This window comes from Sylvia atricapilla, chromosome 1 (genome assembly GCF_009819655.1).
Source record: "Sylvia atricapilla isolate bSylAtr1 chromosome 1, bSylAtr1.pri, whole genome shotgun sequence".
NCBI lineage: Eukaryota > Metazoa > Chordata > Aves > Passeriformes > Sylviidae > Sylvia > Sylvia atricapilla.
Window position 1 is genome coordinate 140,889,947 of NC_089140.1, and position 121,896 is coordinate 141,011,842.

The 121,896-nt window shown below is 44.2% G+C and overlaps 1 protein-coding gene across 3 annotated transcripts; it reads left to right on the top strand.

Annotated features, from left to right (window-relative positions):
• The first annotated feature begins 46,116 nt into the window (after positions 1-46,116).
• On the top strand, positions 46,117-121,313 carry ZHX2 (zinc fingers and homeoboxes 2). Of its 3 annotated transcripts, none has more exons than XM_066335485.1 (5): positions 46,117-46,250; positions 77,925-77,983; positions 78,419-78,480; positions 112,230-114,915; positions 120,026-121,313. In XM_066335485.1, the coding sequence occupies exon 4, from the start codon at positions 112,413-112,415 to the stop codon at positions 114,909-114,911; it is 2,499 nt and encodes an 832-aa protein (XP_066191582.1). In that variant the 5' UTR covers positions 46,117-46,250; positions 77,925-77,983; positions 78,419-78,480; positions 112,230-112,412; the 3' UTR covers positions 114,912-114,915; positions 120,026-121,313. The 3 variants fall into 3 exon arrangements, with proteins under 3 accessions (XP_066191582.1, XP_066191590.1, XP_066191599.1); XM_066335493.1 differs by having other exon boundaries at positions 78,419-78,476; XM_066335502.1 differs by lacking the exon at positions 77,925-77,983 and having other exon boundaries at positions 78,419-78,476.
• The last annotated feature ends 583 nt before the right edge of the window (positions 121,314-121,896 follow it).

Sequence of the window (121,896 nt, forward strand, 5' to 3'; positions counted from 1 at the left end):
GCCTCCTGCATCATCCAAAGGCTGGCAATATTAGCACTGAGCTGGTACTTCCTACAAATTTAAGAGGTTGGCTCTCTCAAAGAGGAGATTGGACTGTTCTTATGATACTAAAATATGGAAAATGCCTCTGACAATGTGTAGGGGTTTGAAAGCAAAACAAGTGAGAGATTCCAAGTCAGAAATACAATTTAATAGGAAGAAAAATAAAGTAAAATAAAATAAATGCAATAATACAAAAGACCACTGACAGAGTCAGAATACAACCTGATCAGGGTGGTGGAAGCGGTCCAGGTGAGGTGCTCTTCCTGAGGCAGTGATCCCGTAGAAAGGTCTGGTAGCTCTGGTCCTCTGGGAATGCAGTGGGTGAGGGCTGCCTGTACTGTCCCAAATCCCAGCTTATATCCAGGTGAGAATGCTTGGCTCCTCCCCGTGGGCGGAGCATCTCACAATGGGATGATGAGTCATACAGGGGCTCCTTGATGGCCTATTAAAGAGAGATAGCTCCTGGAGGGAGTTATCTATGAGTCACGGCAAGGCATTGATGGGCCATTATCAGAAGGCAACCCAGAGGGAGGGAGGCCTGGGGAAACACTGTCCCACCTGGTTTCTACAGCTCATGAAGATGGTGGTAGAATAAATACTTTGTGCACATCCTACACTGAAACTCAGGACACAATGTCTGAGTTGGAAGATTAGTACTTTTAAAGTTGTTTAATGACTATGGTTTAATCTATGGAAATTTCTGAACAAATGGGCAGGCATGTATAATGCTTAATTGATCTAAGCACACAGACTTAAACATTTGGGTTAAGCCCACTGGTTTTAGTCTCACCATTTTCAGGGGAAAAGTAATAGATGTGTGGATGGGAAAACTATGATACTTCCAGAATTTTGGAGGTACTTATGAAGAGACTAAAGTCCTGGACTATTGTTGAATCTCATTTCTCTTTGGTAGCTTGTAATTGAGTGATTGAAAAGGTTTACAGTAACCAACATATTCTAGCACAATACAAGACTATAAAATTGCTTTATTTTCCTGCCAATTATGTGGTGAGAAATATATGGCTGATATGTCTTGCCACATAGGGGGAAAAAATCATTTCTCAATTATCTTTGTATATTTTTGGCTAAGAAGTTTTCTCATGAGTCACAAATCATTTTCTCATGGCACCAGTAGCCTTATTACATATGCAACTAATTTCATTCTGTAATCTAAAGCAGCAACAAAATGAAAATTCCTGATATCTCTTCTGGCGTTCAGTTATGACAAGCTGAAATTATTTTTCTTTGTCTATGAATAGCAGTAGGTAAAAAGGATCTCAAAATCAGGAATACCATTGTGCTTTGGTTGGCAATAAGGAATATAATGAACAGCATATACAATGGTCCTGGCCTCAGCATATCAGTCACCGTTGACTGTTTTCTGTCAGAGCTTGAAAACAATGCTAGCTCGAAAACTATTTTCAAAGAACTTTTCTTTTACTTATTTATCACATGGAATTAATATTGGCCTCACCCTATTCTCAGTAAGATCAAGAGAAAGTTCTAAATTGATTTCAGCAAAGGAGAAATTAAAGATTCCTTTTTCATTTGCTGACCCTTGAAAAAGAGACAATCCTAGTAACCACATTAAATAAAAGCCAACATAACTACTTGGCAATCAAGAACATGATAAATATGTTTCATTTTGATGAACATTAGAAAATATAAACAGAACGATTCTTGCTTGCTTCCTTTGAGTTTGTCTATCTCCCCCAAGAAGCGATCTTGCTGTTCTCTGTGAGATATCATCCATTGTGAAGAGGAATGTTTATCATTGGATAAACAGTTTTAGAAATAAAACTACTTGACAACAGAGCTTATGTTACTAAGTGGCTGTTTTAATGTTGAAGTCTTTGTCATGAGTCCTGAATTCCTGCTCTTTCCCTGGTCTGATTGTTTTGAATCTTTCCTGCCATAAGGAAAGTACTGGCCATGACAAAAGTACTTCATGGTGACAAACCAGTCACAGATATGTTTCAGTTATTATACTATACCTTCAAACATCTAGAGTTTTGAGACAAAGGCAAATTAGCCTAAAATCTTGGAAAACATCCCACTGCAGGTGCAAATGAAAAAGCAGTGCAACTATTTCACCCTGCAAACTGCTCCAAAGATTTAACTCATGGCGTGAACCTACATAGGAATAACTCATCTCAAGCCTTTCAAGTGTTTAAACATCTCAACACACTTTTCTTTCAGCAGAAGCCTTTGAATGGATCAGTGAATACTTTCAGCTCCCCTTCTGAGATGCTACAGAAGGCTAGAAGTTTAGTGCCTCAGATATTATGTCCAGAGTGGAGGGAAGGCCCCAGGGAAGTGGAAGAGCCCTGTCTTGTCAAATGACAGTACATTGCATAGCAGACCACAACCTCAGCTTTCACCCCATACACCCAGTGCCTCTGTCAGCCTTCAACTACACTTTCGTGTATAAGAACTGACACACAGGAGACACACCAAGTGAGTTCTTCATATTGTCTTTCTTGCATGTCTGTCAGCTGTTTTAGTGTGGATCTGTGATGGTTGATACATTAATTAGGTGCAGACTCTTTCCACAATCCTCCTTGAGTTTCTGCTGGCCCAGGAAGGGCAGAGATGCACCTAGATGTAGATGAACACATGTTCAGCTGTCTGAAACCAAGGCTTCAGGATGGCCATGGCTCTTAAGAAGGCCCTGATTTTAACAATTTTTCTTCTTTCACAAAGGGTATTTTTTAACCCTTCCATCTTGGAGACTGCAAGTCACAGCATCTAAAAAGACACTTTAGGCAGAGACAGTCACCAGCACCATCAGTTCTTTCACCCTCTCCTGCCCAGGTCAGCAAAGCCAGTAGCAGGGATCTACCAGTGAGGACAGAACTGAGACAGTCCAACTGCAAGGGAAGTGTTTTGCTGTAAAATCAGGCAAGACCAGTCCTAGCACACTAGCTAGGACTGTGCCAGTACCAACCTGTACCAATGCCAAAAGGCTCTGCAGATCTGGGGGGTTGTCAGGATTACAAGCTTCATCCCAAAACCACTAATGACTTGCTTGTTTTTACTGGTGAAGAATCAGTCCGTCTGTATATCTGTGACTGCTAAGTCCAAATTCTTCTGCAAACCAGCACACTTCCAGAACAAAAAAGGGGAGGGGGGAGGGGGGTGGGAAGGAAAACTGAACAGAGACAAGAACTAGTTTTAAGGCGGGCATGCCTCAAAAGGAGAGTTCACTCTTGTTGCTTGAAAGTATTTTAGCTCTGCCAGTTTTTTGCAAAGTCCTGGCTGCTAAAGATTCTCCAAGCTCACCTGGCTTCCAGACACTGGTGAATTTCAAGCAAGAATAAGTTGCAAATCAGGGGGTTTTCTTATCGAGCATACACCCAAATCCACATCATAGCACTTACAGTCACTAATGGCTCAGTCCCAAGCAGTGACAGAGCTGAGGGCCTGTTTCATCTTAACCAACTCACACTGACTAGATTTAACTACCTCTTATGGATTGACCTCACAGCTCTCCAACTGCACTTCTTCTGCCAAGTTTGTTCGTTTCTATGTTTTTCTTTCAAGTGTCTCAAGAGCACAGTTCATAAAACTCCATATAAATCTCAAAATTTATAGCATGTCTAAGTTATACACAAGATGGTCAGGAAATTATGTCTAATAGAAAACTGTCAGCAGCAGATTATGAGAGAAGTGTGTGGGACAGGTAATGATAAGGCAGAAGAGAAATATAAAGACCTGCAGGAAAACAAAAGAAGAAGCAGCGAGTCTGGGTACTGAGGCCTGGCATTTTTGCCAGATTAATCACATAACAGGATATCACATTTTTACAGCATTTTCTTTTGGCAAAAACAATCTTACCAGCATCAAAAATATATTTCTTTGTTCCAGAAACTCAGAAAAACTGCACAAACCCTAAATGCCTGTTTTGTTGATTGAATCTGCCTCTAAATCCAGAGTATAGTAAATCAGCTGCCTCACCAGTCCTTTCCTGATGCAGTGATGGGATCTGAATGTCAGCAGGGAGAAGAACAGGAACTGTGTGAAGGCACTGCCCAACATCCTTCCCTCAGAATGCTCCAACATTTTCAGTCTGGGTTTGTCTGTTGGGTGAGGACATGGCAGGTGAAAATGGGTGTGGTGGATCTGTGCCACTGACCATAGAGTAGATGTGCTTGAGCCTCCCTCTCTCCCTTTACAGCCTCTGTGCCACTGACTAGAGCACCTTCCTCTTTTTAATTGTAGTTGTCAGCTGAGATAATCTCTCTGACTTGCCAAGATGGACAGAAAGGAGGTTTGCTTTCAATAATGTGGCAGACAGGAAGGATGTTGCCCAGAGGATGTTTTTCTAGCAACCTTTGACACCTTCCCCTTTTAACCTGGATAAGAGAGAGAAGAAGAGGAGTAAGTGGCTGGGTAGAGAAGCCTTTGCTAGAGGAGTGCAGGAGCAAACCTGCCAGTGACAGAGGAGTGAGAAAGGGACAGACATGAGCCTGACAATTCAGAAAAGCACATCAAGAGGGACACAACAAAACACCAGTGCAAACAGCTGCTGCTTCAAAGTCCAGCTGCCTGCTTCCCTTCCATCCTGCTTGCTCAGGTGGCTGGTCATTAAACCCAGAGTGTTTTGTTCCTAGCCTCCTCCAGTGAAATTGTTTCCAAGAGTGATCATGTGCTAAGGGAAAACCCTGAGCAGTTCTGCAGGACCAGGACAAATGGTCTCAGCTTTATGCATCCAAACTGATTGTACAGCCCAGGCAGTGATAAAACTTTGTTCCTCTACTAAAATATGTGTAGTTAGAAGATTTTCAGGGCTGGGTTTTAGTAGAGCCAGTGGGTGAATAAAGTAAAACCACACTAAAGTGTTTAGTTTTTTGTTTATTTTTCAAGTGAGGAAAAAAAAAAAAGAGAAACTCAGATTTTTCAGTATAGGTTTTGTCTCATCCTTCCTTAGTATGTAGTTCTCCAGAAAGAAAATCTATTCAGCTGACTTGAAGCTAATCAGCAGTGTTTTGGAGTTAAAGCAGCCTTTGTTAGTCAATCTTGTTTGAGTGGGTGGGAAAGGAAGAGTTAATCCTATGCTTTTCCCACTATGAGACCAGAAAACATCAGATACTGCCTTTTTCCCTTCAGCATTTATTTCCCTGTTGCTTTTTCTTTTTTTCTAAAGGGCTGGGATAGAATATCCATATCCCCATCTCTCCGAGTTTTTTCTAATAGGTTGCAAACACTCAGTGAAGAGCAGTGATTTTTTTTATTCCCATCCCCTCAGTCAGCTGAATCAGAAACCCTATTCTGCAGTCATCTGGCAGAAAGGAGCAGTGTCAGGAGCCACAGCAGAGAGGTCACTGATAAAACGAACCTGGAAAATTAAATATGCACTGCCCAGAAAAGAACACACTCTGAGCAACGGCCAAGGCTTTTCTTTGGCTTGCAGCTACTTTAGCTATTTTTTTGAGATATTCAATCATTAAAAACCAGTTCTGGAATGGGATCCCAGGTGTTTGCTGGAATTCTCTGAGCATTTCCAGCTCTGACACAATGAATGGTGACTCAAGTCCTTAATACAAATGCTAGCAAGGAGAAAATACTGCTTTTCATTCAATGCTAGTATACTTGACCCCTTTTCTCCACTGATAAATTAGAGCTTTTATTTGCATTTGGGTCCCTCTAGTGGAAAAAAGAAGAAGCCAGAGGAAGGCTGCAAAACTTAGACGGGACGTGCTCCATTACAGAACCTGATGATCTGCGACCAGTAGCGTTTCTGCACCTTTGCTTCACCCTTTACCACAAGGTCACACTGAGGCTTCTTGCTGATGGTGGTGGTAGAAGCCAAATATCAGCCCTCCGTGCTCTGGGGGAGTTACTGCTCCCAACCTCCAGGACACACCAGGATATTTATTCCACTTCTCTTTTACTCCCTTCAGGTGTCTGGGATGGAGCAGCCTCACATGCCTGTACAGACTCGGGATCAGCTGGTTTGGGAGCAGCTCTGGAGAAAAGCACACAGGATCCTGGTGAGCGCCAAGTGAACCTGAGTCAGCAGTGCACCCTTCCCAACCTCATTCAGAGCTGCTGCAAGGCTGAAGCCTGCAGGTTAAGGGAGAGATCCTTCCCCTCTCTTGGGCACAGGTGTAGTCACAGCTAGAAAACAGTGGCCAGCTTTGGGCCTCCAAACACAATGCAGACATTGACAGGCCAGATGGAGTTCCACGGTGGGTCACCAAGATGGCTGGGGACTACAGCACACTACCCTTCCTCACAGGGGGAAAACTGAGTGAGATAGCCTTGCTCAGACAGAAGAAGCAGCTCAGGGAAAATGTTACTGCTGCTCACAGCTATCTAATGAACAGAAGGTGAAGTCCATCTCTCCACAGAGGTGGACAGTGAAGAGAATGAGGCAAAAAGGGATACAAGACTTGAGCCAGAGCAAGGGGAATTCTAAAGAGACACAAGGAAAAAATATTTCACTGTGAGCACAGTTCAACAGTGGAGAAAGTATCCAGAGAGACTGGAGAATCTCCAGCACTGGAGATATTCAAGACTTGGTTGGAAGGCTCTGAGCTACATGGTCTAGTTTCAAATTCAACTCTGCTTGGAAGAAGAGATTCAGCCAGGTGAAGTCTAGAGGTTTCTCTTCAACCAAATTATTCTGGTTTGCATTTCTCACCCACTGAATAACTCATCTGGACTTCAGCTTTGGTGAAGATGATTTTGAAAAGGAATGGTGACTATAAGTGAAAATTGCCAGAGTAACCCAACGTATGAGACTGTGGAACAGAACTGGTATCTGAAAGACAAGTGTCAGTCTGCATTTGTCCCACCTAGCTTCAGATTACCTGCATCAGGAGAATGGTCATCCAGTCTCAACCCATTCTGCATCAACCTTCTATCTCTCCATCGCTGAAGAAAGAAGCTGAAGCACAGAAGAATTTAGTGACACGTTTTCAGCAGCAATTCAGTAGCTCTGGAGAACAATTCTTATGTGCTTCACATCAAAGCACATCACTCTTCAGATACATAGAATTGATCAGGTAGGAAGAAACATTAATGATCATTTAATTTGTATTTTATGTTAATTCTGCTCACTGAAAACTTACCATGTGGCTCTGATTCCTTCAGCTTTGTGGTAAGGAGTGGAAGGCAGCACAAGGACCCTGCTGGTAACCACACGGCTTCAAAGATTGTTGTGAGCCACAGTTAAAGAGAGAAGCACAATTACATGATGCCCATCCCTGATTTCTCTTTTTTTCTTCTCTGTTTGCCCTTGTGATAGTTACCCACAGCTGGGTTCCAGCACACCTATTCACAGTGGCTGTCTTCTTCCTTACCTCCTGCCCACAACTGACATACATCAGGTTCACAGTGTTCGGGAAAACTTTCTATTCTCATCCTGGGTATCTTTTCTTGGCAGAGCTTCCCAGCCCAAGGTTTTGCTGTCTGGCAGAAACTGGCCCGTCCCTCAGCCTCTGCCACTGCCCATCTCTGTGGGATCTCTATGGTGGCACTGCTTTTTCCTATGATGGTGAGTGATTCAGAAAAGCTCAGCATTCTCCGCTCCTTCGAGGGGATTATTTACCCACTCTTCCCTCTATACAAGAGTCTGGCTGGGAGTGCCCTGGCAGAAAACTCCTGGGCAAAGGAGACAACTGGCATGCTGGAGCTGTGCAATGACTCCTTATGGCTCTGATTAACTGGTCTCTGATATGACAAAGTATGAAGGATATTCATGTTTAACAGTGCCAAATGCTGCCAAAGGAACTCTCAGGCCAGGGTGCTGATGCTGTGCTAAGCACTTTGAACTGTTCTCAGTTACCCCTTACCAACCAGAACACCACCTCCCAGTCAGCAAAAACCAAAATGCCACACTGAGGAGCTGTAGAAATGTCTCAGCTTGGCTAGGACTTCAAGCACATAGCAGGAAATTCTTCCATACAGAGCTGTCTACTACAGTGAGTTTTGGAAATAATTACCAACAATAGGGGTTTCAGGACTATTTTACACCAGGTTCTACAAGGGGTGTCCACAAGGTTATAAAATATATATCCCTCATTACTCCAGGCCTGGTATTAGTAAAAGCTGCAAGGCTGGGCTACATAACAACCTCAGAGGGCTGGTAAAGCAGCAAATAATAAAATTAAGAAAAAAATGAGTTTCACCAAATTTGGCTATAATTTCTGAGAACAAATTAGGCAAATCATGATCCTGAAATGACTTCACTCTGCTTTTGGGTGCTTGTTCCCATTGTTAAAAGTAGCCAAGTTTCAGGAAAACAATTTTATAAAAACTTTGACATGAGTAAAGCAATATTTAGTCCCCCAAATTTAGACTGCAACTGAGTGAAATTACAGTCCACAGAAACAAGAGAATTGATGAATTTCAGCCAAAGAGTTTTAAGTTTCAAGGAGTTTCAAGTAAGAAAAGCAGGCTCTAGGGTGGAAAACTGTTTGGCAAAACAGGCTACCAGCTCCACCTATAAGATGTTCAAATTAGTGTGTAGTGCAGAGTCCTTAGTAAAAGGTAGATTAGTTAGGCCCAAGAATTTCCACTATGATTTGCATTGATACTTACCATGATAATAGCAATGTTTCATCTATGAATAAAAACATAAAGCCTAAGCCTTTCTGGCACTACATACACCACTTGCATTTTCTCCCACATGTTAACATGGAGATTCACAGGCAACATGCCAGGAAGACTGAAGAAGCTAAATTCATTGTATAAATTATTCAGGATCAAAACCACTGGTGGTAAATCTAGAAAGTCGCCATCTGACCTACCATACGTGGTTACTATGGAAATTGCTTCCTCCTTTAACTGAAAGTGCTCAGTAGTGGGAACCATTTCCTCATGAATCACATGAATCTCAGGCATGTGCTCCACTGCTGAGCACCAGTGAGAAGCTGTTTGTTGCAGTGATGTTATAATACCTTGACAGGACTACAGGACTGGAGACTGGGCCTGAGCTAACCAGAATGAAGCTGAATATGTGCTGCAAAAGCAATCAGAAGAGGCCCTAGCACCCAGTATTGCTATCTGGTCATGTCAAATGCCAGTAATATCAGTTCCAAGTCAGTAATAAAACTGTAGCTGACAATGAATAGGCATAGTGAATAGGCAGTTTGTTTCCAACACAGAGATGAGGTTCATGGCCACCTGTTTATAAAATTTGTTCTTGTTTGGATTAAAAAGGATGGGTTTGTCACATGAAAGATTAGGCACAGTGTAAAAATTCAGAAACTCAGGACTTCTCAGTTCCCCTGTTAGTTCCACATTGTCTGCAGAACAAAGAATTTCACTCATCTATGCCTGAAAAATTTAAATACTTAATTCAGTCCCCTTGCATCCATCAGGTGTTTTAACAGATGGGATATCCTGGTCATTACAGTATCTGTCAGGAAGAAAAACACTTCCCACGCTCCAGAAGAGAGGCCTTACCTGGCCCAGATGTGGGGTGCACATTTCTGGTCCTTCCAGCAGCTGGCTGCAGAAATCTGTGTTTTGCACATTGCAATGGGCTAGGAGGATTCACCCTGATTCGAGCTGTGAACCTCCAGATGAGGTTGGGGGGCTGTAACTTTCAGGATCCACAGAGCTTTTGAATGACAGCAGCTGTGATTATTAATACTTTTAATAACTGCTGTTCATTATTATTTTATTTATTCAGCTACCTGAGTTGTAGCCAACATGGGGAGCAGTAGTGCCTTTTACAGTTACTCGGAGGTTTCAGCACTGTTCAAGATCCTTCATGTCTAGATATTATAAAGTGCAACACAATTTTTTCTAGAATTCAAAATCTTTTCCCCCCAACAGCCAGCCAATTGTGATAGAGATTAAAAAGCTATAAAATGGGCCACTAGTTCCTTCCAGAGCCTGACCCAGCTCTGTAATACAGAGACCATCACCATCTAAGATTTACATCCCACTACCTGCAGTGCCAATGTGCACTGTTCAAACCCAGCCAAATGGAGGTGGATCACACCTGTTAAAGCATTGTCAGCAACATGCATCAAGAGATAACAAAAACCTCTTCACTGTGGACAACAATGACAAAAATGTTCTGATTTGGTTTCTTCTTAGAATTGCCCTTTCCCAAAGTGTGGCACTCAGTACATGGTATATTGGAGTCAGCATGCAGATTCCCTGCACCTATCCTCAAAACAGCAATTATTAAGTGATAGAAGGGACACTGATTGCCACCAAAATTTAATGGGTACGAGCCTGATTGTAAGGGCAAAGCTCAATTGTAATGCAGAGCTCACACTGTGAAGCAGGAGAGCTTAAAACAGAGGACCCTGAAAAGGCATTTTGACCACAACCTCCACTCCTGGAGCAGGTTGGCTGCTCTGCACGCCCAGAACACACAGGTGAAGTCTGGTCCCAAAGCGCTGGAAGTCTCCTAAGAGGAAATGTGGCCCTCACACCTTCAAACATGGGACAGCTGCACTAGGGACACAGCTAAGAGCTGCGCCTCAGCAACTGCCTCAGTCTGGCCAGAAGTGTTAAATGGCTCTTTTGCTTAATCAGTCATTACAAGGCTGTATAATTAATCAAGAACCAGCATCTGAGGCAGAAGCCTCATCCTTTCAGCTATACCTGTGTTGAGGCATTTATTCTTCCAGGGCAGCTAAGTCCCAGGCACTGCCTCAAGGGTGTGGGGGTGATCTCAACCTTGGACCTCCCTTTCGGCCTGAACAGAGACTTACACAGCACCTGGTAAGTGACGTGTATCTCTCCTCACTGGAGAGGATAACCTGGCTGTCCCTGCACCTCAGGCCAACAAGCTCTGCCTTCCTACTTCATATGGTGCTGGTGAGCCTGCATCTGGTCCTGCCTCACTCTCTGGACGGACTGGAATGAATGCAGGGAGAGCTGCAGCAGCACTTCAAGCTCCATCACTGCAGGGGCATGCACAGCTAACCCACTGCTCAGACTGATTCAAACCTGCAAACCCCATCCCCAGCCAGGCACACACCGCCCTGCTCTTTGCATTAGTAAGCTCCATCATTCCCATGGGAATGGCACTGGACCTCCCAGCAGACTGCTGGGCCAATCTGTCTCAGCACTTTGGATGGCAGACATCTCCTTAGCAGGCAGGCAGATAGCCTCTGGTAATGACGTAGTGAGCCCCAGCACCTTCCATCATCGTGCAAACACGTACTATTAAGCTGAGTCTCCTTCCTTTCCTTAACTTCATGTAAGAACTGCTCAGATGCTTAATCATCTTAATGAGAGATGATCTTTAAATGGGCAAAGAATTTCAATTTCCTCCCACACAATTAATATTCCTGGCTTAGGCAGACCAGAGATACCTAAGACCTCTGCACATGAAGTTCTCCTTTACTTCAGCCCACAGAAATTCAAAAGCCATCTCAACACGTCCAAAATGAAAAAGAAACAGCTAAGAGGTTTTGCACCATGTTTTATGGTCTTTACAGCATCCAAGTCAAGTCTTTCAATAAAGTAAAGGAATTTATCTGATTAGCAATTAATTATTTATGTCAGGTGAACTCTGAACTGACAGTTATTGCTGCGTTATCTGTTTGCATGACGATGTCCACGCATTTCTGTAGAGAATGCATAAGAATTTGCATTATTAGGAAATCCACATATTTGTACCATCAAAAATAGTCCAGAGAAAGGTTTTTTTCTTGTTGTTTTACACAAAAAGATCCAGGTTTCATCTACTGAAGCAAGGGAAATCTCTGGTTCTCAACCCAATACACAGACAAAAGCATTCGGGCCTACAGTTATCATGAACCAAAGAGAAATAATTATTTGCCCTCTACATGGTTCTGTTTGTTTGTTTCAATAAAAACAGGAATTTTTCTCCGTCAGTTTTTATTTTGAAATGAAGCCATTTCTTTTTAGCAGTATTCCAAAGGATATTCCAACTGGCTTCAGCAACTGAAATATTTGTCCAATAAAGAAAAGGAGAATTTCACTGCAAGAGACAAAAGCTCCAGAGTCAAAGATGACCAATTATAAGGAGTGGATTTTGCTTCACATTTTCCAAAAATCTTTCCCAGAAAACTCAGAAAGAATTCTGAGTTTTGTTCATCTACAGATCTCAAATACCATTTCTGAAAGAAGCCTTCCACTTAAAATAAGAAATTCACTCTTTTCACATGCTTTTCAGAAAAGGGTTGTACATACACTTCACATGCAAAATTATTTCTAGCCACCCACACTAGCTTCAGTAACCACATATTCCAATTTCCATAACCCATTTTCTTCCCCACACTCTCTTCTCGCTGAACTGTCAAATCCTTCATTGCACTGTAATCCTCCTTTTCCATACAAGTTCTTTCAATAACCTAATTTATTTTCAGGTGCTACAAAATAAATAATCATTTTCAAAATTGATTACCAGAGCTAAAGTCTAGGCTTGCTGCTGCTGACATTCAGCTTGTAGTTCACATACACACACATGCACAAACATTAAGAAAATTAGGAAAGTTTGACACTAGAATACAAAAATCATGGGATTCTACAGAATTTAAAAATTAAATATTCTTGAATTTTACATACTCCTAAGGCTATGTTCATACTTGAAACAGTAGAATGCACTCTGTTCACAAAAAGAAGCAGTCAAGTTCAACGTTCCATCCCACAACTTCACCTACCCAAACCACCAATATGACAGAATCCTAATCATGTTTATCCAGCTGACTTAAACCCCAGTTTCCTGTCTCTCAGACTCATACTGGCTTCTGACAGGCAGTCTGAGGTACCTGTACTAAATCCCTGTAAGAAGTTGTACAGAAAGAACATCGTGTATCACATTCAACACTACAATAACAGGCATGGCATACTCCACTAGAAATGGAATTATTCATTCTCTTAAATTTTCCATCTCTGTTCTTCAATAAAATGAAATTGCTACAGAATCCCTGCTCTACTGCAGCCATGCAAGCTGGTTCAGGAAGTTACAAGAGGGAACTGGAGAATGACAGTCTCCAAAAAAATTGAAAAGGAGGATCCAGCCTTCACAGCAGCTGAAAACAGATTTAAAACCCTTCCTTAAAACAGTGGTGTTTTTGGTTTTTTTCCTAAAGTATCCCAGTCTGATATAACTCTGCTACTGTTTTCTTTGCTTTGTCTTCAGGATTAGGCTCCACAGGTGCATTTGGCAAGTACATTCCAGAAGATCTGCCTGGATATTCAGCCCAGGGGTACATTTACAGTAGTACCTGGTTAATAAGATCTCATTAAAGAATTTCAGGAAGCCAAAGAAAATCTGGGTTTGTCCTTATTTATCCATTTCAAAAATCTGTTTATTCTAATATGATTTCCCCTAGGAAGAAATTGAGCAACACATTGTAAAGTTCCTGTATTCTATTTAGTCCTTTTGGAATGGCAGAGTTTTATTTTCTTTCTCTTGAAATGAACTTTTGAACACAATTCAGTTACAAAAGTTACAAAATACTTAAATTCAGACCAAACTTTTTTCTCATTCATCTTCTTTCCTGGAATTTCACTTGGAAAGGGCAGTTTTTCTCTTTCAGTTCAGAAAGGAAAATCAGAGTTTCCTTTCAACAGAAGACCTAATCTCCACCAATACTACTTGCCACTGAATGTGCTTATAAATGCTGGAAAAGGATTTTGAAATAATAAAAGCAAACTATAAATGCTCAGAAGTTCACTCGCAACAGAGAAAACAGTGTTGTGGTCAGTGTGATCAGAATTCCACACAGGAGCACGTGGATCCCAATGCCAGTTCTCTCCTGGTGCCTTGCTCCATTAGAAGACTCCAAGATTAACCAACATGTCAGAAAATAACACCCAGCTTTCACAGTTAGGCATGAAAGAAGAAGAGGGTAGCAAATTTTGCAATACTGAGCTTTTATGTGATGAAACTTGAACCTGTCTCAGGAGGACACATTTCTGAAAGTCACTTTTGCCATAGTCCTGGAAGTATAATTACTAGTCATATCACTTCTAAAACTAAATAGGATAGAAGGTTGAATTTGTTGCACAAACAAGCCAATGAACTCACTGATGCTGACAGCCTTTGGATGACACAGTGTTAAATCTGTGGTCTCAATCTTCCCTAATAGTTGTCCTACTAAATGACATAACTAGATTTTTTTTCTTCCATTCCCAAAAAATTACAAAGAAGATGGAAATTCTCCATTGGGAGAACATTAATGAGAGTGTAGTACACTGAGAGGGATGTTACCACATCCAAAACATCCAAAACAAATGAATCATGGAATAACACTTGAAGAATGTCACATGTTATGACATGAGATTCCACATCATTCTGGAGGTTTTTAGGACAACAAAAAAGGTACCTGTGATGTCAGCAAAATTGTCGGGTATTTCCAATCTTGTGCTGTGCTGCCAAGTATTCCTGGAGTGGTGATTTAATTTTGGCTCTGTCACTACTGCTATGTCAGCTGTACTGCTGCAAATGCAGCTCTCATGTGTTCCCAGCTGGGCTGTTGCTGTCCTTCAAAATCCTTGTCGTGTGTGACACTACAAATGGACAAGTCAGCAAGGTAAAAGTTGCAATAAGAAAATTCTAACTGCATGTATGGGAAAGATCAATAATGCATTACTGCAGATAGCCAAGTCTGGGACTAAGGAAACTAAACAGTAGCCTGAATAAAAGGAGTTTTGCAGATTTATGCTAAGCAGGTGTGTAAATGTTTGCCTGCTCCTGACCCTGGTAGAACGGCTCAGTGAGGAAAGGCCATTGGTGGGTTCTTTGCCTGGGACAGTAGGGCTTCTATCCAGCTGAGGATCCTCCTAAATTAGAGGGAAGCTTATTTCTAGTCCTGCAATTAAAAATACAGACCAAACAAGACCACTTGTGATTTGATGTACATAGAAATACTCAAGCGTGCCAGCTTTTCACTGAAGTAGGAGCACAGTAATTCTCCCCTGGTAGTTCCAGTGAGATGGAGCAGTTCTATTCCCACAAGGACTCGAGGGCTCTCAGCAGCAACCATTTCCTTGGCTCAGGACCGTTATCCTCCAGAGCTTTATAAGCACACTGTGACTGTCCCTCAGGCCTCCAACTGCATTTTGAGAGAAAAATGAGGAACAAAAAACATTATGTTCATTCTGAAAGACCATATATATTGAGTCAAGCATAAAATTATAAATGGAGAAGTAGACCTAGCATTGGAGAGGAAGCAGTTTGCCAACAAAACCAGAGTAATGTGGATGGATACACAGACATTACATGAAGTAGTCCCCTTTCATCTACTTAATAGCTCTTTCCCTGCAGGGACATGTGAAAATTTAACCACTGGCCATGCAGTAAGCTGACACCCACTTTTAGCTCACACAAATCATCTGACCTCATTCAGCTGCCTAATGGGTGAAATGGAGCTGGGTTGTGAATCCCTCAGAGACAAGACCCCATCCAGCAGCTCACATTGCAGCCTGTCATTGATAGAGAGGTTTAGGCCACCCAGACCATCCAGAGTTGCACTAAGCCAGGACCTGCTGTCCCACCAACCATGCCACAATGCACACACAACCTCCTGAGGTCCCCTGGGGACAGATCTTCACCTTCCGAGGCTCCAGAATATGTCCCATCTGATGGCACATTTTGTGTTGCCATGCCCAGCCGAGCTGTTCTGTTTCCACATGCACAGCCCACAGGTAGTGCTGCACAGAGTTCAAATATGCTCTGCCTTCATTAATCTTTTCCAGCAGCAGACCAACTACCAAGCAGCAGAAATCTGCCTATCAAAGGTCTCTTCCAATTTCTCATTGTACTGGGGAAACTTGTGTCCAGAAAGAAGGAGCCAGCAGCAGCAGCCTCCAGCTCTCTTCTTTCTGAAGTTCATGGGAGCAGGAGGCAACACAAGACAGAAACCACTGCATGATAAGTAAAGAGCAAGAAAATCAGTCCTGTTACCCTGATGAGGAAAAGGTGGAAGATCTCGCTAGGAACAAAAATATCAAAGCCTGCTGAGAGTCAAACCCTCTGCTTATACACTGACCTTACTAAAGTCAAGTCAATGAGAATTTCTCCATTGACTAAAATGTCAGTATAACTCTTTCCAGCCTGAAGTGATGCGTTTGCATTGCAATAGTAGAGATAAATCTAAAACAGTGAAGTTGTGTATTGATGAAATGCAAAGTCAGGAAAGCTATATTCTAGCTGTCAGCTGATGACTGCAGGCCACATGGCAGCAGGACATATATGTTCTATTTTGGGTGACATACACATTACAGGGCAAGATCTGAACAGCACGGAACCAAGCAGCTAAACCAGTTAAGGAGTTGATTTATGACCACAATAAAATAGAGGTCACCAACAAGGCAACAGTGAAAACGTGACCACACAAGGTACAAGAGGCAAACCAGAATGAGCATGTTTTATTGACAGGGATGGCTTGTTACTCACAGTGTTTCCTAAATAAATGAACTAGGAAGTAAAAAACATTCTTGAACAGAGGCTGGGATGGATCAAAGATGACAAAGTGAGGTGGAGTGTCCTGGTTGAAGGTGACTATATAACAATCAATATTAAGAGCAGAAGAACCAGTCCTGACATAATCAAAAGCTTATTGCTATCACTGACTGTTGGAGCCTCCCTTTGCAGTTGGTGATTCTCCTATTAGACTGGAGGGAAAGTGACTTTCTCTCGGAATAATTTTAATAATAATTCCTTATCCCAGAATTTTAATAGATTAAAATTAATGTACTTGGGGAGACCTCCAAAAGGTCTCTGGAGCTACATGATGACAAATCCCCTCACTACTGCAGTCTGCTTTTGAACTAATCCTGGATAGTGGGACTTTCCTCTTGCTCATTGCAAGGTCTCTAGTAGGCTCTTTCACAAGTGTAAATCAGGACAACTCACTGATTTCAGTTCCTGAGGAGAATTAGCTAGATCACCATTTTTAATCTGTCTATGGTTTCAGGGCAAAAGAAAATTGTTTCAAATGAGTCAGAAGAAAATCAATACATCCCTTCAGCACCATGCATATTTCTCTCTACTCTGTGATTTGAACTTTGGAAATTCCAGCAATATCAATCAGAGCAAACTGAGAGTCCCAAGGAGTAATGAAATAAAACAAAACATTCAATCTTACATCTAGTACAAATTAGGAGTTATGTAAAAAATGAAGTGGAACCTCTAAAAAACCCTGAGAAACTTCTGCATTTTGTAGTATCAGCAAAGCAGGAATAACCATCCTTCTCTCCGCAGAATTTCACAAAGAGCTATAACACCTACAATAAATCCAAGAATTGTGAACATTTCTTAAACTGAATGTGTTGAAGGGATTTTCTTACAAATTCCAAGATATTACCGTATTATTGTATTTTATTTTACTACATAAATAAGCTTTAGAATAAATAAGCTTTACTGTAATAGGCCTATTAGGTATATCAACTTCCATAAGAGCTGTAATCCAGTAAAGGATTTACAAAAGAAAAAAGTCAATGAAATTTATATTGTTCTATATTTCAATAAAACAGCCAATATTGATTATTGTAACCTTGGTGTTATGTGCCAGATTAAAAGTCTATGGAAACAATTTCATGATCTTCTAGTTGTAAGAAAAAAAGCTAGACTCCTTATATGACTGGATACCTGAGATAATAGCCACTGCCAACCCAATAGTAGCAGATGCCATCATGCAAAAGAGAAGCACATACAAAAGGCAAGAGTTTTACTTGCTATTCTTCTGTAAACATGCATATTTAAGTGACAAAAACAGAGATCAAAGGAAACAGAAATGCAATGGATGCAACTTGAAAAAACATTACCAGCATGACAAGGTAAAAGAGAAAGTGGAAGTGCCAGGGAAAGGGTACACAGTTGCAGAAAAAGTCAGTTTCTTGTCATCAAATCACAGGATCATAAAATGCATCTCAATGAATTGTAGAATGGCTGGAATGGACCTTAAAGATCATCTAGTTGCAACCCCCCTTGCCATAAGCACACCAAGCTCAGACAATGGATTTGTGCATGTTACTTAAAGTACCCCTGTCTGAGAAGAAGATTACTCTCCTTCCTCAGGTTCTCTTCATGAGAGCCCACTGCCACTGCCCAGCACTTGCCTGGAGATCCCCATGTCCAGGCAGGGTCCCCCAAATCCAGTGTGAGCCCTGAGGCTGTAGAATCCTTAGGTAAAGCTCAGACCATAGGGTCAAAGTGTTTTCAGGCTCAGCATTAGATTCCTGACAGCTTCCAGTGTGCTTAATGTGAAAGAGCTGAATTCAATTGTACTACTCACATTTCTACTCTGCTCACAGGCTCCCCTTGATGTTGCGTGCCCATATCCCAATTCAAATAATCAAAACCAATATCATCAGTGTGGTATCATTACAGAAGTATAATATGAAGGAAAAAATGGTGTAAGAAAGGAGAACTGGAAAAGTATACTGAAGTATACAAGCAACTACTGGAAAAAATGAAGAAAACACCATGCTACTGTAAATCTTCAAGTCAGTAAAATGAAAAAAATTTAATTTTAACTCAATTATTATTCATTAAATATCAAGACTGTGACAGGACTTAGAAACCAACTGTGTTGGCCTTCACTGGGTAATTAGTCTGGGGGCTCCACCACCACCAAATATCCCAATTCAGAGAAATACCACAGTCCAAAAACTCTTGCAGACTGCAGAGAGTGACTTTTCCGGAGAGGCTTCAGGAACCCAGGAGACTGAAGTAAAAGCAATCCTGCATAAGAAGCCTCCCAGCTCATCTTTCTCTGACCTATTTGTGAAATTCCCCAATGAAGGAAGCTCCCCAGGCAGACAGTTTCCCTGTTCACACTGGGGTGTTCATCCAAACCAACTGATACTGCAGGTTGGCAGCATCCCACATCCATTGCAGTGTGTCATGGACTTGGTTAAACATGAATTTTGGCTAGAGATTTTATTAATAATGTTATGAAAGTTAACATTAATAACTTAGCAGTTGAAACTGTGTAAATATTCCAATTGCATTAGTTTGTTTTCCACACCCTTTTATTTTAAAAGTCATTGTTTATTTGTGTATTAATACTGGTACCTGTTAATTCAGAAGGTTGTCTGCTGAGAATTAATCAATTTATCAGAATTAATTTATCAACTTGCTTTGTTACTTCTATATCTGCAGTGTCTGTTTCATTGGAGACTCTCCACTAAACCAGACCTTACTTCCAGGGTTCCAGACCAGTGTTAGACCCCACGCAATCTTCTGTGAATCAAATGCAGATAATATTGGTCTTTTCCATCTGCTGCGTGCAAGCCAAAGAGACAAACAGATTACAGACTACAGACACATACAACACATTGTTATATTCAGCTATAATTGTGATATACAAAGGATCTCAGTGGACTGGTCAAAAATTTTTCTAGGGCTGCTATCCTGGCTCAGAGCAGTGGTCCATTGGCTCACTGTGACATCCCACTTTTAAGGGGAAGGGAGCATGCAAGATTCAGAGATATTCGTAGTCAAAAGGAACAACAAAACTCAGAGGATCCACATAAGCTTACAAAGTTCCATTAGTAAATTACATACTTGGCATTGATATGTTAGTCTGTCATCTCCTATCTGAACACACAGCAGTAGGTTTTGGATAGTGGGGTAGGGTGAAAGGGAAGGGGAGCGGGGGGGGGGGGGGGGGGGGGGGGGGGGGGGGGGGGGGTGGGGGGGGGGGGGGGTGGGGGGGGCCTGGGGGGGGGCTTGGAGTGGGGGGGAAAGGAGATTAAAAAGTGGGGAGAGAACAAGAAAAGACAGAAAAAGAGATCACCATCATGGCTCCAGCTTGATCCAGCTGGGTGTCCAGGGTCGTGGAGCACACACATGGAGCAACTGCACTGGCTTTCTGGGAGTACTCTTGTAGAGACAATTTTCTCCACCCTGGAAATAAGTTCTTCGCTTCCTATGCAAGATAATTACCATGTGCAATCGTTTTCCAGACGGTGGTCTCCATCCCCCCCCTACAGTCCTTGCCCACTTCTCACATCATCCTGCACTTGTGCTGTGCTGTGCTTATCTCCAGGAGCCAGATCACAGGATTTTGTCCCAGAAAAGTGTTGCCCTATCTCCAGCCACATCCTGTTCTTTCTCGCAGTGTTACCCACACTCCCTGTTTGTTAAAACCAACAATCTTTAGTTGGGCCAACCATTCAGCTATCAGTGTATGAGACATACCATTAGCTCCCTTTATCTTCTAGGCTTCTGCACTCACTGTCCTGGCTTTTTAGCACAGCAAGTCCTATGCACTTCAAGAAGAAACCTTTTAAAATATCACACAATAGTCAGACATGGATTGCACTGAGCTCTGTGTTAAATCTCAGTTATAAACCTGATTTTAATGACTGGATTATCCTAAAAGAGCAAGATTTAGCAATAAACAGCTAAAATCTGAGAGAGAAAAAATGTAAAAGAGCTTTAATGTAGAAACTAATTTAGTAGTGATGGATAAAAACAGTATTAGCAAGAGATAGGTAGGCTCCAGGTGCCATCCTTTCTTATCTCAGATCCAGATTCAAAGAAGCATTTGCATTACTAACTGCTCTGTAGATATGGAAGTCTCAGTGAAATCAGCAAGATCTCAGTACCCAAGTTGGAAGCCAGCACAGTCTTCCTCCTTCTATACCAGGTCATAGAAGCCTAATGTTCCACTTGGGCTTTTATGATTCAGAAACTATTCATATGGGTACCCAACTTTAAACCTCAGTTGTACTGACCCACTGCAGGCTGGCACAGTCCAAGTTCTGTATAACAACTGGATCCCAGAATCACAGGACAGCTGAGGTTGGAAGGGACCTCTGAGGGTCATCTGTCCAACACTCCTGCTCAACCAGGACTACAAATAGTCCCTCTGTCTTCACTGAGAGCCCTTCCCAGGTATAAAGCTAACTAGTCATACATACCTTTCCATGTAAGAGCCTCCAGCAGATCCGAAGGGAGGATTTCTGGTCTCACTGTAAGATGTTTAATTTAGAATGGACAAATTGTCTCGACTGTGGGAGTTCTTCAGTGAGTCACTACCCAAGAATGATTGCAGGCATCTCTCCAGTGGAATGGATATGTCAGCACTGCTACATTGCACTGAGCTCTACAAGCAAGATCAGTGTGAGGATGTCAATTGTACCTGACCCTAACTAGTACTCATCTGTGACAAAGATTGGTAATAATAAAGTACCTAACTTTTGGAGTAGAATTCACCTCCAGATCATTGGCAGAAGTTTAGCTGTCCACATGTGCACTAGCACTGCACTCACCTAGCCATCTGCTTGAGGACTTGGTTTTGTTGAACAAATGTAACTGTGCCATGTTTGATGTGTTCCAGGACACCCAGGAGAGCTACACAGGGCTGGATGACATGACACTGCACCCATGAGATGTCCAGTTTCTTTGGCAGCAGTGTCAGAGATCAAGTGTGATCTCCTGACATGCCAGAGCACTGTGCACCAGGCGATGCAGGCTGTCCTGACCCATCCTGATCAGATGAGAAACATTCCAAGGAGCACAGTTCCCTCATATTGCAGGGTTTCCTGGAGATTTTATTCTTACTGTATAAAAACAAAAACGGTTATTTTTTACATGGCTGGTTTAAACTTTAATATTCTTGATCATAAAAAGTTGTGAATACCTTTCAATCTGCAGAATGTTTCTTAACAGTAAAAAATAGAGCAGCTCATTTCAGGAGTGAAAGTCTTCCATTTTTTCACAAAATACAGCATAAGAATTTACTAAATTAAGCTAGAATCATGGTGAAAGAGATCTGGAATTATTAGATCCTTGAAATGGCAGAAATAATTTAAGGGATGAACATAAATAGAATTATGGGCCTCCTCATAGCCTCTGCCAATGAACATTCTATCCAATCGAAGTGAATCCAAGCTTGATAGGATCAAGCAAAAATGTTGTGAGTGAGGTGGCTAATTATTGAATGGAAGGTTGGCAGTGGAACAACTAATGACATCTCATCACTAAGTCATTAAAATGGGCCTCTCAATGTCAAACTGAAATCTGTATAGAAAAAAATTTAAGACACTTTAACAAATTCTACATTCCAGGAAATTAATTCAACATAAATACCTAACACCATTTGCAAGACCCATTTGTAATATTTTACAAGTGGAGGTGTTTTAAGAGGAAAAGTCTTTTTGTCATTTAGGGTATCACAAAAGCAGTTCATATTATGCTTCTCTTACTTGCCTATGTAAATTTGGCATGGGCCCTTATATACTGCAAATACATATTTTTATGTACTACTAGGGGTCATGACATAATTACCAAAATTACCAAGAATGACAAGTTAACTATTGTTTAAATTTTATTAATAACATTAACACTGATGAGCGGAAGAGGAACAAAATACAGAGAGCAGGATTCTTTTTAAACTTTAAACCAGAAAGATGAAGACTTATCATGGTAAAGAAAAATTCAGGAGGAGATGAGCTTGTTCAGTTTGATCAAAAGAGGTCCAAGGGACAATCTAACAGAGGTCAGCAGCTACCTCACGGGGTAGTTACAAGGGGGACAGGTATGGGAGGCTCAGGCTGACTGTGTAGGCAGAGGTGGTGAATACTGCCCAGAAAGGTTTTGTACTTGGATGTTTTCAATACTCAGACAGGCAAAACCACACCAGACCCAGATTAAGTTGTCCTGCTTTGAGCAGGAGCTTGGGCTAAAGACTTTCAGAACTTCATGCCATCAAATTGCTGGGATCTCCTTCTTCAGTGGTCAGATCATTTTTCCAGTCTGATCCTTTGCTTAGCTCACAGGTTGACTGGGGCCCACAGGGATGGGAGCAGGCCTAGTAGGGTATCTGAAAGAAAAACCTTCATGGATAAATCCAGTTTTCCCTCATTACTGGAAAAGATGGTAGCAACTCTATTTGTATCAACAGCCTCCCTAAATTAGCATACCTAGAGGTAAAAGCAATACCACTCCTCCTAAGACATTCATCTCAATAGTTGCAAGCAATATGAGCTTGTATATTTTCGTTTGTGTTTCTCTGGAAGAAAAGGCAGGGTAAGGACTGGCAATGAGAAGAATAGCTGCTCTGGCATCGGTGGGAAGGCACCACATAGCTTCAGTCTTTTCACCAATTTGACCTTTCTAGGAAAGTGCACCTCGTGACAGCTTGAAATTATGTCTTTGAAAGGGTACAGTAACTGCAACTATATGGCATGAGAACAATTAAACACTGTTCTTGCCTCATTCACACCTGCAAAGTGCTCAGTGAAATACACTTTATTCTTTCCCCTTCTTCATGTGAAGCGTCTCAGACACACATTAAAGCACAACACTCTCATGTGCCTGCTGCAAGATGTGGAGAAGAGAGCAAAGACAGTTTCCAGTGTTCAGAAAATCTTACATTTTGGTATTTGGCCCTTTTGAGTCAGTGCTCTCTTCACTGATGCTCACAAGTCATTAGAAAGGGAGACACACTATATATGTACAGCACCATTCAAAACTGTTCACAGTCTGCCCTGGTTAATTTGTAGATGCACAGATTTGAGACTTCAGATGATGATAAAAATAATCTGATTTCTCTTGCAGCACTGCAGGAAAACCAGGAGTCTCCTTGCCATTCTTGTAGCCTATTGGCTAATCCACAGTGGAGCTCTGAGGTAGCCCCTGCTTTTGCTGTAGTGTAGAAAGGGAATGCATCAGCCATGCACAAATGCTGGAGAGTAGTGAGTGCTCTGTTCTTAATCTCCCCCACATGTATGAGAAAGTAAACGAAAGCCAAGTAAAGAAAATGGGACACAGAGGACCATATTTTCACAGTGCAGCTCTTAAGCTGTCACCCATTACAAGCCCCATGCTCATTAGACCCATTTATGTCACATTTGCACTTGCAGATTGAAGGCCTCTGGTGCAATAACCATTCATTTTATACCAGCAGAGCCTTGACACCTGAGGCCAACACAGCCCTGCAAGGAGCAGTGACAGCTCTGTGAAAGCCGGGTTCGCTCTCACAAGAATTAAGCCAGAGCCCTCTGTTATCAGACAGGATCCCTTGTCTTATATGAGATGCTTGCCCACTAATCAGGAAAATTATTCCTGCAGTTCCAGTGGGTCAGGGCTCTGCCGTGTCAGTCAGCTTTTTCCCTCCCACAGCCATGGCACATGCAGGCAGCTGCTCTGGGGAGGTGGGGAAGAAGCAGAACCACCTCTCCTGCTGGCAAACCACAGCCCAAACATCAACTCCAGCAGCTGCTTCACAAGCTGTTGAGCATGAATTACCATCATTTGCAACATAGGGCACTGGAGTAAAATGGCTTCAGTTTCAGGAATCTTTAGTAGATCAGGCTATAATTCATGGCAGTTCAGCTGCTGCTGCATGGATGGCTGAGCCATCCCTGCAAGAACCGTTGGAGTCTTTCCAACTGTTAGAAAATAAGCTGGACACCAGAAGGATCAATATTGCCCTATTCCAAAAAGCCAAGATGATACATCTTCCTAAACAAATTCAAATTTCAGACACAGAAAGTGACTGAGGAAAAAAAGAAAAAAAATCAGAGATTTATATTGGGAAACAAAGGAAAATATGTCACAGCCATGATCAGAGTTACCAGGTCTGTACAATGTCCCAGATGGCAGAAGCCAAACCTATCTGCGTTAAAGGAAAACGAGCTCGGATTACAGATATTTTTAGGTGAAAACTTAGACTATGGAAAGAATAATCTTGGCCATATTTTGCCCATTAAGCTCGGTGAAGTTCTCTGGGATACGGAAATGCATGATAGAATCCCTGGCCAGATTCCACCTTGGCTTCTATTACTGCAACCAAACTGCAGCTAATTCTTGTGCACTTCTCGCTCCATCAGAGCATTTACTACATAACTTTAAGCACATCCCACTCCCATTTATGCATTAAACTAACACTCAAGTTTTGCTGGCTCAGAGCCCATAGCGAGTAAGAAAACTCATGGATATAGCAGTAGTAGAAAAATCAACACCTAATTCTTTGCAGCAGGACCTTGAGCACAAAGGACTCTTCAGGACTGAGATGAGGCACAGAGTTTGCTCAGACCTCATCAAGCTCTCAGGCACAATGGTGGGATTCAGTTCACCTGATGGCAGATAGTTCCATACAGATTTTGACATCTGCTCATTACCTCCAACTCCTTTTATAGAAGTGGAGAGAAATAATGTGTTCTTGTCTTCATCTGATCACTGTAGGATCTCTCCAGGGGATCCACCATACACCTGTTGAGTAGCATTCAGATGACCATAAAGGGGCCAGCTCCAGACAGATAGGTTTTCTTTAGAGAATTAATCCTTCCACCTATCTGCAAAAAGGCAGGGACCGTCCATCCCCCCGGGTCCTCCAGAGGAGCTGACAGCCAGCCCAGCTGCGAGGGTCAGTGAGGAAACCCGGCCCGGCCCACCAAAACTGCAGCCGCCACACCTCTTTTGGGAAGCAACCTAGACGAAATCTCTGTCTCTCAAAAAAAGTCACTCTGAAACTCAAAAGAAGCCAGTGAGCCCTGTTCCAAGCAGGACCTAAAACTGAGCTTGGATGAGCAAGACAAGCGCTCCACAAGAGGGCCCCCAGGCAACAGCAGAGGCCGGGACTCGCCTTGCCCTGCGCTGCCCACCCCGGGCGGGGCTGGGGAACCCCCCTGTGTCCTCTGCCCGTGCCAGTCCCACAAACTGTCTCCACTAGTCCATCTGACAGAGACGCATTAAATTATGTCACCATGTGGCACAAAGCCACATTTTGAGGTCCACATCATGAGGAGGAGTTCAGCTGGCCGTGTATAACCAGCTTCACATGCAGGAGACAGACAAAGACATCACAAGAGCACTGAGCACAGTTTTAATGGTGAGATTAATGAGTTACTCCCACACCTGAAACCAACCCGAGAGAGGCCGATGAACCCCCCGCCAGCTCCATTCATTGGTGGAATGCAGTGCTGAATGAAATGACAAAGCCCTGAGAGAGGGTGAAAAAACAGCCAGGAAATAAGAGTTTAGCCATGGTCTTCCCACCTCACAAGGATTGCTTCTGTGATTGCCAGGGCTCCAGGCTGGAGCCAGATGTGCATGTTCACAGCTTGGGTGGCAGCTTGACCAACGGAGACACTCCATTGGAGAACGTCTGACAGGAATTGTCTGACAGCCCTAAACAGACATATGTTTAATGCTGGCAATGCTGCGGGTTTAGTCCATTCAACCTCTTGCTAAGTTCCTGCTTTCAGGTGAACTTATTCTATTCTAACTCTTGTATTTTACCTTTCTGTATTAAAGTTGTTTTTTTTTTTTTTCTAAGATGATTTAACATGCTTGCAGCTTCTCTTCCCAGAGTAAGGCTTGAATCTCCTCAGGTATGGTAACATGCCCACTGCAAAAGTCAAAGTGCAAACAGGGTAAGGCAGAGGGCACTATTCCTCTCTTCTCTTACAGCTAGAGACTCAAGGTCCAAAGAGACCAGTTAGCCAGTGTCACATGTGAAGTCTGTAACAGCAGGCATAACATATTCTCCCACCTGTATCCTCTAGTAGCCTAACCAGCGCAAGGACTGCCACCCACTTGGTTTCTACTCGGCATGCAAGGTTTTGTGCTTCCTGGGAGAAAGAACAGATCTTCCTGGTTGGAGCTCTGTTGCCTTCTTGGACTAAATTGGAGTCATTATTGTGTTTTAACTAGGTGTGTATGTGCCTTTGCTGTGTCCACTAGAACCTGGTCTCCAGAGGGTCTGTGCCTGGTTATAAGGTCCTCTGTTAAATCATGCTGAACGCCCTCATTGCAGATTATTTAATAGCTGCTGGGGTCAGACGTAATCTAGTTCAGAGGCTATGGAGATGTCAGAGATATTCATGAAGCTTGTGAAGGGAAGCAGATACTGTGTTTACTCAGGTCAGCACAGAATTCACTCCTCATCCAGAGCAGCTGCAAACAGAGTTGGTGAAAGGCTTCTGGAGAGCAAGTGCTCCACTGCAACTTCCAGATATCTCCCCAGAGAGCAGGGAGGCCCCTATCACGCATCAGTGGCACATGTGAATAGCTGTAATGGGAGGAAAAGGCTCAAGTTATGACGTTTGTTTTCAATTCTTTCCTCAAACTCAGCTCCATATGTTGTTACATTTTCCCAGCCTCTGCAAAGTGATTCATGTGGCTTGTTGCCTAACACTGCACTGTCTGCCCGTATGAGGTCTCACAAGAGCACAGGGGAAGCTCTGCAACCAAAGCGGGTCCCACCTCACCAAGGGTCAGACCTCTTGCACACCACTGCCTGTAGTGCTCCTGCCCTTCTTCAGCTAAACACTGGATACGAGTTCCTGCATTTCCCAGCCCACAGTGCCTCAGGGCAAACTGTGTTTGAGTTTCCTGTCCCTCCCACAGCTACAGTCCTGCTGTTGCATCCAGTTGAGAGAAGATGATGTAACTGGCAGCAAAATCTGTCCTCTTGGCCATAGAAGTCCTGCAATAATGCTCTGGTGTCTCTGACCCAACACCATGCCTGATGCTCCCACACAGATCTCTTTGTCCAATATTACACAGCAACATGTAACAGCATCTTCTCTCTGTAAACGTAATTGGAAACTCTCAATTGATCTTGTGCCAAAAGATTTACCATAAAATTCAAAAGGGCTATTAATGAGAAGGATATTAGCAATAAAACCCCATATAAGTCTCACATAAACATGAGTGAGCATTATGAGAGTGGGAGACAAACATGCAAACCCTACATGCTGTTTTCCTGAGGTGATTTTGCTAACATTTGGAGCTCTGGTGTAATAACCTTTCACATAAATATTGCAAGACTCCACTACGTAATATTCCATCTTGAATGTCATCATCGGTATTTCTCCCAGAATAAAAGTGGTTTGGATAATGTTTTGGAGGTAGGTAATGTTTTGGAGTCAGTTGCTCAGTACCAGGTTCAATTGCTTTTACAGCACCATGGGAGATTTTGGAGGCATGTCAGCTCCAGGGGAGGCAAGGAGATGGAACCATGTCCTGGAAAGTGGAGGGAGTGCATTGCAAAGCTGACTGAATTCAGATACAAGCCAAACCATGCCTAAGCTAGTATAGATCTGCTTTCTGTGAAGAGGCAACCAGCAGTCTGGAGAAGGAGAAGGAGAGGGTGGCATTGTTGCACCCCTGAACTTTTTACACAGTCTCCCATTGTGTCTTCATCATCAAAGTGGTGGGATGTGGATTGGATACGAGAACAATAAGGTGGGTGGAAAATGGGCTGTGCCACCAGGCTGAGGGAGGTGTAACCAGCACTGCAAAGTCCAGCTGTTAGCCAGGAACTGGGCACATCCCTCAGACCAGTGTTGGGACCATTATTGCTTCTTGTCTTCCCTAATAGGTTGCCTGATGGGACTGGGGGCATTTGGTTTTAACTGAACCAAAGGATGCAGGAGTGTTAGACCTGGGACAGCCCTCTCTGGGGAAGCTGATTGGCCCTGATTGAATAGTGACAGAAAGAAAAGAGAGAAAGAAAAACTACTGTGAAGAAGGAAATCAAGAGGCTCTTCTGCACCTACAAGAAACAGAGCCTGATTGGTTTTTCCTCACCTTGGAAAGTCATTTTAGATTTCAGGAAATGAGAGCTTCTAACCTACTTTTTCAAACAGCAGCATCTAACATCTAGGTATTCCTGACATTCATATTTTGCCTCAACTGTAACACTCAGCCCTTTAATAGTCCCAAAATTGGGATGTTGCTCCACAGGGGACTTTCAGACCAGAAGTTGTCGCCACTTCTTGTGTTTCAAGGCGTGTTTCAGCAGGAGACAAAATACCATGGAGAGTTTGGGGACATCCAGCTTCAGCAGGGAAACCAAGGCTGCCCTGAAGACCCACAGATCAGTGCCTGCCTTGGAGGTGTGGTTAGGCAGACAAAAATAAACAGGGATCAGAGTCTTCCTGCCTTCAAAGAGCACCTTATGCATGTCAGAAGAAAGAGCTGAGCCTTTCCCCACTCACAGCTAGGAGCTACTAGAAGAAATAAGCTTAACACAAAAACATGACTTGACACCTGGGCATTTCCCTCTGCCTGGGCAAATTCTCCTCCCACTGTGAATTCCCAGGTGGGAAGTCTGAGTTCACAGGACAGCAGGTCACCTAAACACAAGGCTCACAGGTACAGTGATGCAGCATTTGAATCATGGCATTGAAGCTTTAGATTTCTGTCTTGATACATCCATATGCAAAGCAATGCTAAGGTATTCACACTCCACCATAAAGCTCCTGAGAGAACATGGGCTTGAGACCAGGGAAAGCTGCCCACATCATCCCCACATATGAGACAGCAGGTCCTGCCAGGGGGAGTTTAGGTGCTGAATCAATATCAGAAAGAAGAAATTTGTCCCCTTTGCCCTCTCCCTTTTGGCGTCTCCATATCACACCTTTTGGATTTATTTTTTTTTAATTATTTCAGTGATGAATTCTTAAAGAAACTACTTGTATAAGGCAAGAAGCTGAGGCATTTAATTACAGTGATGCCATTCATAACATGACAGTTAAGCATCTGTTGTATTTTTTATAGTATAATCTTTATTCTATACCAAAAAAAATAACCCCCCTGGGCTAATCTGGATGAAGAGCCCTGACCCCAGGCCATATCCTTGTGATGGCCTAATCCAAAATTTTCAAAGTTTCAGTACTACTGGACATCCAAGTCGGCTTCACTCAACCACATCCACTGCTTGCACCACAATGGGCTTTCTCATCTCAGCTTTTCTCAGCCTTTCCATGAGAAATGGCTAGTAGTGATGTGGTTCTGCAGATTAGCTGGATCCCTTACAATGGTCATACAGAGGGATCCAGGCACAGTTTGGGAACATTAAATGGGTGCCAAGATCAAGTCCTATGGACAACCACAGCTCTCAAATGTCACCACATTTCACCATGCTCTTCTGCCTTTGTTGAACACTTTCAGAAATAAGTTCTGAGAGAATAATCATTGCAAGAGTCATCCAACATACTGCACTTTGACACTGCACTGTTAGTGTTTAAATGAAGCATCAAAACCTGCTAAAAATCAGCTGCTTCACTGTGCAGGTAAGAGAAATTGCAAAACAAACCAGTTAGCAGAGACCTTGCCAGATATACGACACAGCCCTGCCCATCAGACAACAAGCTCTGCCTTAGAAACTGCCTGAGAGAAGTTCACAGCCTCTCCCTCCTCCTGACAGGAAGCACCCAGGGCAGGCTGGCACAGCATTTCCAGAAGGAGCAGTGGCAGTCAGGATGGCACAGACCTCTCCTACTCCTGTCTGCAGTCCTCACTTTACAGAAAAGATTTTCATGTAGCAAGAGATTATGAGTGACTTACCAAAACCAATATGGGGCAGGGTTATTATTTTCATAATCCAATTCTCTGAGGTCCTGTCCCAACTTATCTTAAGTGTTAGACTACAAATTAAGCTAAAAAGCCACTAACCCTCAACAGGTCCATCCCTACACCCCCGCCACTGTGATACACCTGTAAAAAGAGTATTGTCCTTTAATAAGCAGTTTTTCCTTGACCAACTAAAAATATCTATTTATAAAATGCATCTTCATTTATTTGAAATATTTTACATGCTTTTTGAAGTGCTCAAGCTATATTGTGATCTGGAAGTTTATAACAAATCTGCTCATCAAAATCAAGCAGCAAAAGACAGCTTGGGTTGGTTGCTGTTGCCTGGGACTGTGCAAGGCTCACAGGGGACAGATTTTCACTCTCAGCGGCAGAACAGCTTAGTGAACACAAGTGCTGGGAAACATGGACTGAAAAGTCCAAGTCAAAGTTCAGTTATTTTGGAATTGTTAATGTGAAAAATAATACTTTATTATAGGAAAAATCCTCTGAGACTTCCTCACACACATTCATCACTCAGAGCAGCTACAAGGAGGTTATTCAAACTTTCCATCTTCACATTAATCGCAGCAGCACCTTGGAGTGAGTTTCTGCAAGAAGGAAAGCTGCAGTGAGCACTTTGCATGCATACAATGAAGGAGACAGTCTGTTCTCTTGGAGTATACAATAAAATAGATAACAGAAATAAACAGATGAGCATTTAAAGAGCAAGCAGCATAGAAAGCACAGGGTGATATTATAACACTTTGAGTAAGCTGTGAATGCATGGAAATTATTTTCTAATTGACATTTTTCTGAAACCAACCATACTGCTTGCCTTCAAGTGGACAGAGCAGTGTTGCAAAAACCTTCAGTACATACAGCTCAAGCTTGACAGCTAACAATTAACCCATCCATTAACTGAACAGCTGAGGAGAGAATAAAAGGGCCAGAGCATCATGATCTTCAGTGTTATTGTGCTGATTAAAATGTCTGCAAATTACAGCTCTGTCACCTGTAAGTCTTCTTGCCTCCTGTTTCTTTGCTGTTTTTAGGTTCTAAGAGAATAATCTTCTAATGATACTAGAATTGAAAGAAAAAAAAAACAAAACTTCTCCAGGAGGCACAGAAGGCTTTTCAGCTCACACATAACAGCAAAACAAATCAGCCTTTTGGGGAACAGGTACCTGCTTTTATGTAATTTTCTCTACTGTGATGAGGCTGAAGTTTCCATTTGACATCTGAGGCCAATGAGAGTTCTCTAGTGGGTCTCACTGCACACAGCTGTATAAAGCAATGGAGTCTTCAGTCTTAGTCTCGAAAAATAAGTGAGTACTGAGTCTTGGATTCACTTGAACACACTAATTTCTAGAACAATGTGCCCTGGATCCATGCAAAACCTTGAATGCAAGATCTCCAGCTCATGAAGAGCAGTTATAAAGACTATGCTTGCCCTTTCAGTGGGAGAACCTATCATAAGAAAGAAAGTAGAAAAGATGAAGGAGGAATTAACATTCCTCTATTTTATTCTGTAGAACTACTGAAAACAAAGGAAGAGAAGAAACTTGAAAGGATAAGGATCAGTTTCAGAAGGAAAGGATATTTCTCAGAGAAAGAGTAGAGGTATTCAGAATGGTAGAAGGGAGTAGGTAGCAATCATGCAGCACAGAGGACCAGGGTACATCTCCTTGGACAAATAACCATCTCACAATAGGTCTGCAAGGTGGCCCAAAATGCACTGTAGATCATGTCCTGGGTGTTCCCCATGGACACCAGCTGAATCTCCCAAGAACCAGTGCCAAGAACATCCCAGCAGAAGGAAATCCAGAATCACTTATTATCAACACTCACTCTTCTCTACCTGAGTATACGCAGACGTGCCAGAGAAGAGGTCAGAGCTTCTCATTACTCCCAAGTCCCACAAGACAAATATAACATATGCCAGGAGTACTCATGAAGGTGGTGGGTGCAACAATACCAGCCTGGCTCACTGGGAGAAGTCCATAAAACACAGGAAAGGAAAGTTGTGTTGGGAGCTCAGGGATTGGCATCCATGACATTATTTCTAGAAGTGCTACACATTTACCACCATTCTCAGAGTTCAACTGACAGTTCTAAGGGCTTTCTAAAAAATATAGTATAGAATTTTATTTTGTTTTTCCTGATACAGAGCATGTGAGAATCTTTCATTATTTCATGCATGGGGAAGAGAGTGCAACTTTTTCAATGTTTTCACATAAAAAGAGGAAACTAGGTTAAAATATATGAATTAAGATTTTATTAGAAAATCTTCAGTACAAAACCCCCCAGAATGGTATGATTTTAGAGATGCTGATAACAAGGAAAGGGCATTGTTTTCTTTCTTCCTTTTTTTAAGCCCATTAAAAATGGATGAAAATAAGCACACAGCCCTCCAGCAGCTCCCAGACTGCCCACCCTCTGGGGTTCAGTTGGAAAATTGTGCTTGGAAAACATCTACAAAAATGTTGGCAAATGTATATCAGCTTTTTTTCCCAAAAGACTTAACAGGCTTCTATTATCCAAACATATCAGATGGCTTGGAAAATCCACATCTGTACTGAACTGCCAAATAGGAAATGAGATCAAAATGTGAAACTAAGAACTTCCGACACTTTCTTGGTAAATGACATTAAAACCAGAGGTGAAGGAGGTTTAGCTTCTCCATTCCCCCTCTTTCCATCAGCTCCTGAAGCACCAGCAGAAAGAGGCTGTCAGTGAGGAGCTCCCTGCGTGGCCAAGGAGCCCCTTTCCAGCTAAATACAGAGGAAAGAAATGAAGAGATGTTATTTCAAGGGGGCAGCCCTGCTGATGGTCTCAGTACCAGCATTTTACTTGAACAGATAAATCAATTCTTGCAACTCACAGACAAAGAAAAATACGAACAAAGAACATTCTGCTGGTGTTTCTTAAACCAGAGAAAATACTTCCAATAAAATTTTAATACTTTTAATATAAGGCCTGTTTTCATCAATTAAGATTAATCTTAACATTCCTTCTAGTAAGCACTGGTGTTGTATTTTAAAAGTTAAACTCAGTACACAAGTTTGTGCTCATACTTTTTCCCTCTCTGGACATAACAAAAAAATAAGTTGCATACTTCCCTTTTTGCTCTGGCAGTGACTGCTGTAGTTATTATTTTCCTCCCTCTCTGCTGCTGATGCCAGTTGAGCATGGAAAGACACACAAATGGAGAAAAGTCACAGGAGAAAACTGACAGGAGAAAAGGCTTTTGGAGTGAAAGTTGCCTTACATCATTTAAAGTTGCTGGGATTAGCTCATTTGAACTCCTGTGGAGTTAGGATATGTGGGGTTTGGAGATAAATCTAGCTTTTCTTCAGTGATATAGTTCATCCACTATAATTAAAGTTTCCACCAGGATGAATTTGAGTCTAGCTTTAGTCTTCCTAGTTCCTGTTGTTGTATGCCAGCAGAGTGCTGGTCTGTGGAAACCTCTGTGTTTCCTGAGCATTCAAGAAGGCAGGTCAGCACTCAAACTGAATCCTCCCAAAATACTGGAGAGACTGTTTCTGGGATACAGAAAAAATTAGACAAATGCAGCTTAGGGCAATAAAAAATAATGTGAAGTGGGTTTCTGTGCAAACAACTGACTATTGAGATGGAACAGCTTCATTAAAGGAATATAAAACTTACAACCCATTGGATCCACATGATTATTCAGATCTGAAAAAGTCAAGACAGTCCTGAGATAAGTTTTCTGTATATTTCCCTTCTGATATAGAGCTGTGATAAAGGACTTGGAGTGAACCATCACCTTATTCCCAGAGCCAGATAACGGGGCATAGACAAGTATCTATCTTCACCCAGTTATCAGCTGCAAAGCCAATCAATGCTTGACGCATTCTTCATCCCCTCTCCTGGAGTCTGGGTCTTTTAGGGATTGGGCAGGATTGTAGGCTATAGAAACAGCACAAATGTCACACTTGTACCTCACCCCAGCACTGGCAGGTGGGGGGGTGGCAAAGAGGAAACATCTTGTAGGTGTAAAACTTGTCTACTAAAACCCATGCAGACACATCTGATCTATGTTGTAGAGATAGAGGACAGCATTTAACCAGGTTGGACTTGAACTTGTATCTGAACTGAGCTACACAAGGCTCCCAAGCCTTGCTCTTCCTGATAGTGATCTAAAGATAAGCTGTGTCAACCTATAGACTGTTCTTTATATCAAAAGTGTGGATTTCCCGTGACCTCAGTGCTGTGTTCGTATGACTTCTGGATGTGTAGGTTCAGAGTTCAGCCAGTGAGGAGGGCCAGTGTGTCACTGTAGCTGAGAAATAGCACCTGTCCCACCTGAGCCAGTGAGGTATTTGCCATTTTGCATCACTGGGACCAGGATTTTGGGTAAAGTGCTTTAGAAAGCAGGCAGTGAGTTGGAAGAGAGGGAAATGTGTGAACATTTACCTGAACAGCCCAGGCTTTACCTGTCTGTTGGCAAAAAGGAAAGCTGCAGCTCCTGTGTTACAACCATAGCTAAAACTGCTAAGCTGTGAGGGCAGAAACTGCACTGTCCTTCACCTCGTGAAACCCCAAGGTCTTTCCCTTTCTCCCAACACCTGTGCAGATCCCACAGTTTTCATATGGGGAAAAAAGTCCATGCTATACTTTGATGCTTTGGTCACCAGATGTACCACATTTGCAGTGGTCCTCAGATGAAGATATTGCTATAGATTCTGATAAGACTCAGGTCAGCTGTCACTGAAGTGGTGACACTCCACACCCATCCAGCTGTGTTTCCAGCATCCAGCACACTCAGATCCACTTTCCTCATATCCCCTGGGTGAAAACCTCTTAGCAGTAAGCAAGTCAGAACCAGGAAGGAGAACTGCCAGGGGCCCTTCTCAAACATCTCACACACATCCACATACAAAAAACATTTCTCTTAACCACGGCACACATCACTAGCTAAGTTAACAGGGAATTCCCTCCTGACCATTCTGTTGTTTCTTACTTTCAGCATCTACTTCATCATTTACTCCCATTAACTTATTTCCAGTAATTAATTCAGAAAAATACATTTTGGCACCAGCTTTGATGTTTTAGTTGTCCAAAGTTCAGATGAAATTCAGGAGCACCTTTGCAGCCTGCAAGATCCACTGCTGTGCTCCTGGCATTTTCCCTCTCCATATTGTGTCAGATGAAAGAAACCAAGAGTCTCACCACTGCCTGCGTTTCTTATCAGATGGTTCACTTTTTTTCCTGTAGGCTGAGCTTTTCATCATGGTTTGCCACCTTGAGTGCAGTCTTACACTCACATGGCCAAACAGTTTTCAAATTCATCAGTTCATCAAATGATGGTGAATCCAAGCACAGCCAGCTTGGTGCCCAGGCAGTGAAATCCTGGATTCATCTGCACCCTGCTGAGTCAGCATTGCTGCATCCCAAAGAAACCACTCACCAAACTCAACTCCGATGTTAGCTGGGGCCTCTGGGCCTTCTCAAAAGACAAATATTTCCCCATGTAAGATCTGCTGGGACCACAGATAAAGGTGGACTGCATTAGACATCTGTTTTCCATTGCAACCAAGCTGTTTTGAAATCACTTACATTTTTTGCAGAAGCATTAGTGTGCTACCATCAGTTTCAATGGGAATTTTTATGCCAGAGTAGCAGATGGGGCAGTCCACCAGTCTGCCCCTCCCATTTTTATTTTTTTTTTTTTTAATTTTTATTTTTATTTTACAGTACCACACAAATATTAACATATCATCCTGATAAAGCTTTATTTACTGGCATGGTGCCAGCCCCTCTGCAGTGCCTCCTGCTTGGCAGCCTAATCTCCTGAAGTTCGAGGGATGCAGTCCAAATCTCTTAGCAACACTACATCTCATTCAATTAACTTTGTTGGGGGACAAAATCATTTTGTTACTGCTGCTTGCCAGTCTGCCATATACAATATGCCATCCAGCAGTTAGGCCATGCAGCCTTTAGACATGGCAAGGAGGCACAGCACACTCCAGCACAGCAGCTCTGGCCACATTTGCCATCCTGAGCTGCAAAGTAACCCACTAGCCAAAAACTTCAAGTCCTCAGAAAGGTCCACAGTGGCAACAGCTTGGATTTTAATGGCTTCTATTGATGCCACTTATGGTCTGCATCCAGCAGAGACTCCTGCTCCAAGCATCACTGCTCCCTCCTGGGACTCACATGCCATCCCTGGCTGGAGAGACACTAGGGCAGCAGCCACCAAAGAGGTGTCCCAACCCAGCATGGCCCTGCACTGGAGCTGGCAAGTGGCACACACTTGGTGTGTGAATGTACATCTCCTTCTGGCACTGCTCTAGGAATAAAAGCCCAAGACATACCCTCCAAGGGATGTTCTTTTGTACCTGTAAAAAAGCAGGGAAATGTATGGGGATGTCTTGCAAGTCCCCAGAGAAGAAGAAAATGAAACTACTATTAATCACAGCTAGAAGATGCCTGGGTGCTGTATCCTCTGGGGAAAGATGGGTTAACATCATAGGCCTCTCCTATATGTGATTTTACACAGTATTTATGCTTAACTGCAACACGTGAATCTTTAATTACAAATCTAAGACATTAAAGGGAAATTAGCTTAGTTCAAATTAATTTTCTTTCCAGAACTAGTCAAAAACAACCAAAAAAGCAGTAATTTGATTCCACCACACAGCAGGTGGCATTATATCCTTCATTAAATCATACAGATATGACTAATATTAATCTTCATTTGTACCACTATGCATCAAATTTGGTATCCATCACACCATCCTTAGCATACTAATTATTTTTATATGTATTTCATTAATGTGTCAAGACACAAGTAAAAGCAGTGAACAGGACCTGGACAGGAATTAACCCCTCTCCTACCTCCCCTCCAGAAAATAGATTTCAGCATTTCTCTCAAAGGTCTGCACAAATATTAGAGCACTAATGAAAACATACAGAAAATCTACATTTATTTTTCCTTCTCTTACTGACTTCCAAAAACTCTTGCAAATCAATTCACTGTATTGGGGCAAAGGGTTCCCTTATCTCCATCTCTTTCAATATTGCAAAGAGGCTTTCTGAAACCAGATGGTAATTTACAGTTCATAGGCAGCAAAATGCATGTCCATGCCTTTATAAAGGTATACACCTTTATCTTTTATTCTCTTAGTGTGTCCCCCTCCACCTTTTCCACGCTTCCCCCTAAAATGCCACCCATTTATAGGAAAGCTAAATCCTATCCTGTCTGCTCAGTCCTAGATAAAACACAGTTGTTGACAGCATGATGTTAAATTAATTTGTGTCTTGTAATGTAAATGCACCCAGAGATTGAGGCAATAGTCACAATGTTTTTATAAGTCAAGTTTTACATGCAGTATCTTTTTTCCTCCAGACACTCTCAAAGTGCTGGAAAATCAGTATTTTACAGGGAGCACATGAGTTAACCATCTCTGTGGAAAAATGTCACCATAAATTTGTCACTGGTCCAGGAAGACATTTAAGGTGACTACTGTGACAAAATATTTTTCACTGAGAAAGCTGCCTTTTTGGGATTTTCAAGATCAGAAAAAAACATTTCCCTTTAGTTGCAGTAAATACACATAGCCTAACCTGTAATTTACCATGTTATCCAGGAGCTAGCTTTGCAAATTCAGCTTTACAAAACTTAGAGAAGCTATTACTAGCATGGCCTTGCAGCAAAACAAAATCCTGGAGCTAACCCAGCATGCAGGAAAAATCTATGCGCTGCAGACCTAAGGGCAGGTGTCTTACTAAGAAAATGATACCAACTCTTGGCTGAGTCCCAGTAGGATAAAGACTCCAAATTGTTTCTGTAGCACTGTGATACTGCTTCTATATTTCTGAAAGTGGTATAGATGCACTTTTCTGTGAAAGCAGGAAAATTCCGACTGCCACTGCTGAGATCCAGGTTTATCTCATAAATATTTACCTCAACCTGCAGCAAGCTCAGCTAAGCCTCCCTCCCGGTGTCAGCGACAGGGTGAGCAACGTGCAGCACAGCCAAGGCAGTGGGTTTAGACTCCATGGATCTGGCTGTGTCATGGGTCTCTTCCATGAGGTCGCCAATTGTCCCAGAAGCTCCAATGTTGGCACTGATTTTCATGAATGCATGGCCACAGCCAAAGTCGCTGGAGACCTTGGTTCCAGTTTTCTCAAGCTCTGGTTTCCCACCAATAAATTGGGATAACCATAGCAGCAGATACTATGACTGTACTGTGAAGTTTATGAAGTTAATATTATAAGTACCTTAAGACCCTAGTTTTCACAGAGTTACAGAAGGATTGTTATTTTTGAGCCTGCACAGCCAAAGACCAGTAAACTGATAACATTCACCTTCAGAAAATAGATTTTTATCTTCTCACATTAAACCTGACCAGGGTAAACCTTGCTTCTGACCTCCTGCTGTTGAAATATTTTGCCATAAGTGTTTAGTGTAACATCTGACCTGTTTCTCTTGAATCTTCCTAGATTACGGTCAAGTCATTTGCACTTCAATAGTTCAGGGGCTGTACCACAATTTCTGGGGCTGGAAAGTAGCTCAGCTGTAAAAACTTGCTGGAGGCTGTAAAATGGCATAAAGAGGCTAAAGCAGGGAGTATTTTTAAAGACAGTTTCAGAGGGAGAAAATTATTATACTTGAGTCCTTCCCCCTCTGCTCCCCTTTTGGTTGAGAGCCTAAAAATTATGAAGATCTTCAAGCCTGTCTTTCTTAAACAGCTTAAAGACAAAACTACAGTGATCATATGCCAGCTCTCTGACTCAACAGGTAAAGCAGAGTTATCAGTGCAAAGTTAAATAGCCTGATCAATAATGCACTGGGGCTATATTGATTGCATATGTTCAGAAAGGGCCAGGGGAGGAATAGATGTGCAAGCTTTATGTACCAGCTCTGCCATAAGGGACAGGGAGACCTAAAGCAACCGAGGGCTGTGTGCTCTTCCATCACTACACAGACCTTGGCACAGCAGACCCACTGTGCTCCCCTAGATAATACCATCATATAGAACTGCCCACAAAGTCTTAACACTTGAAAGTCTAATTGTGCCACTTGGAACTACATCATTTTTCTCAGGCTCCCTCCTCCTCTTCCCAAAACACCTCTCAGCTAATACATGTAATTTAATAGCCACGTATTGCTTAAATCCTCATAAACAGCATGAAATAAAATAGAGAAACTAGGCTGTCTGCAAACTTTCCAGGTCTCCAGAGAGGTGGCAAATTGTATCACTAGTCCCTCTAGAACTGCCAAATACCCCCATCAATTCTGTTTGCACCATCAATCTAAAGATGCTGTATTCTACTCTAAGGGACAGATAAAGACACATTCTGAAACACGTTCTACAGTAGAGATAAATATACAAGCTGTCTCGGTGAATTAGTTATATGTGCAAATAGCTTCCTGAAGAGCAGGCTCAGTTTGACGGTTAAAATCTGATCCAAAATCAGCAGGAGTCACATAATTTAAAAAAAAAAAAAAATTAAAAAAAAAATTTAAAAAATTAAAAATTCTCCTACTTTGAACCAGGATCTCTGAACCGGGTCTTTGGTTAATTGGAAATGGATAACATTGAATATGACACCTGCTGGGCAGCCTTTGGTCACTAATCCACTCCAGTTGTCCACAAAGGCTGGCGACTGGTTGTCACCCTTCATGCCAGGCTCAGCAGGGAGGTGAGAGATGAATGCCTCAGAAAGTCAAACCACTCGCCCCAGCCCTGTTATCTTCTGGATGGGGTCGGGGCAAAGCCACAGGGGAGCACAGGTGAAATATGCATTGCCACTGGCCATGCAGCACCTGCCTCCAAATAGGAAAAAAGAGTTTGGTCTCCAGCACTATGGATAAACAGGAAGGGGAAAAAAAAAATCCCTCCTCCCAAAAAAAGTACAAAAAAGTCTTAAAAATTCAAAGAATTTCTACTGAAATAGTGACATAAACTGGTGGGAAAGACTTCTCAAAGAAAGTAACTTTCTCTATGGAAACAAATAAATGATTTCTCAAGTGGATGCCCCCTCCAAGCCCTAGCACTGAAGTCCTGTAAAAACCTCCAGAAAGGGATTTAGCCTGGCTTTTAGGCCAGGACAAATCCCACCGGCTTGTAGCCGAGATACCACTTTTGTTAATGCAGAAGCTGGTTTTTATTCCTTCTGCCAAAGCAACCTGGCCTGCTTGGTCCCGCAGTGAGGTCATAACTCAGAGCTGATCACATCACAGCACGTTGCCATGGCAATGCTTGAACTGTCACAAAGGATGTGCGCTGTGATTTCACAGCAGATGGGCTGTGAGGGAGGAAGCCCTCATTTAAATTTTAAAAATTGCTTTAGTAATTAGCAAGAGCAATAGAAAAAAAATTTAAAAAAAAAACATTGAAAAGAGAAGAAAAATCCCCAAACTGTCACTCAGCAAAGGTTATAGCATTCATGTGGGATCTGCAGGCCATCCACAAGAAAGGCCAAGCTGCTGCTCCAAGTTCACTGAGCTTGTCAGGTCACTGATAAGCCCAAAAAAGTCTGGAGCCTGCTTGGCTACAGGAGGCCCAGGGCAGCAGTGGGTGAGCAAAGCCCCCCTGGCCCATCAGTGCATTTCAAAGCCAGCCGCCCTTCACAGGGACCTGATAGGAATGGCAGAGGGCAGGCAGAGGCTGCCAAAGGCTTTATTAAAACACTAACTGCCTTACACAAGGGGAGGTACAGTGGCCTGACTTCTGAAGTTTTTAGCAAGGAGCTAGCTCAGTTATTTCTACAGTCCTTCTTAATGAAGCACAAAGAGCACACAAATGTCCCTGCATCCCTTCATGGACAAGGTGGAGTTTTACTCCTCAAAGGTAAGAGTGAAACGCCTTGGCTCCCTAAGTTTCACAGTTCACGAGCAGTGACCCACAGCAGTTCACACTGGCCTTGTCCTGCATCCTCAGTGGCTTCCACAGAATGATAACCCATTCCCACTTGGGGAACTGAGATCAACAGTGAACACTGGAGGCAGAGCAGATGGTATCAAGCTCTCCAGCTAGCCATGGTGCAGCCCTGCCTCCTTCCTGGGTTTCTCCATCCCTGGCAGAGGTGACCTTGAGGAAGCAGAGCCTCGGGTCCCCATCCCCATGGCCACCACAGCTCACTGCAGAGACGCCGACGTCCCCCGGCTCACCACAGAAGCTCTCTTCCACATGACAGCAGCTCAGCAACCTCAAGGCAGAATTAAATCTCTCTCCCGTCTGCCTGCAGCAGGCAAAGCACGTGGTGTTTCAGAGACCTTGGGCTGAGTCCTCATATTTAATGGGGAGAGCAGACTTCAATGCAGCTTGTTCCTTGTTCATTCAGTGACTAACTGTTGATCTCTCTAAGAATAAGCCAGATGGTTCCCGTGATAAGTGATCAGCTCTCCTGGAGTTTTTGAAACAGAAAAAGACAGATGCCTGCGTGCCTCTTGCCAGGACCCATCTTAAGCTCAGGCGATGAGTGCAAATGCTTAGGGAGGTTGTGTTGGGGGATTCTCTCCATCCAGGCTTAGCAACTAATCTTCCCCATCAGCCCTTCTTCCAGGAGGGGAGGCATCTTGCCTTCTGACTGCTTCCCCCAGCTTAAGGGCACTACAAATCATAAGATCGGCCCTTATAATTGGATCAGACTTAATATTGTTTTCCTTTACTGTGCATTCATACTAACATCTCATTTTGCAGACAGCACATCTGATCGGGGCTTACTACTTCAGCTTGTATTTGCACTCGCTGGTGACTGAGAACACTGATAGGAGCGACAAAGCATTTTAGCAAAGGAGAAAGCTTGCCTTGGGAAGCTGTTTTGCTGGAGTGGGAAAAAAAACCCCACCAGGCTAAAGAGCTTTGTTTCTCAGCCATTGCTGTGCACACCACCAGTCAAGCACATTTCCTGCCCTCAGCACAGAGATCAAGGCCTCCACAAGAGAGAGAAAAAAAGGTAGCAGTGTTTGCTGACTTCTTTTTCATTTGTTTTTACCTTAATTTCTCAGAGAGCCAGCAAATTGCTATGCCCATGCAGGGTTAGAAGAATGGGACGGAAGAGGAGATGGGAGCAAGGCGTAAAATTAGCAACAGAGGCTGAGTTTGGTTCTTCCCAAAACCAGCTCCAAGCAGTAGTTTGGCCCACCAGCCAGGGGCTGGTTCACCTGCCCTGGGAGTAGCAAACGCATCCATTCTAAAGCTCACAGCCTACCCACTTGCTGCTATGTCTTGCAGGCAAAACTCCACTTGATCTCACAGAGTTAGGCCAGCATAAAAACGAGAAACATGTAGCCATGCACTCAGCAGAAAACACTTGTTTTATTTGCATGCCTCCATTGTGGCTCTTAGAGGATGTACATTCTCTTTTAGGATATTTATGCAGTATCTTCAGAGCGAAAGTCAGAGCTGCACCTCCAAGACAAGAATTAGATCTGTAATGCTGATTCAGCCTGCAATTTCACAGGATTAAACAGTCCTAAAGAAATCATTAAGCTGAAAAAGACTGAAATGAGTGCGACAATACATATGTCAGACACTCACATCCACACCGTAAGAAAACTACGTATCAGTACACAGTTTGTTACGTCTGACCAAGGCATTATTCCACAGACGAGACTGAAACTTCATCAGAGGGCTTTATGGAGCAGATGTTACTATAAACCCAGAGACAATGCACAGAAGGAACACAGAGGGCACTAGATTTAAAGCAAGCAAATACTCTACCCTCACTTTCCTGGGAAATAGTGCATGCATGCTCACTGTGCTTTGCAATCAGTGCAGCTTTCATTGTGTTATTAATTATAAAGAGAGGCCTTATGCAAAAGAAATTTAAAATTGCAGATTTCCTTTTGCATATTCTGCAAAAGCAATTTCCATTTTGCTACGTTACCCTGCGTCATGTTAATGTTAGGGGTTTACAAATGTATACAGAGACATAGAAAGACTATTAAAATTGCATCCATACTTTTTTTATTGCATGATTTCCCAAAGAACCAAGGCTTTTGTCATTATAAACTCTAATCTTAAATACCATTCTCCTATCCCTCATGAAACCTTTGATTGTTTCACTTTGATTAAATCAGACAGAATCAGAGCAAACTGATCAACTACAAGTTTCCTAAAAAACAGCATCCAGGTAGAGATGCCACACAGCCTGTTTGTTCCACTGCTCAAGATTCAGAGGACGAATTTGAGGACCAAGGCAAAAAACATTCACAAAACTAATCTCTGTGCACTATATTTTGTACCTCCGTGTGAGAAAATGCCAAGTCAGATACGACTGGTCAGATACCCAGGTATTCTTAGAGTTAGATGACACAGTGTGAGCAGCTTCTCTAGCAGTAACACTGACTACACAGCTGCTCAAAAAGTTCTCCTTAGCTTATTCATTTAGGATAGTAATAACAATTGCTCCAATTTTAAACCCACATCTTCTTCATCTTAAACGCAGTGGTTTACGTCTCATTTTTAATGACGCTCCAGTTCTTAATTTGTGTGGCACCATCCGCGATTTTGAGGAAGGCAGCTAAGCCTCACTGCGGGCCTTACTTGGTGCAGGGATCTCTTTGGCCTCAGGTTAGAATTGCCTTTGTTACTACCCGGGTTTAGGGTCTGAAATCCCGCACCTGGCTCCCACTGACAGCCCTTTTTTGCACTTGAAAGGCAGCATTAGCTGCCATATCACCTAATCAGTCAAAGAGCCTTCTGCATTTGGAAATGCAAAAAAAAAGCTAAACAGGCCTTAAAGTACGTGTCAATTAGGACAACAGCAAGCAGATGATTTTTCACCTGCTTTTCCATTGATCTGCCCTTTCGAGAATATTTTATACTCAAAAGTACAGTAGTCTTAGTAAAACACTTAGGCTTGTCTCTTTTTCTAGATTGTAGAAAAGGAATTTAAGATTTTAAGACAGAAAAAAAAAGTGTATCCCGGGGGAAAATCTTTGCCCCCTAAAATAACTTTTTTTGCAACCAAGTATTCAAAAATCAGAAACATTTTCAGGGCTGGACAGCAACTGAAGAGTTAAACAAAATATATTCAGTAATATTTAAAAGAGAAAGAAATTTCCATTAAAAATATCAAAACCACCAACAGCTTTCAGGACGAACACCAGAGTTTGATGAGCATCAGCAAGCTTTAAGGGACATCTTCTGTGCCCCCAACAAGTGCAGAGAGGATGCCCAAGCTTGCCCCTGCCTAACAGCTTCCATCTGGAAAGCAAAGTTAGCAGGAATCTCGGGCTTGGTAGCAGCAAGGAAGGAATCCATCCTGTTATCAAATACTTACAGAGAGAGACTATACTCAGTCAGGCAGTCAAAAACACGCCTACTCAGATAAGGGTATCCCTGCAAAGAAATCTCTTGACACTGCTTTGACATATTTACGTTCTTCGGCGATTATTCAGTTGCAATAACTCAGAGCTCCTCGTCTGACACTCAGACACGAGCCGGTCCTCAGCCCTACACGGGGAAGGGAAAACAAAATGCCAAGCAAAAGGCCAAACAAGATGCCCAGCGAAGTTACTCAGCTGGGTTAAGGGCTGCAGCCCGGCCACCCCGCTGCTGACACAAGGCAGGGTGAGAGCCGAAGCAAGCCTAGATTTAAAGCCCATAGAGCACTAAGTATACAATTAAAAGATTAATCTAATGCGATTTAATCAAAGATACCACATCTAGATAGCACATCCGTGAAGTTACAGCGAGATTATGTTACTCTTAAGTCTTATTAGTCTGGACTTGTTGGAAGATCTGCTATCTAGTAGCAAGATACAATCGGTAAATTATTTCTTTTAATTAATTCATTGAAGTAAACAGAAAATAGCCTGGGTCCTAACTGTCTACATCTCTTTGGAAGAAAGGCGAAGAGTTCAATGGCAGTTTTAAATCGGGGAAAGAATTCCTGCGTTGCAGCAGAGGAGCATAGATTGCCGTAGCATCCCTCGGAAATAAATACACACCACCTTCTTCAAAGCAACAACAACAAAAAAAAACCACTGCCTGAAGCCCACCCAAAAGACTGTGACTGCGAAAACCTCTATCACAAGCCGCAGATGAAGAAGTGCCTCCCACCTCCCCAGGTAATCTGCGCCGCTTCCGAGGGGCAGTCTCACGGCAACGGCACAGCCTCATCCAGACCCTAAAGCGGGGGTCAGCCCCCGCCGTCTCTACAGCAGGGATGCGATGTGGAGATGCTGGTCCCGTCCCCACGTCCTAGGACGAGGGTCCAGCCGCTGCCATCCCCACACGGGGAGGTCCAGCCCACGCGATACTGCTCCGAGGGTCCTCACTCCCAGCCCCTCTACCGAGGGTCCGCATCCCCACCGGCGTCGCCACCGCTCGCACGGCCCGGGGCCGGGGCGGGGACGGGGGTCCCCCGCTGCGAGCCCCGGCTCCACCTGGACGATCGGGAGGGTCCGCGTGGTTCCGCCCGTGGAGCGGGACGGGGAGCGCGGCGAGCGCCGGAGATGGCACCGGCCGGGCCGGGCACGGGGCGGCGGTGTCCCCACGGGGACAGCGGAGCGGCCGGCGGAGCCCACGCTCGGGGCAGGGGGCGCGGGGAGCGTGGGGAATTGTCGGTGCGGAGCCGCGGGAAGCGCGGCCGGGCCGGGCCGGGCGATGGGGGGGGCGCGGCCCCGCGCGCAACTTTCCGCCGCGCCGAGGGACCCCGGCGGCCGCGCCGGCGGTGGTATCGTATGCAAATACGCAGGCTGACGTCAGAGATCATGTGGGGTTTGGCGTAGATCCCCGCCGATCGAGGGCTCTTTTTTTTTTCCTCCCCTTTTTTTTTTTTTTCTTTTTTTTTTTTTCCTCCCCCCCCCCTTTTTTTTTTTTTCTCCGCGGCGGGGCCGGGCCGGTGCGTGCGCGCGTGGCGGGGCGCGCGTGTTCCCCGCGGGCCGGCGCGGCGGGGGCGGGGGGCGCGGGGTCCCGCGGCCGCGGGCGGCGCACGGAGCGGAGCGGCGCGGAGCGGAGCCCCGGTGCCGCTCCGCCCGGGACAGTCGGTGCCGCCGCCCTGGGCGCAGGTAGGAAACTTCCCAGGCGGGGCCCCCTCCCCCGGTGCGCGGAGCTCCCCAGCCGCCCCCTCCCTGCGCACGGACGCTCGCCGGCGCTCCCGCCCCGACCGCTCGCACCCAACTTTTCCTCCTGCAAGAAACTGTCCGGTTCCCTGGACTTCGGCGGGGGCCGGGAGGTGGGGGGCAGGGCGGGGGAGACCGCCGGCGGTGGGAGCCGGGAGGGTTGTTCGGGGTGGGCTCTTATTTATTTTGGCTACATTTTTCATTTTTGGCCGGGCAGCCTTTCTCCCCTCGCCCTTTTCCCGCTCCCCGCCGCCTCCCGATCGCAAGTTTGGGTGAAGGGGGAAAAGCAGGAGGGGGGGGGAAACATGTCTACGTTTGTCTATGTCGACATCAGCAACACAAAATATGGCGTCCGCTTTCGACAGGGCGTTACGTAGAGGCGAGCAGGGGATTTTGTCAGCGCGGTCCCTGACGAGGAGCCGCGGGCTCCTGGCCGGGGGGGCAGAGCCGCCCCGGGGCGCGGGAGGGGCCCGGCGCCGCCGCCGCGCGTGGCTCCGCGCCCGCGGCCGCACTTGGCAGTGGTTTTTTCGGGTTTAATTTTTGATTTTTTTTTTCTTCCTCCTGCCCGCCCGCCCCGCTTTGGCAGCCCCCCTCCCACCCGTGACGCCGTGGCCGTGGCGCGGGGCTCGCCGCCGGTGGCTGCGGGGAGCGGCGAGGCGGAGCGGCTGCACCGAGCCGAGACCGCGGCGGGGCAGAGCCGGGCGCCCCGCTCCATCCCTCCTCCGCCCTCGGTGAAAGGCTCTGCCTTCCCCGTGGCATTTCATTTTCCCCGGAATAGGCAGATTTGGGGAAATTCGGGCTTTGGCACGTTGCATCCACTTTTTTTTTTTTTTTTTTTTTTTTTTTTTTTTTTTCCTTGAATGAGGGGTGACTTTCCCGTTTGTTTTAGCCAGTTTCCGAAGACATCACAGAGCCGTCTTCCTTTTTTCTTTCCTTTTTTTTTCTTCTCTCTCTCCCTCTGGGCTGAGGGAGACAGGGAAACATACTGATTCCTCCCACCTTTGTTATGAATATAACTTGGAAATGATACAGGGATGTACCTGTCTTGACTTTGGGGTATTGGTATACCCAGCTCTTTCCTGAGCACTTTTGTTCCTTCAGAGCCTGGGAATCCCTCCTGAGGCAGGCGGCCGGGGAGGCGGGGCATGGCTCTGATTTCCTCTCGCCTTGGCTGCCCGAGCGCCTCTCCGATGGCGGCTCCCCATCCTTTCTTGGGGCAGGTGCTCCTTGGAAACCCTGTGAACTTGCGAGGGTTCTGCCGTGCAGGGGAACAAAGCAAAACTTTTGGATTGGAAGGTGGAGAGCAGAAGGGGAGAAAACATCCCAAGAAGTATGAATGGGAGGGAAGAGGAGGACTCTTGGCTGGGTGGGAAGGGGAGCTGGTGGTCAGGATTGCTGGGCAGCAGCAGCTCCTGCCCGCCGGGTCCCGCAGCAGCAGGAGCAGCGGGGGAGAGTGGCAGAGTGCAGTGCCTTCAGAAGCTGCACGTGTGACAGCACAGGGCATCTTCTGCAGCAACAGCAGGATCACAGCACGAGGCTGTCAGAGAGGTGCCTTTTCTTTTTAAACTACAGATTAAACTTTTTTGGGGGGGTTTTCCCTCCTGGCTGGGGTTGGGTCGTGGAGGCACAGATGAAACTAGAGGAGGTCTGATGTCTCTAGCAGAAACCTCATGTATGCAGCCTTACTGGGAAATGGCATGTGAATTAAGAGTGGTGTGTGCTGCCGTGGTTTTATTAGACTAGTAGATGAGCAATATTATTGTTTAAGAGGTATCTGTGACCCGAGTGCCTTGCCAGGGTAATATATTTCTGTAGCGGTGAAGCCTTTCTAATGTAGATGTGGCTTCAGTGTGTTGTATGAACACAGCAGCTCTTTGAAACAGAATTGCAAATTGATTTTTGGATCAGGGAAAGCAAGGTACTGGCCAGCAATTGGGAAGAATATAAGTGCTAAGAATTGGCTGGTCCTTACTTTACTTTGCCCCCATATGTGTGTTTATCCCCTCTGGCTTCTACAGAATGCAATGGCCAAGAGCTCTCTCATGTTTATCCTCTCTTCTTGTAAACTCAGTGCCAGAAAGCGAGGATAGGTGTTTATAGCTCAGTCATCAGCCCAAAGACCCTGTGATTACTCACCTCTCTAAAATGACATTTTTCCTGCCTGTCCACCCCGAGAGTTCAGCTGTCAGAGTGTCGTCACACAGGACATTTCCTACTGCCTGTGTTTGAAAGTAGCACACTCCTTCCAGTTGCTTTCTCTCAAAATTCCACTTGTTTTTTTCCATTTTACTCTAGTTACAATCAGCAATTTCTAGTCAGTATCTGTAAAATGAATAATCCATTTTATGAAACAGCCCAAGTTTGTAGTGTCACATTTGTGTTTTTTCTTTTGGGAAGGAGAAAGTTTTATTGTGTTTTTATTAAAAGTCAAGAAAAGCCAACATTAAATATAGTAAAGTTACTGGCATCTTTTTGCATTTTCAAACCAGTTTCAAACTGCTCCAGGCTGGAATGAGAACACAGCAGGTTTTGCTCATCCTCGTAAAAGACAAAGATTTTAATGCCAGACATGACATCACTGTACTTGCATGTGTGACATCTTCAGGTTTTAGTCCTTTTTGCTTTGCCGTAACTTGGATGATCCTCCAAAATAGAAATACTGTTTGGAGTCTTTCCTGGTTGAGGTGTTTTGATCCATGTCTAAATTATTTTTCTTTGTGTCCACTTAAGGATTGGAAACATCCACTGAAAATAAATCGAAACAGTATTTTAATTAGAATTTGTTGAGAAGCATGCAGTGTCACAGCTGAATTCCCTGAGATTTCAGCATGGTTGTCAGGTAAAACTATATTTACATTTTGCCTTGACAGTAATGTTAGTTTGGCTTTCTTTCAAGTGTGAGGGTAATTCAGCAAGTGTGTTCTTCCCCTAAAAGTTACTGTACATCTACATGATGGTATTTATTCATAGTGAAAGCAAGTAATAAACAGTAGTTGGTACTAAAATAATTTATAAAGGCTTTAACTTAAAGCCATTAAGATAATTGCTGGTCTTCTGTCAAGGTGTGTTTACATGTGTCACATCAGCTGGAACTAATACTTGTGGTTAGTTTATTTTATCAACCCTTCAAAAATAGATCTGAAGTTTACAGGATGTAATGATACAGTTCAGTCCCACGGTAGCAGTAAGTTGGGTTTTACTGAAAAGCTGAAAGAGCTGTTGATTTCCAGAATGATTGAAATACTTTTCAGATGGGGTAATATTTGAGCGTTTGGTTTGTGAAGGTGTAGCAAAATGGAAATAAAATAAGTTGAGTGCTTGGAAGATAAAGGGAAGAGTGTTCAATTCCAGCCTTGCTTTCCAGAGACGGTTCAGAAATCACCAGGCCAGCCCTCTGTCCAAAGCTGCCATGCCTTTGCAAGGCAGAAGGGTTGTTTGGTGGGTTGTTTTGTTTTAAAAGTTAGTACTTGTGGTTGTTTTAAAAATGTTGTGAGTTTGAAAGTAAGACAATGCATTTGGCAAGCTTTTTTCAGAACCGTGGGACCCCAAATCAGTTTCTAAAGTGAAAACTGAATTTTCCATAAGCTGAGTTTATGTAGAATGACCAGTATTGTGAGTCTGCTGGTGAAACTGAGGGAGAAGTGTGAAATGATCTTGTGTATTTAGCACTGCAGAAGGCTCGGATGGCTTGGTTTTGTTAGTGAGCAGAGGGAGAACAAGACAGGCAAGGAAAGAATGTTTAGGTGTTGGCAGCTAGGAGGGGACTTTAAAAAAGTCATCATGGGAGATTCTGATAGCTGAGGAGGTGGATTATGGTGCAACATCTCCTTGAATTCATGGATGAGACTGCATGTGCCTGGCCTGCAGTGGGCAGTGCCCAGAGGGGCTGGCAGTGGGCAGGCTCGTGTCAGTGCTTGACAGGGGGGAATGTTTGCCATCTGGAGGGGCAACAGGGGAGGAAGGGTTGGGAACCAAATGGGGAAGAAGGGAATCTGGAATACCTGCATGGTTAGAAATGGCACATCGGGAGTGGAAGGGGGTGAGCTTGCAGTGAGTTTTGACAACCTTTTGCAAACTGGCGGGGGGCACAGGCACATGCTGGGTGCTGGAAGCAGGGCAGAGGCAGGGAATTCAGCTTTGCTCTGAGAACAAACCTCCCCAACAACATCTGCAGTTTGTATCTTCTCCAGGTCGTTGTCCAGTGGGGACCTGATCTAGCAAACTGGAGCCTGCTCACCACTTGCTTGCCTCTCAAACCATTAGAGGCTTACTGGGAGGAATTTGCAGGTCTCCACAACTCCTATCCACACAGACTGCAGGTTAAACAGTACCATGGACCAGACTCAGTCTTAGATTCAGTTTCTGTCTGCCTGGTTCAAAAACTCTGAAATCCTGTAAGCCTCTGTCTCGTGCTGCATTTGTCTGGGATTGCCCAGCCTGATGGTTGAAAGGGATCTTTAAACTTTTTCTTGATGTTCAGTGTAGACCTACACTCTTTCAGTTTAAAACCATTGCCCCTTGTCCCATGGCTACAGGCTTTGGTAAAAAGTGAGACTGTATGTTTAATACCTCATTAGGCAGCGTACCAAGTGTCTTGGTCTGGTCAGCATCCCACAGGCACATCAAGAACTTTCTCCTTGGGTGAATGTGCTGATAGTGGGTTTATTGTCCCAGCCCTGTCTCAGTCAGTGGCATTGGCAGTATTGTCCCTGGGCTGGTACAGTAAGTGTTGGTGGTACAGACCTGATGTGAGATGTGCCCATGCAGACATGCCTGCTGGCATGTGCTATTTCAGCCCCTGGTGTCTGCACATCAACCCTCTGCCCGGGGAAACCCTTGTTCCTGCTGGAATCAAGTGCAGCCCCTCCTGCAGGTACAGGCAGTGGAGGCTCTGGATCACAGGAATGGGCACATCCTGGCAAATGCAAATAGCTCTGTGCAAATCACAGAGTTTCTTCAAGACTGGTATGACCTGCCCACGGTGTGTTTCAGTTCACTTGGTAAATTCATCCGCAGCCTGAAATTCATCTTTTTTTTCCTGGAAAAATGTTGTATGATGAAAAGCAAAGCTACTTGCCTTGTGTTAACTCCACTTGCAAACCCTTAGCTTTGGCTTTGCAGAGAAACAGCCCTCTGCTTCTCTCCATCCTTTCTTAAGTGACATGTAGAGATATAAATCTTTAGTGTTAGCTTTTAACCTGTAGCATTTTGGTGCTGTGATTTGCAGTGTGGTCCCGATTAATTTCATATGAGCAGGGGGTTAGATGGGGTGGGAACGTCTTGCAGTGCTTTTCATTTATTTATTGAGCCTATTAGAAGCCCAAAATCTAGGGTTTTCCTTCTCTTTTTTCCCCCCCCATTTTTCCTGTCCTGGCCTTTTTTCCTCTCCTAAATACTAATTTTTTTTTAAAACTTGCAACTTCAAGTTACCTGTTTATTTGGCTTCTCTTTTGTAGTTGATTGTGTGTTGTTCCCACAATTCTTAATAAGTGTAAAAAATGCGTATGTCATTTACTGGAGCTTAAAATAAACCAAAAAATACCCCAACCAACAAACAAATGGAGAGATTTTCTTGCTTCTTTTGAGTCAGTGACCATAACTAAGGAAGCCTCAGATTCAGTGTTACTTGACCTCTTGTCCAGTTTGATGAGTGGAGGAAGAAGTTCTATGAGCAAAACTGTATAGGGAAGAATGTGGTTCCTTTCTTTCTAAGCAGAATATTGTTATTTGTGGTTTGTTTGGGTTTTTTTAAATACCACCCGAAAAAAAGCAGCTTCTGAGCTTCAGCTGAAGGCACTCTCAGAGGGATTTAATAAAATACCAGTATGTCTCAAGGACTCTGTGCCCCTTCTGTTGGCTCTGATGTGTGTGTTCCTTTTTCTCACTCTTAAGTTTTGGACATTCATTTTTTACATTTCTCAACCTATTTTCATGCTTATTAGTTTCAGTTACTTTATGTTGCATTTCGCTTAGATAGCAGAAGCGGGGAAATGCTTGTTCTTTTTCTTAAATCCCACTAGCAAGACAAAAATCCAAGAGGATACCAGTTGGAAGCAGTAAAGTTTTGTAGGGTTTCAATGTGTGCTGTGGTGGTGGCCTGGGAAGTGGTGCAGGGAGGTTTTTGCCTCCTCCCGTGCCAGTGAAAGCCAGTACGAAGCAGACAGAGGCAGCATCCCAAGCTTTGTGCCGGGCTGGCAGAGCACTGCTGATTCACTTTCACACAAAATGAAGGAGAGTCCTGATGGTTCTGGCCTCAAGTGTTTCTGGGGATATTCCTTCCCCGCCCCTCTTCCTACCGCCCACCTCAAAAGCAAATATGTCTTCTTGTGGGTTTTTTTTTCAGCATCCTCTTGAGCACAAACTGTCAGGCACCACAGGGAGTTTTTCCTTGTCTTTTGTCTCTCCAGAAACTGATTTATTTAAATTATATGCTGGGAGCACACTCCTGTTAAAAGCTTTGGTGCTTGTTGTCTTTGGGCTTTGGTATAGCTTTCTTGAAAATTGTGGAAGATGGGGTTATCCCAAAGAATTCTAGTTTCCCCTGAAGCTGTTTTTTTTCTGCATTTTTCCGAAGAGATTCCCGTTCCTGGTCTTCTGTGAAGAGTGTTATTTCCATGTGATTGAAAGGCGAGGAAGTTGTTTGAGTGCTCAGCTCTCTCCCAGGGAGAGCACTTGGCTGCCTGGCTGGAAGTCCACATGACTGTCACTGCTCCCACCCATGGGACCAGTACAGCAGTGTCCTTCTTTTCCTCAGCCAGAGGTAGTTACAGAGTCCTTTATCACTTATGTATTTACTATCTGGCATCCTCGTGCCATCTCTTGCAGCCTATGACTATTATGATGCTGTTTTTCATTACCAGTAAGTGATACTCATTAACAGGAGTCATGACCTTGCAGTTGCAGATTTTTGGGATCTATGCTCATATTTCAGGGCTTTGCACTTTTTTTTAACCTGGGCTTTAACCTAAGGCACAGGTCCTCCCAACCTGTGCTCAGGTTGCTCAGGTTCAAGTATCTTGTCAGGAGTCTATGAGCTCCACTGTGTGACCATTTTGAGGGCTAGGTTTAGTTTTCTTTGAGAAGCCAGCTGAAAAAAAGCTGGCCGATGATACTGACAAAGCTTTGCATGGGGTTTTCAAACCAGGGAAAGTGCCTGGGGTTGCCACATGGAAGAGTTGGCAAATGTCCCCATCTGACATCTGTCCCCAGTGTGCCCAAGCCAGGCTGCCGAGGACAAGGGGTGGTGGCCACTGAGGACCTGCAGGTTTTTGCCCAACTACACCGGGTAGGAAGTTTCTAGGTGCAAATGGTGATGAATAAATTCAGAGTAAAGTGCTCCCTAAAGAAGTCTCTACTTCCCTCTGCCTGTCTGGGATTCTTCAGCAGAACAGAGGAGTCGGCTCTACATGCGTTTTAAAACAATTGGAGTGACAAGAAATAATGATGTGTTTGAAGGGGACTGTTTTCTTAACTACTTTTAAATTGGCATCTCTTTAGAGCATCCTCACAATTTCACTATTGCTAAAATAGTTTTCACAGGATGCCCCTCCTCTGTTTATCTGTTGGCATCTTGTCTCTGTGCCTCGGTGATGTCAAGGAGATGAGCTGGTTTGAGAAATACTGCTCAAGGCAAACACAAGTTTCAAGATCCACACTTAATCAGATAAAGGAAAAAAATCTTAGCTCTCTGAAGGATTTTGCTTTCAACCCTAAATTTACTTGAAGTGCTTTAGATTCTGTTTGTTTGTCCTGTTATGCTGGATCTTAGCCATATGAACCTTATTTTTGTGTGTGTACCCTCTGTATGATGGTCCAGGAGAGCGTGCAAACTGAGCCTGCGTCCAAGTCAGGAGAGTGTCACAATATATTATTTATGCTGAAAAGAGTTTGTACATAGGAATGATCTTAACTCCAGCCCCATCTCTTCTCCAGCAGCAAATCAGAGCACTGAGTTGGTGGGTTTAAATCTCCTAAAATCTGAACTCCTTTTTCCTTGCTCTGTTCTTGCCTCTTAGTGAGCAGTGAATGGTCTTGTTGTCATCACAAAGAGCTCAAGGGGAGTGCTTTCACCTCAGGGTCTACTACCCTAGGGTGCAAGGGATGAGCAGGCACCAGACACCCTTTGCCAGCTGGCTTCAATTCTATGCTCAGCCCTCTGCAACTCTCCCACAAAAAATTCTGGGGGACTTAAATATAAGCTTCTTCTAAATTGAAAGTACGCACATCCTTGTCTACACCCTATGCCCAGTTTAGGAGGAAGATCATTGTTGAGCACATGGTTTGCATTTTTAATTTCTTAAATTAAAAGCAAAACGCTGTTGTGGTGATTGAAGGAGAGAGGGATCTGCTTTGAAATGTGCTTTTGAATGGGAGGCACTCTGGGGAGAAAAGTGTGCAAGGTATTTTGCAAGGATATACTCGGTGTTTAACACAAGCTGCATCCCAAAACTGGTGGTGATGTAAATGGTATGCAGTACTGCACGGCAAAGGATTTGTGGCTGTTCACAGGCTGCTTTACTTACAGATGGTAGCAGACAGCAAGAGGGGTGGGAATTATCACCTGGGCTCTGCCACGGTTTTAGCTTTTAGATATGTTGTGTGGAGTGGTGTGAGATGTAGTTTGATGCATTTTGAATGGTGAATTTGCACAGGAAACCTGAATTCATACCTGAGTTTCCTCTCTGTATTGATTTCTGCAGCCAAGGTTGGAATTTGATCGTATTTTTCAGTTATCTGCCTTTGCACTGAAGGCATCCTTTCCTATTTGCCTCTCCCCTCTCCCTGGCACAAGCAGTAGGACCACTTACACTGATTCATATTTTCATCTTACATGCTTTAGTTATTTTATTTTTTAATCTGCCTATATTTTGTTCATCCCTGTGTAGATAGGGGTTTTATTTGTTCCTTCGCTCTTGTCCTGATCCTTTTACCGAGTCTCAGGGTGGAGGCTGCTACTGTGTCACAAGGTCACTGTTTGGCTTATGTATCTAGGTTCTGCAGTAGCATTTTCCAGATGAGTTCCATGCTGAGCTTCTGGCACAGATTGGCTGAGAGACCCTTCTCCTGCTCAGATTTGTCATTACTGGTCTGCACAGCAGTGGAAAAGGACTGTGGTTTGCAACCCTTTATTATTGGTCTTTGCAGCCTACAGATAATCATTTTGGAACACTCCTCAGCTTCTGCTATGGCCACTTGGCTTTTTTGGGGTTACAGCTTGATAAATTTTTGGCTAGTGCATGAATGACCCACATCCCTCTTCTGTCTTGTAAGAAGTTTGCAAAGGCTTGGAAGCAGAAAATGTAACACACACTTAGCATTAAAAGTTTTGCAGTGTAGCTGGAGGAGAAGGTAAAATGTCAAGGTTTTTTTCCCCTTCTTTTTTAAATGGAAAAGCAGCTAATAGGAAGTTGATTAAGAAACACTTGAGGTTGGGTAGATTATTTTGGTCATTAACGATTGTTTTTACTTTTCTGCTGTTTTAAAATATTTGTTCATAGATTATGCAAAATAGATGGTGTGAGAGTGAGGAATAGCCCAATGCACATCTGGATTTGGCAGGGTTCTTCCTATGTGACGTTTCATCCTTAATGTGATTTAAATTAGTTCAAGTCTTTAAATCAATGTTTATGATGACTTTAAGACACTCCTCACTCAAAGCATTAAGGATCATTACATGCTATGGATTTTAAAAAGAGGCACCATACATTCATTGCTAATTATGTACTTTATTATTAAGTCTAAGTAGTAATTTTTTCCAGAGAATGTTTGGCAAATGATAGCTTTTAATAACATTACAGAATAACATAATCACTTGAAATTTAATACATTTATTTTATGTCTTAGTGCAGTAAGGATTTACTAAGGTCGCCCTTGATCTGCATTGAGAGCAGCAGGCAGAATCATGTTTGAAGGTGAGAAAAGTCAAGGAAGGACTGGTTTTGTTAAAAACCAGAGGATTAGCTCAGGAGGTGCTGTAGGAAGCTCATTGCTTGGGTGAGAGTTGGGTGTCGATGGGGATATTTTTTGTCTCTTCAGTGAGAACCTGCAGATAGATTAGGCAAATCGTAGTTAATTATTTAACAAAGGGCCCAGTGCTGCACTTGGCTTTGACTCTTGCACTACTAAAACATCTCTGGTTTGGAGGGTGGAATTAAGACTGTAAATTTGAGATTAAGCTTTTCTTTTTCTCTTCCCTTTGAATGCAAGGCTCTTGACTGCCAGTCCTGAACGGCTGGAACACATGAACTTTTGCACTCTGTGCTAAGAACACTTACATAAAGGGAGATACTCAGATTGCATCCAAACCTTGCTCAGTTTGCTATTGAAGAAGCTGGGTCTGTGCTGTCCCTGTCCACCTGAGGGTCTTCAGGGAGCCTCTCTGCTACCAATCCTTGCTTTTTGTGAAGGCTTCTATTAGAAAATGACAGAAAAGGCTTAATCTGTGATAAGCCAGATGTGATGTGAGCTGGAATCCAGGAGACTGATTATTCCTGGGCCCAGCAGGACTGACGCAAACGCTGTTAGTGTGTTTGATTTGTGGTGTTAAATTCCTGCGTGCACTGGGTCACACTAACCCCTCCAGAGCACAAGTGGTGGGGGTCTCTCCCTCCACAACTTACCTGTTTTCATTAGACAAGTAGGAAGTTACTGTGCTGGAACTGATAGACCCACATACACATGAATGTGGAGGAAGACAGAAACAAATTTCACAAATCATTCAAAAATCAGTGATACTGCCAGGGATAAAAAAAAGGAAATTGAGTTTGGCAGTGTCCAAACTTTCACCCAGTTCTTCTTGCCGTGCCCTTTTGTTTTGCCCCTGCAAAGAGCTGCAGCACTGCAATTGAATCCAGCAGCCTGGCCGCTGGTGCCCTTCCTTGGTAAAGCACCTGGCAAGTAGAGTTGTCAAAAGGTGACTTTTTGTCTGCAAGGTGCTTTCCTGTCTGCAAACATCCAACCAAGGGATGTCACTTCAGATATATGAAAGAGTAAGTACAGCAAAAATACCTTTTCACCCAAGTTGCCTGCTGCATCTGTGGCTGAAATCACAGAAACTGTTCTTTGAAATTGGCTGCCCAGTTGTATTGTGAATTTGGCTTTCAGAGTGCAGCTTTGAACAAACAGTTGAAACCTTTAAAAGGCCTCAACCCCCACTCTTTGTACTGGCATTTTTATATATGTGTGATTGTGGGGTACATGCACACACTTGCACATAGGCTTTGCATGATCCTATCTGATTGTTTGGAACATTGATCTTGTATTTGAGACAGAGAACTGAGGCCTTTGCAGTCCAACAGATGTGCCCAGAGCATCAGGATGGTTGGTTCAGGCCACTTCAGCAGCTGCCATGTCTGCTGGGTGACAGCAGTGGGGCAGGGAGTTGTGTGTGGTACTGCTGGAAGTCCTGTGATCAGCTTCTGGGTCTTGCTGTGATGGGGAGAATTTGATGGAAGGATCAAGCCATTCCTTCATATTATCACACTGTAGTGAATGGGCAAACGCTACTGTTCTCGTCTTGCCTTTACCTCTGAGATCACCAGCAGCTGCTTCATTAACTATTAATGGCCTGCTCATTAATGCTGTAAAAGGCTAGGACCAGTCTTGCAAATTTTCTGGACTCTTCCCCTGAAATATTTATGACTTGCTCGCTGTGCAAAAGGGCAAGAGCAACAGCAGAGAACATGCCTCCAAGTTTTGTTGAGCTTTATTAAGCTCATGACTATGAAGAACCTGGCAGCTTCTTCCTGTTTTTTGGCTTTCTGAGCTAGTGCTGCTTATCCAGCTCTAGGGGTCGAGTGGGCTGCTGGTTTGCTGAAACATCGGTGGCAGAGTCTTGGATGCTTTATTGATGATATCTGGGTCCTGTACTGCTTTCCTTTGCATCTTCCTGTACAAGTACCAAGGTGTAATTGATACCTCCAGGGATATTACTCTTAAGTGGTGGGGAAACTGAGGCACAAAAGTCGAACATTTTGCCTGGAGCCAACCAATAGAAATCCAGCAGAGGATGGAAACGTTTTGCCCAAAACTGTAATGATACTTTTGATTGAAGCCTCATTAGTGTGAAAGAGGGGGGCACTCACTAAGCCTCATCTGAAGCCATTACTAAGTCATTCCTATTCCATTCCAAACAGAGCTCCTATGTGATCGCAGAGATGAGCAGTAAGTAGTGCTTTCCCTGGGAAGGAGCCAGTTGTTTAGTTCTCTCTGGTACCAAGAAACAGCAGGGAAGCTATTTTACCCCTCCATCCAGATTTTGGAGATAAAACTGTGTTCATCTCATTGCTTAAGTCTACCAGCAGTAAAGAGTCTGTCCACTAAATCCCAACTGCAGCTCAGCTGGTGGTGCACCAGACAGATTAAAATCTCTGCTTCTTTCCCACAGCCATCTGCAGAGCGAACACTGGTGTAAATACGTGTGGGAGGCATTTTTTGGTAAAATAGGGAGACATGCTTTAAAGAGAACAGGTATGACTCCAGGAATGAGGACCAGTCTGCACGGTGTTTAACATCTTTGCCATATGCAGCTGGCCTTCAGAGTAAAAAAGGTCCTCTGTGTCTGGAAGATGCAGGTGTATCAGGAATGACCAGCCTCTAACACTGTTTGAGCTTCTGGGGTTGCAGGTAGTGCTGAGGTGGAGCCACGTGGCAGAATAAATCCATATCAGAAGCATTCTCTGTTATAACTTTATTTCTTACAGAGTATGAATATTTCATCCCACATTATATCAAATTGCAGTGGATACTTGGTTTCTCTCCTGGAGCCATTCCTTTCAATTGCTGGAGCAAAGTTAGGGCAGACTCAGGGTAGAAATTCAAAGCTCTTCACTGAAACAGTGTTTAAGTTAATGTTTATTTCACACTGCTATGGGAAGGTGAATGTGGTAAACACAACTTAGTGGTCTGCTGTGCCCTGTATGATTTCAGTGGGTGCTAATGGGACTCCCTTGTCACACTGATCTCCAGGAGTATTCCAGCAGTGTACTGAATGCCATCTGGTTTTGCCCTCAAAACTAGCATAAGTGTCTCTGGGGAAGACTTCTGAGATTCTACTGCTACAAGAATAACATCCAGGTCTTAGGCTGCTTTTGTGCCTCTTTATTGATGCAATTCCTCCAAAAGCTGGAAAATGGATAGACGCAAGAATTGAGTCCCTGACTGGTGGCTGGTGCAGCTCTTCTAGAGACAGCTGTGGTGGAGGCTGCAGAGCAGATTATTGGTGTTTTTTAGTTACTTGTGGGTGCCTTTACCTCTCCTTTTGTAGAGCTGCTCCCTTCCTTGACAAAGGTATGCCTCTCAACATGGGCACAAAGCTCTACCTGAGTTTTGGGAGCCTTTTCCTCACATTTTCCTTGGTAGTTAGGAGGAGTCTGCCATCCAAAACAGACACCATTCCTCCAACTGAGTTTGCGGCTGAATCACAGGTGAGAGATGTTGTAAAATCTCTTTTCCTGAGGAGAGAGAAGATCAATGTAATTCAAAATGTTGGGGGCCATGTCTTTTCAATGCCAAAGGCATCGATTATCAGGTATCAATTATGTGAGAAAATAGTAATAATTAACACTTCCAGTAAGTAGAAACTTACTGTACCCTATGAAATAACTGGAAGAAGGAGGGATTCTCGGCAGAAACAACAGCTTTCAGTTCTTGGTATCATAACATGAACTAAAACAGTGGCTGGCAGCAGAGAAATTCCAGATGTGCCTTCTGCCTGCTCCTCCTCTGCGAGCTGTGTTTCCAGGGAGAAAGCATGTATTTGCTGTCTTGGGCAAATTCCTGATTTCAACACTTTCGGACTGAGAACTGGACCATGCTTTAGAAGATGCTACAAATCATAATTCATTTTCTTTTTCTGGCAATGTAGTCATGTCAAAATAAAAATGATTTTTCAGATTTACGAAAAGTGGTTTCTAAAGTCTAGCCTTCAAAGTCATGTCTTGGCATCTAAGTAATCCATGGGGTACTGGGAATTCACTGGGACTTGCAGATCTCTAGCATTTTTGGAAAAAAACAGCTGTTGATCAGCTATATCTGTGTTTGCCTGTGTCCTCAGGGGTGATACGTAGGCTTGGAAGAGTTAAACTTTTCATGTGTGTTTAGATTGGTGGGTACTCCAGACAGCAGCCACTTTGGGTCATAGTAAATTCTGTCACAAGAAAACATTATCCAGGCCTAAAGTTAAGAGACAAAAAGGCAAAACCAGTTCAAGGGCAGAAACAGGGGAACAGCCAAATGAAATGGCTCCTGGTTGAGTCTGTGATAGGGCTGTCCTGGGGCACCTGCTAGACCTGGCCTTCTCAGAAGAGTTCAGTCTCCTTTGTGATGTGTTCCGTATTTTTTCCAGTGATGCTGTTGATGCATTGTGCTTGCCTTGGCTTAAGGACTGCAAATTGACCTTTTGACTGCCCTGCTTGCATAGGTGGGTCTTTCTGCACTAACCAGATGTGATGGGGCCCAAAACAGCACTCATCTAGAGTCTGTGTATCAAAGAAAACTGTCCAGTTGGATGGTTTATAAAACATTCATTTCATGGCATCACCATCTTGGCTCTTACTTGACAGCATCCACCTCCAGTGGAGTGAGCACTCTGTGTGGCGAGGCACAAAGGCTGGAGTTTGTATTACGACACAGCTGTACTTTGTGCTGGGAAGTTAGCTCGCATCCCGCCTTCTGCTGAGAACAGCTCGGGATGAAGCCGTGCCTCCCCTGCAGGCTCCTGCCGGCGGAGCTGTCCCGGCCAAGGGCACGGAGAGGGGCGATTCCCGAACGGGGTGATTCCTGAGCGGGGCGGTGCTGGCACAGCCCGGAGCACAGCCCAGGACACAGCCCAGAGCACAGCCCGGGTCACAGCCCAGGACACAGCCCGGAGCACAGCCCAGGACACAGCCCGGGTCACAGCCCAGGGCACAGCCCGGGGCACAGCCCGGGGCACAGCCCGGAGCACAGCCCGGGTCACAGCCCAAGGCACAGCCCGGAGCACAGCCCGGGGCACAGCCCGGAGCACAGCCCAAGGCACAGCCCGGAGCACAGCCCGAGGCACAGCCCGGGGCACAGCCCAGGGCACAGGCCGGGACACAGCCCAGGGCACAGCCCAGGGCACAGCCCGGGGCACAGACCAGGGCACAGCCCGAGGCACAGCCCAGGGCACAGGCCGGGACACAGCCCAGGGCACAGGCCGGGACACAGCCCGGGGCACAGCCTGAGGCACAGCCCAGGGCACAGCCCGGGGCACAGACCAGGGCACAGCCCAGGGCACAGCCCGAGGCACAGCCCAGGGCACAGGCCGGGACACAGCCCAGGGCACAGGCCGGGACACAGCCCGGGGCACAGCCTGAGGCACAGCCCAGGGCACAGGCCGGGGCACAGCCCAGGGCACAGCCCAGGGCACAGCCCGGGTCACAGCCCAGGGCACAGCCCAGGGCACAGCCCAGGGCACAGCCCGAGGCACAGCCCAGGGCACAGCCCAGGGCACAGCCCGGAGCACAGCCCGAGGCACAGCCCGGGGCACAGACCAGGGCACAGACCAGGGCACAGCCCAGGGCACAGCCCGGGGCACAGCCCGAGGCACAGTGTGTCCGTGCTGGGGCAGCCCAGGGGCCCTGCCGGGCTCCTGTGCTCCCGGCCCCTGCCGCCACAGTCCTGCCCACTGTGCAGGTTTTGGTGAGGTTACACAGGTGCTCCCCTGCTGCCAGAGTACTTCGGGGAAATTAGTTCCTGTAAATTTTTAAAGATGTGTTTTCAAATCCTCCTAAGCAAAACAGAGGTGAGAGATGCATTTTAATGTTCTGTGTTCTCTCTTACCCTTCCCTTTGCAGGGAAGTTCCAGTGTTCCTGCTGCACTCCAGAGCAGGGCACGGTGGCTGTTATTCTAGCTATATGCCATCTAGTGCTGGATAATGTTGCGAGATCCAAAAATAAAAGGTGGAAAAATATGCAGACAGAGGAAACAAGGCACAGCTTTACCTCTTGGGCAGAGCAACTCCCTTCTTGCTTCCTAGCATCCTCTTTCAAGACCCCTTGAGTTTTAAAAGATGGATACTGTTGTATTTTCCCTACTTACTGTCTTTCCGCACCAACTGCTAATCCTTGGCTCCCTTCAAGAAGTTATGTTGTTAGACTGCTAGTACAGGTCCTTTGATGAAATACTGCTTTTCTCTTCCTCCCCAGCATTTTAGAGTTACAGATTTCTTTGCTCAAGAAGAACACTTCAGGGTTATTCCAAGCCTCACTGGAGAAGCAGAGGAGAGAGTGGTTTATTGTTGCTTATTTTATCTCATATTTCTTAAAATACAAGCACCTTTTATGCTCTGGTGTATTTACCATACCAGTATTTGTGATACGGAAAAGTTTTGTTTCAAGAATTAAGTGAAGAAGCTCTGAGGAGTAAAAATGGTTTACACAAGGTCAGGCAGGGAATTAAAACCTCTCCCATAGCCTGGCTGGAGCCGTACCCTCCTGCCCTCTCCTTTTTCTCTGCTGCACCCATGTCCCTGGGTAATGAGTTGCTGCCTGAGTGGCTCAGCTTCTCACTACAGTGTAGGACAACTGATTTCCAAACAATTCCCCAAGGGTGTGCCAGCTGAGGCCACGTGAGACCTGCAGGTCTCTTATTTATCTGTTTGTATGTTGCAAGTCACTTACTGCTTTTGGCAAAACTAGTGCAATCATTCAATCTGTTGAAATTGCCCGAATAAGTCATCAGAAATGAAAAAGTCTACTGAGATATGATTATCAACAGGAAATCATCAAGATGGCCAACCTGGCCTCTTTTAGGAATGTGGGCTCTGACTTGCAACCAGTACATGGTAAGGCTGTGATTTTTGCTTGGTTTTCTGCTAAAATAGGTATGGGAATTGTCTCATCCTTTGTAACAGTCTTGACTCCTCCCCACCCCAGTGAAACTTGGCACTTTTTCTTCTTGCAAAGGGGACCCAGAAAATTATTTTGCTGGAGCAGGTGCTCCATTAAAGATGCAGACATGCTATGGAGAAGGAGAGCATGAAATGTTAACTGCTCTGCAGCAAGTGTCATATACATATATACATACAGATACAGAGATATAGATATAGATATATAAATAGATAGATGTGCCAGTTCTCTTACTGGCCATGGAAAGCGGGGATGTCCAGTTTCCAGGAGCCAAAAGATCTCGCATTTAGCCTGTTCCAACAGATAATGGGACGTGTTACCTCAGTATCATTTCTTTAATTACATCAGCATTTCTCCTTCCCCCCTTCCACGCACTCCCTGCAGCTACAAAATCACAGTTACTGTAGGAATTCACACTTGTGTCCCAGTGTTCAAAACCAGCACTTGCTATTCCTTTATGTTTCTTGGAGGTTTTTTGGGTTTTTTTGGAAGCAAGATGCAAAAGACAAATAACACGTCAATAAGCAAAGCATTTGAATGACTGTGCAGTCATTATAACTGATATCAGGGCAAAGGAATGCAAACTGGCCAGTCTGTGGCTTCATGCCTTTAGCTCCTGTCCCTCTGTTTTGTTTTTCATTTTGAGCACAGGAAGGGGCCAGTATATGACCATATGCTTACTAAATTCCAGTTACACATATTCCAGACACTGTTGTCATAGTAATGATACGACATGTATATGTCACATTTTGTCACGCTGTGAATGTACCTATGTAACTCCAAACCTTACTATGTTTCCTTCTCCTTTTCTTCATCACCAATATTAATTGTTTCCAAGGGACTTAATGCATCTGTTCTCAATAAATTGGAAATGTAATTTCACTTCTTCCAGTCCCAGTGGGAATTTCATACCCTGGGAAATGTGCAAGGGTATTGCAGGGAAAAGGTTAAGCATGCATTTAAGCATCATTGATGTTGATCAAGTTAAGTCTGCTTTAAAACCGTAGGAGCTATTGCCTCTTTCCAAGCATTGGTCTTACTGGGTGGTTCTGAATGAAGGAGAACTGCTCTCCCCTTCCAGGGCCCTAAAGATGGAATGAACCTGGAGGGAAGAAATAGCAGAAGCTGATGCTGATACTGCTGTGAAGATTACCTTGGTCATACCTTTTTGTTTTCCAAAGATAAGATTCTTTCAGCATGATCTAAAGATTCCTTCAATTTTCAAATGTTAGGGATTTTTTCCTCTTGTGATTCGTTTTTCTTTATTCTTCTTGTCCTGTAATCGTCTGCAAGTTAAGCAAGGTTTTGTGGTTAACACCACTTTGAGGCAGTGATATGTAGGCCAAAGGGGTTCACACCTCTTTGGCGTGAGCGAGTTCCTGTGATTTTTGTGGAGGGGAAGTCTTGTGATGAGAACGTGGAGGGGCAGGGCCAAGGTCCAGATCTGATGGCTGTGGCTTTTCCCCTGTGAGTCTTTGGCAAATGCGAGATGAATGCAGGCTCCATATAACCATCTTTAAAATAGATATCCCTTGGGGAAAGTATGGATTAATTAACATTTCAGAGATGCTTTGAGTTTCTTTGGTAGGTGTTGCAGTAATGCAAAAATGGATTTTCTCTTTCTGGACACAGGCTGGCTAAAGGATGAATTTTAAGGATTTTGGTTTACCTCCCCAGTGCTCTTTTTTCAAACGGAAAACTATGTAACTTCTTTTGTATGTGTCAGTATGGTGTTATACTGCCAATTTAAGCCAAATAAAATATACAGTGTCTGGACCAAGATTGGATTTCATACCTTCACGTTGTGAGAGCTCATGCTGATAATTTGCCAGTAGCCTCAGGTCTTTGATAGTAATTTGCCAGATGCTATACTAAACCTAATTTGCATCTGTATTTACATAAATGCTTTAATTAAAATTATGTGCACCAACCTGAGATAGATGAACAGCACTGCCTATTATTTGTTTACATTCCCTGACAATAAAACCTTGCCTTGGCTGCTTCTTGTTCACTGTATGACTTGACAAGGCTATTTGAGGTGCACACTAGAAACTTGACAGGTCTCTAGTTAAACTCTACTGCAAACTGAGGAGCAACAGGAAGCTTTCACAACAAAACTCTGCCTTTATTTTAGCAGCAGAGAAGATCTGAGCAATTTGATTCAGTTGGTACCCAGTCCTGAAGTTCTGGCTTTAGAGTAGTTTTGTGCAGTCAGAATTTATATTTCCTTGCACACGATGTCTGCTCTGTCACACATTCAAAATGTGAAACTCCAGCAAGGACAGTAGAAAACCTTTTTAATTACAACTTCCATGAAGAATAAAATTTTTGAGGACTGTTCATCTTTAAACAGAGCACTATAGAGCTTCCTGGAGGGCAGAGTGCTCTAAGGGGTTTTGGGGCACAGGTGGGACCCTGGTTGTTTCAGTGGGACATGTGAGAGCAAATGGCTGAGTTTGGATGAAGGCAGTGAAGACTCTGGATGTTATTTTTTTTTGCTTAGACCACACATTTCATCTGGAAAACACAGCCATATAAATACAAATTAAATCCAAACTCTGCAGTTTGCATTTAGACAGTGGATGTTGCAGTTGATGCTGCTGTGCTGCTTCCCAGTTATTCAGAAATTGTCATAATGTTGCAAAGGACAAATGGGAAAGTTATGACTGATTCCACAGACTGCTGTGAACTTCCATGAAGGACAGGCTAAAGAGAGCTGTAACTTCCCTGCCTGGATTTGGAGGGTTGCTGAGCTTTGTTTAAAGGTGTTTTTACTTAATTTGCTTTATAGGAGATTGTTTAGAGCAGATGCTTCCTTCACTGAGAGATTGTGTATATGCAGAGGACTGGAATAAGGTCCATTTTAATTGTAATTAATATATAATTAAAGGTCCTTTTCAACCCAAACTATTCTATGATTTTGTATAAATTTGAGCATTACCAGTAGGTTTCTCTTGTGATCTCTGACTATATTTCCTGTAGTTATTTCTGAATCTCATTTGAGAGGGTCCATTTAGGTTCAGTATATTTGTACATTAACATTCATCCATTCACCTGTTTTCCTGATAGCTCTGTTCAAGACGCTAAATTGTCACCTGTGGGACAGGTGGCCAAAAGCTGTTTATTGAAGTCCACGTGAAAGAGGAGAGGAGCAAAACCACCTACATTTGTGGCAAAGTGGCCTAAATATTTCAATTAGGAGGTGTTAGTAAGCTGGGTGGATTGCATGCTCAAGGTTGTGGGGTGAATGTCAGTGTGGGGTGATGGTGTCAAGAGAAGCTGGAGGCCACTCTTCCTCCCACAGGAAGGCACTGGAGTGCCACAGCCCTGAGCCTGGCACAGAAGTGGCAGCCAACAGTGATGGCCAAGGAGATGCCCTGCCATGGAGATACCCTGCTAGGGCACCATCTGCCACAGCTGGGGTCTGCCAGGGGTTGTAACCAGGCAGCATTTTGCACTGCTGGGTCGTGGTGGGCTCAATCGAGCGATGGCCGCAACAAAGCCAGATTTGCAAGCTTGCCTTAATTTAAACTGACATAAGTAAACCAAAACTATTAGTCTTGCTTTGCTTTATCCATAATAAGAGGATGAAAACACCATATTAAATTCATTTTGGCGTGGGGGGGCTTTGATACTTGAGAGGAAGGTGGGGAAGGCAGTGGAAGGGAAGCAGCCCTTGTTCCCCATTTGTGAGAGAGGAGGGGAAGGTACTTGCTGGTTACTCAGTCTGGCTTTTATCAGTCACAGAGTGGAGCGTAGGGATGGTAGCACTCAGCTCCTCTCCAGTAATGAAGATTTTTCAGTGTGAGGCAAGCACATGAATGAGAGGGCCTGGGATGTGGTACGGGAAAGCCCTTCCACCAGGGAAAGTGTCCTGTTGGGAAGGGATATTTGTTTTAAAAATCTGCTCTGGAGCTGTCTTCTCTGAGATTTTGGGGATCCATTGGCCAGCTGTCCCGGCTCAGCCCTCCACTTTCCCCTCAGACATCTGTGCCACATCTCCCAGCAAGGGACAAAGCAGGATGGTGGCTGGTTGTCAGGAGCCCTGGAAAGGTGTAGATTACAACCCCACTTTAACACACTGAAACAGCTGCTGATTTGAATTTGGACTAACATCCAAGGTGTGGGTACCTCTGCTTGTGCCCGCTTTGGTACCTCAGGCTTTCCCAAGGGGAGCTTTAGGTGTGTTGTGAGGTGGCAGAGCAAGGAAGGGGGTCCCGCAAACAGCCCTGCAGCTTGGAGGCTTCTTTGGAGGCTTCTTTCATAAATCATCATGTCTGTTTGATTTTAGAAGTCTGCACTAATGCTGCAAGTCTTGTGAGTGCTGTAAGGCAGCCTTTCATCAGCCTGTGCGTATTTTAAGAATTGTGCCGACTGTTACTGCCTCAGAGATACCTGGAGATTTGGTCGAGAGAAGCCTGTCCTAGTTTCTCAGGGTAGCCGGCAAGGCGTGCTCATTTCCCAATTTAATGTGAGCCTCCTCAGTCTTGTTTTTCAAAGCATTTTCTTTGAAAGATTGCAAAGCTCCAAGCAACCAGTTAATGGATGGGGGAAGAGAGAAGACATAGTGTAACAGAGCAATAATTGCTGCAGTTAGAAGTGTATTAATAACTGTACTTGGGAGCTCTCTTGGATGGAGTACAGTAGGGTGGGGTTCTGGAAGGAGGGCCATCCTTGGGCAAAGGGACCTCCAGCCCTGCTGCAGTGAAGGCAGCAGCTCACTTGTCTGCAGCTCTTTGATTACAGATGTGCAATGCTGGAGGCAGCATCCAGCAGCAACCCAGGACTGTCAAGATTCCTAATGAAAACAAGGCTTAATTGGGTAAAATCGTGGCAAGAAAGTGTTGGGGTTTAATCATTTGCATATCAGAAATCAGTTAGGCTGGGGGTTTTGTTTGTGTCAGACAGTGGGTGTGATGGAAATGATTACTCATATTTCCATCTGAGCTCTCTAGACTGGGAAAAGTGAGTATAAAAAGGTTGATGGATCTGTCCAGACAATCCTCTGGGTCTTGAGCATGCCAGACAAGTGTCCCAGAGCCAGGGAATAAATGCTCTTCTTAGTCAGACCCCTCTTGAGCTCTGACTTGGGAGTGGACAGGCTCTCTTCCCATGTGCCCAGATCCCTGTGAAACAAGGTTTTGTCAAAGCAGGCACCCAGCTTCCAGCAGGAGCACATTTGATATTCAGGCTCTTGGACAGTGTGGTCGTGTTCCCACCACAGCATCACACCACTATCAAAATACACAAAAAGCATCTCTCAGAAGTAAAAGTATTCCATTCTGGAAAAGCACTTGAGAGACAGTTCATTAGCTCTTTATTTTCACCAACCTAATTGGAATTCCCAACTACTTTATTTATTTTTTTCTGCTGTCATCTGAAGTTATAAGTAAATTTTCTGAGTTGTCCATACTATGAACTGTGACCTAATGGTGGGAATCCTTCAAAAAGGGTTCTTTCTCCATCTGCCATATGTGTGTACAGATGAAGTTGATACAGGAGCTTCAGGATATCTGCAGTAAGTCATCATCTCCTAATACAGGATGTCACCTGAGGCCAGTTCTTACTTATTATTTCTGTTTCAGTGCACCTCAAGACACACATTGGTTGATGAAACAACATAAAGCAAAGTTGGAGGCTGTGCCAAATAGTTCATAACCATGGAGGAAAACTTGGCAGAGAAGCAGAGAAAGGGAGGGAGGAATTAATGCTAAAACATGTGTCTGAGTGGTTTTGATGTGTTTGTTTCATGTTAGCTTTTTTAGATGTTGTCAGCTGTTGTTAAATTTTGTACACCTAACAGCAAAGATGGTATTAATGGCATTAATGAAAATACACACAGTATGGGAAGAGGGCATTTACTGAATTTAGAAGTCAATCCAGATGCCCCTTCACTGTTAGATGGATTTTATTATTAAAAAATCTGCCTTTCTGATTTGGAGTCACCCAACAAAACCAGTCCTTGACTCAGATGGATGTTTGACTTAAGTTCTGATGTTCTCTTTTTTTTTTCTTTTTAAACTAAAAAAACCCTTAACTTTAAAAAAATGATACAGTATTTGCAGAATCAATAGAAAAGCTGACCCAGATAAAAGTGTGCAAAAATTGGTTTCATGCCCTAGAACTTTTCCTGCATGCTTTTTGATGCAATGTATCTGATCCTTCAAAAAGGAGGTAACATACAGTGATCTCAGAAGCTTTGAAGAATTGTTCTGGAAGAATAACAAGGAGTACTGGAGAAAGGGGTGTGCACTTGTCTGGTTTTCTCCCCCTCATTAAATATATCATGAGGCAGAAGAAACTTAATGTCATGTTGCTGGTTTTGTGGAAGGATAAGATAAATTTTGTATGAAATCTGATTTTGTCTGATTTTTAAAAGGTGAAAGTGCATTTCTCCTGAACAGTATTCACAGTACAATGTGAATTGCACTTTATCTCCTTGGTTCAAACCTGCTTCTGCTGGAGCGAGTGGCAAAGGTGTATCCAAGAAGTAGCAGGGTTCTCTCTCAGATATGTAATTATATCCTGGATCCTGAATTGGGTAGAAAGCTGTAAAAAGTATCCGGTGCTCCAGATGTATTCCAGTAGAATCATAGTATGTTTTGGGTTGGAAAGGACCTTAAGGATCATCTCATTCCACCTCCCCTGCCGTGGACAGTGACAGCTCCCACTAGATCAGGCTGCTCAGAGCCCTTTAAATGCTTCCCAGGGTGGGACATGCACAGCCTCCCTGAACAACCTGTGACAGTATCTCACCACCCTCACAGTAAAGAATTTCTTTATAGTATCTAATCTAAACCTTTACTCCTTCAATTTGAACCCATTCTCCCTTATCCTGGCACTGCATGCCCTTGTAAATATTCTTGACCCATCTTTCCTGTAAGTTCTCTTCAAGTACTGGAAGGCTGCAATTAGGTCACCCTAAAGCCTTCTCTTCTCCAGGCTAAACGATCCCAATTCTCTCATCCTTTCCTCGTAGGGGAGGTGCTCTGTCCTTCTTATCTTCTTTGTGACATCCTCTGGACTCAGTCCAACAGATTGATGTTGTTCCTGTGTTGAGGACCCCGGAGCTGGACACAGAACTGCAGGTGAGGTCTCACCAGGGCAGAGTAGAATGGCAGAATTGCTCCCCTCACCCTGCTGCCCACAGAGCTTTTGATGCCACTGAGGATGTTTGTCTTTCTGGGCTGCAAACACACATTGCTGGAACATGTCCAGTATCTGATCCAGCAGCACCCCCAAGTCTCAGCAGGACTGCTCTTGTTCTGTTCATCCCCCAGCCTGGATTGATACCAGGATTGATACCCTGACCCAGGTGTAGCCCCTTGCACTTGGTCTTGTTAAACCTCATGAGATTCCCAGTGGGCCCACCTCTTGAAGTAAGGCAGATCCAAACTTCCAATAGTACTTAGATCTGGAGGAATCACATATTCAGTCAACCTCTGTTGCCTTGGTTTCCAAAAATATCCCAAGCTGTTCAGGGCTGTGTTACCCAGACCCATAACAAATCAGTGTTCAATACAGACATCAGTGCAGTTAAGGTGATAATTGATAGGATACATTTCTGGGACAGCAAGACTGACAGGCTGTAGGAGAGTTTTATTCCATCCCTTTGTATTCTTGGCCTTAAAAGTTAAAGTCTAGCTGGAGGGGAAGGATGGGCCCAGAATTACTGATTTTCAACAGAATAAGCAGACACATTGCCCGGTTGTGTTGTCTATCCCCAGGATAGAGAAAAAAGGCCACAAAAGCAGCTGCTTTGTGGGGATTTCCACAACCCTTCCCAGTCCTTGGGGTCTGTCACTTTTTTTGAGGTCTCAGTGTATGCAGACTTTCCCCTTTTGGCTCCGTTTACTGGAGCATGGGGAAACTGAAGAGACAGGGCTGGAGCTGTGCGGCTGGGAGAACTGCAGCGGGCAGGAACATGCCCTGGGAGATGCTCCCATCAAATAGGAGCTCCATGAGTTTGCAGTGAAGAGCAGCTGAAGCTCAGGGCCAAACAGGAATGTATAGCAACATATAAGGGACTCTGAGCAGCCTTTCCCATGGTCTGTGATTACTGGTAGCTGACCCAGGTACCTCTCACTGAACTTTCCAGATATAGGGACATGGACACTCATACTGAAAACGAGACTCAATAACTGCTAACAGTGCTGGTCTTCATGAGCAAATGAAGCACAAACACAATTATTGGAGAGGAGCAAATTGATCTTTTGATTTATGTTTATATCCTGTGCTCATTTCATTTCTTGCACCACTTTTGCACTGATGGCTGCTGTGTTCAGCAGGAATTTGCAAACGCATTTGCTTACAGCCAAAAGTAGGAATGGTCTACTAAACAGCCAGAAAAGGGAAACTCCTTCCTCTTGTATTTATTTTTATGGCAGCAAAATGTAGTCGCTGTCTGGTCTTGATCTGTCTTGGTTTTTTTCCCTTTTGTTTGTTTTTTTTTTTTTTTTTCTTTTCAGCTTGAGGGCTGAGGGAAACAAAAGAGGGAATGAATAAATAGCAAGGGAAAAGAGTGATTGCTGCCGGGCTCTGTCATGTGGTGAGGAAATCAGGCTGAAACTGGAGAGACCAGGCCAGACCTAACAGTCATACTGGATGGCCTTGAACTGTGACTCTGGCAGTGGATCTTAACAGTGACAATAGCTGCTGATGTTTCTGGCTGCATTCTAGCATCATCCAGACGTGAAGTTGTGCTGATGTGTTGCTGCTCACAACACTTTCCCTACCTGCTTGCTCTTACAGGCAGCCTTGAATGATGACCCCTGTCCTTCCCAAATTGGCGCATCCATTTAGACCATGGGGACTGATCTGGGGTAGCATATTTTTCTCTTGTGTTTGCTACAGTTCGCTCTTTGGTTTTTCCTACTCTAGCATTTAACAAGCTGTTGTTATGAGCTTGGGTATTTGGTGGGTAGTGGAAGGAGTGTGTGATTTTTGGCTCTGTCCCCAGTGTACAACTTTCACCATGTATCTCCATCAAATTTGTATGACACCTGGATGGATCTGAACATAGGGACTACAGGTGTGGCTAAGAGTGGAAGGTTGCCCAGCGGAAAAGGACATGGGAATGCTGGTTGAGAGTGGCTGGACATGAGTCAGTTTGTGCCCAGGTGGCCAAAAAGGCCAGTGGTATCCTGGCCTGTATCACAAGCAGTGTGACCAGTGGGACCAGGGCAGGGATTGTCCCCTGTACTCAGCACTGGTGAGACGACTCCTTGAATCCTGTGTCCAGTTTTGGGGCTCTCAACTTGAAGAAAGAACTGAGGTGCTGGACATTGTCAAGAGGAGGGCAACAGAGCTGAGGAAGGGTCTGGAGCACAGGTCAGATGAGGAGCAGCTGAGGGAGCTGTGGGTGTTTAGCCTGGAGAAAAGGAGGCTCAGGAGAGACCTTATACTTCTGCAGTGCTCCCTGAAAGGAGCATGTAGCAGGGTGGGGTTGGTCTCTTCTCCCAGGTAACAAGTGACAGGATGAGAGGAAGTGGCCTCAGGTTGCACCGGGGGAGATTTAGATTGGATATTAGCAAACAGTTTTTTCACAGGAAGGGTGGTCAGGCACTGAAACAGACTGTCCAGTGAAGTCACCATCCCTGGAGGTATTTAAAAGACATGCAGATGTGGTACTTATGGAAGTGGTTTAGTGGTCAACTTGGCATAAAGGTTCTTTCCAACATAAATGATTCTGTGACTATGTAAGGGGGCATCCCATGGTGTTGAAAATTAATTAGCAGGTTAACAGCCCACAACGTGGTTGCTTAAAAATAAAAAAATATTGCTGTACATATGCTGGGCAGAAAAAGTGTCCAATAACAGTGCAGCAACCACGGTGCTGTAAAACATTTCTCAGTCATGGCCCTGGCAGAGGAGCGGTCCGACAGCTGTTTTCCAACACCTTTATTATTATGGCCAAGTAGGTAACTAACCAGAGGGTGACAGTCTGAAATATAAGGATTAAGAGGAATAATGTGAAATAGTTTAACCTTACTAAAAGCCAAATAAATTAATAACAAACTTTTTCTTAGCCAGAACCCTACAGGACATCACTTTCTCTCTCTCTCTCTCTGGCTGAATTTTCTTACGTGATCAAACGTTCTTCTCCCTTCTCTAAACCCCTTGCTGCCAATTTAAAATAGTACAAGACTGAGATTTCTCACCCTTCAAGAAAACACTTTGATTTGTTGAAGGAAGTTAGGAACAGTTAAGGAGATAGGAAAGAAAGTAATATACCTTTCTCTATGCTGAAATCTGCAACTGGGGGATGTGTTGGAAAGTAAATATAATCCACTTTGAGCAATGCTTTCCCATTCTCTTTCATTCTGGTTCAGCACTCTGGTTCCAAATGAACTAGACCTAATGTTGGAAAGTGAGGTGCAGAAATGCTGTAGGAACTCGGTGAAGAAGTGGGTGGTCATTTCCCCATGCTGGGGCTGTAGGGTTAATGTTGTTGTTCATTTGCTAATTTTTCAAGAGAGCACTGCGATGAGAAGTGGCAGGATCACTGTCTGTCTGTCTGTCTGTCCAGTGCCAGGGAAGCCAGGCCAGGCCCTTGCCAGCCCCTCTCTCACCTTGTAGCCAAGGCAAACTGCAGCTGCTGGCCACGGCCACACCACTTCTTACTAGCTTCAGGTAAAACCATGGATGGGCACAACTGGGTCCTGAGCAGCTCTGAGTGCCCTGGGAGCTGGAGCAGTCCCCTGGGGGTGACAGTCAGGTGAAGGTGGCCTCGATGGCTGCCCAGGCTGCCTGGCTCAGCCATCCACATCCCTGGAGGATCACGCTCCTGCTTCTCCCTAGAGGGATACGAGATCAGTTTCAACCTGGCACAGAACACGTTTTCTGAAATCTTCTAAATCTCTAAGAGAGGAGGAATAGTTTCTGGGACAGTGTTGCACAGTGAAAATATGCCTAGAATGATGAAATTTTTCCTTTTTTTTTTTTTTTAAGACAGCTAATTTGGTTTTTATCTTGTTTACTCTTTGCTGTTATTTTCTCTTTGCTTATTTTTATGCTTCTCTAATATTTTCAAAACCAGCTGGTAATATCAAGAAGGCATTGCAAAGAGGGGTTTGGTCTATTCCTGTAGTTTATAGAAACTTTCCTGGAAGAAGCTAAGGCTGGAGAGGTGCAGCCTTGGGACATCTTCTGCTCACAGATCCCTGGAAATTGTGCAGCATGGATGAGGAACTTGTGTGAGTGGTTGTCACACAAACAAAGTAGAGATAGATGATGGCTCATGGCAGGGGCCTCCTACTCTGTATTTTCCAGGTCAGCACTGGTGGTTTTCTGGGGGAGCTCAGGCTGCCAGCAGCAGCTGCTCTGGGGTCAAAATAGCCCTCTCTTTTTAAGCTTTCTTCAAAAGGCTGGAGAAGGACATCTGAGTGCTGAGTGGGACAGGGATAAGACCTCTGGGGATGGAGTGCTGTGGGAGATACACCGTGGTCTGTCCACGCATCACCATCTGCACAGTGTGTATGCACTTACTCAGAGAATTCAGAGCACTGTGGGGGCTCATAGTGGCTTTTTCACTGCATATTTAGGGTTTAGATGTAACCTTTCGGTTGTATTTTGTCTGTTGCAGGGATGGGGGCAGGGATGGGTTAATTTTAATAGCTTTATGAGAAGGTGTTGAAGGCAAGGATGCACATAAGCATGTTAGTCCATGGTGCTGTGGTCTGCCAGGTTTGGTGAATGTTTAACAAGCGCTGGACCAGCAGGAGCTGTTGGGGCTTTTGGGATCTGTTGGGATAACTGCGACTTTCAGTGTGTGGAGACAGACTACTCTCAGGAGCATTTGTATCTGCTAATCATGCTGTAATAACAGTCTGCAGTGGAGAAGCTGCAAACCCCCCATTTCCAACACAGCTGTGCATATTTAATTCAATAGAAGGCATCGCTAGTCTGCTGTTAGAAGTAATTCAGATTGCTAAGCTGGTAATTTTGATCAGGGTGTTTTTTAGGGAAATAGAGGTGTAAGCTACCCTGAAAAGTTAATAAATGCCTAGTATGATACAAACACCAGGGAGTGAGGAGCAGGGACGTGGTGGGTGGCTGTCAGTGCCCCACCCTGTATCCTGGACTTGCAGGGTTCCTAACTAGCTGAGCCAGCAGCAAAAGAAAGAAACATCCTGGGCATGTTAGCTTAATGAAGGAAGGTTTTCCCAGCCTATTGCCTGTACCACCAGTTTGGGGCATTGGGGCAGTCAGGCCATTTGATGGATCAGCAGTGCTGTGGGGGAGCACCAAAGCTGGTGGAGCTGTGGAGAGTTGGCACGACTTGCCCCGTGGGGAGGCTTTCAGCTGATCCCAGGATTTAAACCACCAAACTGGCTTCTTCAGGAAAAGAAGTCAAGAGGAGTATGGGGTTTATTTTCCTTCATCTCAAGCACAGCTTGGGAAAGCAAGTGCTTTCAGGGCTTTCAATTCAGTTTCTCTCTGTAAAATATGCTTTTGCAAAATTGATAATTTCTGTAGGTTGAGAGAATCTCAAAGGAACTTTTCTATCAAGCATCTAAAAAGTACCATTATTTCTCTTTACTGTTGTAACAGCAGCTTGAGATTTACCTTTTAGCTCTCTGAAGATATCTTGACAATCTATCTTTTTTGTAGAAAACTCCATGGTGAATGAAGCAAAATAATCCCATTTTCAGGTGGTTTGTGCTGTAGTGTTTGGGTTGCAGAAACCATGTGGAGTGCTGGTGTTTATAAAGTACATAAAAGCCTTTTTGTTTATTTTGTTTTGTTTTGCCATGAGATGTTGTTTTGGAAAGAATCTAGAATGATGAAGCAGCTGGTGGCTGAGTCTCCTTCTCAGTGTGCAGAGAATGAAGATTGGCTGGGATAGCTGGAGTTATTCACTGCATGCTGTGGGCCACATAAACACACAAACAGGCAATTCCTGTCAACCAGGAGGTGTGTGGTAACTCAGGGAGCATCATTAACTGTTCTGTAGGTGTACTCACCATGACACCACATGGGAGTCAGCAGATACAGATCTCCCCAGCTCTTGTCCATTACTCTGTGGGTGTTGGTGTGGCACAGCTTGTGTGGGTGAAATGATGATGGCTGTATGAATGCCTGCTATGCAGAGGGGAGGTCTGGCCTGAATTTGCCTGATCCCAGCACTGTGATGCGTTTCAGGGAAGTTGTGATTTCATGGCAAGGAAAGTTGCTTCTCCTGCCTTGTTCTGCCTTTTTCTGCCTTGGAATAAGCGTGTCCCCATGGGAGGCTGCTCAAGGGCTGCCTACGCAGGGATGCTCAAGACAAACAAACTCAAGCAAGTGTTTTCAATAGTAATTACCAACCTGTTGAAAAAAGCTGATGTTTCTATACAAAACATGTTTGTGACTCCTTCATTTCACTGTTTCCTAACTCCAAGTTAGGAGCAGTAGCGGATCTCCCAGAACTGTGAAATAGTTTGAAAGATCTGAAATATGTATGTGTGTGTGTATATATGCACATATATATTACCAGCTTGTTTCTGAGCTGTTCTATTAAACCCAGTCATATTCTCATAGCCACAAGGGGCAGAAACTTTTTGCATACTTTCTGAAGAGGATCATGCAGTACGATTACAACAGCAAGGGATTGGATGTAATAACCCTGAAGATTTCTTTCTGCTTCATGTTTCCAAAAGTGTAGAAGATCCTTGCAGAGGCTTCACCAGCTGGGTCTTTAGGAGAAGTACCAAAAATTGTGAGGGTCATTATACGGTCTGAAGAAGCAACAGCACCAGACACTTATATATTTATTTTACTTAACATTCTAAGCAAAAGTTTGAGATTGGGGAAGGAGAGGACTGTGTTGCACTTTAGGTGATTTTGTTGTTCTTTTGTAGTGTTTTATTCATAGGTTTGGATTAGTTTTGTTGGCAAGCTGTAGGGTCACTTCTGTGTGTTGGACACAGCACTGAAAAAGCAGGATTTCAGATAGCAGATTTAGTAAAATATAAGTGGACTAAACCCATTAAATACAGAAACAGCTTCATCCTAAGCCTACCATGTGAGAATGGAGAATTTGACCCAAAAGAGGGAGGAAGAGCAGCAGAAGGTGGCCTGCTGGGTCCCAAAGTGTTGGAGGTATAAATAGCACAAAATCTGCAGCTATCCCATGTGTTTTATTTCTCTTTTACAATTCAGTGCAGCTAGCATTTTTTTGCCTTACTCTTAGATGGAGCAAAGCGGGAAGCAGTTTCTCTTTTATCAGTGAATAAACATGCAGCTTTTTCTAGCCTAAGCTCTTAAAATATGGTTATGGTTGTGTAATAGCTTCTGGCTTCCCAGCTTCTCCAGTAGCCAGTGTGCTCTTTCAGGAAATCAAGTCATATCTTCCTTTGAAAAGATCCAAAAAAATATCAACCTAACCTGCTGGGAAGCAGCAAAAGACTCCAAGTGATTTCTTTTGGGTTTGTTAGTGGACCTTCATCAGAGTAGATAACAGGAGTCTGGAGTTTCAAACCCAAATACTTCAGCTTGAGCTGAAAGTGCAGGTTGTGCTCACAGTCCTGCTGAAGCAATCAGTAAACTTCTGCCTCTTTTCCTGGGGGGCTTGTGGGGTGGTTTTCTGCTTGTATTTCTTTTACTCGGAGCATTCCCTTGGCTGTTTATTATCTCTTTAGCCATTCGAGCAGACCTGCAGGCACAGTGGTTTTTAGGTGTGTATACAGCCATTGCCAAAGGGGAATATTTTTCTGTTCAGTTTGGCTCTTGCAGCTGCTGAAGCTAAACCTTTCTCTCCTGTTTTTTTAGGAAAAAAAAAAAAAAAGGCAAAAATGAGGAAAGCCAGCTTTAGCTTTGGGAGACAGCAGGTGAGTCCCTTTAAGGAGGAGAAGGACAATTTTGTTGGCATTTTGTAGAAGTTCCCAATAGCCAAAGAGTTTGTTCTGGAACATGGCAGCTGCAGCAGATGTTCTGTGGGTATTTCCAGTGCAAACCACAGTAGAAGTGTCTTAGGACATCAGTGTGAGCGCTCTCCACTATCTGCTTGGCCTAAGAAATGTGAAAATTTTTCCCCCCAAGAGGCTCTCATGGTTCATCATGTTACTGTAAAAGGGCTGGAGGACCAAAACTTTCAAATTGCCTTTTAGTGGTGGTAAGTGGAAAAGGGAATTGCTGGAATTCCTGCTGGCGTTCCTGGTGCTGGTAAAAAACAAAAATTATCTGTGATAAAGGGGAAGGGGTGGCTGCTATTTTCTTCTGTTTTATTTTTCTCCCTGACTTACATGTTTTTTCCACTTTTGTAGGTATCAGAAGTACTGCTTGCCTTCCAGGAGATTACCACGATGTAAGAAATCAAGTGGTGTGAGTGAGTAGCTCTTTCTTTCTATTTTCCTTTACATGAGAAATCCAAGCTTGCCCAAACAGAAGGAGAATCTTCTATTTTTTTTTTCTTTTAAAGACATTTCAAGAAATGTTTACAGCAAATCCAGTCTTTTGGAACGAGTTGAGTGCCTTTGGCACCTCTTTGCAGCCCATAAAATAAAGCCAGCATTGTATTACCACATAGGCTGAATGATTATCTCACTACAGATATAAACCACATGAATGCATTTAACTGAGAATATGGTCAGCAGAATGTACCATTAGCACCATCTGAAGCTTGTTTGCTGTTTCCAAGCTTTACCAGCTAAGGGAAGACAAAATCTTGATGAAGACCTGAGGGAAGTGAGCTTGCATCTTTTGCAAGGGAAAAAGAGCATAGATTGGCTGCGAGGTTGTTTTTGTGTGTATGGACAACACCCCGGCCTTGTCATCACAATAGAAACTATCCAATATTTGGGTCTTCCCTAATGTGATAAAATAGCTTTGAAGGAAGTTTTACATCTCAGGAGACAATTGCACACTTGCTTCAAAGCAGCTTAGCCAGGAACTTTTATATGTAATGAAAAACAAAAAAAGCCCTGAAAATGTATATTTGAAGAGGAGGGCTGCCCTACCACCTTTTCCTATGCATTGCTGAAGGGTGTGGGCTGGGATTTCCCAGCAGCTGTGGCTAGTCTGTAGCTCTCCAGGTGGGCCAGCCAGTGCTGTTCTAAAGGAACCTCAGGAAGTGCTGCTTGGAGCCTTTGGCTGTGTGCCTGGCACAGTGTGGGCTCCTGAGGCAGCTTCTCTGCTCTGAGGCTGGATAACAGGGCTAAAATTTGGATGCTGTTGCTATGGGCTTTGTTGCTTTCTGTAAGTAAATTTTATTAGCAAAGGGGTTGAGTAAGGGTTCTTTTTGAGAATTTTATCATCAGGTCAACTCCTGTCCTGTTTTTACCCTGTTCTGTGGTGATGGCAATCTGTGGTTACTTGGACATCAGCAGAGTTTTGTTTCTGTTTTCATTTCAGTGGCTTAAGCCTGTTTTCTGTTACAACAACAAAAATCTATTTAGGCTAGAGTGGAATAAAACCCCAAATTGAAATCATCCTGAAAAAGAAAGGGGTAGTCCATCCATGTTTGGTGAAGGTGTGGTAAAAATTCCCTAATAAACACCTATCAAGCATTCAGAAACTGGTAAGCAAAAAAAATGAATCCTTTTTTTCAGCCTTTTGTGAAGGGTACTGGCAATGAGTGAAGTTACTGGAGAAAAAAGGGATGTGAAATGATGACAGTGCTTTGTATTGATCTCCCTTAGTAAGGTCTATGGTTCATATTCTTCCTTTGAATCACAAATGTTTTCTTCTAACTCCTTGGTGTTTAGACTGTCACACAAGACCTGCTAATTGAGCTGTAGGGCTTATTTGTTGTGAGTCACTTACAAAGCATTGCACAGGGTGGGCTCTGGCCTCTGTTTTTTACAGCTGTGTTGGCTTCAGAGTGATGAATAGATACCAATTTTAGTGACAAAAAATTCAGCAGAAGTATCCCATGTGTTTATATTGTGTCTCTCAAAGTATATCCACATCCTAGAAAAGCTTTTTGCTCATCTAAAACCAAAATTGATTATTTTTCTGTTTGGTAGGGAGTTAAAATCTGGGAAGCATTTTTTCAGGACCTAATGAATCTACTTCCTAATGCACCCCTGTGGTGGTTGATTCCACAAAGGTGTTGAACATGGGGACCTTCTCCTGCTCTTCAGAGGAGGACTTGCTGGTCCCATGTAGGTGTTGTCTGTGTCATTAAATCAAAGTAAAACAGCAGTGCTGATACAGGCATGTAATCCACAGGTGCCTCTGATATATTATAGCTGTGTTATGAGGGGTAAAGCCAAGAGTAGCCTCCTTGGAAGCTCCCCAGGCAACTGCTGTGTAGTCTCAGATGGCTCTGAAATTACTGTAGCAAGATACAATCACAGCTCAGCAATGGAAGGAGACTGGAAGTTCCCTTTTACCTGTGTTCTCACACTCTGGCTGCATGACAGGAACTGGGAGGATGAGATGGCTGCAGTGGGACAGTGCTGACTGAGAAACTTGCCTCCTGCACAGAATTCAGCTCTTCTAAGCCTGTTCCCTCTGTCTTCTTGCAGTGTTGCCCTATAAAATGTCTCAGTTGTTCTATGAGAGAACTGATGAAGAGAAGGAAAAAGAGGCTTTCTTGTAATTTCCCTATCTCTGTTTGAGCACCAGCAGCTGGAGGTCAAACTTGCCAGTGGCTGCTCCCAGATGAGCCTGTCCCCTGTGAGGGGTGGCAGTGTGGGTGTCAACAGTGGCTTGGGGTGGCTCTGACTGACACCCTTGCAGAGGGGCCTAGACCAAGAGCTGACACGTTCTGCTATAAGCTGTCAGGGAAGGTGTTGGTTTGGGAAGCTCCTGCCACTTCCAGTGTGCCTCGGAACATTTATGAGCAAGCTGCAAGTGGTGGTTGCTTCACCTGTTAGGCTTTAATTCCCCATCCCTTTGTAAGGCAGCATCTCTGTCCTGCTGTTTAAAAGCAATGCCCACTTTATTATGGGCAGAATTCACCTGATGGAGTTTTGTTCTCTGCAAGGCAGAGCCATCTCTTGGTGGGGAACCCAGCCCTGGGAGGATGCAGCAGAGGGGTTCCTTCAGGTTGTATGTGCTTGAGGAGAAGCATCCTCAGCTGGCACATGGTTGTGTGGCTGATCTCCCACCCCAGAATGTCTGTGTAAGGACAGAGGTGGTGAGGTGGCTGCAGATCACAGGATGCCCAGGGCAGGCTGCAATGTTGGACTGCAGTGGCGCAGCAGGTCTGGTGGGGGGCAGGAAGGACAGAGGAGCTGTCCTTTGGGCAAAAGTAGCTTGAAAAAATTAACTCACTTATGTCAAGGTTTCTGGATGTATAACTTATAAAAAAAAACCAAAAAACCTTGTTGCAGTAAGCTGTTCTCTTATCAGATGAGATTTAGAAGGATTTGGGGTTATTTTTGTTTCTTGGAGCTTGAGCAGTGAATTTGCAAACGTTTTCTGCAGAGAAAATGACAACAGTGTGTCTCAAGGATGCCAGAACTACTTACAGAAATGGCTTTGCCAAATGCAACAGTGGTGCTGCCTCCTTGCTCTTACATGGGGCAAGAGATTGGGCTCTAGCTGTGGCAGCCCTGAAACTGTCACTTGTCACCAGCAAAGCCACCTCTCCAGACAGTGCACTACTCACAAAATCAATGCTCGTTCTCCCAGTGCTCCCTCAGGCAACTATCTGGAAATTTTGGATAGACTGTTTTATTTTAAAAAGGAGAGAAATACTATTAAAACTGAAGGATAAAGAGGTAGAAGAGAAGTTGGTTGGAGGTCAGGAGAAATTTAGTCAGGAGGAATGAGACATAGTCAAAAGTCTCCATTACAGTTCCAAGATTAGAAGGGGTGAGAGGGTTGCGTTCCTGTAACTGCTGATCTGCAGTTCCTATCACAGCCCAGGGCAGGTTTTCCCAGGAGTTGAGTGCTGCCTGGGCTTTGGTAGGGGTGGGATTGCTTCTGCCTGCCTCTCCAGCAGCCCCAGTTTGGTGGTTCTTTGGGATCTTGCTCCATTCTTATTTTTGATACTGTGTCTTCCTTTTCTTTTCCATTAAGTATGATGTCACAAATTACATCAGTCCAATAACTGCTTGTGGTTGTCATAGCCACAGTCTGTGACACCCAAACAAAGCAGCAGGAAACCGAAGCTGGCATACAGATGCTGTAATATTCATCACATTCCTTTTGGTTAATAACTGCGTGGTTAGATATTTATTTTCATTGGAAAAAAGGGAGGAAGGGGGCTTAAAAGCAAAAAACTGAGTCACTGAGGAGGAGGAAGGTGGTTTCCAACTCCATCTGACCAATGTAGCTGCACTTCTCCCTCCCCTGAGGTACTCCCCTGTATTCTTCCCCTGAGGTAATACTGCCCTGGCCTGAACTGCTCAACTCCCTTCTGCAATTGTTCCCATCACTTTGGACCATATGGTGATTCTCCTCGTGGACAAGGCAATGGGAGACATTCCACTGCCTCTGACAGTGTCCCCAGGGCAAAGCCTCCCAAAGGCTGGTGGTGAGGACCAGCAGCAGCCACATGTCAGGCAGCTTTAACTGCTGGATGGCTGAGTCTGCCATTGTTGTGGTGCATGGATAGAGTATAGAAGGGTTTTTTCATCTTTTGGGGGCATTACATGTGATGGGGGAGTGGTTGTCTGCCATTCTTTGTTTATTGAATCTGTTAAATAAGCTTTTCTGGTTGAGCAGCAGAGCTTGTTTGTCCCTGCAAGATTTAATCACTCCTTCAGTTTTGCACAGTTGGCCTAATAGTAGGAAGGTGCTTGCTACAAAAAATAATTCCAATGATGTAAAAAAAAAATTACAGAAATAGATGTAGTATGAGCACTGCATTTGCAAGGCAAGCACTGGAGGCAGGTGGTTGGGGCTTGGTGGGAGGGAGCCACCTCAGCCCCCACTGCTGCAGGTATGTGGGGAGCTGCTCTCCTTGTGGCCCCCACCAGAACTTCCCCTTGCCCAGTGCCACCTCCCCTCTGTGCTCCCACAGGGATGTCCTGACCCTGGGGATTCCAGCATGGCTTCCCCAAAATATTTGGGCATGTGATCCCTGGGCTGAGCCCAGGTAACTCCCCGGGCTTGCCTGTGCTGGGAGCAGGCAGCCAGCACGCAGGGAGCAGAGGCCAGCTCTGGATTCAGGCATTCGGTGGCTCCTGCTGGTGCTTGCAGGGAGATGCTCATTATAATAGCTGGTGGTTGATTAATATGCTGTGAGTCAGAAGCGCCAGGGTATTTTAGCTTTCTCTAGTTGCTATGGAAACGTTATTTTAACAAATAGCTTTTTAATATTTAATTAAAACTCAGCTTTTGGCAAGCTGGAGTAAGAACTATTACAATTACTACTACAAAGGGTTAGTAGCAGTGAAGTGTATTCCAGAGCCACTTTTTTTTTCGTTGAGCCTGTGTCATGTGTCCCCCACTCTGATCTGTCAGCTTAAAAAAATTTTAAAAAAAAGAACAAGTAAAAAATCACTAATTTTTCGTTGTGAGAAATGTATTCTTGTTCCTAAGACACAAAGCAAATGTAATGCAAATCTGCAGTTATTCTTCACAATTGAAGGTTGTCACTTCTTTCAATGTACAGTGCCAAGGCAGCCCTGTAAGGATGAAGCAGTGTGATAGCATTTATTTATCGCTGCTGTGTCACTGGTGTTCCTTCTTCTACCTCTGCCTCCTGAATGAGATCATGCCTGTTTTGTTTGCTTCGTGTTCCCTCTGTGTCAGGTTGGATGCTTTTCCTCGCCAGCTTGTGGAGGAGGCTGGTGCTGTGTCCGGATCAGGCTCTGGACAGATTCCTAGTCTTTTTTTAGGTGAGCTCCTCTGCTCCCTGTACCAAATGATTCTGCAACAGAGATAAATGAACAGAGAACTGAGTCTCCAGAGAAAAATAAATATTTAACAGCTCTTTGTAAATAACCTTTATTTATAGAACAGTTTCAGGTTCTATCACGCTTGGTAAATGGGGATGCTTTTTATGCAAGACTTCTGCCTTGAGGGATTCAGTGGATGCTTAATGTCGTCTGTGATATAATAATGAAATAAATGTGTCGCTCTCATGGGATTCCCTTCCAGCCCCTATTTCCTGTGATTAACTTCAGTATTGCACATTTCATCTCTGTTCACATCACATTCCTTAATATTGTACTGAAACCTTATTTTGAAGGCAGCACCTTTATTTCTTGAGGGGAGGGGAAGGGTGCTGAGGGTTTTGACTTAGGCAGATGGGTCTGAGGTTCTGTGTACCTCCATCAGGTGTCAGTGTGGTGGCTGGCCAAGACCTGGGGATTCATGAGCTCAGCCTCTCACTCCAGGAGAGTCTGGGATGGTGCTGTTATCCCATTTTATAGATGAGTGAAAGTAAACCTGGAGAGATGGATTAGGATGTGTTTCACCCCAGCTGCCTTGTAAGTTAAGCAGTTGTTCTGTAGTAGCTGTCTAACTACTTCCAGCATTAGTTGAAAGACTGCACCATTTCCAGAGATGTTTCACCCTGCTTTAGGACAGATGTTTGAGGCAGGTCACAGGCATAGCCCTCAGAATTGTCTATCTCTCCCCATTTAACTCTGAGACATAAACTAGATGGGGAAAAAGTAGAAAAGAGGAATGCCACCCTGACCAAAGATGACCTGTACAATTTCTGTAGGTGGTCCATAACAGTGTTCCAGGCAGCAGGATATCCTTGCTCATCACACTGCTCTGGTCACACAGTGTCAGGTGCCCCTTCCAAAGCAGCACTATTAATCTCTGCCACACATTGCTCATATCTGGCCATCTGGGATTTAACAACTCGGAAAGATCTGCAAAAGCAGTCCCCAGGCATGTCAACTGAGGTGCTAAAGATTTGTCTAAACCGTTCTTGCTTACCAGGAAGAGAATTAAGGCTTTCCTTCGTATTTACACTGAAGGTGTGTTGTCATGATCGAAATTAGAGTGCTAATATTATTGCTGCAGTAATACAGCAAGTAGTATGGGTGTGTTAGGCAGTTGTTTAAAAAATCCTTCTGAGTTGCATCCCATACTTCTTGCTAAGTTCTTTGATGCCTTTTTAAACCCCTGTTATAGTTGATGGCAACCTGATCAAATCCAAAGGTGATCTCAGGATGTGGCAGGAGCTGTGATGGAAGCAGGGTCTCTGGGTGGATAGTGACAGCCACAGAGCAGCTGTCACTATCCACTAATTTTCTTTTCTTCTAAAAGCTTGCAGCCACGTGTTTTAGCTGCTGCTTCCTGAGAGGTCTGGGAAGGAATCCTCCTTATTTTCTACCACCAAGGACCTGCTACACTGCGAAAACCAAATGTTAGTGTTTTCATAGCAAACATGGGTCTCCATGGGGCTTGCAAGGCAGCAGCCAGGACAGCCTTTGCAGTGGGGTGGTGGGAGGTCCTGTGTGCTGCAGGGGCAGCATGGGGTGGGATCAGGCAGTGGCTGTTGTGGGGGAAGCTGACAAGCAGTTGGATGAAACTGGCATTGCCAGTGGAGTGGAGGAGGGAAGTACTTCTATGTTAGTATGTGTGATCAGGCTACCTCAGGGGGACAAGGGGGGCTGAGAGGTCTGACCCAAATGCCCCCAAAGGGAGCTTGTGGAACTCTTCTTTGGGAGGAGGTGGGAAGGGTTTGGTTGATGGTGACTGGCAAGGGTCGAAGTCTGAGGAGTGATGCTTTTGAATATCAAGAGGCGCAGTGGGTTAAGTAGCTGAAATGGGGATTGTTGCAAAAAGATACAGAAATAACATTTCTACCTGAGATTTTCGTCATATGGCCCAGTTTTGCAAAGGATACAGAGAAAAGTGCTGCAGAATAACAATAACCCTGATTGGGCTACGTGCTAAGAGAAATGCCCCTAGGTTATGGGTGAGAGAGATGTGGCTGATAGTGAAAATGCTGACAGTCAGCCAATGGGGGAGTGGGGAAGGTCAGGACAGCTCTGCTGCCCCTGTCCCTGAGCAGAGGTGGTGCAGAGGTGAGCAGTGGGCTGTTGGGGAGGGATGGCTGTGCCAGGAGTCTGTGTGGTGGAGCAGACCTGATGCTGAGTGATTTGGGGGAGTCCCTGATTTATAATGCTCCTGAGTGCTGTGCTGGGTGGCAGGTCTGGAAAGCTGTTCCCAAGGAGGGAAATCAGGATCGTCAGGAGGGGGAAAAGTAGAAGATGTGAGCGGGAGTTGTATTTGAAAAGCTGAAATGTGGTTTATAAGGGGAAATAAATGCTCCACAGTGAACAGACTGCTGTGAGAGAGTTTACCTGTCAGGTCCTCAGCTCAGCATCAACTACTCAGCCTCCCTGTATGGGTGTAATGTGCTATACAGATTTTCAGTTTACAATAATTTGGGACTTGCATGTAGCCTGGAGAGGTATGACATGCACTCAGCAGGTCTGAGTTTCCCTCCCCTGAGGATACAGGTGGATCCAAGCTGCAGAAAGCCCTGTGGGGCAGCAAAGGGTGCATCTTGCCCAAGCAAGTGCTCAGTGACACTGCTGTAACAAGGACTCCCCAAAAATGAAGCGCAAGGCTCATGGGGTTTTGTTTTGGGGTTTCTTTATGTGGTTTGGATCCATGTGCACAGCTTGCATTGCAAGTCTGTGATCTGTCACAAGTCCCCTTGTAACTAAACCTGGGGTCTTCAACCCTCCACTTAAAGGTAAATCAGGCTTTGCTAGCTTTCCTCTTCACTGGTGCCAGTGGATTTAAAAGGTACACTGCTACTTCCATGTCTGCCTGATAAACAAGAACTTGGAGGGATAGAATAGAGTTCAGTGAATTGAAAGGAGAGAGATTGGAAGTGACAAAAATTGCAATGAACTTTCCTGAAACTTTCCATCTCCACCTTTCCTCTTTTTTTTGCTACTATCAGTAGTTTTTGCTAGTGCTGTTTTCTCAGTGGCTGCTTGCTCATGAAAATGTCTGTTGGAAGTCAGGAGCCTGATGTCTGGAAAGCAGGAGCTCTTGGACCTGTGAGTCTGCTTGTGTGTTGGAGAATATGCTCCTGTCTCCTAACACAGCAAATGCAGAAGGGATATCGCCTGCTTTGCATCACCAAAAGTTTCAGACAAAACAACTGTGATATTTTTATGGGTAATTTGTGTTTAGTCCGTATTTCCCTGTTATAGTGGCATTAGGGTGGAGCATCCCATAGGCACTGAGCGCAGTGGTGGTCTCTGAGTTGACTCAGTTTTCATTGTCAACATTAGTTATGACTCAGGTATAAACAATCTGGCACATTTCCTGTCTGCAGTTCTCCAAGAACACTCTTCTGCTTGCCTGCCTCAAACCAAACTATCAGTGTGTTTGGCACACTCTGAAATCCAGCCAGGCTTGCAACAGATGAATCAAGCCCCGCAGTGCTGGGGGTAGCTGCATTTCAGATGCTGCTGTGAGTGTGTGCAGGGAAGGGTGAGGAGGGGGGTGCAGTGCTCAGGAAGGGCATCTACTACAGGAGGAGACTCAAGCTCTAGTAGGGAATGGCCTTGCATTTATTATCTTTGATTTTAGTACTGGATTAAAATGTGTTATATATTACTTATATTATATATGTAATTGTATCTAGTGAGTATATGTGAATGCAAAGAGAAATGGGGCTCTTTTTTTAGCTTTTCTGTAAGGTATTCATTGGATTCCCATCTTGATGTGACCTTGCTCTCCTGTTTGGGAAATTTTCCTGTCTGACCATCCAGGATTCACTTTGGCAGCTGCACCTGCAGCACCTGAGCTGAGACCAAAGCCCCTTCACTGTGGGTGGTTCTAGTGGGCTGAGGGGTGCCCTGCTTGCCTCCCTACACTCAGACAGTCAGACCAGGCTTCCTTACCAGCTCAACCCAGGCTTTCCCATAGCAAAATCTCAGATGTCTGGATTCTTAAAATAATCGTGGTGCAATAACAGAATAACAGCTTGAACTGGTGCCTCCAGAGGTGGGATCTCAAACAAAGGAATCCTTGGGCTTTTACACCCCCAGAGTCCATGGGCTCTTCATGCTAAGTTTTTGGCTCCTGCTGTGTGTCTGAGTGTGGGATCACCTGGCTGAACATGAGTCCTCTGTGCCCTTTGTTGTGCAAAGGGGTTGGTGCCAGCTCTTGCCTCCGGCTCCCTCCAGCCGGAGCTCACATCTGCAGCTCCACTGAATGTATCTCAACATCTTCAATGGTTTTACCTTCAGTGAAAGAACCCTCTGAGTGGCCATGGACAGGCCATCCCTCTGATACTGAAGGAGTGCAGAGAAGAAGCAGCTTTCTTCTTTGATCTTGCTACTGCTGGAGTCAGTAGCAAAATTTCAGAGGACTTCAATAAGCCAGGATCAGCCCTCTAAAAATACTCCCTCTAAAAATACTAAGGCACTAGGGGAAAGCACTTGTGAGTAGGTAAGAAGCAGCCCTTGTGTGCTATGGGGTGGAAGGGATCACACCCTTATTAATAAGTGTTGCTTCTTTATGAATACGTTTCTTTTGTTGCATGTTACCAAAAGGAAAGAAATTCCTGCAGTGGTGGTGTGGCATGTAGGGCTGTCTGTGGCAGCAGCAGGTTTTGATCTGTTACTGTAGAAACTATGCCACTTTTTTGTAGAGAAGATCCAAAAGCGCCTTCCTTTGCTGCTTGAAAATGTGAAGGGCACATTTTGTGCGTGTCACAAGGATCTCTGAGCATCTCTTTCCAGCTGAGTCTGGATGAGTAATTGTGTCATTTGGACAAACTCCTGATACATACATTTAGCCTTGTGCTAGCCCTGGCTGCCAGAGGTGGCAGTCAAATCAGAGGTACACCCTGGGTGTTAAAAGCAGTGTAAAGCTTCCAGAGCCTGCTGTAACTTACATCACCTTTGGGGATTCCTAAGAGTGGTTTTGAGCATAGGAAGGAAACAGGGTAGGCTGGGGATCAAGTTTGCATCTCCTGGCATGTGATGTGATATGATATGCTACCCTGGTGGTGGCATTGGCAAGCATGAAAGGATGGTTGTACTCATCTCCCTTCCCAGCAGAGAACAGCTTCAGTGTGTCCTTTAAGCATGAAGCTAACCAGAAAAAAAAAAAAAAAAAAAAAAAAAAAAAAAAAAAAAAAAAAAAAAAAACCTGTGCTCAGCCCCTGAGATGGCCCCAGCAGCGCTCTGCAGTTGTGATATATCTGGTACACACAAAGCTGTGTACTCAGGGAGAGGATAAATGGAGAGAAGGGAGATGGTGACCTCCAAAAAGCTGCAGTGGTGGCAGAGGGGAAGGAAACAGTGATTTAGCTGCTCTTGGTAGAGGGGTAAGTGACTCCAGAAAGCATTTAAATAGCAAAACAAGTAGAACGTATCTTGAGGGTTTCATAAGCTATTTGCAAAAATAATAAACATGAAAAAAATCTGATTTATAAGGCTGGAGAGTTTCTAGGCTGCATCTCTCAGTTGCATCCCAGGGTTAGGAGAGCCATGTGATCATTCCAGTATTTTAGTTTGCTTCAGGCTCATGGAGGCTTGGTTTCATTCCTGTCTAGCACCTCCTTCTTGTGCATCCATGTTCTCTTTGCCCAAAGGTGCTGGGTCTGTGAGAGGAGGCTTATTGGGTCACTGCGAGTGAGTGGGCCTTCCCACTTAGCAAATATTAAAACAAAACAAAAAAAAAAAAAACAAAACAAAACAAAAAAAACACCACAATCTGCAACAAAGCAACCAACCGGGAGCTATAGCTGGTGAATTAGCCCTGCAAGTCACAGTCCCTGCTTCTGACACCTGACTTCTGCAACACATCACTTGCCTGCCAGCAAACACATAGCTGTGCCCATCAGGTGTCTGAGGCTAGTCATAAATAGATACCTGTTACCTGTGGCTTCTCCTCCTCAGTCTGTGCTCTGGGATGTGTCAGCGGAATGGAGCACTGGGCTCAGAGCTTGTGTCCTCTTCCCTGGCTGCTGAAAACATCAGTAAATTTAGTGGTCATAACATCATCATAATGAGCTCTGAGCAATGTGCAGCATCAACAGCACAACTCTTCAATTTTCCAGAAGTTGTTTCTTAAGAAGATGCTGTCTCAACACCCTGAGCACTGAGGTGATGTTATACAAACTGGCTGCTGCCTGAATGTCACCTTTAACACGTGCTGCTTTTGTATTGCTTTCAAATGCTAGAATTTTGCAAGAAATGAGATTTCAAATGCATCTGCTCTTGCCCTGTGCAATGGATGTTTGTGGCCTGCCTCAGCTGGTCCTGGTGTAGTGTCAGGTAGAGGCTCCTGGGCTGTGTACTGAGTGTGCTCACATTTTGTGTCATCTCCATGACTGTAGAGCACCAGGTCTCTTTCCAGGAGAAACCACCTTCTTCTGTGCAGCCTCCTTGGTTTGCTTTCCTGAGGACTCTAGCAGCATTAAGCTTGACAGCACGCTATGCCTTTGCTCTTCCTCAAACACTCAGCCTTGAGAACTCTGACAGGCAGGACAACTCTGGGTCACCTCACAGGAAACAGAGATGTTCAAAGAGTTCATGTAATTAGCTGCAATTTCCTTTTTAGATACTCTGAAATCTTCTTGAGCCAAGGAGCCGGCTGTCCTATTTGCTGGCCATGGCATTCTGTAAAGATCTCACTGTGTCCTGGGGCTTTCCCTGGTTCTTCCTGCTGGTGAGAGCCTCAGCTAGGATGGCAGCACAGACCCAGATAATGTTGGGGATTTGAGTATGGAACACAAAGGAAAATTAGGTTGTGTCTGCTTTACGAAGGCTGGGTTTTATTACAGACAATTGGAAGCTGAGAGTGGGAGGGTTTTGTATTCCTGTGAGTGAGTTTGGTGAGTTGGTGTTTTTTACTTGATAAAAAAAAAGTGGCTGACAACGTGGCTAGATCCATGCATGCTGCCAGTCTGCATCCTTCCCTGTTACTGGAGGTGCCTGGTGTTCCTCTGCTGCTCCTTATGCCCTTCTCCAAGACCCTCCTCATCAGAGGCTGGGTGCCACATTGCTCTGTGCACCTTCAGCACAGCAGCAATTGACCCAAAGTAAGTCATGTTTCATTGGAAGTCCAGGAGCGTGGTCCTCCCTTGCAAGGGTCTAAGGTGTCATTCTGGTGGATACCACTTGCACTTTGCCCTCTGCAGGGTGTACAAGCACACTCAGCTCATTGCCTGAGGGGTTTGAGCAAAATCTGTCTGGCTGCATGAGCTGAAATTTGTTTAGTTGAACCGTAAAACAAATTTGCCTGCTTGGGGTTATTGTCAGAGACAGTAATGCCTGGTGCTGCTTGTTGCTGCTGAGCCACCAATTGTAGAACATCTAGCTTGCTGCTCAAAATTGCTATTTTTGCCATTGTGTTAGCAAAAAGTTTGGAAGTATATTGACTGGTGAAGACAGCAATATCTAACACCTTTTTTTTACCTTCAAAGAAATTTACATCTAGTAGTCCTCCTGAGTCCCGTGTTAGCAGGGCCGTAGTGTGTAAACTCTTTGCGACAAGGAGTGGGGTTTGTTTGGGTTTGTAGCAGTGACATTGTGATTGGAGAAAAACTGTTGATCTGGGTAAACCTTCTTGCCATAGAAATCCTGCCTAGGAATCATACAGAGAAATGACTTTGAATGAATAATTAAAAAACGCTGAAAAAGGTATTAGGATTGGGATGATTTACTGCAGTCCAACTGTATCTTCTCTTTCTCTAATTTATGTAAAGCAGTTTTATCTGTCTTGGGGGGTCAGTGTGGTTTTTTTTTCTTGTTTAAAGTTTCAGAAATCTACATGGGAGATCTTGAAATTAGATGAGTACTGTGTGAAGATATTCTGACTTAAGTTGTAACCTGAAGCATAAAAAAAGGGTTTTCTTAACTTGTTGTATTAGTAAATTATATTTGAACCAGTGTTGCATGTCATTAAATATATGGTGAATCACATCTGACAGATGTGCCAAAAAGAGTCCGAGATAATGTGACCAAAATGTCACGCAGTAACGATATTCACATAAGAGAGTAATTTCCTGGAATATAATCCTCAGGGACTGTAAAATTAAATTCAAAAATGTATCCCCATGTCTATCTTGCCCCTTGTAAAAGTAAAACCACTGGAAATTGTTAACTCCTTGGTGGTTCTTACAGCAGCTTGTGAAGCTTCTCACTGGGTCTCTTTCCTACCCCAGCTTCACATGCCAAGGACAAAGTGAATCCCTGCAGCATCCATTGTAACACACATTTGTACTGCACGTGATGGAGGTTCCCCATAGAGATATGGATGTTTTCTGCTTTGTTTTCAGGTCTGCCAGATGCTTTTCACATCTTCAGGTTTCGTGAAACAGTGACCATTTTGGGTAGTACCACTGCTACATATCAGTGGGCAGAAAAAGGGTCTGGCCTTGTTTTGGGTTCAGTTGGGATGTGTGCAGCTAGAAGGCATTGCATGTAGTTAAGTGTCTAGGGCATTGGTGCTGGCACTAATGGTAGTGTTCTCCAGGATCTTCTACACCTTTAGAGAATGTATAATCTAATTATGGCAACCTGTCCTAACACTTTGGTAGTTAAATTTAAGAGATTACTGAGGTTGTAGGGTATGGCTTTCTGAGTTAACTCCCAAACCTGTCTCTAATCTGTATTTTAAACATTGACTTCAGCTTCTAACTAATCTTTAATTTCCACTAGTCAGACAGCTAACTGGGAACTCTTGCAGGCTCCAGTTAGTTTGCATGGTCATTATTGAATTAGATGGGAAAAGCACTGGGGAATTTGAAAAAAAAGAAGAATGTGGAGTAGTGATCTTTCCTTTTTATGTAGACTTTTTGAACGAGGAAGACTGTGATGTCTTTATCTATGTGAATCATCAAATTCCTTACAAAAATACAGGGGAAAAGTGTTTTTTCATTATGCCTTGACCAGGATTCTGAGTTGAGGTGGGCAGGCCTGGAGGTTGGGCTGAAAACTGGGCAGAAGTGAGGATCATTGCCGTTCCTGTGCATTTGGCATGGGACAAGAAAGCCTGGAGTCCCTGACCAGGGCTCTGCTGGTAAAGGCAAGCTGCCCCTGCCTGGTGGGATTCAACAGCAGCAAGGCTGCCCTTTTGAGCTAAACTCAGGAGGCTGAGGACAAAGTTGTTTCTTCTTCATGCTCTTCTTCCCGTGCTCTCCAAGCCCTTGTAGCCCTTCGTTGATGATGATTTCCCTCTCTTCTAAGCAACCCCAAAATCAGTACAGATGCAACCCAACACCTGCTGTTTTCATCATCTACCTACAAATTGCCCTTCCCCTTAGGAAAACCCATCAAAATATCCATGTATATACACACACAAAACAAACTTAGTGTCTCACCAGGATAAACGCTGCATTAAAATCACACAGGTAGCATCATCAGAGCTCTGGTTTAAGCAGGGCAGATGGAAAATGCCCTGCTGACCTAATGCCCATTAAAAAAATATCTGTACCTAGTGTCAATGGGCTGCTTTCTTCTTTCCCGTTTTTCCTTTTCTTATCATTTCTGTGCTTTCTCTTCAGAAGAAGTTCAGTGCTGCATTAAAGAGATTACAGGATCTTTTCATCTTACCTCTTTTTCCCCCCAATTTTACTTCTTCCCAGCAAGACTCAGGGTTTGTTTTTTTTTTTGGTTGGGTTTTTTTCCTTTCTTTTTTTTTCTCTTTTTCCTTTTTTTTTTTTTATTTTTTCTTTTTTTCCCTTTTCTTTCTTTTAAGCAATTGATTTATAGCTCTCCCACCTGCTGGGAAAGATTGACCTGCTACTGAGCATCTTCAGACAGCTCCTCTTATGAGTCACTTGAGACTGAAAGCAAGCAGAGGGCCAGGTTGAAAGGTGTTTCTTTCCTGGTGCTATTTACACTCCAAGGAAATAGCAGTGGCATGTGTTGGTTCTGTATAGCTTGATATGCATTGTGTGCATATATACCTACATCTTGAAATGGGGCTGTCCAAGGAGAAAAGACCTTTTTTTTTTTTTTCTCTCCACCAACACCATCTTGATTTCTCCAAATCTGAATGAAATCTGAGTACATTTTTTTTAATTCACTCTTTCTCTCATACTGTGCTTTTGGTGAATTCTTGCTGTGCAGTTTTGTTTTCACAAGTTTCAGGCTGTGCTTTGTTTCCTCTGAAACATGAGGTGTGGATTCCATCTGGAAACATTTCAGTGGGTCATATAATTTGTGGTTCTCTTCCTTTACTGCCCTGGTCTCTGTGTGCATGTCTGTGGCAGAGGACATGAGGACAGCAGCAGTGCTCAGCCACCACACAAGGAGTGAACGAGGAAGGTTGCATTTCACCTCACTTCTGTTCTTGATGGACCATGGAGGCTCTTTTATTGTTCAGTATCTAAAGCCTGAAAAGATATTTCAGGGCAGTCTGGACAGGGTTGCCTTTGTTCTTTTCCCCTCCAGTTCCTGCCATCCTGATACCAGCACTAAATTGTTTCGCCTTCAAAGGAACAAACCTGACATGCCAGGATGGTTGTTCTTCATCCTTTCTAAAGCACGAATCACCCAGCACTGAATTTCCTCAGACACATCTTCTGCTTTCATGTGTTGGTCTGAAAACACTGACCTCAGCAGCTGGACTGATTTATTCCACAAAAGGAGGAAAATCTATCTTATCTTGTTTGAATTCAGTTTTAAAAGAATAAGATCTAGAATTAAAAGCAAATGATGAGAAAAAAAAATAGGCCCTTTTAAAATTTGCTTTCATACGTGTCATATTAAGGCTGTTTTCCCATTTGCTCATGCAACATCTATGGCCAAGTTCCATGGACATTGCCCTTGAAGTCTTTTAGTTAATGTTACCTTTCATCATTAGAGAACTGCCAGAGATGCCACGTTTGAACCTTGGTGAGTGACAAAAGAGACCAGTAAAGATTTACACACTGGCCCTGAAGATGAATCAAATGTGGGGTGACCCGTCCTGTCTCATTTCTCCTGTCCCTTCTTGTCTGGGGGTAGTTTGCATGCAATTAACTGATGTGAACTGCCAGTATTTGGAGAAGAGGGCATTGAGAGCCAATTTCAGCAGCCAAATCCAATTTCTCAGCAGTGTTGTGTACAATTGGGCTGTGTTTCATCATATTCACTTTATTAAAATAAGTGTTACAAGAGGACTGCTCAGTGACCGAGTAAGGATTTTCCATTGCAAGCTCTGCAGTCTTTTCCTCCTTCCTGGCTCTCTTTCCTCATCTTGCAGTACTGCCTGTGGGATAACTTTGCTTTAGAAATGATCTGTTTTTCAAAAAGGCAGCAGAGGCCCATGGCCTCCACGAGCAGGATGGGATTTTAAGGATTTCTTGTTTGTTCCCTTTCTCTCCCCTCTGATTTTTACCCTTTATTTACTGTTGTGAGTCCCCAGGACATACCAGGGAAACGGAATGAATTGGGTCATGTACAGCCCAATGCCCCTCCAAGCCCAAAGCAGCTCTTCTCTGCAGGGACTGCCTCTCTGGAGCATTTCTAGAGACCACACAAGCCAGGAACTGTGTGAAACAGTTTGGTTTCTTCTGCCTAAGCTTCCTTCACTCTGTGAACGTTTTGGTGAGGGTAGAGAAGATAAAAGGTGTTTGGAGGAGAAGCAGATCACTTCTACAAGGCAAAGAAATCATGAAGAGAAGAGGAACTTCAGGGAGAAAAGACAAGAGTAATTCAATAATTAATTTCTTTTTCCTTGGGCTCCTCTTTCAGATGAGAAGCATGTAGTAAGTCTTGACCTAGTCCCCTGACTATCACAAAAGTCTTGAGGTAGGAATTGCTTCAGGAAATATTCATGGGCGAGTGTTTCCCTGCCAGAAGGCAGCTGATCTGCTGGAAATTAGGCTCTTCACATAAGCATCTGTTTTGTCAATGCTTTTGTTGGGAAAGAGGTCTGAAACCCAGGCTAGATATGAGAGGTCAAGGCTGATGAATGCTCCTCTGAGATCTGGTTTCAAATCTCTGCCATCTCCAGCCTTACTGATGGCTCTATTGTTTGTCCCTTTCCTGCTTCTTGTTCGGATTTTGGGGTCAGATGACTTCAAATAATAGCATCAGCTCTTGCTGTGGAAAATGGTTTTTCCTAAACTTCAGAAACTGCTGTGGAATTAAATTTACACATAAAGCTTCAGGAGAAATAACCCAGGACCACTCCAGTGTGGGTTGTCACAGTGTTTAAGGCATCCTTGCAGGTGATAAGACAGGGAGTGCTTCTGAGATGAGGTGTGGAGGGGAGGAAGTCCTGGGGAGCTGGATTGTGGGCCAGGTTTGGATTGCCTGTAGTTACACGAGAGGTTTGGCTACATGGCTACCTTGAGGACTAGCCAAAGACAAGATCTGAGCTTCCAAGTGTGTGGGGATGCTGAATTGCTAAAGTATTCATCAAAGAGCATGGGCAGGGAGTGTGTTTAGAAGGAAAATGTGTAGTTGCAGGGACAAGCTTGAGAGCCTCACTGGTGTCTAGCTGGTGCTAGCAGAACATCAGGGAGCTTGTGGGTGCCCTGCCTGCCTGCCCTCCACACTGGCCAGGCTGCCCACAGCAGTGGCAGGTCTGTCTGTCCTCCAGAAGGAGATGCCCTCAGTGAGCATCCTGCTGTTGCATGTGGAGACCATCTGAGTTGGCCTAGTTGCCTTAATTCCACTCCCTTCTGGTGTGGAGAATGATTTGGGGATTACAAAGGTAATATTTCATGCTGTTTAGGAGACAAAATACATTGATTGGACTTTACAAAGCAAGCAAACCAAGCAACCTGCAAATGACAGAGCAGCTGGTTAACAGTTGGAGCTGGGGCACATTTCAGCAGTGAGGCTGTGGAAGTGCCACCTTTCCCAATGCTTTTGGTTCCCAGTGTTGGGATTGCCAGGATGGCAGCGACAGCCGGAGCTTTGCAGCAGGCTCTTTCCCTGCCCTCCTTTTTTGTGCAGAGAAGTCTGTGGAGAAAAGCACGCCTGGTGCTGGTGGGTTGCCATGGAAAGAGCTGCCACGTCGCACAGAGTTCACAGCAGAGTGTTTGGTGGATGTTTCTTTTCAAGGGAAGAATTTTCACAAACGTTTTAAAACCAAGTGACCATCTAAATTAACACAAGCTGGTTACAGAATCAATCTTTTGAAATTATATTATTAAGGATTTTTTTTGTTGTTGTTGTTCCTTCTCTTGAAAGGAGCACGTATGTGTTTTGGCAAATACTGTATATTAGTGTCACACTGGATTTTGATGACTGGATGGTTGGAGCCTGTTTTGCAGCTCTGAGGAGAGAGCAGGAAGGAGGAGGGTTTGCTAGAGAAGGTGGGGGTGAGCATAAGCCCTGGGCACCCTGCTGCAGGCCTGGTCCTGGCATCCCAAAAACAGGAAGAGAAGAAACCAAGTTTTAAAAAATTCTTTAAAAAAAAGATTTAAACAAATACCCTTTAGTGAGAAACTGTTTTATGGAGCAGTTCTGCTCCTTCTGCATTTCTCAAGTATTGCTCAAGCATCATTGTTACAGTTTCTTCATCTGGAGGAGCTATGAAGTAGCCCTAGGGGAAATCCGGGCACCAGGGAGACAGAGAGGCTGATGCCTCCACTGACTCCAGCTCTGAGCCAGAGCTGGGAATAGTGAGTATGCTGGGATTAAAATATGTGGGAGGAGATGGGAGGTGGCAACTGCCAAGTACTTTGTCACACTTAGGTGTTCTGATGGCAAACCCCTGCCACTGGTTAGAAATAAATGAATGGGAGGTTTAGCCAGTTCTTCTTGTTGTTTTCCTTGGCATTCTATTCCTCAATATAGTAAAAATTTCTCCATGTGCAACATGGTTCCTTTTGTGGCTTGGGATTGTAAGGGGCATTCCAGAAGTGTCTTGTGCCAAAGCATCCAGGCTATGGATGATCCAGATCAAACTCAGTTATGAAAGTAGGAGCTGGTTTCATCAGTACCCCTCAATGCTTAAAATGAGCAGTAGAAGAAACAAAACATGTGTTTCTTTGTGTTTTGGAAAAAGCCTCCAAAAGCATGGATTGTGCTAATCTCATTGTATTTACAACTGTGTTAATTCCTACTATTTTTAATGCATATCAGGTCTTACTTCCAATGATCCTTTTCACTGTCTTTCACTGTATGTTTCCATACATCCAGTATTCTTCTTCCAGTGAAGAATCCCTGGTTCTTTTTAATTGGGATATTAAATAGTGTGTGAATGATTCAATAATCATTTCCTCTTTGTATTTCTGGAGTGAAATGAAAATGCAGAGACATTTGCATCCTGCTAAGTCACACTTTTTTCCTGCAGTATAAGGTTAGGGTGTGCTCATTCTCTGTCTCCTACATCCTGTGCTGGCATCCTTTCCAGAGCTCCAAGATACTGGCAGCTCCTGTCCTGGCCTAGGAACCCTCATTTCAAGGGCCAGTTGAGGGAAAGGTGGGACAGGCTGGATTCAGAGCTGCTGCATTGAAAGAAAAGTTATATATACACAGGCTGTACACACACAGGCTGGCAGATCAGACACAAACAGAAACGTTGCACAAAGGAATCACATGTTATTAGATGAGATCAAATCAGTCTGCCAAGTTTCTGGCTTCTTGAAGACAAGAATATACCTGGAAGTTGGAGACCCTTAAATTCAGGTGATCTTGTAGTATCTGGGTGGAAAAAGTTATGCAGAGACTAAGGGCAGAGCTCTGGCACTCACTCAGACTCATCCTTGCAGCAAGTCTGGGTAGAGGTCACCAGAATTAAAGGCTCCCAAAAGCTGTGAGTGCTCCCCTGTCTCCACTGACCTGCAGCACTTGATATAGGAAGAATGTTCTCGTACTGGGGAGGGGGACAGCGTTGGGGTTTGTGGGCTGCAGTCATTGGGGCAGTGTCTCTAACCCAGCTACGGAAACCCAACTCTGTGTGACAAGGGGGAAGGATTGCATTGTGTGCTCAACTTCTGGCACAGACAAAGGTCCTTTGTGGCTGTGCCAAATTCTCCCGGCAGCAAAACTGTTACTGTGCACAGAGGGCAGTGGCTCTGCCCTGTGACAAATTGCAGCAGCCACGGGTGCTGCAGGGAGGAAGAGGAAGCTCGTTTGATCCCGTGATCTCCAGGGGGAAAATGGCGTTTGTGTGCCTGCCTGATAGGTGCCTGTAGGGACACTTAAACTGTTCACACCCACCTGAAACCTCAGCATCCTGTGTGGCAAGACAAGCCTTTTCCCTATAAGTAAGCACAGTTTTGAAAGGCTTTCTAACTCTGGGGGTTTTGTTTGGCTTTTGGGGATTTTAATGAAAAATTAGATTTATAATCCTTGGTTTTCCTAAGGAAAATAAATATTTGATTGGGAGCATATTTGTTGGATGGCTGAGGAAATTAGATTAGTGTCACTTGGTAAATAACTTCATACAGCTTTTGATTTTACACTTCATAGGGTAAACATCTGGAACATCAGTGATGCTTCAGCTGGTTTCTGTTTTCTGATGGCAGACAGGAGTTGGTGTCTTGGTCTTGTATTAGATGTCTTAAATGCCCAGTAAGCTAAGGAAAGTGTTATGCAATCTGCAGTGAAGGGAAAGCATGCAAGTGTTTCAAAAGGATCTTGCTGGACTTGCTATTTATTGTCTCTCAGCCTCTTCTGTGGAATATGTGGTAGGTTCTCTGTCACACAGTTTATAGTTACACTAAAGCAAAGTGTGTGCCTGTGAGGACTGGGTGCTTACTAAGAGAAGGAGAGATAATTACAAACACTTTGAAAACAAAGTGCTGAGATAAAACTTAAAGGTAAAGAGGGGGAAATTATGTGTAGGGCTGATCTGAGTGGGAATTGCAACAGGTGAAGTACAGCAGATACAGTAAAACAACTTCAACAATCACAGGCACAGCGTGTGATTAAAATGCAAGAAAGCAGCGTAACTAAGCATCTTTTAGATGGTCACTGTTTCAGCATTTGACCTCAGAGCGACTGAGGAACTGACCAAGGAATAATGTGATGCATGCTAGGAATGCTCAGCTTGTATCACCAACAAGCAGAAAAAATGTATGCTTTTGACGGAAGATTGTGTGGGTCAACTCGTCCAGGGCCTCCAGAGAGAAAGGGAACAAGTGTATTGATGGTGCCCACAGACTTTGTGTGAGATGGGATTGTCACGAGAAGATCTCCCATCACATGGGAACCCTTCATAAAATACTTGTTTTTTCCAGAATTTTAGCAAAAAGTGGAAAGGGGAAAGAGTTCTTGAACTGTAGGATTCAAGCAAAGGAAGACCAGGAGGAACTGGTGTGGTTTGCTAATGATATGCTTTGCAGCAGCTGCAGAGGAAGGTAGTTTTTATTTTGTGTGAGGACAAAGGGAGGTTTAGCAACCTCGGTGGAGAAGCTTCTCTCTTGTATGTGTGCACCTGGCCCAATGAGCAATTTCTGAGAGAAGGCAGAAGAGTTCAGACCTTTTATCTTTAGACTTTTGCTTCCTCCCATGAACCTCTTGGTGAAAGTTGTGGTGGTTTTGTGACTTTGGTGCTTTTTTGCTGGGACCTAATCTAAGAGTACCAACTTCTTTCACAGAGGCTGTTAAATGTTTTCCACTTGTGAGCTGGGAGGGTAACCTGAATTCACTGGAAATTGGAGCAGCAACCAAAAACCTTGATGCAGTTTCCATCCCTGCTGAAGATCTTGGGTAAGGCATGATTTTTGCACTCTGATGCCCAATTTTGGTGGTAGCAAGCTGTAAATTGACTTGGCCATTTAGCAAAGCTTCTGCCATGGTCTCTTCATGCCTTAATTGCCCATTTGAGCAATGGGAATAATAGCAGTGCCTTAACTCACAAGCCTGCCGTGAGGATAGGTATCTTAACAGCTGTAAAGCCTGCACAGATTGGACCAGTGGGATCCTCTGATCACCACAGATCATTAACCATCTAAGGCAGACTCCTACATGAGGGGAAAGGACCTAAAAAAGACACTTGTTTTAGGTGGTGGGTGGAAGTCATGTCTCTGCGTTTAGAGAAGAAAAGCCTCTAAATGTGGAACTTACATTTTTCACTGTCTGATACGAGGCCACTTTTAAAACAGCTTTCTCTTTAAGCAAGTAGAGCACAACAAAAGGTAATGTAGAATGCGACAAGATAAGAGTGAGTGAAGGTTATTTACAGCAAGATATTTGCAGTGCCCCTCAGTTGAACCAAATTTGCTCATCATCAGGAAGCCGAGGAGATCAGACTGATGCAAAGCACTGCCTATGCAATTCTCCCAAGTATCTCACTCCTCTTAACCAGCAGCAGCCAACTTTCCCACATGCTGCTTTTTGTCTCTGTCTTTGCTAGGTGATTGGGGTCTGGCTATAGCCATGAAAAAATTGAGTCAGGTTCAAGAAAGGAGATGTCTTTCCTGGCAATATTTGGGTTCATCTGTATCACAGGAGTCTCCTAATAGAGCAGGTCACTAAACAGTGTGAGTTCAGCCAACAGCTGACTCTTTGTGTGCTTAAAATTGGAGCTGCCCTGAAGTGCTTTGGACATTTGTTTGGTATCCCCTGGCTGAGTTTGGAGGTCACTGGTCTTCAGGTCCTGTGAAAAGTCATGTGGCAGTTTCCAGGAGTGGTCTTGTTTTGGAAGAGGTGTGTCTAAATTCCTGCTTTTGGAAGTGTCGAGGTGAAACGTTTCCACTTTGTCGCTGTGCAGGTATTCAGTGTGGTGAGCTTCAAGACACATCTTTGCACCCCAAACGCTGCTTTTGGGCTTCTTCCTTCATCAGCATCTGGTACTGAAGCTCAAGAGTTTCCATTCAGGAAATGAATGTTTTTGGTTGTTACGGTTTATAAGCCAGACCTGATGTTTTAAAAGGCAAAATTACTGAGTACTGAAGCTTTTCCCAGTAGTGCAGAGGTTCAGACTGTGTAAGCAGTCTCAGTCAAGACAACTTGAAGCCATAGCTGTTGAGTTCACCAATGCGTAGGCGAGTGGTTTGGGAAATGGGGACAGGAGAGAACAGCAATGCTTGTGGGCCACAGGTAAAACCATCCTGTGGGATGAGACATTATGCTGCTCTGCTTGTAGTGTGTTATCCTCCAATCTGTACATCTCATTGGGGAAGGTGAAGATACACAGAAGCCGTTGGGGAGGGAGGGAAGAGGTACAGTGATTCATCAGCTGTATAAATCACAAACCATCTGCATTTTTCTAATACATCGTGAATGAGTCAAACAGGGAGCTGTGCAGCTATAGACATCCAGGTTACTAATGTTTTCTGTTAATTATTGAGCTCTTTCCTCTCTCTGGGGAGTTCTGTAGACTCTTTCAGTGCTGCAGTTGTGGTGAATGAGGCCGATGGAAAGGCTGCTTCCCATATTGGACAAATAGAGTTGGCCCAGACCTCTTAGGTGTGCTTGTCTCATTCAGACATGACATGCTGGTGACAGAAGTTTCTTCTCTTTTCTTTCACACTCAAAGCTAAACACTTCTTAGAAGGGGTCACCAAAACAGTGTCTCCTTCCCCTCCACCAGGTCCTCTGGGTGCCTTTTCCCGTTTCCTGCTGTGGTGTGTGCCACGTACGTGTCAGAGCCTAGACATGAGGGGCACTAGAGTTACTGCTTGAGGAGTGAAAGCTCTTGGGGTTTAGTTTTCTTTGAGAAATTTAGAGCTCATTTCTACCTTGCAGCCTTGTGAGAGGGACACTTAGAAATGTGATTTTTATTTTGTTTTTCCCTTTGCAGTTCACCAGCAGAAGTGTTTGAGTGCCTTGATAATTTTATTTGGAAAAAGTTGACACTCAGCTGACTAAAGGCAGGGTGCTGTGGTTCTCAAAGCAGAAGAATTTGAGAAGGGAGACAGGTAGTGTAAGAAGTATGAAAGCAGGAAAACTTCTGCGCTGTCACTTAAGATTTGTAAGTGAAGTAAAAAAATCAGTATCTTGATTCTGTCACAGCTTATGTTCTTTCTGCTTTGGAACAATTTAGCTTAGAGTGTCTCTATAGTAACAATAAATCTGAAGAGAAAAAATATGTGATTATATATAAAATATATAGTTACATTGGAAATGTGTACAGCTGTTCCTTGTCTAGGTGGCAGTGTTATGGAATGACAGATGACATAAAGGAGAAAGTGGACCAGATGTTGCTGTTAAGATATTTGATCTAAACCAATAAGAAATTATTACTAAACTGTTCTAAGCAAAGAATACTTATTTTTAACATACCCACCCTTTCCTAGAAAAAATATTGCTCTTTAAAGTGTATCTGAAGAGAAGTTAAGCTGAACATTCTAACAGGATAAACTGAGGTTTTTTCTGCATAAAATAAAAGATGGATATATCCAGGGCTTAACCCACTAAGCTGAAGGTAGTGTCTACAGAAAATTTTTACTTCATGTCTGTGAGTCTCTTGTTTCCTACCGCATGATGCTAGATGAAAACTCAATATGAAAAAATATTTATATCCAGTGACTTTAATTTAGTCCAATCATGAGAACTCAATGAGTAGCACAGACAAGTAATTAAACTTATTAGAATGAACATTTTTATAGCTTTTCTATTTCTCTCATTTTATAGCTTTTCTCTTTCTGTTGTCTTTATTTCTCTCTTCTGAACATGCAAGTACCCACCTTAGGAGTAAACACTAAACACACCACTGATTAAAGGAGATAATTTTGACAGGGTACATGACTATTATTTTGGAGCTTGCTGCCCTTGGAAACCATCAGTGGAGGGTGTTGGACAGAGGATCAGCCCCTCTGTGGGTGTTGAGAACATTTGCTGATGTATCTATCTGACTGTATCTTGCATGGGTTGTTTGTGCATCATCTTGCTTGGAGAACTCAGTTTCCTCATTGAGGAGTGTTCCTCATTCCCAAAGGAGAGAGCAAGGCCTCATCAGGGCATCCACTATAACCTTCTGGGGTTTGAGAGCGCAGTCAGGTGCCACTGGGATTTGGGGTCCCTTTGTGTCCCTGAGCATCCACAACTCCTGAGCAGGGCAGCAGCCAAGTCACGCACCCATCAGGATGTGGATGCACATGCCTCTGGCACAAGAACACACTACAAAGGAAAAAAGCTTTTCCCAGACTGCACCAGCTTCAACAAACCAGTGGGAGCTGCAGCAGTCACAGTTAACCACATGTCCCATTTTGCGTGCAAGCTCTGGGTTGCCAGCCCTTTTTGTGGCGGAGGAAGCAGTGGCTGGGAAGCAAGGAGACCTGGATTTTGTCCCCACCTTGGCACCAGTGCTCTCCTTCCTGCTCTGGTGTGTGCCCTCCTGGAGGACCATCTCCTGCCTTCACCAGGATTAAAGCCACTGTCTTAGGTGGAATGAGTGACTGTTGCTACAATACAAGTATTTTTTCAGAGCATGAACCAGTTTGTAAAATGTAGTTTCTGATCATGAGTAGTTTTTTTCAGAAAGCAAAAAAGCTAGTCGAGCCTAGTCTAGTTTTTAGCAACTGAATTAAGCCTGCATTTAAAAAAAAAAGGGAAAAAAGTACAAGCCAGTGATTGCAGACTGGTACTTATAATAGAAAATTCACAGCACACAATGTTCATCTCCCCCTTTTCTGAGAAGGGGTTGGCCTCTTGTGTTCATATCACCATTTTCCCCACATCTTTGGCTTAGCAGCAGCTTGAATGAGAACATTTTAGTTCAAAGGAACAGCCTGTTAGCAGTGTACTCTGAAATAAGCCTATTGCATGGTACTGCCACACAGCCTATTCTGGTGAAGCTTGCAATGGGTGGTTTTTTTTTTCCAAAACACCTGTGTTTTTCCGAGTAAGTTGTTCTATCTCTACACAGTGGTCACATCATAGCTGGGCTGTCAATGTTAAGAGACAGCTTTCATGTGATTAATTTCATCGTGCAGTTCTCCAGGATTTTCCACAGCTGTTGGTGCCTTTAAAAACCCCTTTCGTTCTACCCTCAGCCCACCAAAACTTCTGATTTCTTGTTTTATCTTTGTGTTTTTACAGAGTCTCTCAGCGACTGTGCTGTAGGGGAGTGCAGGGCAGAGGTGCGATGTGCACTGGGTTTGCTTCTGCCCCCATTCATGTGTTGACATCCAGTTTCACAGGATGTGTTGCTGGGGAAGTCAGGAGTCCCAGAGGCAGTTTGGTTTGCTGATCACCTTTGAAAGGTGTGAGTCTCTGATCCTTAAAAGAAAGAAAAATTATTAATTGCTGCTTTCCTGTAGAAAAATATTCATGGTCACAGCATCCTGTTACAGACATCTATGTGGGAATTTTTGTCTGTACCAACATATGCAAACTTTCAATTTTATTTTTTCATGTCTGCAAAAATTGTAAACCTTTAATAACAATCTATATGCCTCCCCTTTAATTGGGATTTATTCAGCTTACAGAAAGCTGTGGAAGTGTTGTAGCTCTGTGCTGGTGAATGCTGTTTTAAAAGCTCTGCCCTAAATCACAAAACCTGCCTGCCTTTCCGTGTGGTTTTTGGGGTTTTTTTAATTGTTACAGTCCCAGTCTATCGTGCAGGAATTATTTGCCCTGGTTTGCTTCTGTTTATTCTCTGCATGTAATTAAGCAAAGTTTTTAAGTGTTTTATCACAGAGGAGAGCAACAACATGTTTTTTGCTGTCCTCTGATGTGCTTTTTGATATTACTGTAGCAGCTGCACTCTGCAAACAGTTGTAAGGAAGGAAGAACATCACCCTAGGCATGTTCCTTTTTTTGCACAGTGAAATGTGTATCTCCCCTCTCGTCCTTGTAGGAGAAAAATGTTACTGCAACTTTAATGAATGTGAGTTCAGCATTGCTGATGGGGGAGCAGGATGACAGTTTTGCCCTGTGCTGCTTGTGTTTGCATTGCTGCAGCCTTCGTGGACAAAGAGTAGATGGTCAGGGCGGTTTGTGATGCTGTCAAGTAATATCAGTTAGTTTCTCCTCTGCTGGGAACCTGAGCATGACTGCTGGGCAGCCACACAGGTTGGAGTCGAGTGTTAAAATCCGAGACACTCAGAGGGACACAGCATTTGCATCCTGGGGAAGTCAGGGACCCACAGGCTTGGAAGGTTACAAGAGGAGATGGCTGAAGATGTCCAGAAATGAACTGAGTCCATCATGGTGTGGTTGGTCACATGTCCTGGAAGGGGTGCCAAATTCTTCAGCTCGGAAAAAAGGGTGGTGCAGGTGGTGTCTCTGCTTTAAACCAACCTGCAGGGTTTGCAAGGTGGTGATCAGCAGGGCCTGGCTGGTGTCCAAGGGCAGAGCATGGCATCTGTGTTGAGGGTTGCTGAGATCCACTTACTGTGAGATAAAGTGGGATAGCATTCCAAAAGAGCCCAGGCACTGAACAATCTGTGCCCAACAGGCCCTTGCCAGTGAGCTCTGTGTTGAGTACCTCCTCTGTTACTTCTGCTGTGTCCTCAAGCTGGGGAAGGGTGTGGGAAAGCTGTAAGGAGGAGTTTTTACCTTTGTGATATTAAATGTCACGTTCAGACAAGGGGGGTTTGGTGTTAAATTACAAGGGTGTAATTTGCTGTTGATTGTCCTGTGCAGGAGAGAGGACACTGTTTGTGGAGACTGAGCTCCTAAGCAGTAAAGCAATAAAATGTTTCTACTCTCTTCGGAACATCAGCCAGCCCTTGCAAATGAACACTGCTGTATATTTGTGTGCTTATTTGCAGTTATCCTTATGCTGGTGGTTTTCCCACAGTTCATTTTCAAATGAGGCCAGGTGCCGGGAACTCTCTGCCAGCACAGGGCAGAGCAAACAATACAGGAAGATGGAAAAATAAAGAAAGATTTTATTGACAAATTACACAAGTGTCCCTAAAGTGTTCAGGGTTTTTTTGTTTGTTTGTTTTTAAAAGTAAGGTTTATCTGTGAAAAGCAAAGATCCATTTGCACTGCCTGGGAGGTTCAACCTCTTTCGGCCTCTGTTTACTTTACTCCAGCTCTTGGCTGAAAGCAAGATGCAGCACAAAACAATGGTATTTCTGAGGTGCTTTTTCCTTTCTGCTAAAATTAAATCTTACCATGATTTTAAGTAGACATACCTTTAAATGTGGTGGTTGTTAGACAGCCTTTTCCAGACTCAGTCGCGTTTTGGGATATGAGGGAAAACAAGCAGCATCTCACCCTGTCTCCCCCCTGCCCTACCACTTCCCCAGCCACAGCTCACAGGGTTTAGAATGATGCTTTGTGCGACTGAACTGTGTCCAGGTGCCATGGAAAATTCCTGCGCTGCCACCACCTTGGAGGAGCCTGTGGGAACAGTAGTGCAGGAGAGGAGTTCAGTTTCTACCCAAATATTTGCTTTTTGTCTTGGTGGAAGTAGGGTGGAAGTAAAATTTCACTATGTGCACAAGGTAAAGATGGAGAGAGAAAAGATTTCAGTATTCAGCAAGAGAAACCTTTTGGATTTGTTTTTATCATCCCTTAGCTTGAACTGTAAAGTTACCTTAATGCTGATGGAAGGTGGCATCGCTACACAGGCAAGCATTTTCCACTGCCAGCTAGGCTTAAAAACATGGTTTATTTTTCCTCTGTTGTTCTCTGCAGTTTCCCCAGTCTGGGACCAGGTGACCAGATAGGAAATCTGGCATTTCCTCAGTCATGCACAGAGTTGCCATTAATATCCCACTTCATTCTCTTGTCAGATTCTCTGTAGCCCTTTTAACAGGGGTTCAGTTGGTCAGAGGACTGTGGCTGGAATATTTAATTATTTAAACAAATTTCAGAAATTAAGACAGGTTAGGGCCTCACTCATAAGTGCTGTGACACTCTTTTGGGGAAATAAATTTAAAAGAGGCCATTGCTTCTGACTTGTGTGCTGCTGTCCTGGATGGCTTTGCCGAAGCAAAGCAAATGGGAGGTTTTTGTTCCTGCACACAACTTCTCTGTGGTTTGGTTTAAACCTCATTCACAATGACAGATTCTGCTTGGAGCCAAGCACTTTTGTTTTTCACCTGGTTGCCTTTCTCTGCTTTGTGCATTTTCTCATTTAAAAAGAAAATTCAAAAAGTTAGAATTTTTTTTTTCCTTTCAACCCCCTGCAGTATGGGGAGACAAGCAAGAGGTGTGGCAGGTGAGCTGGAGGGATGAGGACTATCTTCTCTTCCCATGCCCAGTGAGCTCACAAGGCAGCTGCTGACTGCACCTCTGCACCCCACTCCTGTGAGCACTCCACAGTGGCAGCAGCCCAAGAAAAGAGGTTACTTGTCCATGGTACTGTCCATAACAAAACATAAGGAGAACAAGGCCAGCTTGAGGGATAGAGGTTGACCTGACCATGGTGTAGCCCCGCACTGAATATCAGATGTGGATTTTGCCCCTTTAGGGAATGCATATCCTGTGGACTGGGCTCAGGTGATGAAGTGCAGCTCAGGTTTCTATCAGGATGTGCCTATTGCTAAGCCATGGCATTGGAGGAGCTGAAGTAGGATCATTTATGAGTTTTGTCAGGAGCAACACTGCATATTTAAAGCTGTCTGCTGGGGCTTTGATTTTCTGGCAAGTGGCTCATGTGTGAAAGCTGTGAGATGCTTTTGATGTTTTCTCTAATGTTCTGGGATGAGCTGTGGCAGTGCCTGCAAATGTACATGTGCACCTCCCAAGGATGTGTTTTGGGGGGGGGGGGGGGGGGGGGGGGGGGGGGGGGGGGTGGTCCAGTCCTCTTTTGGAACTTTCTATTGGTTTATCCCAAATGACAACTTCACTGAGGTCCTGGGAGAAGCTACTGCTTGGAGATCCCAATTAACTCCTTGCTCAGGTAGGTGTTGAGCTTCTTCTCCTCCCCATCATTCAGGGTGTGGGTCAAAGAGAAAAAGACAGTCTGTAGCAAGTTATGGGTGCCCGAGACAACACAGCTTGACTAAAAGTCATTTGTTTCTTTTATTGACCTCTAAGAAAGAAGCATTTGACTTGTGCTTGATTTCTGTGGTGCATCATGATTCTCATGTGGCAGAAAATAAATTGCTCAAAGGGTAGGGTTAGAAAGCCAGCAATTAGACATGCAGAAAACCACTTGGTGGAAAGGAAGAAGGAAGAGAAGCAACAATCTGTACAATTTTCTAGAAAAATTGTAGTAGACAGAATTTTTCATCTTTCCACAAACTTAGATATGTTTTGAAGGGAACTTGGCCCTTCCTCTGTATCAGAGCATCCTTGTTTGAGGCCATTTCTCCTGTCCTTGTAACAGCTGTGAGCTCAGTGCAGCAGAGAGCTTGCTGAGCTTCCAGAGACTGGGGAATTCAAAACATCTAGTCTGATTTTTAATAAACCTTTGATTGATTCAAAGCTGTAAACCTAGATGTTTCTCCTTCTCCACTCTTTCTCTTCCATTACATTCCTTTATGTTCCTAGCTTTTTCTTCCTGTAGAGGTGAGAAGTTCAGTGAAATAATAAATAAGCCTTGCTCTGTCTTTGATATCCTTTGAACTTTCTTCCTTTTGCTGATGTTACCACATGAATTTTGCACGAGGTCATCCATTAAAACAGGAGCAGACCATTAGGTGCAGCTGTGGCCTGGGAGGGAGAGCAAGACTCAGAGGAGCATCCCAGGAGCCATGGTTCCATCTTCATCACCCTGGCCCAGGACACTGCCTTGCACCTCCCTTCCCTCATCTAAGAAAGTCAGTATCACAAATGTTGTGGGATCTGCAGGGAAGAGTGAGATGAGCTGATCACCTTCACCCTGTTTCCAGCACCAGCTGGGCTTACAGAGCCCATTCTGCCCATCTCTTGTCTTCTGGCCTGTTTCAGCCAAATTTGTTATAAGGGAAGAAGCTTCAAAGCTAATTAATTTTCTGCAAGCACAGTTGAAAATGAGTGGTCAGGAAGATGGGCATTGGGACAGTTTATCTCTAGCTTCAGATCCCACCTGCAGTGGGACTCAGCAGATCAGAGATCACAGCCAAAATATCTGTGGAAGGATGATTGTGAGGTGAAGTAGAAGGGCAATTTTGAAGGACTGTGTGGAAATTATAGAGAACATTCAGTGTGATCCAGTTTAATGGTCAATCAGCACAAATGTATAGAAAGCCAGGCATCGTTGCTTTCAATGTTCTTCTGTTTGTTTATCATTAAAGGGCAAAAGGAAAAAAAGGAAACAGGAAATGTTGGCTCAGAGGCGAGTGCTTTGGGGAATGGTGGTGACAGTGTTGGTGGCCCTAGCTTAGGGGGAAATAGCACGGGGTCATCCTGACTGAGGCAGAGCCATAAGCCTGTGGGCAGCCCCATTCCTGTTTCACAGAGCTCAGCAAATATGCTGGATTTCCCAGGGAAGCACCTGGAGCTTAAATGCACTCTTAAAAGTCAGCAGATGCTCTGATGCTTCTGTGCAGGAGTGTGCTTGGGCTGTGTCAGGGATGGCAGGTGCAGGGGTGGCAGTGAAGACAAAGCACTGTGCAGTTATGCAGAGGCATCTGCAGCATAGTAAATGGTGTCTGCACGGGATCTTCTCCATGGTGTGTTTGGTGTTTCACAGCTTGAGTTTCACAAGAGCCTTCTCAGCAAAGGTGCTGCCTGGTGAAATCCCACATGGAGCGTTTTGTGTGGGGGGAATTGCTTCATGCTGGCTTTTGAGTGCGTAGAGCTGGAAGCTGCCATCCCTGCTCTTAACCCAGCTGGAGCTGCTTCCTCTGGCACTATACCATTTTGAGTTTCCATATGTACAGGAAGGGTATGGTCTGTGACAGGCAGAGCAGCAGCACTATGCTCTGGATACCTGCAGAAGATTCCTCAGCTGCAAACACAACTGAGAAGCTGGAGACTCGCTTTCACGGTTTCTCTCATGCCAAGGCTCAAGCAAGAGGAGCAGATACAGGGATGGCACTCAGGTGGTTATAAAGTGTCTGCTGATGTTAGATGTGTCCAGATGTGACTGGCTGCAGTGATACTTCGTTAGATTTTCTAACAAAAAATGTCTTTGGTTCTGGATGCAGCTTATAATTTACAATCTTCACAGTAAGCAAATGCACATTTGGTTAGACGTGAGATCATGGTTTGGATTGGAAGTGATCTTTAAAGATCACCCAGTCCATCCCCCCTGCAATGGGTAGGAGTATCTTCCACTGGCTCTCTAGTTCAAATTCTCCATTTAGAATACTTCTGCAGAGTTCAGTGCAGGCCTGACCCACTCTGCAAATCTCCACTTTTCGTCCTCCTCCAGTTTGTAAACACCAGTGTGTCTCTCACTCAATTCCAAGAACTTCTTGATTGTTAAATCTGTTTTCTGTCGGGACTGTGGAAATATTATGAAACCAGAGACCAGCTGATCAAGAGGAATAGCAAATTGGAAGCAGTGATAAATTTACAAAAGCATCTTGTCAAATAGGGAAGTGACCTTTTTTTTTTTTAATTTTTTTTTTTTATTAATGAAACTTTTCTAACAACTAAATTCCTCTTTTTCATTCCATCCAGTCCTCATGAGTGCAGGTAGAACATCTGGTGTAATTTTTCTTTGTGCTTGTTCTGACTGATAGTTTTCTCAGATCCTTCAAAAAATACATTTTACAGAATTCTTGCATTCGGGAACTTTTAAAAGTGCATCAGCGTAAAAATAAAGCTAAAAAATGTTTTCATTTGGCTTTTTTTAATTCTGTAGGGAGTGACATGCACAAGTTGGGACTTTTATCAGTGGGGTCATAGAAAGGGACCCTGTTTAACGGTATCTGAGAGCTTCCGTGGCCTTTGGTGGTTATTTCTGTCAATATTAAGTGAAAAGCGGTGTTTCAGGGAAACTTCTCTTCTGGAAAAGACTTGATAGGCCTCTACAAATCTGCTGTAGTTTTCCTGCTGCAGTTTCTTTGAGCCCACCTTTTCTCAAAACACAGACCTTTGGAAGTGTTGATTTGCATCAACTCTTCTTTCTGCCATTACTTTTTCAACCAAGGCAGATCATATAGCTTTATTTAGAAATCACCCATCATTAGTAACCACAGTCATTTAGTAGACATATTTACAAGGTAAGTGACAGTGGGAAGTAATTAAGTTTAATATAAATCATACTCAATTTCAAATCTGCAGGCTTCAAAATAGTAATTAATAGAATTGCAGCTTCTATAAAAAGACACAGTATTTATAGCAGTATCTTCTTTTCCTAACTAAACACATGGAGTCTAGTGGAAATTAAAATCCCCTCTCTCTTAATCTTATTTGCTCTAGTCATTTTCTTCCCGTGGTGCACTTCACTGCAAATCACCCATTGCTTGTATTCTTTGTGGGGAGATTTTTGCCTCTTAAAATGATGACGGGGAGGAGGAATAGTTCCACAGTATTCAAAATATGCACACACCTTGAGCTGTGGCTTTCTGCTATATCTGTGTTTTATTGATCAGTGCCTAACATGTGCTTTGTTTCACAGGTGTCATGCAGCTGACAGGTCTGCTGGTGGAGCTGATGGTCACAGCCAGGGCAGAAACTCTTTAAACAAAACAGTCAAATAATCAGGGACATTTGGAGCTGTTTGCAAGATCTTCTGAGTTGGTTGCTCACCCTGTCAAAAGAAGCCACCCTCTGGGACAACAGCACAGTGCCGGCAGCTGCCATGGCCAGCAAAAGGAAGTCCACAACTCCCTGTATGGTGCGAACTTCTGAAGTCATGGAGCAGGAAGGTGCTGAGGGCGTAGAGACTCCTAAAGACAAGGGCACTGGTGCATTGCAGCAGGAATCCAAAAAAAATTGGCCTTCAGAAAACCCAATCAAGGACTGCGAAGTGGTTGAGGCGAAACCCCCAGCTGAAAATCAATCTAAGAAACCCCAGGGTGGTTATGAGTGTAAGTACTGCCCTTACTCAACACAAAACTTAAATGAATTTACAGAGCACGTTGACACTCAGCATCCAAATGTCATTCTCAACCCCCTGTATGTCTGTGCTGAATGCAACTTCACAACCAAAAAATATGATTCCTTATCTGACCACAACACAAAATACCACCCGGGAGAGACTAACTTTAAACTGAAATTAATTAAACGCAATAATCAGACTGTTTTAGAGCAGTCTATTGAGACTACCACTAACGATGTCACTGTCACGGGCAGTGGGCTAGAAAATGCAGAGTGTGACGATTCGCTTCATGGGGGAATCAGTGCAAATAAAGTGCCAGTGATGAAACTGGGAAAGTCTAAAGGGGAAACCAAGAAGGGATCTAAGAAGGCGGAAGAGGGAGTTACGGAGAACCATGTGGATGGCGCTCTCCCCCGCATCATCACTGAAGCCACGGAAGCCATTGCCTGTATAAATGGAGACCTTCTCCATGACGTGTTAGCCCACGTTATGCCCTCTGTACAGCTGCCACCAAATATCAACCTTGTCCCCAAGGTCCCGGTCCCTCTGAACAGTACCAAATACAACTCTGCACTGGACACTAACGCAACCATGATCAACTCTTTTAATAAATTTCCTTACCCGACACAAGCAGAGTTGTCGTGGTTGACAGCAGCATCAAAGCATCCAGAAGAACAAATCCGAATCTGGTTTGCTACACAACGTTTGAAGCACGGTATAAGTTGGTCTCCTGAAGAAGTGGAGGAAGCGAGGAAGAAGATGTTCAATGGTACTATCCAGGCAGTTCCACAGACCATCACTGTCCTGCCAGCTCCTTTGACAACTGCAAAAATGCCACAACCCATCATCCAGACAGCTTTGCCTTGTCAGATACTGGGCCAGACTGGCCTGGTTTTGACTCCTGTGTCAAATGGTTCGACTGTTTCCTGTTCACCAATTACACTTGCTGTTGCCCCAAACCAGGGCCAGAAGAGGACAATACAGACCTTATCAAGTGCCCCAGAGGCCAAGCGTCCTCACATAGTTCAGGTGCCTGAGATTCCTGCCAAGTTGACTGCTGTTCCAGTGACACCGGCCAGTGAGCGGAAGAAGACCAAGGAGCAGATAGCTGAGCTGAAGGCCAGTTTCATGGCAAGCCAGTTTCCTGATGATGCAGAGGTCTACCGGCTTATAGAGGCAACAGGTCTTTCCAGGAGTGAGATCAAAAAGTGGTTCAGTGACCACAGGTACAGAAGTCAGAGGGGCATTGTGCAAATTCCTGGTGATGCTTTAGGGAAAGATCCAACAGCACCTTCAGCTGGTCGACATGGCCGGTCATTTCACCCATACACAGATTTTACTCCCCAGAGATTCAAAGAGAAAACTCCAGAGCAGCTTAGGGCCCTTGAGGAGAGTTTCTTAAAATGCTCTTTTCCTACCCAGGGAGAATTGGACAGGCTCCGAGTAGAGACTAAGCTGAGTAGGAGGGAGATAGATTCATGGTTCTCTGAGCGGAGAAAGATAAGGGACAGCATGGAGCAAGCTGTCTTGGACTCAATGGGATCATACAGAAAACTTAAGGATCAAGGAACTCCCAATGGTGCAATAAGCCAAGCAGAACTCCTGAGTAGCTCTCAGCTCCCTGGTGCTTTATCTGGGTCCTCCACCACGTTGAAGAAAACACAAGAGCAAATTCATCTGTTGAAAAGCACATTTGCAAGGACCCAGTGGCCATCACCCCAGGAGTACGACCAGCTAGCATCTCAGACCGGGCTCACAAGAACTGAAATAGTTCGCTGGTTCAAGGAGAACCGGTCTTCCCTAAGAACAGGGTCGCTTAAATGGATTGACCAGTACCAGCAGCAGTATGCTGGTGATGGTCACAGCAAGCAAAGCCAGAAAAAGAGCTCAAAACACATTGAGAGTCCAAAGAATGGTAATGAGGTGTCTCGGCAGCATTACCAGGAGCATAAAAAGCTGAATGAAGAGAATGGGGGGAAGCCAGTGGTGAGAGCAAAAAGAGACTGCGAGCCACTGAAAGACTCTTTGTTGGGGAATCAAGCAGAGGGTGTGGAGAGGCTGGAGTGCAACAGCCACGATGGCCACGGCAGTGAGGAGAACGAGGAGCCGGCAGAGGTCAACTGGGTGGAGGTGACGGTGGGCGAGGACGACGCTGCCTCGGACTGTATGGACAGCTGGAACCAAACAGCCCCCGAGGGCCACACAGAGCTGGCAGACTTGGACTCTGAAAGTATATCTGGAGACAATTCCCACGTATAGACAGGTAATGCTGAGGGGGCCCTGTTTCTCTGAGCCTGCCTTTGTCAGGGTGTCCTTCCAGCATTCTGTAGCCCTGCTTCAGTGTAAATCCCTGGAGCTCCTCTCTGCCAGGTGTTCGTGTCTGCTGGATGCCTGAACAAAAGAGAAACCCATTCTGCTTATAAATTAAAGCCAAACTGCATAGTAGAGGAGGGGTTAGTGCCATTTGCCTTGTTTCTTGTCTCCTTGTGGGTCAAGTACTGCATAAGGAAGGTTTTCATAAATTATTTTTTTTTGGCAATAAGTGATTAAATCTTAAAACTTTCTATCTTTAGACAACCCATGTAACCTCTGCAGCACTTGACATAAAGCATGTTAGCTGAGCCACACAGAGAAACAGTAAGTAATACTAGTTGCTACTATCTCCCTTTCTGAGAGATCACTGAGTAGAAGCTGTGCCTGCTTTTGCGTCTCAGGTCCTTCCTTCGCAGCATCCTACCCTGTTTAAAACAAAAGGTCACTGGAGTAGGGCCTAGGACACAGATGCTGCTTTATGCAAAAGGAAGCCAGAAAAAAAAAAAAAAAGCGGCACTGAAGTGGCTCATGCAAATATGCTTTCTTCCTGTTGCAAGTGAGAACTCCATCCAGTCTCTCTTTGTTCTGCTTGCTCTCACTAGAGGCTTAGGAAATACCCCAGACTAAGATGTGTGGGTGTTTAGCAGCTCTTCTTCACAGGATCTTGAATTTAAAAGCAAGCTGTAGGGCCTGGCTTTAAGGGGGGTTATGTGATCTTTCCCAGTGTGAAAGGACTTGTTATTTGGAGAGCTGAAACCTGTTTCTGATCACAGTTGCACAGGTGTAAATCTGGAGCAAGCACTGTCTGTATTTCTTGCATGATGAATTGAGTTCACTGGAGCCTGTAACATTTTGTGCTCAGTGTAACTGAATCTGTCTCTCCCAAACCGGAGTTTGCTTAAACTACAACTTTAGAGCTTATCCTACAGAAAGCTCAGCATCCTGGCTTAAAAACCATAGTGAGAGAACACCTGTTTGAGAAAATCGGTAGTTTTCTGGTATCTAATAAGTAAAATATACTTTAGCATTTCTTTAAAAAAAAAAAAAAAAAAAGCCAGGACTGGTTAAAGTGCCTTCACACTTGTATTTAAGACTTCTGCTGTTATAGCTACCAGTACTTGAATTGAACTACCTATTGCAGGGCTTCAGTTTTTGGTGGCAAGCCCTGCTGACTAGCACTCCATTTTTTTCATGTGCAATACTTGTCCAAAAGTCTCCTGGCCATAGCAGTCTCTGAGATAACAAAAGAACCCTCAAGTGGTATTATTTTTAACTGTGAATTCTGTTAGCTAATTTTGAGAAGTGTTATGACAGCATCTATATAACAAAATATCTTAAAGATTCGGACTGCATTGCAAGGCACTGTCCTGCATTATCCTTGAAAAAGTTGGTAATTAGGGATGTGAGGAACAGGTGTTACCTGTGTGTCAAAGGCAGGGATTAAAGGAAGAAGGATGTGAGAACATCAGCCAGAGGCACACTGGGGTGCCACTGTTGTGCAGCCACATAAAGAAGGGAGAGTCAGGATCTGATCTGCCTTTTAAAGTCAAATGTGTGATGAATAAATGCATTGTGGGATTACTTTTCTCCAGGTTGTTATTCCAGAACATTTCTCCCTTCCAGCTACAAGTACTGATTTTGAGGAGCAGGAGTAGATATGGGGCTCAGAGAGGCAATGGGGAGGAAGGTAGGAACAGGGGGAGTTGTCGGAAACCCCTGTTTCTTACCAACCTCTTGTACTATGAAACTAAGATCTGCAACAGCTCTCTTGCAGGAGTGTAGGTTTGGTGCCTGCATTTTTGTGCTTGTCAGGTATGTTGGAGTGAACCTCCTGCCTGTGTGCCCTGGTACAGATGTTGACCATAAAGCTCCAGGGCTCTAGAGGTGTTCAAGTATTACCAGAGAAGAATTTTTATAAGAACTTTGATCTCAGTTAAACTGTTGCTGAGTGATCCTTTTGATGAGAAGCTTTCTGGTGGTTGTGTGTAAAATCCACCTATTGAGGAAAGGTGCACTGGGGGCAGGACTTCTGCTGCAAAGAGCATGCAGTGATGGTCAGAGGGCCATTTTGTCCTCTGCTCCTTGTCAGTTTCTTGGTGTGCTGATCTGGGGACTTTAAAAAGTCTTTTTAGTTTTCCTGTATTCTGCCTGTAAGTCTCAGCTAAGAAATGCAAGTGACTGCTCTGTGGTGCACACACAGAGGCATTGCCACAGCCATTGTGCCACAAAATTTGGACTCTATACCCCACGCTGATGGGACTCACAGAATAATCTCAGCTACTTTTTCTAAGCTTTCATTGGACAGCCAATCTTAGAAATTTTCAGCTTAAACTTCAGTGTTAAATATACAAGGTATTATCCTAAGTGACATCCAGGGTATGACTCAAAAGCAGAGACTTTTGTATGACCTCACAGAGAGCTTGTTTCTGTCAGTTGTCATAAAATCATGGTTTTTCCTAACACGCTCCTCAGGTACCACATGTAAGAAGTGGACTGAAGAGCTGACAAGGGATTCCTCTTGTCTCTCACACAGCCACACTTACTTCGTGAGCCTTTCACTGCTGAGCCGTACATCAGGCAGAAGCTCCTTTCTTATTCATTGCTGTTGCTGTTTTGCCAGCTTGATCTAAGTAGTCTAAAATGAATGTTTGTTGGTGATTGACGTCCATACACTTCTTGACTGAATTTGGGTTTTGTAAAACCTCAGTTCTTCCAGACCATCTCAGTCGCTCTCTTCTCCAGTACGTAGCTTTAGGAGATTTTGGAACTATTAGAGAGCATTTGTGTTACATCCTAGACAGACTTTGTGCCTTAAAAAACATAATTTTTCCAAAACTGATTCATGTTTGGCAGATTCTGCTGCTGTTGCAGCTGGAGGGAATTTCACAAGGGACTGGGCCTCTGTGAGACCAGGATTCATGCCAGGCTCTGCAATACCATCCTGGGACTAAGAGGAGGCTCTGTTACCAAGTCTGTATCTGAGGCTTTTGGCAAAACTGGATTTATTCCATAGAGCAGTCAGCTTGAACAGTGAGGCTGGGAGACCTGTCCCCTTAGGGTACTGGGCCTTCCAGATTTTGAGTGGCTGTTGTAGAGTGCACTGAAGCCATCTCTGAAAGTGTCCCTGAGACTCTCATGAAGCTTTGTGTCCCTCTTGTAGTGAGGTCCAGCTGCTGTGTCAAGAGAGTGCCTTAGCTCCCTTTCCTTCAGTAGAAGGGTTCCTGCCTGCAGCACAGGTCAGAATTAGATCCCTTGTCCTCTGCACAAGCTCAACAAACAGAAACTGGTTCTGAATTATATACAGCAAACTACAGTTCAGACAGGAGAGCAGGACCAGAGTGTACTAGAGCGTTTGGCAGCTTCTGCTGCTTTCTTCAGTGTTGTCTCCCTGTGGGGTTTTCCCAAGATCAGAGCTTTTGTTTTTTTCTCAGAATGATTTGGTTTTTTCCCCATCACCACCTTTCTACAGTAAACTGTCTTTTTTTGGAGTTATTTCATGACAACCTTTAAGCATGAACCCTGCAAGATGTAGGCACCGAAGCCTGTGGCTCGTGGTGGGAACAAGGTAGCTGAACACTCAGTCTTGATGGCTGTGACCACTGCTCTGTGGAGATTTGCCAAAGTCAAACCATGTGCGAGGGTTGCACAGTAGGGAAAAAAAAAGCCTGAAGACAGTCATCCATTGCATCTGCTGAATGCATGATACTGAGCAGCAGAGGTAGTCTGGGTCCTCTTGGCATCTCCAGCCCCTTCTGCACTGTTGCAGAGCTGAGATCACTTGTTTGCCAGTGACCCGGTGCATTCCTCAGTGTCCAAAACCACCAAAAGTGAGCATCACTGGGATTTCTCACTTTCTGCCCAAGTTCTCACTTGCTTGAAGGTTTAGGGTTTCATTTAGAAAGGTCACAGTAATGTCTGCTACTGTTGCTGGGCTCCAAGTCAATGTCCTGTAACTCAACATGGGATTCACAAGTGATTTTTGCAGAATTCAGGTCACCCTAAAACATTTGAGGGAATGAGGCTGAAGTAGGGAGGACATGCTTTTCCATATAAAATGTGTGAGGTGCATTAGACACCCACGCTCTAATATAATGAAGGGTTTCAGAGGGAGAAGCAAAACCCAGTGCAGCAAATTAAAATTTTTCAGTGGGTCAGGACAAACAGGGGCCTGTGTGGGAAGGTCTCAAGGGTGCGGGAAGGACTATTCCCCTTGATGTTGGTGCAAGCCTTTGGCCTTTTCCTGGGCTAGACTTCACTGCTTTCTGCATTGCAGATGCCAGATAGAGCTCACTGCTCTTGTGGGAAGTAACAGACCAGATAGCAACATCCATAAGAGGTGTGAAGTAACAAGTTAGCTCAGGTTTCAGTGATCACTGCTGCAGGGTGGGTGAAGAGGATGTTTGCGCTTCTTGCACATTCACACCTCAGTGTGGAAAAACTGAGCATAATCCCTGTCCCAGAGCCCTTGCTTCTTCCTGGGAACTGGGGCTACGTGTAAATTGGTGGCTATTTGAAGGTCGGGCTTTGAGGGGTCACTTTTTAATCTCTGGTCCAATTGTGCAGCCTTTATGTAGGTGCAGGTGTCATAGCAGAACCAGGAAGTTGCTCTGCAAAGCACAGGTACATCCAACTTTTTCCGTTGTCTTTTAGTTTGTATAATTTCCTAAAATCATGTAAAACAAAAAGTATTAGAAGGGGATTTACTGGGGGAGAAAGACCTGAAGTCTTCCTGGTTTTAGCACTGTGTGTCCTGTGCTTGCAAGGTAGTTGCCCCGAACGCGTTTACACATCATCTGTGAGTCAGTTTGAGAATCTGCCTGAACCAAGACTGGACCATGTATCCATGTTAGAAGTTTATAGGGGATTATTAGCTGGGTGTTAAAGGCAGCAAAAATGCAACACCTTTCCACATGAGGCTGTGATAAGGATAGGCCTCAGGGTACAGTTAACACAAACAATGTTGGCATAGGTGCAGGGATGTAAACCAGATCTCATCATACTTAACAGCTCAAACAGCTCATAGTGCCCTAAAAAATAATATGCTGTTATAATTTTTGCAGGGGTACTCCTCAGCTGCACTGTCCTGATGTCAAAGGGGAAATGCCATCTGAAAATAGAAGAAAACTCTATTTTCCTGCCTGGGTGAGAGAGTGTGTTGTGACTCCAAGTCTCAAACTGCGCTTGTGGAGGCACAGTGAGAAATACTGTCATGGAGCATCATCATGGAATTGTTGATAGTGCCAAAGTCCTACTACTGCATTACAAAAGAGAAGGAAGAAAGAAGAAAGGGTCCTTGTACATAGTTTTCTCTTAGTTTCTCTCCCACCCACTTTCCTGCCCTCTTCCTTTACTGGAACAGATTTGTACAACATAAAAATTTTGTTAATTTTTTTAATAGGTGCAAGTTATTCTTGCATATAATGCAATTGAGAAATTTGGGGGTTGGTTGGGGGAAGGGAAGTGTCTTTTGTGGAGGAGGGAGGGTTTGTGGGGTTTTTTCTGAAGTGTTTTATGAGAGAGTTGCAATCTTTTGAAGTTGTCTTGGTGCAGATCAACACCTGAGCCCAGATCCCCACTCCAGTTTACATTTCAGACCAGTCAAACATGTTCTGGAGCAGTGGGGTTTGTTTTTTTGGTTTTTTTGTTGTTTGTTTTTTTTCTTGTTGTTTTGACTTTTTTGTCTTGTTCTATGGCCACCTGCTACTGATTGAAGTATTTAAGTCTCTGCTTTTCCATGCTCCTACAAGGCAAGTCTTCTCCAGCTCCTGTACTTCACTTTTCATCAGCCAGCCCCAGCCATGGGTCTCTGAAGATTTGGCTAGAATGCCTTTTTTTGATTATTGGTTTGGGTTTGGGAGGTTTTTTTAGCACTTTTTGTTTAAACATGCAGTACAACTCCCAGAGGGGTTGGAATGAGGAAATTAAGATGCTTCATAATCCAAAATTATTTGTGTTTCTTTGGCTGATACAGTGATGGACACCATAACTAGCAGTCTGCCCTCCAGCTTTAGACGTTATAGCGCACAACAGACGTTTCTTATTAACCCTTGCCACTAAATTTCTAGATCACTCCTAGGTTCCTGAGTGCACTTTTTTCAAATACTGCTGATTTGGATTTGTGTGGGAATGTCTGTCTGTGCATGTGTGAGGAGGGAGCGGAGGGAGAGCAGGACCCTGGGTGCAAGAGCTGTCTGGTGCGTTCCTCTGGCGAGCTGGGCTTGGAAAACTTGCCCACCTTTCAGTACGCTGCACAAAATAGGATGCTAGGGAGTTTGAATAAATCCAACTTTTCTAACTTGTTGCTCATTTGTTGTAACTCAATAAAACAAAGGCTAAAAATTTTGGTAACTTTTTTCTCAACTCTTTTGTTTTACTCTAAAACAAATAAATAAAACCCCAAAAAACCAAACCCCACCCAACTTCAGCCCAAACTTTGTGCACAGGAGCTTGTCTTTAGAGCTGCAGTGAGAGTTTTACTGGTTTTGCAGTATTTGGCTTGGCAAACACTAACTGTATTAAAGTGAACTCCGTGAATACTAATGTTTATTCCCCCATGTCAATCAGCTCTTTCCTGTAGGAAGGATGCAGAGAGTACCTGGGAATGAGCCTTTAGGGAACACCTTTTATATTGATTGCAGATTCACAAACTGAATGAATGAAACCACCCCTGTGATTCACCCATATATAGTTTTTTTTATTAATCATCAGCACAACATATAAGTGTAGAGGGAGGGAGGTTTGCAGTGGGTGGCAACAAGTGACTTCCCTTGCAATAAAGTTGTCTGGTTCATTGCTGAAGAGGAGTGACTGGATGGGGCAGCACTTTGCTTGCTTCATTCGTGTGTCACAAGGCAGCAGCAAAAGGCAGGGAAGCGACATCAGCTGCTCCCTGGGCAAAGGCTGACAGACAGGGAGCATGCATGTCCCATCA

Excerpts from the sequence above, each read along its gene's own strand:
- ZHX2 (XM_066335485.1), top strand. The coding sequence starts at position 112,413 with ATGGCCAGCAAAAGGAAGTCCACAACTCCCTGTATGGTGCGAACTTCT.